The sequence below is a fragment of the Aythya fuligula genome, chromosome 1 (genome assembly GCF_009819795.1).
Source record: "Aythya fuligula isolate bAytFul2 chromosome 1, bAytFul2.pri, whole genome shotgun sequence".
Lineage (NCBI taxonomy): Eukaryota > Metazoa > Chordata > Aves > Anseriformes > Anatidae > Aythya > Aythya fuligula.
In genome coordinates, this window is record NC_045559.1 from 183,729,720 (window position 1) to 183,858,644 (window position 128,925).

The 128,925-nt window shown below is 38.7% G+C and overlaps 1 protein-coding gene across 3 annotated transcripts; it reads right to left on the minus strand.

The window, feature by feature from the left end:
• Window positions 1-12,665: 12,665 nt before the first annotated feature.
• Window positions 12,666-121,618, minus strand: PDS5B (PDS5 cohesin associated factor B). 3 transcript variants are annotated; one of them, XM_032188514.1, is made up of 35 exons: window positions 121,545-121,618; window positions 99,412-99,537; window positions 96,107-96,310; window positions 91,165-91,251; window positions 90,972-91,069; window positions 89,663-89,789; window positions 82,111-82,191; window positions 79,798-79,938; window positions 69,174-69,289; window positions 67,357-67,451; window positions 64,946-65,091; window positions 63,851-64,002; window positions 62,182-62,295; window positions 60,556-60,637; window positions 56,215-56,263; window positions 55,379-55,518; window positions 55,186-55,301; window positions 53,722-53,827; window positions 51,960-52,120; window positions 51,227-51,350; window positions 50,094-50,252; window positions 48,796-48,864; window positions 43,819-43,955; window positions 36,487-36,610; window positions 33,087-33,291; window positions 28,559-28,673; window positions 28,044-28,176; window positions 26,657-26,776; window positions 26,251-26,313; window positions 24,693-24,838; window positions 20,950-21,049; window positions 17,428-17,870; window positions 17,235-17,336; window positions 14,852-14,993; window positions 12,666-14,067 (listed from the first exon to the last, which is right to left on the minus strand). In XM_032188514.1, exons 2-35 carry the CDS (start codon window positions 99,517-99,519, stop codon window positions 14,032-14,034), a joined length of 4,341 nt encoding a protein of 1,446 aa, XP_032044405.1. In that variant the 5' UTR covers window positions 99,520-99,537; window positions 121,545-121,618; the 3' UTR covers window positions 12,666-14,031. The 3 variants fall into 3 exon arrangements, with proteins under 3 accessions (XP_032044405.1, XP_032044397.1, XP_032044413.1); XM_032188506.1 differs by having other exon boundaries at window positions 20,944-21,049; XM_032188522.1 differs by lacking the exon at window positions 17,235-17,336 and having other exon boundaries at window positions 20,944-21,049.
• Between the last annotated feature and the right edge of the window lie 7,307 nt (window positions 121,619-128,925).

Consider the following 128,925-nt stretch of genomic DNA (forward strand, 5'->3'; position numbering starts at 1 on the left):
CACCCTTTCCATGAAGAAATTCTTCCTAACATCCAACCTAAATCTCCCCTGGCACAACTTGAGACCATTTCCTCATGTCCTATCATTTGTCACCTCAGAAAAGTGACCCACACCCACCTCACTGCAACCTCCTTTCACGTAGTTGTAGAGAGTGATGAGGTCTCTGCCAAGCCTCCTCTTGTCCAGACTAAACAACCCCATTTCCCTCAGCCGCCTCTCATAGGACTTGTGCTCCAGGCCCTTCACCAGCTTCATAGCCCTTCCCTGAATGCATTCCAGCAACTCAGTATCTTTCTTGTAGCTTGTATCCATCCATGGCGATGCTCAGTCCCGTGAGCTGTCTCAAGATACCTCTGCAACCCCAGTGAGGCTGCAGCCCTACAGCTGTGCACAGACACTTCAGAGAAGCACCCAGTCACGCTGGTTTCCCAGAAGAGCCATGCGAGCTTCCCCCACAACGCTCTGCTACAGGCACCTCCTTATCTGTGTGCAGACTCTAGAAGTTGGCCCCCTTCAACCCTGTTTTTGTTGATTTCCTTTGATTGCTCATCTGGCCGATTGCTTCCTTGCTTGGTGGTGGGTCAGCATTTCCCTCCTGTCATTCCTACCCTGAAGCTCCCCTCAGCGGGTTGGCCAGCCTGCTGGCAGAGATGGTTTTGTCCCACTTGGTCAGGTGGATCCTCCCTCTCCCCAACAGTCCTCAAAGAGGGTCCTGTGGTCATAAAAAACAAATCTCTCTTAACAGTACCTGCACACCCACTCCTACTCAAGGAGCACCTCCACCAGCACGGTCCAGGAGATAAATAGGACCCCATGCACTTGGCTCACCCCCAGAGCCATGTAGTTGAACTTAACCTGCTCCAGCTCTCCCTGGTCACATCGTCAGTGCCCCCGTAGAAGAACAGGATCTGAGCCCCTAGCCAGCAGCAAAGCTCCCTAGATACCAGGATGGAGTCTCCCACTGCTGTCCTTCCTTGCTTTCTCCCAGTAGTGTCACTGCACTAGCTGGCCAAGTGGCACTGAGGGAGCTTCCCACCCCTCATCTGCTGCCAGACACTGAGTTTCTTCCCTAGTAGCTGACCTGCATGGGGAGCAGGAGCCATGCTCCTGGGGCCAGAAGCCATCAGCTCCTGATTTCTGCTGTGCTTGGAGTGCCATTTCTCACCCAGAAGGTCCTGCCTGCACCTCCCTGGGTGCAGGTGGGTGTACGAGGCCTGGCTGGGGCTTCAGGCTTCTGCACCTGCCGGGTCCTGTAGGCCTGGTTGATCGTTCTGGTCATCCTCGAAGCTCTGCAGCCGCTGCTCTCCCATGGCTCTTCTGCTTTGTAACACGGGCCCTCCCAGGCACCCACCTCTGCCAGACAAAAGCCCATCTCCCCAGCCCCAGCGTCCCTCAGAGCTGTGCTCCCCTTTGGGCCCTCAAACCGAGCTGTGAACACAGACATTGCATACAGAGGCCGTGGCCCCAATGACTGTGGGTCTGTGCCCCGTGGCATGTCCTGACCATGACCAGGCTGCTCCCAGCAGCATCCCTGGCTCTGTCTAGTGCTAACTGCTGCTGCATTCAGGGAGCTCTGCTCTCGGCCAGCCAGTGTTTGTACAGGCTGCCCCAGAGCTGCTGGAAGGGCAGGTGGCCACAGAAGCCAGCTGAAGAAGGAGCTCAGAGTCCTCTTTCTTCAGGAACAGGCTGCACCCCATATGAGGCTGTAGAATCCTCAGCCACAGCAGCACCCAGATGCTCCCCCAAAAGTCTCTGAAAGCCCCTCAGCAGCCCCAAAAGAAACTGTCAGAATACCCAGAGGAATTCAAAGCAGATCCCAGAAACTGCTGCAGTCCCTCAGATGTATGTCTCCAGCAGCTCAAACCTGCCTTCGGTTGTCAAATGGTCCACTGAAGACCATTCACCTTGCTGTATCAAATAATTTTCAAAAAAATTTTTAACAAATCTGACTACGCAAACCTACTTTCTTCACCTATTCAGATGCAAACTCCACCACAGTGCACTGAAATTTTAATTCAGTACTTATTAGTTTGGGAGAACCATAATTTACACCCACAGCCATACAGGGCCTTGAATGTACTACACTTGTACTGAGAACTAGAAATCACCTAGAAGTAAAAACCTGATTTTAAGCTGCCTGCATGTGTGCAGACACACATATGTGTACGTGTGCATATATATATGCATACACACACGTACACACATATATATATGCATACACACACGTACACACAGGATAAACTCTTTTGAACCCACACTTCATTCATTTTTTCAGACGTTATGTGTAAGATGAACCAATCTATTAGCTTTGTATTTATCTTCTACACCATGCTAACATGCATCACCCCTGTCACTAGCGGGGTTCCCCAGGCCTCCATTTTAGGACCAGTCCTCTCCAATATTTTCAGAAACGATTTGGGTGTTGTCCTGGTTTCAGTTAGGACAGAGTTAATTTTCCTCCTAGTAGCTGGTAGGGTGCTATCTTTTGGATTAGGATCAGAAGAGTGTTGATACCATGCTGATGTTTTAATTGTTGCAGAGCACTGCTTACACCAAGCCAAGGACTTTCCAGCTTCTCGCTCTGTCCTGCCAGTGGGCAGGCTCGGGGTTAGGCTGGGCATCAGTCAGTGGGTGGTGAGCAATTGCATCGTGCATCACTTGTTTTGTACATATTATGATTATTTTATTTTCTGTCCTAAACTGTCTTTATCTCAACTCACAGGCTTCACTTTCCCGTTTCCCTTCCCCATCCCAGAGAGGGATGGGGAAGATGAGTGAACGGCTGTGTGGTGTTTGGCTGCCGACCGGGTTAAACCACTACAGGTGTAGGAGTTGAAGGCTTTTTGAGCAAGTTCATGGACGATGGTGTGGTCATGGCACCGAGCCTGCTGGAATTTGGGAATTGTTTGGATAATGCTCTCAGACACATGGTCTGATGTTTTGGGGTGATCTTTGGGGACCCAATAGTTGGATTAGATGATCTTTGTGGATCCTTTCCAACTTGGGATATTCTATGATGCTAAATGGCAGGTGGAATAAAAATTTTATGCTAGATTTGTGACCTAAACTTGCCAAGTCAAGGGAAGTTTCCCTACTTCACGATACCCGCTAGATGAGCTATGCTGTCACAGGAAAGGCTTCACAGGACAATTGGGGCTGGAAGGAACCTCAGCAGGTCTCCAGTCCAAACTCCAGCCCAAAGCAGGGTCAGCCGTGAGGGTCAGGCAGGGTTGCGTAGTGCTTTACCCAGCTGGCTCACGGACATCTCCAAGGAGGGCACCTGTTCTGCTGCTTGACTCATCGCACTGTGGCCCTTTCATCTTCCCAAGATTCTCCTTACACCGGGACTGACTTTTAGCTCTCTTCCTACACAGCAATGCATGGTGGTAAAGCCTGAACTAATTTTCTTAATGACCTCCCTGCAGGACCATCAGGCTGCTGCTAATTCCCCCAGAGCCAAGCTGACCATCCCATCACCACCAGCCTCTCCTCACAAGGCCTGTGCTCCAGACCCTGACCATCTCGGTGGCCTTCCACTGACCTTGTACGACTTTTTCAATGTCTTTCTTGCTCAGGGGGTGCCAAAACTGCACACAATACCTCAGGATTTGCACAGTGTATTTCTTCCCTTACCCAATTCCATCATTTTTTGTTGCTATGAGTTCCTGCAGAGCTCTGGCACTCAGCCACAGCAGATCTGTGCAAGCAGGTGCAAGTTCCAGGGATGGTGGGAGACAAAACTTCACATCCAGGGGCTGTTTTCGATCATTGCTGCTCATCAAAGCCTCAAGGGCCAGCGAAGAGCACAGAGCATGTGCTGCTGACAAAAGAGATGGTGCATTGTAAGTTTTGGACATGCTTTCTTCTTGAGATAAACTTGGCTTTCCTCACTCGTATTTGTCCCACTGAGCAGCAAACAAAAAGGAAAAAATACAAAGCAGATGGGAATCCACGGTGGAAACAAAAAGAAATTTAGAAGACACGGAAGGCAAAAAGAAGCAGGTAGGGAGGGTGTGCCTTCCGATTCTGGTTTTCGTGTGTCACGTTTTCATTCTGAGGCGTTTTCCACAGCTACTGCCAATCTTTTATTGAACTCAGATGCCGCCTGCTGCACAGAGCCACAGTGCGCTGTGTTCCCCCATGAAGATTTGAGCTTTCTCCCTACTTTGGCAGCCCTTTGCAGCCACTGAGACCATTCCCACACCAGTCTAGGACATGTGAAGAGGAGAGTAAGGACTATGAGGACTCTGGTTCAGATTAGGAAAGCACTGTAACATACCTCTAAGCCTTTCAGGTGTATTTTCAGGGTCATTTCACTGCAGTCTACTTCAGCACGTTAAAACTGTGAATGTATGAGAGGGAAAACACCTACAAGGCACTGCCTGCAAGGTGTTGGAGGTTTTACTGATGAACGCTTTCACAGGCATACACGCAATCCGAGCCCAAGGAACACCTGGGGTTTTCAGCATATGCTCACAACCTGCTGAATGTACACGACAAAACTGGGCCATTTCAGCTCCTATTCAGTAGGAAATCAAAACATCAGATGTTTCAAAAGAGAAACAACTGAAATGACAGAAAGGAAATAAATACAGGTTACTTTGATAACCGTGGTTCTTAGATGGTTGTACTTCTCCCTGCCACACGAGACAGCAATTTCCCTGTGCCATATGGTGAGGAGTAATGCTTCAGGCTCCCACCTCCTCTCCTACTCACCACCTCGGTACCTTTAAGTTGCAGGAATGTATCTGTAATAGACATCAAAGGACAGGGAAAAAAAGCAAGCACGATGACGACGACTCTCAAGGATCCCCTCTTAAGCACACACTAACTCACTTTTTCTTCAGGAGCTTGTGGCATTTCCTTGAAATCACAGAATCATGGAAGAGCTGAGGCTGGCAGGGCCCCCTGGAGCCACCCCTGCCCAAGCAGGGACACCCAGAGCAGGCTGCCTAGGACCACGTCCAGGCAGCTTTTGGAGACCTCCAAGGATGTTGATAGCAAGCACAGGAGAAGATACTCAAGAAACCCCACCACGGTGTGTGTAGCACCACCCTACCAGATGCAGCTCATCAGCTCTCGCTTTTGAGTGGTGAAATCTGATTTCAGCTTGATGAAAGCACAGATGAGGCTGCAGGCAGACAGATGCATGGTGGATAACTAGGGCGGAGCAGACCTTCAGCCGCTGCTCCAAGACTCATCTGGGTTCTGACAGAGCACCGCCCACCAACCCACTGCATTTTTTTCACAAAATGCCTGGACACAGGCTACTCTCCTGTCAGATAATTACCAATTACGAGAAGCAGAACATCTCGACAGAAGCCCTGCGGGAGAAATAAACAGCTTAAAACACGTCCTAAGCTCTGTACCTATGCAGTTAAAAAATCAAAGTGCCGTCTGATATCACAACTGTGACATACAAATTAGACCTAAAAGCAACAGGCTCACAAGAAAAAGACTTGAAGCAATTTCCTGGCTGAAACTCCTGCTTTTGAACTGAACACGGTACAGGAATCGAGAAATATGGCTAAAGACAACAGAAAGTGATGTGCAGGCCAGTGTCTGCCTGTGTCTCCTAGAGGTAACAGCTCAGGAACACCACATTTCATGATCAAGTCTATGGGAATCCAGGTTCAAGTAGGGGATCCACCTTCAGAAGCCCTCCACTTGTCTGTCTGAATGATTCAGCCCAGGAATTTCAGCTGAGGATCACCCTTTTTTAGTCCCTTTGTAGTACAATGGGATGACTCAGCTACTTAACAGCTACCTACAAGTCCTCATCGCTCTTGAATTTAAATGCAGTGGTGGGTCCTAAGCAGGGATAGCTCCAGGACTACATTTTCCTGCTGAGAATGGCAACAATAACAAGGGCATTGCACCTCAGGTACAGCAAGGCCACCAAGGGACCTCCAGGCAACCCAAAGGCCAAAGCCACATCAGCTCCAAAAGGCAGGTGATCTACTGAGACCCTTCAGTCCCTGCTTGAGCTAGGCATATCGGCCTAATGTCGATGTGTGTCGAGATAGGGTGAGGTATCTCTGTAAGAACGTTCACTGTCTTTATTACTAACCGTGGAGAAAGTTCTTTCCTCTGAGAACTGAAGCATGCCCAAGCCAATCTAGATATGCAAACAGACCTGAAAAAGTGGCACTGTTCTGAAGGTATTTTTGAAATGTGTCCCTTTCTCTCCTGTTGCGGAGCTGAAAGGACGGGGGATCACCTGAAAAACTACTCCCCACCCAAAGCAGAGCCCCTGCACCTGCAGGAGATGCCTTAAGCACAACTCATCGAGTCTTTCTGAAGACTGAGTCAGTTGCTAAGAAGACAACAGACCACAGAGCTTTTTGTGCCATTCTTCTAGCATTTCATCAGGAAGTTTAAAGAAGCACCACTGGCATGAAGCACACTGCCCATACAGACTTACACAGCATGAGGGAGAAAGGAGTAGGAGCTCCTCTGAATAATGCAAAAACACTCCCTGACCTTAAGCAGTCCTTTCTTCTCGGAAGTGTGCATGTCATCATTCACAGACAAGCATTTTGCAATGCTCTGAATACTCTATAGATGGTATTTCAAAGCTCCACCTTCATTTTGCTGTTTTTGCCAAGTATTTGCATACATTAAGAACATTTCTATAAGCATATCTGTATCAAACAGAAGGGAGGTCCTGACTGCTGAAGGCTGTTTTACAGCTCCGTAAGCTCCAAGAGAAGCAATTGGTTTACACTGAAAACAAGTATTTGAGGCCAAACAACATACAAGGTTTTTCTGTGATGCTCTGGGATGTAGCAGCAACACACTACGTAATCTATTAACATACATATGTGTTTTTAATAGGTAGATCACAATTGGCTCTTTTATCCCAATTTACATGAACAGAAAACAATACAAAAGAAAACTATGTTCCAAATTCAATATCAAATGGTAGCATAAAAAAAACTGACAAGGTAGTCACAGGTTTTGAGTCAATCAGTGAATTAAGTATGGATTTAAAGTGTTCCCCTGATACACTGAGGATTCGATCTAAGCTCAGTATGTTAGCCCTTAGTGACACTAGTTCTATGTTACGGCAATCTCGTTTCCTTATTTTGGATAAATACAAAAAAGGAAAGAGGGTAACAGATACTGATCTAACATGAAATACCAGAGTTTTATCAAAAAACAACCAATACAAGCAGCAGAGCAGCTTAGGATGAAGAAAACAAAATTCAATTTTAGACCCACGTGGAGATTAAAATGCTGCCCCATGCAAAATTAATATCCCATAACCCATCTCCACACGTTGGTCAGGATAGTACCCAAGCACATAATCATTAAAAGTTTCTGAAGTGATACATATTTTATGAGTAACTTCTCTTGCTCCTTCCACGAACCCAAGAAAACGGTTTAGCAAAATTTGATCTTCCCTACTGCAAAATCATCATTTTTCTTTCACATTTGTATCAAGGACTTGCTTCTTCCTTAAGACAAGCAGCAAGAATTGAACTAAACTTCTGCCCAATATCCCTCCAAATTATTCCTCCTTTTGTTCTCCCAAATAAAAAACTCGATGTAAACCAAACTTGGCTACTTACATAGTCCTTACGTGCCATTGCATTGGATAATGCTGGCTATATTGGGAGATGGTTTCACAATTTTGATTTACTACAACCTCGGGAAGAGCTTTCTCCACTAGACAATGGGAATCAGAGATAACAAAACGTAGCAGTTCATTTAGTAGTTCTCTAGGTCAAATGCAGAGCTTGTACGCACCTTTTCCAGTATGGGGCAGTAGTCAGATGGCTGCTTTTGTTTCACAACCTGATGGCTGTGAAACAAGCAGCAGGATAGTAGCATTTCCTTCACCACACTGAGTTAGAAGATTCAGAAACTTGCCTGGTGGGGCCCACTGAAGGGAACAGAAAGCAGCAATGACAAGACACAGGGCATCTAGGAGAGGGCATTATGTATGTGAGGTATACGAGGGGAGGGCAGGACCATTCCAGGCTGCTAACGAGGCATAGTGAAATGGCTAAAGATGACTGGACCATCAGGATTTCACAAAAAGCTGCTAAGAAAAGAGCTCAGGTTGAAAGATTTCATGAGGCCACATAGAAGATACCATCACTGATCATCGCTATCTGCAGTGCAACAATGCTTACAGGTGCACAATTTGGCATCTTTTAGAGTTCTTGTTTCCAAATTGCTTTTCTTGACCTCTCTTGCCTCATTTCCAGCATTGCATTGAGATGGATGATTTGTTGTCTTACCTTCCTACCTATGGAGGTTAGAATCTGCCCGTTTGTAATTATTTCAAATCCCTTACAAATGAAATTTGGCCTCAGTAGCAGCTACCCACCTCACTTTGCACTAGCACCACTTGAGCACTAGCCTCAGTTCTATGGGTGTTTTTACACATTTCAACACTCCAGCTACATCTTCCTCCTAATCAAAGAAAGCAACGTATCCACGGCTCTCTCAAAAAATAACAGTAAATAAAAAACACTAATTTATCTTCCCTCATGAAGGCTATCAGTTTGAATAGAAGACTCCTATCACTGGCCACCTCGTATTGAGTAACTACTCTCCCATCTCATTCATCTGTTGATTCCCTACCTTTTAGTCAGCTCTGTAGCACCTTTCAAATTAGTAACTCATTTATAACATCCTATTTTTCACTCAACACACCTACATACCTCAAAACTTCTCACTCACCTAAGCCATATACACTACAGCAGAAGATAAACAGAAGGTAAAAAAAAAAAAAAGTCACCTTTCTCTCCCTTCCTCTTCCAGCTCTTATCTTTTGAAAGTAACATTTATGGAAGGACAACAGCAATTACCGTTTGGGGAACACAAAGGCATTTTCTACTGCCTCAGTATGTGGTAGGTCAAAGGCTCCAGAGAAATGTTGGTGGACACCAGATTCACGTAATATGTTACTGCATATATAGATATGGCTAAAAAAACCCTCACTATTTAAAATTAACCTTACTTTTTTTTATTAGGTATCGATTCAAAACTCTTCTGTTCCTCAAAATACCTTTAGTTTACAATAATTTAACTTTTCTGAATATAAATGTACCATAAAAAAAAAAGTAAGCTTTAAATATATCTACCAAAAAATCCGAAGATGTTCCCAACCAGACTATTTCAAGTTGTCGAAACATTTTACATTTACAATTTTACATTCTAACATTTTCTTCTGTATTATAATACCAGAAATTACTACTACTAAGATTTACTGAGCTCACATTTTCTATTATTCTGAATGTCATAATTGCAGTGATTGTGTCTTGTCTAGAAAATTAAAAAAAAATCCAACAATACTGAGTCTTATCAAACCTAGTATCTGAAACCTTTAGTTCTCTGGATCTGTTCAGAAACAACAAAATTGTGAACTGCAAACAATTTTATTTTTTTTAATACTAAAATTACTTCTGACCAAGCAGGAAATGTATTCAATAATACTGTTTGGATTTTCAAAATACTCTTTCCTTTTTATCTATGCATGTGAGGTAAGATACAAGTATCAGAAACACACCTAGTCAAATAAAACATCTTACGAGATGTTAGTCATTCTCTGAAAACATTATATATGTTAAAGCTAATTCTAAACTTATCACATGATTACTGCAATACTGATTTGTGGGACTGGAAATTGGTATTTGAGAGCCTTTCTTCCTTCTTACATAGATATGATATGATGCTGCTATCTCAAAAAATACAAAAATCAAAAAAAAACCACACATACATCACCATTACATAAACAGATGTGCTACTATGAACTAGACTGTGACTGTAGTGAGGCACTGAAAAAAATGTCAAATGTGAAACCTTTCAGTTACTCCATACACACACTGTATAATACTATGTTTATCCTGCCTATACAAATATAATGGCACTTGGTGAACTTCGTGCAGAGGGCAGATTTTTTTAGATAGCAGAAACTGAAGAAATTCAAATCAAATAGTTGTTTGTTTTTTCCCCCTGTACTTCTATCCCCCTTGCCAATATTCGGCTTCTTACTTTTCCACAAACAACAGAGTTCCAGAAGCTGTAACGCATGTCATGAAGCAAGTGTCCTAAATATGTTGGATAAACCTTTTGACACAGCAAGAAGTCCATTTATGTCTATATAACGTAAGTCACTTCTGCCAGCATTAGGAAATTGCACCAAAATTAGCAGGCATCTGTGAAGGCAACATCCAACACAGATGCAAAGACTGGAGTGACAACCTGTAAGCACAACAGGAAATTAAAAACAATCTGCTCCTCTTGATGGATGACTGGACAGAAGGTCTTTGTTAGATCAATCTTATCATTTTGGGTCCTCATAATGGTAAAAACAAAGAGCCAGCAGTCTAATAGAAGGATAATGGCCATCAAGTACTTGTCTTACGTGTTTGTAGACATGCTGCCTTGGACAAGCATGGGGTGGTATACCTGAATGTACTTACTTCAAAAATTCTTTGTAAAGTATGTACTGCACCTACCTGGATGAGGTAGAGATACATCAATCTCTGCAAAATATGTATGTTTTTTTAAACATAGACAGGTTTGCAAAGAAGTTTCCATCTACAAACTCAGAATTTTGTATGTCAGGGGTATACATGTTTTAATATACGTGTATACTCCCTTTCTATTACATGTCCTGTATGCAGAAGTGTTAGGATATTGAAACATATCAATGTACGTGGATGTGCACTTATATTTGCACATGACAAATGCATTTAAGAACTAAACCTCACAAAACCACGGGGATGTAAACTTGCTGGATCCAAAGCCTACTGTATACACTCACAAAAGCAGGCTTGGATCATGTGTCAAAACCTATACGTGAAAAATATTAATCAATAGCAATACAAATGCACTCACAGCTCTATATGAAGTGGGTTTTCTTGAGAACATCAGATGACAAATGCTATGCCAAAATGAAGTATTTAATCTTCAAGTCTAAGCTTTTTGTAAGTTAGTCACAAATTGAACATATTCATATTCAGTGGAAGTGTCTTTAATATGAATACTTTTTTGTAAATTCTGGTTTTGTTCACATAGATTGAAGTGTCAAAAGAGCAAACAACAGAATATTTCAAAAAGGATTCATTTTGCCAGAAAATAAAGTCAATTGGCAGAGTCAAATAATTGATACAGGAATCCAGATTATCCTAGGTGGACAAGGTGTACTTACACTACAACTGTCAAGCAATTTCATTTATTTCCTTCCTGTTTGTGGATTAGCTACTCCTAAATATTAATAATCTCAGTTGGTGAAAAGTAAAAAACAAAAAAAAAACCATGCTTCTGGAATTATAGTGAATTACTCTAGTATGAAGATTACAGCCACTGTTTGCATTTTATATATGAACTACAGATCACTGAAAGTTTCCTGTTGCACTGCAGCAAGAAGAAATTTAACACAAGCTTAATTTGCTGCAAAGTACAGCAAGATACTTCGGCAATCTCATACAAATTTCATACTGGAACTTGTTACAGTGAGTTCAATTTGATCTTTTAATGTAATACAGTACATTTTTATAAACTTAACATTATCATTGCAGAAGAGCATGCTAACTGAATGTTAGCAATTTATCTTTTATACATAATTATACTCTACTGTAGCTACTGTACGCAGATCTCAAAATGTTAGTACATAAAATATTCATTTTCTTTATGAGATGAGAATGAACTTAGAAGAGGTTCGAATATAAGAATGAAATATTTGCTGTGCCTATTTCTCAAGAAATAATGAATTACACATTATAACCCAAGAAATCAACATTTAAATTGCAAAACTATAGTTTAAAATTTACATTAAACATTATGATCAGTAATGTGCATCAATATTTGATGAAGTTTAACCTAACCATGTTTATGCACATAAAGCCTCAAGAGTCTGCAGCAGTTTCAACATCAATTTTTCATATTTTTGTATAAAATGGACTTAAAGATACATCTTCCATAAATGTTTTCAGTGCAATTCAGTCAAAGAGGAAAATATAAAGCTAGCTTTCAATTTTTTTTATACCGTAAAGGAAAAACAAAACAAAACAAACAAAATAATAAAAAAAAACAACTTGCATTTGCACTGCTGAAGCCTAAGTAAGCCAGCTCAGTTGTGCCAGCTATTTCAAAGTCAATTCAAACCAACCATAATGGCCTTTTTAGGCAGTATTTCCCCCATACCTATAGGTATGAATATTGAAAAGCTGAATACTGGGGTGTGGGGGGGAATTATGCAGAGGCAGAATAATCTAGTTGTTTAAAACACTTTTTACATCAGTAACAAAAAAATACATAATGAAAAAAGTCTAAAGGTTTCTTTACTAGTGATATCGTAGTTCAGAAATGGGTAAATCCGTGCTTCAGTATTATCCTTTCCTCTAATCTTCACAAGCCACCTTGCAACTATAACGTATTTCTTGATGGATTGTATAAAAATGCTCCACTATTCAATGAGATTACTTTTTTGTAAGTTAGAAATTGATTTTTTCATATGTTTTCAACGGTGGGGAACCGGAGAGAGAACAGCACCTGAAATTATAGTATGTGCTTGGCTTAGCATAGTGTAGTAACCTATACATTTTGGTTTTCAAAGACAGTTTGTAAACTGTAAAACTGCATACAGGATACTGACTAAGTATTTTGTTTCTTTTTTTTTTTTTTTTTCTTTTTCAGATTATACCTAAAAACACAAATACAACCTTCTCTATGGTCATAAAATAAAAATGGAGCTTCATTCAAATCTTGAATACCTTGACTGCAATCATCAACTTGACTGCAATCATTCAACAAAATCTTAGCTCTTCATACCAAAAAAATTTGGCTCACAAAAAAAAAGAAAAAGTACAATAAACTTTCAATAGAAGGTTCTCTCATGAGGCAACCTACCATATACTACTGCTAGATACGAGTTTCCAAAAAAAACATTACATCCCATTTTCAGCACATTTTTCATAAACATGCAACTTCACTATAAAATACAAAACACTTGGCTCTCAAGAACAGCTTTATAAAGACACACTGCATCAATAAAATTTTTCTTTGTGATTAACTTTACATTGTAATAAGAACTGTATTTTCACTAATGTTTATATATCAGATTTCGTATTATAATGTAGTAATAATTTGCTCTTTGTGAACATCATGTTCAGAAGGAAATATCTATACACATTAACATACTAGACTATTAAAAACTCAGTTACAGAATTTTATTGATACAGTAGATTAATAAAAACTGATAGGGGAAGATAAATTGGGGAGGGTATTCAGTACATTATTTAATAACACACTTTTAAAATTATAATATTTTAAATCCTTTTTGAATTTTCAATGCCACTAGAAGTCCAGAGAAGTCTGGAATCAATACTGAGGCGTAAAACAAGTCAAACAACTTCTTCCACAATTTGCATCTCTTGTATTATTCTATCCAACATTGTTCAACTGTAAAAGAAAGTAATTTAGCACCTCTGATGATAGGTAGGTGCCTCAAGGTAAACACTAGGTTAGATTCATGAAGGAAACAAACACTATTGCATTTCTTCTTCTTCTTCTTAACAAATAGTGGCAAAAGTGGCACTATTTGTTCAACTGATTTTTTTTCACAGTTAAATGTCAACAAGAGTACAAATACGAACACTGACAGATATTGCTTGAGATCAATTTTTAACAAACTCTGCTCCTTTTTAAATCAATAGATCCAATAAACAGTGGGGCACTGTCAGTTTAAAGCCGCAGATAAAAGCTATACAAGCACTTTAGAAGTCAGAAACATTAAAAAAAGAACTATTTACAGTTTTCTTCTTTAGTTCATATGTCTACAAAGCCAGCGCACATTACACTTCACAAAAACCCACAGTTAATGATATCAACATGTGTGTGGCTAAAGCTTGTGACCTAGGGACTGCAAATGCCGGGGCAGTAAAAGTAAAATAGGCTTTGTCTTTTTTCAGCAACCCCATTTGTGCACTAACAGCTTCGTTCAGTCTCAAGCTTTATATTAAAAGCATTCTTCAAAGCTTTCACCTGGAAGGCTGATAACTACATGCTCACTCATCGCCTTTCCCTTTTCGAAGTTCTGCGACGCACCTGTTTGGGGAAAAAAGTATTTTAAATATTTAACAGAAAAAATAAGTTATGAAAAAAGTCAAGAAGAATTGTAGTTTATGGGAAAAATGCTTACTTCATCATAACGTTTAAGTAACTGTATAGTGTCATTAATTACTAATTTTATCACAGGTGCAAGCCTTGATCAATGGCCCAGATGTAAATTTGTTTGATGTTGTAAACCTGCATCTTTCAAGTGTTAAAAAAAATAATCTAATGTCCTCAGATGCTTCAATCATCAGATTTGTTGAAAGGCATCCTCAATTACATCTATAGTATTACTATTAACACCCCTATATTTATAAGAATTAAATATATAAACTTATTTTAACATATTTGCATATGCTAGTAAGAGGAAAAAGATTGGTTTAGAATTCTGCTCCAAGTTTCTGTAATTGTTATCTGATGCTATTCATTTTGCATTCCTCTTTTGCATAAACAAACATAACTCACTATTATAATCTAGCTGACAAAAATAGGTACAAGCTGCCCAGAAAATAATTCCCATGATGTACTACACAACTCAGATTAAAAAATTAAACAGAATAGAAAATTTAAGATACTTGACAAAAACTGATATTTTCTCTCAGAGAAATGCAGATTCTACAAGAAACTACACTGCAGTGCCACTATAAAACACAGAGGTGGCAAACACCTCCTTCATTTTCAAGGAGGAAGGTTAAGTTACAAGAACAGGGGAAGTCAGTCAATACAGAGAGGACATTACAGATTAAAAAAAAGAAAAAAGCTAAGGAATTTCTCTTACATTGATTGTGGAGACTTCCTCTTCTTCCATTACTTCTTCCTGGGGGATGTCATCACTGACAGGTGAAGTACTCTGAAATACATCCATCTCTTCACTAGATTCATTCTCCTTACTGGCTGCTTGTTTGGAACGTCCTGCACGGCTAAAATCAGGAAAAAAAATAAAGATCAGTTTCATGCCATATGGGTCTGCACATGCATAAACTCTGCAAGAGAACAAACATTCCTCTTTATAAGAACAGAAGCCTTAAAATTTCAATTTATATAGTACATATTATATGCCTTTCTAGTTCATCTGCAGAAAGAACACTAGAGGTATAAATAGGAGGGTGAGCAACAGCAATAGGAAACCAAATTCTTCCAGAATAAAGAACCAGGAGTACAACATGGAGCAATTTTTGCATCTATAGACGGGACAGATATTTCTCTTCAGTGTCAGAACACAGGCCAAGAAGGCTGACACACAACAGTAACCAGTGACCAGGAAAAGCCAGGCAGCAACTGTTTTATTTATTTCTTCTGAACAAATAGATCTCTTCTATTTCTTTAGCAGTTTATACACCACAGAATTTAAGTAGCTGCATGTATATTTTTACAGACCTAGAAGAACTCGCATGTTGCTATTTATGAAATTAACGCTATAGTGGACCTAAAAGCAAATCTTCCAAGCTAGCTCGTGCTAAGAGCTAGGGATAATCAGGATAATACCACCTTAATCGGGATAATCAAGAACAATCACTCAACAATATCTTTAGTTAGTTATTAGAGCTGAACCACGAGCAAAAAAAAAAAAACATTCCAGCTGCTGAAAATGAGAACTAGTCTCCCCTACATCCTCCCCACCTTAAAAGAAAGAAAAAAAAAAAAAAAAAAAGACAACTGGATATGTATCCAAAACTACAGCTGCACTCACATTACCATTTTGGTTTGTGTCGTTAGCAGTTTGGAAGCAAATCACTGAATCATCCCACTTACTGCACTTAGGCTTGGTTTGAGAAGCTGTCTTGGTGCACCCAAACTAGGTGAGTTTTTGGATGAAATCAAACCAGAAATGCTCTTCCAGTCGGACATCAGGCTTCAATCCCCAGTGGGGTCATATAGATCCCAATCAACTGTTCTCTGACAGCTTCAAACCATACATGTGATGGGAATTTTCAGTCATGAGAACCATGGTAAAATCAGTTTAGAATAAAACCCCTGAATTACACATAATAATTATAGTACAGTTGGAGTTTCAGCACCAACCAAGCAACCTTTCTTTGAAAAAAACAATAGAGAATAGCCCGATTGAAGCTTTCCAAGACTCTGGCAGAAGTAACAGAATTGAAAAGGAAAGAGGAGAATTATTAACAAGCTAGGTTCATCTCTCCACATGCAAGTGAAAAGAGGTAGGAAACAGAACACTGGAAAGGTTGGGATACCGTGGGTGCAAAATGCTAGAGCATGAGGTACAAATTTGTTTAGCACGGAGTTCAGGCATGTAAAAAAAAAAACAAAATCTGCTGCAGATAGGCAAATTGGACACAAATCTGGATCCTGTCAGAGGAAGATCAACAGGATGCTAAGCCCAGAAGCTAGAAAAACAATACTGGCAACAGAATAATACAGAATGCCAAACCAAAGATGTGTGTAAGCCATGCCTTAAGGCATTTAACACCAGGTCTGGGAGAAGTATGTTGCAAATCTCTTCCATGTTCCAGTTTTTATTTTCCTGTCCACTTGTACATGCAATATATGTAAAGCAGAAGTGTACATGTATAGAAAAGGTAGAGATACCTGTAGTTTCTACAGTAAGCACAAGAAAATGAAGCCAGCCACAGAATTTACCTTTATTTTGTAGCTCAACACACCTCAAGATTTTCTAGAACTATTATCCGTAGACTATAAGCACATTTTATTCATTTGGAAATGATTCAAATGGATAATACATTACCTTACAAGGAGGAGGCCACAAATTAGAGTCATTGATATTTCATTTAAGGAGAACCAGAATAGATTTACTGTGGTGAAATGGTATTGTGAAGAGCAACAATTTGATTCTTCCTCCCTGTCTAGAACAAACAGGAACACTTTTTGCTCCTGGAGTCCTAATAAAGCCTTATCCTCAAGGCCCTCGTGTGCTTTATTGACTTTTCTCCTAGAAGAGCAAAGCTACGTATATGCTACCTGAGCACATTAAATTTACTTGTAGCCTATTTGCTCTAGTTTGAGATGCTCTAGGAGAAGCAGCTGGGGAAAACACTTTAGAAATAACAGTGGCAATTTATTTTCATAACTGTCAATTAAAGTATTCTGAAATGTTTTCAGTAAATGATTGTTTGGGGGCACAGAGGCATATTTTAAATTTTTACTAAACACAAATTCAGAAAATATTCACCACTTACACTTTTTTTTGCTGTGATGGTGGTGTTTTTGATGACCTTCCTCGTCCTTTCTGTGGCGTAGACTGTGCTGATTCAACTGTACTAGTTTCAGATGGTTCTGCTCTGTTTTGAGGAAGACCCAAATTGCAAAGTATCAAATTATAACTAATGTCCAAGGATAAAAAAGATGCAGCTTACAAGATGACAGACTTACCTCTGCTGTGTTCTTTTCGTTGTCCTGTTTTGCCTGCCTTTGGGCTTTTGTTCAATGTTTTCAGTTTGCCTTTCTTCTTCCTCTTCCTCCTCTTCTACTGCTGCTGCTGGCGTTTGTTTTTTTTTGCTCCTTTTTGATGACTTTGCTGGTGGTTCTTCCTTTGGTGTTGCCCCATTATTTGCTTTGGGAGGGCGTCCTCTTCTCCCTTTCTTTGGTGGACTGTTCTGTTCATCCTCACTTTCTATTACATCATCTTTTAGCCTTTTTTCCTCTTGCCATTGCGTTTCATCAGATTCTGAAACAACTGCAGGTCTCTTCCTTCCCCGTTGACTACCTCTAAGTTTCTGCTCTTGTCCCAGTTTATTCAGGTCATCTATGCTTAGTTTCTCTTCTGAGTCTGTGATAGCTGGTTTCTTCCTTCCTCTAGGCTTCTCAATCTCTGACTGAAAAGGTAAGATCACATCTTTAAATGAAAAAATTAAGCTGCCATATTGAACTGTCACACGCACAAAAGCTACAGACCTCCCCACAACAAGACAAAGAGCCTTCAGGTTACACAAGAAATTGAGATTGTCTACCATATTCATTTCTAAAACCTTTTCAAAAGTATAAACTTGTTTATGGATACACATAAAATACCAAACAAGAGAGAAAGATTATTTCAAAGATGAGCAGTTAAATCACAGAAGTATATTAGGTCTTCCTCATCTGTATCCTCAACTGTGGCAAACACAATTGGTTTAAACATTCATACCTTAATTTTTATCACTAGGAAAATATAAAGATAATATATAGGATGGGAATGGACAATTTGAAGCTTTAGCTCTGTTTAGAGTTGTGGGGTCCTTATGCCTAGCTCCCATGCTGGCAGTGGCAAGGCACTAAATACACAAGACAGTGGGCAATTTAGATTCGTAATTGTAGAGGAAAGCACAAGAATTAGTAATAGTTGCCAAAGCTCTGCTACCACAGTTGCACTGAGACTCAACATTTGTTCAGCTCAGCAAAATGTACCATGAGAAGAAAGGTAGAACCCTAGGTAGTAGCTTTCAGAAGAGGAACTGTTAAAGAAACTGTTAAGGAGAATGTCTGAACAATGATGGCATATTATGCCAGTTCATGGTTTCAGTGACAAAACTTGATCTAGATCACAGGTATTGTTATTCCCTGTTCTGTTTGCTTTTGCAGTGAAAGTGCCCATCTGTCACATTGCAGCTGCTTCTACCAGGTAAGTACCGTTGTATCTATGAGTCTCAGAGCAAAGTTTCTCCCTCAGGTGAAATGTTCTGAAGCTTTAGAACTAGTATATTGTTCTATGCTATAATCTGGACAAATAACCTAAATAATAGTGACATCTTTAAAACCTGGACTTTCTGGTCCCCAGTGGAAATTCTGCTTCTCTGTTAGTACTTGTTATAGTCTGCTGCCTAGCCCTAAAGAAAGAAAACTGAATTCTGAATCACCTTAAGCAGCTTGCTTACATATTCAAAATGAGATGCAAATACCCTCAGAAGTGTGAAATACTGCACTATATTTGCTTTACCACTTAAGTTCTGCCAGTTATGAATTCACCCTGTATCTTCTAAACTACTGCATGTCAGCAGCCGTTTGGACTCTCAGACCTTTCAGATTTTCAGCTGATGCAACATATCAAAACAAACTATTTTTTTTTTCTTTTTTAAACAAAGTTGTTGATCTGTAACAAAAAAATGAGAGCTTTAAACAATTGCCTTGCTCAGATTAGGGAAAAACTGAATTAAATTACTAAACTAGTTTTGTAATCAAAATAAGTTCACTAAAAACTTACACGTATTAGTTGCTGTTTTATCATTTAAAGTTTATTATAAAGAATGCATGTATTTAGATGGCAAGATTGGTCTGAAAAATTTAAAGTTGAAAGGAAAGCAAAGTGTAAGAAAGCAAATTCCAAGGTTATTCTATGAAATACTGTGCTTAAGGATAGGGCTTTTTTTTTAATTGACAAAAGATTTATTATTTTTCTGGTTTCAGTACGTGCCAGTTTCCTACAAGATACTACAGCTTAATCGGTTACCTGCACTTCAAGACAAGCAAAGGATCAGGATATTTTAACTAGGTAGTAGCCTTCTATGTTTCAAGCAACCCAGAAAAACAACAGACTGACATAACAGGAAAATAGAGAAATACCAGACAGTCAAAAAAAAAAAACAAAAAAACCCACAACATGAAACATAGCAGTGACATCAGATATAGCATATCCTTAATAGATTTTAGAAAATACAGTTGTAATAAATATGATATTGATTGTATTGTTTTTCATGCATATCCCAAATCACTACAATTACTACAGACTGCCAAAAATTAACGAGGAACAAAAAATGAAGTTTACTAGTGGCATATGAAAGTCTTTTTATTTGAACAGTTCTTTGAATTATGACTTTTCTTTGGTGTTTTTCTTCTGTATTCTGATATAACACATGTAAATATTGCTTGAGACTAAATGTTTAGCCTGTCTATAATTTCAGTAAACGCATTAGGCCTATAACTATCAGTTAGCTGGCTTACTCTGACCTAAAGCCTATGACAAATCAGACAATAAAACCATGCTACAACTTCTACTTGTGATATCTGCCACTCAGAACCAAGCATTTTTCCTGCCTTCAAGTACAAGTCATACACAAGAAAACAGAATCCATATGGCTATTCAGAAAACTCTTCTCCGAGTTTCTAAATCCAGTGTCAAATCACGATGCCCTCTTGCTTTTCAGGGTAACCAGAGAACTGGCAGTTGCTATTCCTTATAGCTGTTGAAAGAAAAACACAGCTGGCTGGAAAAGGAGAACATGCCTTAACGTCAGTCATGGGGCAATACCAAAAAAGGCGAGAATTGTAATATATTAATGCTACAACTGAGGTATTATCACTTTGCTAGCATCAAGCAAAGAAATCATATATGAAACACGAAACAGAATTTTACAACCTCAGAAGGCAATCTGAAATCTAAGACAGGTTAATGTGTTCCCCCAGAATTATAGTCGATCACTCTCAAGTTAATCCAATTAATTCTTCCACAGCTACATTTTAACCATCAACCACACACAAAAAACCTACAGTATACTGGGGAACAGAAGCCCAAGCAAGCTATCAACTTGAACAATGTCCCAAATACTTCATCAATGAATCCTGAACATGAGGCAAATCATGGACTAACTCTCATCAACCTAACTCTATCTGTTCCTGTCTATATCCTGCAAATTGTAATTGGAAATCTTGAAAGCTTACAAAAATGGTCAATATGATGCAAAGGTAATGTATGGTACACATGCAAAACAGACAAATTGGAAATCATTTTTCATTACATTTTCACCTCTAACTCTCAGCACACTTTCCAGTAGTTTACAAAATTACCTCAGTTTCATGTAAAATATCTGGATTAGAAGAACATGTTTTCTTAAATCATACAAAATACCAGCACATTAATTGTTAAAGTCCTGGTGATTTAAAATTAACCATCTGTAACGCAACCAAACAGCTCACCCTTACAAGATCAGAGTCGTCCCTTTTGTCAGTTTTCTTCCCTGGTAACGGCGAAGTCAGTGTGAAGTCTTCATTTTCACTGTGGTCCATTTCAGTACTGTCCAGCCTAGAATCAAAAAACATTTGTTCTCTTCATCATTATAGTATAGCAGGCAATTATTACATAAATAAATATATATGTATTAAGAACAACCTTCAGAATAAATCTATTCTTGAATCAAATCTTGCAGAAAGAACCTTTTACTATGGGTATTACAGTTATCACATATCACAAAATAGAGCACCTAAGTCTCAAGACGAAGATGTCAATCGTAAGCCAAATCAATCATCTTTCTCAGTTCAAAGAAAAAAAAGAAAAAAAAAAGCTGAGCTTTCTGATACAGAAAAGCCTTATAGAGATACAAGAGATCTGTGTATTTGTATACATTTCCATAAAATTCATATACCAATCAAAGATCCCCAGAGACCAACTAAAACGCGAACACTTTGTTATGGTGAGGTCCAGGAAACAGAACAGCAAATTTAAATTTCACAGAGTTCATCCCTCAGCTTTCTTTTGTTATTTATGGCAGCACATATTAAGCAATTATACTTCTATTTCAGTTTCTACATATGTAAACGTGGACAATGTTACTCCTGCATATATGAAACACTGAGACCCAGAAATAAAAGGTAACATACAAGATAAGGTAACAAAACACAAGAGTAATTTTTTTTTTTTTTTTTTTTTATCTGCCCTGAGGCTGGAATAAAGGAAAAAAAAGAGTTGCTTTTAAGAGTGCAGATATTTTTATGGAAACTACGCTACGCATTAAAAAGACAAGTGGTATTCAGATACACAAGCTCTTAACTCCCTGTCCTGGGCACTGCCTGGACAGAGAAAGACATTCTTACACCTACAAGTAAAAAAAATTGCAATAACTTCCGGCAGTTTTTATACATCACCTTAACAGATGTAAGCTTGTGTGTATGCATTCAGTCATATTAAATAGGAAATACCATGCATACTGAATCATAGAATGGCTTGGGATGGAAGGGACCTTAAAGATCACCTAGTTCCAACCAGCCTAGTGGGATGCCACCCACTAGATCAGGTTGGCCAAGTCCCCATCCAGCCTGGCCTTGAACACCTCCAGGGATGGTGCATCCACAACCTCTCTGGGTAACCTGTGCCAGTGCTTCGCTACCCTTACACCGAAGAATTTCCTCCTAAAGTCTAGTCTAAATCTATCCTCTTTTAGTTTAAGACCATTCTCCCTTGTCCTATCATTATCTACTTGAGTAAAGAGTCCCTCTCCATCCTTTCTATAAGATACATCTAAGTACTGAAAAGCCACAATGAGGTCTCCTCAGAACCTTCTGTTGTTTATGCTGAACATCCCCAGCTCTCTCAGCCTGTCCCCATAGGAGAGGTGCTACAGACATCTGACCATCTCTGTGGCCCTCCTCTGGACCCGCTCTAACAGCCCCACGTCCTTCTGGTGCTGGGGGCCCCAGCCCTGGATACAGCACTCCAGGTGGGGCCTCACAAGGGCAGAGCAGAGGGGCACAATCACCTCGCTCCACCTGCTGCTGGGCATGCCTCTGTTGATGCAGCCCAGGACGTAGTTGGCTTTTGGGGCTGCAAGCACACGCTGCTGGCTTATGTCAAGCCTTTCATCCACCAGAACTCCAAAGTCTCTCTCCACAGGGCTGCTCCCAATGAGTTCTTCTCCCAGTCTGTACTTGTGTCCAGGATTGCTCCGACCCAGGTGCAGCACCTTGCACTTGGACTTGTTGAACCTCACCCAGTTCACGTGGGCCCACTTCTCCAGCCTGTCCAGGTGCTGTTGAATGGCATCTCTCCCTTCTTTGTTATCAACTGCACCACTCAGCTTGGTGTCATCTGCAAACTTGCTGAGGGTGCACTCAATCCTGTCATCTATGCCATTTTGGGGGTTGGACCCAATGATCAATCAAGGTCCATTCCAACCCCTACAATTCCGTGATGAAGACATGGAAAAGCACTAGTCCCCAAGACAAACCCCAAGGGACACCGCTTGTCACCGGCCCCCACCTGGACATAGAACCATTGACAACTACTCTCTGGGTGTGACCTTCAAGCCAACTCCTTATCCACCAAATGACCCACCCTTCAAACCTGTATCTTTCCAATTTAGAGATTAGGATGTCATGTGGGACCTTGTCAAAAGCCTTGCAGAAGTCCAAGTAGATAACACTGGTCGGTCTTCCCTTGTCAACTGATGCAGTCACTCCACCATAGAAGGTCACCAGATTGGTCAAGCACAATTTGCCCTTAGTGAAGCCATGCTTGCTGTCTCAGACCACCTCCTTGTCCTGCATGTGCCTTAACACTGCATCCAGGAGAACCCATTTCATGATTTTGCTAGGCACAGAGGTGAGGCTCACTGGTCTGTAGTTCCCCAGGTCCTCCTTTCTACCTTTTTCAAGAATGGGAGTGATGATTCCTTTCTTCCAGTCACCAGGGACTTCGCCTGACTGCCATGATTTTTCAAATATGATGGAGAATGGCTTGGTGACTGCATCAGCCAATTCCCTCAAGACCCTGGGATGCATACCATCAGGCCCCATAGACTTGTAGTTATTAAGTTGTATCAGGAGGTCCTGATCTTGCTCTTTACTTACAGTGGGAGGGACTCTGCTCCCCAAGCCCCTGTCTACAGTTTCAGGTACTTGAGAGATGTGAGAAACCCGACCAATCAGTTTAACTTAGGTGAGCTGGGGAGACCATGAAGATGACAGAATAGGTTAGGCTGCAAGCGCAGCATTTTTTAAATAAACTGGATGAAGAACAGCATGAGTCTCAGATTAATTTCACAGGATATGAAGAAGCTGGATTCTAATCTGTCTTTAGGCAGTAATCTATTTCTGCATATGAACTTGTGTGACTTGTAAGAAATAAGTCTGTGTGATTTTTCATTGAGTTGTAAGTACTTGTTGTAAAGCACTGCACTACATTCATGCTAACATTACATATTAAACAGTCACAGAAGAATCAAGTGATTTTAGTCTTAGATTCAAACATAACTTTCTCTCAGTCTTCAATCAATGTGAGTAAATATGAATAGTGGGGACTATACAATTGTTAATGGTTTAACAAACAAACATAAGACACAGAGACTGACTAATAACTTACAAAACTGACACAAAATAAAATATAAATTTTACAGATAGCTAACTAGAAGACAACTTCTCTAACACTGCAGTATCTTCAGTCCTTACATCGCAGAATCTAAAATCCAGAAATGTTTATCTGCTAATTCCAGCAAAGTGTAGGACAAGTTTATAGAGGAGGAGGTTACGCTAAATCACCACACTGGCCTACCAGTCCGCACTGTCTATGACATATTAACATTACAGCAGGCTACAAAGTTCCTAGGATATGCAGATGTGTATATATATGTATCAAAAAGAAAAGTGATATATATGAAAAAAAAAAAAAAAAAAGTATGAGGCTCTCCTTCCCTCCTTCAACCATCTCTGGATGTGATTTGATTCTATTTCTGTGATTATGCTTGAACATTTTTCCTCCTCTTCTCTCTAACAGCAACTTTATTTCTGGGATTAGAAAGCCAAATTCATGGTTTTCATTATACAATGTGCTACTATAACTTTACTTCAAAATAAGAGAATATAATTCTGTTTCCCACTTAGAAAACATTATAGAAATATTCAAAGTTTCCATTACAAATACTTGAAATATCAAAGCCCCTTTGTTGACTACCAACCTCCCTTTGATCCTTCCTGGAGAGCTTGGATTTGAACTGCTGCTGGCATTGCTTACAGTTTCCATTCGTGAAGATTTGGACTGAGACTGCTTGCCTGCTGACGAAAGAGGCTTGTTAACTGCTCCAAGAACATTGGCTGCTTTGGGCTGAAACCAAAAATATATTTCCTTTATTTTAAGCTACACATTTAGATATTGTTAACATGTACTATGCTTATTCACACATTTCACTTTCTGTGAACAGTATCTTAATTATAATATGATGCAATAAACATTTAAATTTGAAAGTTATGACAAGAGAAGGAAACAGACAGAGCTGCAATCAAATAGCCAGCTGCCACCAAAACCAATATTACTTTCTCAACCCTTATAACTCTGTCCTCTTCTTATTGGGTGCTCACCTGACCTTGCAGTAAGCCATTTCAGCACCTTTTGTACAGTTTGCTTTCAGGTGATGTAGCTGCCTGAACCAGCTTGCCATTTGGATTAGATAAGCACCTGAACTGGCAAAATAGAAACAGCAGTAGGACAGCAATTTCAGCATCAAGCCATTAAACTGGCTTAGCTGTAATGGCAAACCACACTAGCTTCAACTGGAAACAAACGAGAGGCTCAGAAGCAAATATTCTGGAGAAGACTGAGGTTTCATGCACAGATTTGAAAATGATTAGGCTTTTAATAGGAGCCAAAATTTCCAGACAGTGATGAGCTTCAGGTTATTTATTTAAGTGGATTATCTTTCGGATGTGCTAAATACCTCTAGCTTATACTAACTTTTGAGAGAGTTGAAAGGATTCAGTTACTCCTAAAGACAATGCTCCTTTACGCCAAACACCAGCATACAAAAATGTTGAATGATTTAAGACCATTCCCCAGATTTCACAATATCTGGGATGATCCATTTTCTATTTAGGTATTAGATTCTAGCTATATCTCAAATTGGTGACAGCACAAATATAAACAAACAAAACCACCAAAACTCATGCTGTTCGACATGCACATCATAGCAGTTTTGAATGGTCCTTTTTCAGAGACACACAACACTGATGTGCTGATTTTATTTTCATTAAAGTATAAAATTAAGTCCGGCTATAAGAGATTCACTCTGCTCTAAGTATGAAAAAAACAGCATATTCTCTCCAAAAATAAGAAACCTTGGAGAACCAAATGCAGTTTAAGAATTTATATCTTTAAGTTCACAGTTTAACATTAATCAATAAGTGAATACAGAAAGAACTCGAATACACAGGGGCATTCAAACTCACACTGGACATTTTTTTGTCTCTCTCTGGTTTTAAAAGACTTCAGGCTTTATCTACTACCACCACCACTGCATACACAGTAGCAGTCTTCCTTCTATCTGTCTCATTCTCTTGTTTATTTTTGGTTTATAAAACCTTCAGGCAGAAAAAAAATATTTAACCTCAACTTGAAGGTTTTTGGGTTTTGTTTTTTGTTTTTTTTTTTTTAACTGTACAGGTCAGTTATTCTTTTTTTAATTGTCATTATTAATAATAATATATATACACAGACGCATATGTACATGTATATATACAGACCTTTCCAGGAGTAAAAAATGACTTCATTTCTGGAGGAAGATAATTTTTGGTGTTACTGAAATTCTGTAAAGAAGGGAAAAAGCAACAACAACAAAGTCAATGAATAAGATATATACATTTCGGAGGTAGTACTAAAAGAGATTTTCTTTACATCTTTTATACTTCTGAAATTTTAACCTGAACATCATCTAAAAAAAAAAAAAAAAAAAAAAAAGAAAAGAAAAGAAAAAAGAAAGCAGTGTGTGTATGTACATATAAATACTTACGAAAACATACATACACGTATCTTCAACTAAATTAAGACAGGGAGAAATCTGAAGTTGCCAAGATCTACAGAGCTCTTAAGTTACAACTAACAAAGATGTAAGTAGATTTATCTCAAGACAAATTAAACTCCAAGGTATACCTTGTCAGGTTGAGTAAAATATCGTGCTGGAAGTACAGGGTCTTTAGGGGATTCCAAACTGTACGTTGTACTCTTTGACATAATGATATTCATTGCTACATCACAGACTGTGTAGAGTTTCTGTAAAAAAAATTAATAATAATAATCATAAGTTCATTGCAAGTCTTCACAGAATCACAGAATAGTTGAGGCTGGAAGGCACCTCTGGAAATCATCTAGCCCAATCCTCTCTGCCAAGCCAGGTCACCTAACACACATTGCACAGAATGGCATCCAGGTGGATTTTGAGTATCTCCAGAGAAGGCGACTCCACAGCATCCCTGGGTGACCTGTTCCAGTGCTCTGTCACCCTCACAGTAACAAAGTGTTTTCTCATATTCAGTTGGAGCTTTCATGTTTCAATTTGTGCTCCATGTCTCTTATCCTGTTGCTGGGCATCACTGAAAGGATTCTGGCTCCATCCTCTTGACACCCTCCCCTTAGATATTTATACACATTGATAAGATCCCCTCTCAGTCTTCCCTTCTCCAAGCTAAACAGGCCCAGCTCTCTGCCCCTCCTCAAATGACAGATGCTCCAGTCCCCTCAACTTGTTCCAGTAGCTCCACGTCCCTCTTGTACTGGGGAGCCCAGAACTGGACACAGTTCTCCAGGTGAGGCTTCACCAGGGCTGAGCAGAGGGGGAGGATCACCTCCCTTGACCTGCTGGCAACACTCTTCCAATGTACCCCAGGATCCCATGGCCTTCTTGGCCACAAGGGCACATTGCTGCCTCATGGTTACCCTGCTCTCCACTAGGACTTTCCAACTCCTTCTCCACAGAGCTGCGGGTAAACCCAAGCAGAGAACTACAAGGGCTCAGAGTTGAAAACAAGTATCTTAAGCATTTAACAGTAGCATCCATATTAAGCAGTGTATCGCCAGGTACTACAATGTAGGAACAGCAGACAAAAGCACTGCACACTCAGCAGTTAAAGAAAGCTATCTTCCATGATCTTTCTACACTTACAAATAATGTATGCCATGGTTCAAAGACAAATCTAAAAAAAAAAAATCTATTTGGGAAAAGCAGAGAAGTAACAAATGTATGTATTATATGATGCAAAAACCTCAAAAACAAGACCAGGGTTTGATACATTCACTACACAGTACAAACTGGAGACATCTCATGCGTGTGTTTTTCTTCCTACACTAAGCTTACTCTGTTGTACTTTTCAAATGAAATATTATAAAGCATAAAGTCTGGATGATTTAAAGAGTAAAAATATTAGTTCACTTCTGTCTAAAAGTAGTGTTTAATAAGGTTACTGGAGACAGAAACAAAGCAACTCATTTCCAGAACCAGGCGAAAACTAAATACAGTTTCCAGTCATAAAGTGTCACCTACTTCATTCATTTTTGCATCATCTGGTCCTTGAGCATCCTTTGTCTGTTTGATATTTTCTACCATTTTTCTGATAAATGCGTGACTGTTGTTTTCATTTTTAGCCATCAATATTTCCAGTATGAACCACAAACACCTAAGAAGAAAGGGAGTACTTCTAATGAATATGCCAAAAAAATTCCCACCCTTAAAAATAAAAAAAAAAATAAATCACATTTCAGAAAGTTGCTTACTATAGTTTTACTAGTATTACAGATTTAAGCAATTTCAACTCCAGCAAATAAATTAATTAGAAGAAAGAAATAAAGGTTAGGATGAGCAGAAAGTGTAGGTTCTTCTGTAAAATATTGCAGAACATTAAAAAAGCATATATTCCATTTCTAACAATATTCTACAGAAATAATTGCCATCGTTACACATACTGGACAATGTATCAGTGTACCTCTTTAAATTAAAATTTTACTAAAATTAAAAATTATTATAATCCTCTCAAATAACAATATTAAAAGTAGCCTTACTCTTTAATGTCCTTGAGTTGTTCAATGTCTTGAACTTTGACATAATCTGGGTCATGAGCTAGAAGATGTATAGTATAAGGAACAACATACTCTGGCAGAAGTGACAAGAGTTTCTCTGAAAAGCAAAATAAAGATGCATCAAAAGACTGTATCAAGAAATACATTTTCCTACTACTTGAATATTTTCTACTACAAAAGAAAAGATCAAAATTTAAGGTCAGCATACATTAAGATAAAATGTAGGTACATGTGGCCCTATCATTTCTTCATAACATTGCAGTTAATATGCATCTGATTGTTGATGTGTAGATGCTTTGTGCATGTAAAAACTGAGATTTTAAACATGTCTCAGGGCTGGATATTTTTTAACTATCTTGAACACAGCTAGAGTTCCTTCTACCCCCCTTGGTTCAAATCCTGTATTCAGAAAAACAGAAGATTGATCACAAAATCCATGTTAACTGCTACATCTGAGACCAGCACAATTGCAGAGTAAGCTATTATTCCTTCTTTGGACACTGCAGTGTAGCATCTTGCTGTCAAGAAAATAGAAAGAAGTGCACTTTTTTCAAAAAAACAAGTGAAAATAAAGATTTGCAGTCAAATAGCCACAATGTTTTCCAAACCTACAGCCTACCTCACCTGTTCAGAGAAGAGACAGAAGGTAACCTGACAGCTGTCGTAGCAGCTACCACAACAAAGTATTTGTGGACTGAGTCCACATTTTGACATTCAAAGCATTCAAAACTTTTTCTAGCATCCTGTGAGACTGGTAGATAGTCCTAAGCAAGGACAAAAGGACAACAGAAGAAAAGTCTTCTACATCAGAACGGTCAGATGGACAATTCTCCTAAGGGGAGTAAAAAAAAAAAAAAAAAAAAAAAAAAAGGTGGGGGGACTGTTGCCAAAGGACCTCTTAGAGTCATGACCACAAAATGCATGTTCCATAAGGTAACAAATTCGTAACTAACACAATGAAGAGTGAATTTCTGCGCCTCAAGTTTGATGTAGAAAACCATAATGAAAAGGTTATATCGCACAGGACAACGACAACATAAAGACAAATGAAAAAAGACCTACACTACCTTCTCCAGCCTAATGACTGATAGGAACTAGAGGAAATACCATATACCTAAGTTATTAAACCCGTGTCCTGTGCAACAAGCAGAGCAATAGGCAAGACATGCTAGTGTTTTGTGTATATTACTATAGTAGAAGCATCTGATCTTGAGTACCAGTGACAAGTGCAAATTCACAGTATAAACATGCCTATGAATAAATGCTTCACTGTGCATAGGAAGCGAGGGAAGAAATTCCTGGCTCTGCTTTTGAAAATATCCAACCACACTTTTGAGCAAGTGAGTGGTCATGAAAGACATGGAAAGTCTGGAAAGCCTTCCTTTAGTAAGCTTTTAACTATCCTGTATTAGGTTGTGAATAAGATGACCAGACTTCTGTAAATCATTATATACAATTCTATTTGAAATCTATTTTAAAATACATTAAAACACTGACATTTTTTTTTATCTCTATTATATGTTTTCATGAGATGTGTTTGAAAACTGCTGTGCACATAAATTAGAATACATCATTATTGTAGATCTCACAAGACCGAATAAATAATTGCCGAGAAAAACTCTTACTCTCTCCCATTTACAAAGGTCTGCATAATGAGGGTTGCTTCACAGCTTTCATAAAATACTTGGATTCAGTCATAACAGCAAAGAAAGAATTCAAAATTTACAAAGACCCACAGAAGATAGTGTTGCGAAGTTCCCAGGATACACCTTTACACAGCCAATGCAGTTAAATTACAAGAGTAATTACTAGACAGAATGTAAGCCATCATGATGTATGAGGAAAAATAAAACTTGAAATACACAGAAATTGGGTGGTTATGTTTATGTAATTGAAATCCAGTGTACTTTTCAAAGAAAATTTTAATGTGTTCCAACTGATGTTCAACTATTAACTTTAAAAAACATCCTTCACTTCTTCATGCACTGTCCTGCATTTCATCCATCAGCTTTGTGCAGCTAAATAAGAAAAATAAAGAAGTGGTGGAGAAGAAAATAACACATAATCATGATTTCAAAACACTAGCAAAACTGGCTTACCTTAAGACATATTCCAGGCAAATCATTTTGCTATTATTTATGTTAATTTTGAACTTCAATAAAAGTCTCATCAAGCGCCCAAGAACCCAGCCTCAATGACCTCCTGCCTTGTACACTTTCTAAGACAACTACAGCAATAGTTTCAACAGGGTCCAGGAAACAAAGTGAACCAAATATATTTAAAAGAGAAAATGAATAAGTATTAACACACATTGTATTTAAACCCTGACAAAAATAGTAATTACACAATCTTCCTTCATCTCTAATGAAGAAAGACACTACCTGAAAGGCAGGATGGCATCATGGACATACAGTACAAGCTCTTGCAACTAGAACATACCAAAATCCACAACAGACATCTATGAGTAGTTAGGAAAAGAAACTTGTTAAAAAAAATAATAAAGTTTTACTCTGGTAACTTTCCTACTCACTGACTGGCAAGTAAAAGCCCAACAGCAGAAACCTAGGCAAGTCCCTACACAGGTAGAACTGGTAGTAGATACTAAATAAAATAAGCCTCTTCTTGAGCAGCCCCCACTCTGAAGAGCATTTAGAGAACTTAGAGGTCTCAGTGTAATTCCTGCCATCCTGTCAGCAGGGAGGAAAGAGACATTGTACTGCTTGGTACCTGTCCTTAGGAAATTTTCCTTAGGCAAGGTATACAGAAATTTACCATCTTTTCAACAAATGTCGAAGTCCAATAATATCCTCATCACCTTTGAGTTTTCAGGAAAAAGCACATCACAAAACCATCAGTTTGTAGATTCCCCAAAATAATTTCATTGATCAAAGAAGATTCTCATACTTTGCTTTTTGTACGTACTTGAAAAGCAGGTGTTAGCGTCATTACAGTAAGAGCAACACACACACGCACAACTCTATCTTACCTGGGCTTCAGCTGTACTACACTGCAGTAATGATTTTGCAAGATATAAACAGTTCAAGACTATTTATTTGTTAAAAGCTCAGACTGGTAAATCTAAATGTCACAAAGTTAACACTGTAACCCTAAAAAACTTCCTGCAATCTATATCTAATTAAAAGTCCTCATGGATAACAGTAGAAATCCATTCAATGGAATCACTAAAGATAACTTTTTCAGCAAGAAAAAGAAACTGTCAGGCACACTTCGAGGTCCTACTAAATTAAAAACCACTCACGCCAAGGCTCTGCTTCATTTTTCCTACAGACTTTTTCATAGTAACCTCACAGTATCTATCTTAGTACAATTAAGAAATCAGCAATTATGTTTCATTGTATGAAAATTATTGTATTTTCCTCCTACGTAACTGAAAAGATTTTTCAGCTTTCAAGAGGAATAGTCTTAGGATGATTTAAAGGCTTTTGCTGAATGGATTTTTCTTTTTTACCTGTTATTGAGCAGAGAGAAAAAGTATTGGCTTTTTCTTTTTTTTTTTTTGGAAGTCTAATTAACAATACACAAAAGGATTTCTCTGCAGACTTATTCTCTGATCTAAGTCTAAGGGGACTGAGGCACACACAGACTGACATGGCTAATACAAAGTCTGTGATTCATAAATCTAGAATGAAATCCGTTATCTGACAGCATATGTGAGATCAGATTCACAAACCAGGTTTGGTCTACCCTAAGACACGATGAAAAAAATCCACATCATTTCAAAAATGTCAAAGATAAGAACCATCAGTAATCCCCCAAAGAAATAAAACTTTCAAAAACTCTTACTCAAAATGCCCTGAGCTCTTCATAAAGGTCTCCGTTATCACATGTTGATATACCAGTGTTATCATATTGTATGTGTGCAGTTTCAAGTAAGTCAAAAGGGACAAGGACTGATTTTATAAAAGAAAAATAGCTCACATCAGTTCATAATAACTTAAAAAGCATTCCTATGATCAGACTGTTGTCACTAGGAAGAAAAGAATTACAAAAACTCATCCTAAAGTACCTACAAATATAGCCCTTTGCCAGCATAAGACAAGATAAGAAGCTACTCAGAACAGCAGCTCAAAGAGCGTCAATTCAGTGCAGCATTTATAATGTCATTAAGGTTGCATATTATTAATTACCAAAAATTAATCGTTGCCACTTCACTTACAACATAATTAACCATTAAGTTCAAACAGAACACATCTGCCTTTGAAAATCTGCTTCACTTCTAATATAGGCACTTTTAATACAGGCATAAGCATTTACACAGCTTTTAAAGAAATTGAGAGATCTCAGACAAGCCTATTAAAAACTCAAGAGAAAATCTGGACTCTGTTTTCAGTTTTGATACCTGAGTGAAACTTACCAAAGGTTTACAGCCACTCTGTGTAAACAAACAAACAAAAAAAAACAACAGAAGACAAATAATATTTTCACAGTCTATTAACATTTACCCGTGGACTCTAGCACTTGTACCAAAAAGTGACTTCTATTCTCTTACCACTAACTGCTGCATGTTGCTTCAGATACTCCCTTCTGACATTTATGTTCTTCACAAGGCACTGCCTAGCATGAGCTCTTCTCTCTTTCACTGGATCTTTTGCACACAGTGCACAAATAGCCATATATTCTAGTGGCAGCCGTAGTCTAGAAAGCCCTTTGTGAAGTTTCTGAGCAAATATTTGTCTCACTTGGTAACATTCATCCTATTAAAAACAAAACAAAAAAGTAAACAGTAAACCTTTCTAAAAGTAACACAGGCTGTGAAATAAAACAGAAGACTGGGTAAATATGCCAAAATCAAGTTCAGACCCTGCCACCACAGAAATGTAGGAACTGTAGGAATGTTTCTTTATACCAATTCAGAACACTTAAATTGAATTAATCAACTGAAGCTTCTCTGAAGGTGAGAAGAAAAATTAAGGCTCAAGCTGTAGAGAAAGATATGGCACTCAGAACCTAAGGATTAATTTGGCACAGTACTGTGGCACAGAGTTAATGAAATTGCTTACAATGGGACCACTTGGTTTGTGGAGCCAAAGGTGAACATCTGCACTGAAACACTGTTCAGTCGCCAGTAATCGTGTTCATTTTATTACTGCAATTTCACAAATTTTCCATCAAGACAGTAACATTAGAAACAGAATAAAATTCAACAAAATTAAAGGTCACATGCTTAAGAGATTACCAAGCATTTCCACTATAATGTAGAAGCCTATGAACCACAACTGACCATGGAAAAGAATAACCTGTAACTAAGAATTGTCAAAGAACACAAAGTACAAAGGGGGGCAAACGTACTCCTATGATCTATTAGGCAACATATTTCCAGAAAAGTTATGAACTTTAAAATTCTCTGTATAAAAATAACCTACATACTTTAAGACACCATTCAAAGCCAAGAAAGGTTAACAGAAGCAGGTGTGGAAAACAGTTACTAGGAAATGTAGAGAAAAGTGTGCTGTAAACAAGACTCCCTAAGCAGCTTGACTTATGTACCCTGCCAAAATAAGGTCAAGAGGAAAGATTTGTTATCTCTAAATATGAATAAAGAGCATTAACAGGAATAAATACATATTTTAGTTAAATGACAGTTTTGAAACCAGAAACAATTCAGGTTTCCAGCTATCAGCCAACAGGAAGAGTAGCGACAAAACCTAGCCATAGGTAACACTCAATCTGACAAATTTGCAAATGGGATTGAAAAGTGTGATTTAAACAGAAAAAAAAAAACAACCAAAACTTCCATATCACCCTAACCACAAATGAAATCCAGAAGAAATTCATCAAGCCCCATTTTCCTCTGGGCTTGAAGCCATAGTCTTCTTCTACCCATTATGAAACCCTGAAATGCCTTCTGTAGCCAGAGCTGACCAATGCAGCTGCAGTGACCCAAGACTACAAACCTCATCTGTAAGATACACTTGTGATCTACTGCCTGGCTATAAAACTTGCCTTCACAGTAAATCCACCCCCAGCAGAAGAGTAACATAGAGCCCTCTTCTGCTTGTTAACATTACCTAACGTCTTTGGAAAGCTTAGAACAGAGGTGTGCATAGTTGGTAAGCTGACAAAGACGTCCTCCCTGATTCAGAGGCCAAAGGAACGCATAGTTCATTGCTACTGACCTGACTGCAAGACATAAATTGGTACGAGTTTTATTTGTTTATCTCCTAACATAAAAAATAACCTTTAAACCACCTCAGTACACTAGTTCACTGAGAGAAAAAAGGACCAAACGCAATAATTTCTACATTTCTTACAGTCTACAACTACAAACCATACGTAACCCTTAACTATCTACTTTCCGAACCTAATTACAATTTATCAGAAGGATACCATCTAACTTTTAAAAATACATATTTACAAAGCTGTATGTTGCCCCTCAGACATGACCCTGATTCTTGAAAATTGACAGACTTGCTGGAACAACTAAAACACCCTCAAACAGTTGCTGAAGGCAACCGAGCGAGTTTTTTTTTAACGCAACTTAAGCAATCTAAAAGTGTTATTCTGAATATAATTAGAATGGCATTTTCAACAGCAAATCTTATTAAATCTTAAATAGGATCTTAAGGTCTGTTAAATACTGAAGTACTCAGCACCATGCTCAATTACTTTCTATTCTATTTCAATATGAAGCTTTGCTGACATATAAATTTGTTCTGCAAATCAAAACTTAACTGCTGGTGAGGTTACAGGTCTGGCCAAAGGCATACATAATTTATTTTAAAATGACTGAAACTACACGCATTTAATCATCATAAAGTCTCTGTTTACCACCAGAACCTTAATATAGCAAGGAGCAACTACATTTAATCACGTATTCTATACTTCAATCATTCCACATAGAGAACAGCATTCTCTCAGAAAAAAAAAAAAATGCAATACCCTGCACAGCACCACAGTAGAACCCGTGCAGTCATTACAACTCTTAAAATTTTGCCTTTACTTTTATTTAATCTGCTTTCTTGTATGTCCATTTAAAGAAAACTTGCTGTAAATTAAGTTATGGAATACCAGAGTTGGCTGTGATGTCATCTGAGTGTCCTAATGTGTGGCTAGACTCGATTGTGTCAAGTAGGAATATTATCTGTTATTCTAAAATCTTAAGAGTCTACCATCAGTAAATGGATTTTACTACTACGCATAAACACATATGTATGCATAGGTACATATGCAAACCTCTGAAACACAAATACACAGATAGTCTCTGTGAGAAATTAATATAGTACAACCTAGAAACGCAAAACTCACGGAAACCATTACAGTTACTCTGTATCTGAGGATCTGAACTTGACAGTCTGGCAGAAAGAAAGAAAATTGCAGGAAACATCAAGAAGATCTAGAAAAGTTACAAATAAGTATTCATAATCCATTAGATGTCTCAAGGAAAAGTAAAGGCAGAATTCCTGTCCTGAAATAGCTTAAAATCTAAAGTTTGTTAAGCAAATAAGAAGGCCAATCAATTTCTGCAGAATTTGTAAAGTTTACAAGACAGGAACACAGAGGATCTCTACATCTCTACTTACAATTTGAAAGTTAATTCCCTTCTGCTACTTTGGGCTCACAGGCAGAAGTTCAGGATGACAACTCCCTATATCTAGTGAAAAATCTCTCCTACCTCTTCTGCTATTTAAAGGATGCCAACTACCTTTGCAGGCCTCCACATTCCAAATGCATTTCTACCCAAGTATCAAGAAGCAAAGTTCTCTGTTGTCACCAATGTCCAAAATACTTAATTCTTACCCAAACTAGATTTCCAGGATTACATAGGACAAAAATACACTCGTGCCAAATCTGAGGGCTTTGCATAAAATCAAATTAGCAGAAATATACACAACAAACAACATATATACATATATATTTGATAACCCTCATATCACACCCAGTTTCCTTACATTTATGGCTAGTGCACACAGCTGGTACTGTTCTAAGGTGATGATTTCATGGTAACAAGGTTCTTGTGCCAACTTCACAATAGCACTCCCTGCAGCCAACCTCAACCGAGACATATCAGGTTTGCTGAAAAACAAGCACACAGATTATGAAGGTTAATTAATAAAGCAATACAGAATTATTTGACTTAAGTCCCAGTAAGTTTGCACTGTTGAAAAACAGGTATTTTTAAACAAAGGAAAAGTTTCCATGGGTTCTTCCTCCTTCCTAGCCCCCAGTCAACAGCAAAACTGCTAATCAAAAGTAGTTTTCACACCACCACATTCTGAAGTCTGTTACCACACACCTTGCCCCAACTTTACAATAAAAATATTCCTTGGAATTTCCTAGAATTTCCACATAGATGTGAATCAGGTTTAGTTGTGCATTGGATCAGCGCAGTCCAAGTTGACCTTCAGAGACCTCATTAGGCCTGTAAGATACTTCTGTTCAGCATGCTGCTTTTACTTCAGCAGGGGGCTCCTGCCAAAGAAATAGCTCGTTTCTAGTCCCCAGAGTTGCCAAACCTTTTTTAGCAAAAACAGATACCACAAAATCCATGCTGCACATCCATGAGAATTAATTTTAATTAGATATTTTTATAGGTGACTAAGTGAATTGTATCTTTAAGACAACAGCAAAAAGGGTGTAGCAAATTAAAAACTTTTTAATATGTTCAAAGTACAATTACTTGACTTGGACACCCAAACTGTACTCCCACCTACTAGCAGGTAGCAGAACACTTCATCTTTGGATATGAAAACTAGCAAGTGCTTGAAGAGATCTTTCTGTAGCCTACAACCATATTTACAAAGGTTATCAGAACGTCAAAAGCACCTTCACATGAGCTTTGCAAACTGATATTCACTTCATGTGTCCATTAGTAAACTTAGTTTGGCTTTTACTCTTCTATTTTATCAGATAAAGCAGGCAAAGAAAGATCTTCATAAATGCCTCCCTCACTTAATATTCTCTTCTATTCAGAAGTAGTAGGTACAGCTTCTTCCTTTGATATGCTGGAGCAGGAATCAAATTGTATTGTTATTTAGAAATAATCATTCATTCAAGGAGGGCTAATATTGTTTAAACTTCTTAACCATTTGCCCTTTACTCTTAGCAACAGCAAGCACTGTACTCTTAAGTACATTACCATGAAAACTGTATAAGGCATTTAAAGAATAAGATGAAAAGCCACTATTAAACACAGAGTCCATGATAAAAAAAAATACCTAAAGAGCTTAAATCTTAATTTAGACTAACCAGGCTTTATGTACAACTCAGAACTCTGTGGAAATGGCAACTTTTCAAAAACTAAATGGACAATGAGCGACCAGATGACCAGACAAAGGCCGCACTAGTTTTCAAACAGGGCATGAAGATTAACTTGGTAATGTTTAGTTCTTAAATTTCACTTTAAATTGCAGCTACTGTGATAAGTGAACCCAATAAAGATTCAGTGTTTGCACTCCAGTGATAATTGAGCAATAACAACTTACTAGTACAGAGTGAGCGAGCCAAAGGAAGGATGAAATTAAGAACTTTCAGTCTTCCTTAGCTTTGGTAGTGATAGCATTTAATTCTGAAAAGTGAATCAAAGACGTTTCACTTATAAGTTGGCTAAATCTTTGTGCAGTACATGTAACATGGTCTTGTGTCCCAGAAATACCCATGAGCATGTGTGCACGCTGCAGGAAGGAGGAAGAGGACAGTGTCAGTTAGGAGTATCATTTACCAATTAAATGTGAAGATCAGATCTATCCTATTTCCTAAGAGGATTATACTAAAAGAAACTCTTAATAAAGGATTTATTTTGATCTAATTGTCACAGCCAAAAGCGTTCTGATCTGCATTATCCCAACATACACAATGAATAAGGCTGTAATAAAAAATTCAGTCTGACGTAATTACAGTTTTCAATTACTTCTAATAATTTCAAAAATTAATACCACAGACGCCCTTGTCCTATCAGAAGCTCTCTAAGAGGGACCTGGACATTTGTTCTCTGGAGTGCTATTACTATTGTTGAAGATAAAATGTTTGAAATGAGAACAAAGGTTCAACCACACGGAAAGATATTATCAAGTGCAAAATACTTGGTCTTAATTAAGGTGGTGGGCTGCACAAGGATGATCCAAATAAATGTGCCTTTAAAATGTATCTGGTATATAATCATCTCTCACTTCACAAACTGGTAGTTAAAATTTTTCCTTCTGCTTCACAGAGTGTAAATGCCAGTGTCCAGTTTCGTCAGCACGTTCCACAGAACAAAAAGTTTCTTCTAAAAAAAGTCTAAATACAACGTTGTGTGTCAGATGGTGTAGCAGATTATCTATAATGTACAACCATCAAGTTCTAAAAGCCAAAGATTTAAGTAATTTTTCTCTTGGTAAGCTTCACTGTAAAGAAAATACCAATAATCTTTTTGGAAAGAAAATCTCACTGCAGGTGCATGCATAATGTCAATATTTTCAGCAACAGCTGGTGTCCTCCAAAGGAGGTAGGTTATTTTATACTTAGCATAAATTAAATTAAAATTCTACTACAAATAAGGCACGTAATATCCAACTTGGCCATTTTACCTAACCAGAAAGAGAAAATTAGTACCATATTGAATTTTAAATTTGTAAAACTGTTTATGGTTTATAAAAATAAAAAAATAAAAGACCATGAAAGGACCTTTGAGATATTGTTTGTTGACCAAATTCAATATTAAAACGTTTCCAACACTGGTGAATTTAATCTACATATGCTAACATTTCAAAGTAATTAAAAGCAATCTAGCAAAGTCAACAAACCTACTACTTCAAAGTAAGAAAGATGAAGAGTAGGGATTTGTTTACTTGATTTCCAAGTGGGGTCTTTGCCTTCACCTGACACTGCGTTGAATTGTGCTTTGAAATTTAACAAATCCCATTCCCTTGCACTGTCACTGGAAAGTACAGCTGTGTAGTTTTATTAAAAAGGTATGAGGACAGAATCACTCTCATGGTTGATTAAGGAATCAACCATAAGTTTTGGCACAAACTTCTAATGATGTGGAACAATAAGATTAGAACTTGAAGAGAGGGATCTGGGGGTCGTGGTAGACAGCAAGTTGAATACGAGCCAGCAGTGTGCCCTGGCAGCCAGGAGGGCCAACCGTGTCCTGGGGTGCATCAAGCACGGCATCGCTAGTAGGTCAAGGGAGGTGATTGTCCCGCTCTACTCTGCGCTGGTGCGGCCTCACCTCGAGTACTGTGTGCAGTTCTGGGCACCACAGTATAAAAAGGACATGAAACTGTTGGAAAGTGTCCAGAGGAGGGCTACGAAGATGGTGAAAGGCCTTGAGGGGAAGACGTACGAAGAACGGCTGAGGTCACTGGGCCTGTTCAGCCTGGAGAAGAGGAGGCTGAGGGGAGACCTCATCACAGTCTACAACTTCCTCGTAAGGGGGTGTCGAGAGGCAGGAGACCTTTTCTCCATTAACACTAGTGACAGGACCCGCGGGAACGGGGTTAAGCTGAGGCAGGGGAAATTTAGGCTGGACGTCAGGAGGGGGTTCTTCACAGAGAGGGTGGTTGCTCACTGGAACAGGCTCCCCAGGGAAGTGGTCACTGCACCGAGCCTGTCTGAATTTAAGAAGAGATTGGACTGTGCACTTAGTCACATGGTCTGAACTTTTGGGTAGACCTGTGCGGTGTCAAGAGTTGGACTTGATGATCCTTAAGGGTCCCTTCCAACTCAGGATATTCTATGATTCTATGATTCTATGAACTTATAACGCCAAAGTGAATGACAATAAAAATGATTTCAGCATGCCTCTCAGCTCACAAGAGGTTAAATCTCTCCTGAACCCAGCCCCTTTCAGTTAATTCAATTATCTTTAGCAAATTACATGTTATTGTTCAAAAGACAAATGCAAGCCACAAACACAAAAATTGACTCTACACAGAATAGCAGCAGACCCAATACAGTTTAAAAGACTAGGTTCTGCACCGAGCAGACAATTTCACCCCTTCCAAAGCCTACTCTAGTCTGAAAGGAGGAGCAGCAGCAGATGTCTACAGTAGGGACCCAGTACACATTGCCATTGTGTTCACAAATGGTGATGAATAAAGGTCTGGCCTCTAGCTAAGACTGTGTGCCACTAGTCACCACACTCTGGGCTTGGCCTCTGAGACAGATTTCAGTCCATCTCACTGTCTACTCATTCAGTGCATGTTTCATCAGCCTCTCTATGAGTATTTTAATGGAGACAGTGTTGAAAGCCTTCCTAAAGTCAAGGCAGACACTATACACTGCTCTTCTCTCATCTCACAAGAGGGCCATGTCACCACAGAATATTATCACGTTGGCCAACATGACTACCCATTGCTGAACCTACTCCTGATGACTTTACTGTGCCTGGAAATGCTTTCGAGAATTAGTTGCTCTGTTACCTTCTTCAGGACCTTTTTGAAGATCAGAAACATGCTGTCCTCCAGTCTTCAGGCAGGTCTCCCAATCAACCACGATAATTCAGAGATTAAGAGTGGCCTCACAATGCCATCAGCTAGCTCTCTCAGCACTCTGGGTGCATCCCAGCAGCGGTATGTCCAGATTGCATAAGTGTTCCCTGATTGATCCTCTTCCACCAGGAATAGATCTTCCCTGCTCCAGACTTCCCTGGTCTCCAGAGCCTGGGATTCCTGAAGGCTGGTCTTACTTGTGAAGACTGAGGCAAAGAAGGCATTCAACACCCCAGCACTTTCCACGTTCTCTGTCACCAGGGCCCCTGCCCTATTCAGCAGCAGGTGTCCATCTTCCCTAATCTTCCTTCAGTCAGCTGTGTACAAGCTCTTCTTGTTGTCTTTGACAACCCTCACCAGATTCAATTCCATTTGGGCTTTGATTTTCCTCTCTGTCTCTGCATGCTCAGACAGCTTCTCTATTCCTCCCAGGTTACCTGACCCTTCTTCCACCTTCTGCATACCTCTTTTCATAAGCAAGTTTTGCCAGGAGCATCTTGTTCACCCACATAAGTCTCCTGGTATCTTCACCTGACCTTCTATTTGTCAGAACAGACTTTCTTTGTCAGAACTCTTGAACTTAGATGAGGCGATCCTGGAATATAAACCAGGTTTCTTGAGCTCCTCTCCCCTCCAGGGCCTTTTTTGATAGGATTCTTCCAAGTAGGTCACTGAAGAGGCCAAAGTCCACCCTCCTGAAGTCCAGCATTGTGATCTTGCTTTTTGCCCTGTTCCCTCTTCTCAGTATCCCGAATTTCATCATCTCACAGTCACTGCAGACAAGGCTGCCTTCAATCTTAGCATCCCTAGCAAGCTAGAGTGCTAGGCCTACTGGAGCACCTCTCCTTGCTGCCTCCTCCATCGCTCACGCCAGGAAGTTGTAACTGATACTCTTCAGGAATCTCCTGGATTGCTTATGCCCTGCTGTGTTGATTCTCCAGCAGATATCTGTGTGGTTGAAGTCCCCCATGAGGACCAAGGTCTGCAAAAGCTAGGTTGTCTCCAGCAGGCAACAAGAGGAAGGTCTCATCCACTTCCTCTCCCTACTCAGATGGTCTACACAGACAGACCCTACAAATGTCACCCATAGTGGTGTGGCTCTTTAATCCTTACCATAGGGTCTCAGTTGGATCATCATTCATCCCCATGAAGAAGTTCAGGTTCTGGGGTTGGAGGGTGTTTTTGCAAGAGCCAGACAAATGCAGCAGCAAGCAATTCCAGTTGGGCTAGCTGGTCAGTAAGACAAAGAGTCTTGTAGTGAAACAGAGGAAGGATCAGCAGAAAGAGTTTTTCCTTCAACATCAATTCTTAGAGGCTTATCAGGCTATTTACACTTTGTTTTATGTGGTTTCCTAGGAAGATGAGGTTCTGCTGTTTATGTTCATTTGTTTGTGGCTGGCTGCACATACAGGGGCAAGCATCCTCTGCTTCCCCATTTGAGGTTTGCAGTCAGGCTTGCTAATGGATGGACTTGGAAACAGGAATAGGGTGCAACCTGTCATCTCCACAGGACCATGAGACAAGGAAATCCCCGGATCCTGCTATCCAGATTAAGGTACCCTTAAAAAAAAACCCTGTAAATTATGACAAGAACTGTATTAAAGAATCCTAGCTTGACCCAAACAGTCTCTAACACAGGGCAACCTCACACTTCATTGCGGCTTTCTGTCTCCACTGAAGCCCTCCACTAATTTGAATAATGGAGAACTGACCACATCATTACATACAGCTGTTACCAGGAACACAAAAAGAGTGGGAAAATTGTATTTCTAAAACAAACACGGTATTGAATCATCACTCCAAGTGTGAAAATGCACAGGTCCTACAGAACTGATATGTTGACAAGCTACTAGATAAGCCAACAACGATCTCTGAGCAGTTATACTAAAAGCTACCATACTGTCAGCTTAGTTCCCTAGTAAATGCCATGAACTGTCATATTACAGAATTTAAAACTATAAAACAGCTATTTACAAGGAACTTTAAGAAAGACTCTATGTTGCTACAAAGATAACATCCTAGAAAATTCTCAGATTTGCAATTTTACACACACAACATAGGTTTTAATTTGCATAAATACTGTCTAACATTTAACTCTATCCCAAAATTAAAATCTTTTTACTCCTACTGGCACAATCCACGCATGCACTCAATGGTTTCTGTAGACAGAAATTTTCAGTGTTTGGAAAACAATAATGACTGACAATTTGTCATTTCCCCTACAGCAGCGGATTAAGAAGATACCCAGAAAAAAAAAATAAACAAATGTCTAACAACCACCTAAAAGGGAAATAATTTATTGAGACTTAATCTTCTTTATATATTTCCATCCTCCTCTCACTTTTAGAGGCCTACAGGGAATGAAGTCTGGCTTCAAACAGAAGTGCCTTACGCACTAGCTATTCCCATCTGATTTCCTGCAATATACTATTATTTACTATTAAAAAGCCTGCCTATAGACCTTTAGCAAACAACTGGTACATCAGCAGTGGCAAGCTGCACAAAAAAATTAAAACCAATTTTCAGTGGGAAAGAAGTTACTCAGTTTATTCGTGCAATATGAATAACAGCCCTTTGAAGAAAGAGATGAAGAAGATTAAAAGTTAAAATATATCTACAATGTGAAAATAAAGTAAGACTCAGCAAACTTACATAGGAATTCAGCCAAGCTTACCATTAGTTCTTAAAAAACAAATTGTATAAACATTTTAAAATACTAACAGAATAGTTTAAGTACTAATTTGACTAAAATGTAGGTACTCTCCCCCACTGCGTCAGAGATATTACAACTTTATTGTCTTTACATACCTAATTTTCCCCTGCTCTGTCAAATCTCCGTCACTGTGTAATATTGTTGTTAGCAACCTTAGAGTAGAAGTTCCTGATTTACTGTGGTTGTTCTTCATTCCTAGCAACCATCGAACCATCATCTTGATGGCCTGAATCTGAAAGAGATTTTGATATACAAAAGTCAAATCACACCACAAGCCTCTCTTTAAAAATAACTTCAATAGTACGCATTACAAAATATTTTACTTATATTTAATATAATCATAAATATGACTTATTCAGTATATTAAACCTATGATTATAAAAACACATATTGTTGTAAAATTGTAAGATAATCTAAAAATATCTATCAGTTTAATCACACAGTATTTTCTCAAGTGCTTTTTACTAACATAAGCTTGCCAAGGCTGCAAAACATCATTTAAAAGTACTGTGCACACTACTGAAAGATAACTAGACAGATAAAAAGACAACTTTTCACTGAAAATCTTAAGTATTTATTATAGCAAACAGAAGTCACACAACATTTATTTGAAGTCTGAACAGTTCTTTCCACTAAACAATCACATATTCTGTCCTGTGACAACATTGTCTTAATTGACCTTATTTATTAATTAGTACATTGTAGAATAGGCAAAACAATTTATAGTTATAGTGGATCAAAGTGTGAAACAGATTTCCATCCTCATATAATTCCTATGCTTAAATAATCCCTATAAAATCTTTATATGTGTAATATTTGAGAGTATAAAATTATTTAAGAAGCATAAATTAAAAAACACTTCATAGACATTTCAACCAGTATCAACCTGTATTAAGACCACTGGTCCTGGAAAAGAGTATTTCTGTAACAGATATTAAAAGAAAAGCCTCAAAGACCGTTACTGATGATAACTTATTCTTTGCCAATGGAAACATCAAGTCTTTCAAGGCAAGCTTCTAAAAAATATGCAGAATCCAGCAGCTATCACAAAACAATGAATAATTTCACATTTCATTAGCGAAAGTAAAGCATGAATTTGGAGATTAAGTTTGTTTTAGTATCTGAATCTCTCTGTTATTTTTTCTTCAGAGCAGTGACAATAAAGAAAGCAGAAAGAAGAATATTCTCTTCCAGTAAAATTAAAATGTTCATTTGAATCAAATAAACATCATGGCGAAATAAAAATCAAAAGGAGAGAACTCAAAAGTTCTGGAAATCTAAGATGAATACAGAAAAAAAAAATGAAGCTAGCACTGGAAGGAACCTACTGTGGGCTGAGTCTGGTTACTCTGCTTTAATATAAACTTGTTTCTTCTACACAGTAACTGAGAATTTTGTCCTTAATGGAAAAGGCAGTTCTACCAACTTCACAGAGACCATTCACAACATTACTGAACAAATTTCCATCATGCAGCTGATTTCCTCCATGTAACAAACTGATCATAATGGGTCCTTCAGATCTTTAAATTCTACGATTGTTATCTTTATGAGTTCATTTTTAGCACTGCAGCCCATCTGCTCCGCTGACAGACCCAAGTGTATTGGCTAACACCAGCAGGAGGCAGGCTATCAAGCACTAAAAGCACAAATGGAGTCTGTGGAACGAAAATGAAATTCAGTCTTGCCCTAACCTTCGGTTGGTCTTCCACTGAAACAGTTGGTAGGTATCTATCAGGCGATGATGGTAATTGTAATAATAATAGCAGCAGCAGTTGTCTTGACAGTTTATCAATTCAATTTCTTCATTTCATAACCAGTACCTATATCATTACGCCTTCCCATTTGTTGCGAGGATAGAAACAACTCTATTTGGTCTTCAAGTAAGTGGTGCATAGCAATCTTTACTCCCAGAACTGAGTAACTGCATTAGCACCAAGCAACTTTTGCTTCTCTCTGCCCTTCCACAACCCCTTTCCCCTAGTTTTACTGTGTGAGTCTCCTCTAGGCATTTCACCACATACAAAGTCCTAATCCCAGGTCCTTCACAATTTTCCTTCACCCCCACTCTGTTCCCTACTTCTCTGCTGGTGTTAATGACGTCTTGATGAGATTACAGCAACCCCTCAGAGTTAAATATTCCTGTGAAATTAGTTTGGGACATGAAAATCCCCAGTCGCTGCTTCTGGCTACCAGAAGACTTAAACAAACATGAGTTTGCACCATCCTCATGTTTTAAATTTGATCTTTGCAGCCAAACAGGATAACTATTAAAGGATAATTCAGATTAGGAGGAGTGTCAGGTCATGTCCAGCCCAATCCCCTGCTCAAATGAAGGTCAGCTATGAAGTCAGACCATGTTGGTCTCAGTTTTATCCAGTTGGGTGTTGAAATCCTCCAAGAATAGAGATTGCACAGCCTCCTGACAACACGTTACACTGCCTGACTCTTTTCACATTTCTTTTCTTATATCCACTCTTAACTTCTTGTTTCAATTTACGTTGCATGAGCCTAGAATTCTCCTCTGAGATTAAAAATGAAAGTTTAGATTATATACAACATGAAAACGTCAAGCAAGTCAAAATCCTACACAGGTCAGAACCATATCGAAAGTCACAGATGACTCCCTTGTGATAGATTTAGTTGCACAACATGAACTAGGTGTATTCTAAGCTCAAGAAAAAAATATTTTTTTTTCTGAGATGGTGAATATAACGTGACAGATCCCTGACTTGTCACATGAGATAACTGAAATTAATAATACAACAAGCCTTTACATAAGTCATCAGCAATGAATAAGTATCAATTTTTAAAGATGAAAATTAGCAATAAAGAATATCAACAGTAAATTTTAGCCCTTTTCTCTGATCAAGGTTACTGTTGTATCTCCACTGTAAGAATAAAATGGGTTCCCATCCCATGAAGCAAGCCTAGAAAACAATCCTATAAACACTGTCTCCCTTCTACATCCACATTACAACAACAGCAGGTAGCTCAAAATTCTACTATTCAAGTATCCAGAGCCACAAATGCCACAAGAATATCTACAGAACTTCAAGGTTTGTACAGTAATGAAAAATGAAGCAGTACCTACCTTAAAGCACAGCTAGAGAAATAGGATTAGAAATCTAATACTGCAGTGTATATAGAAAGAAACAAGGAATGCTACTGCTACTACTTAAGTCTCAGTCTAGCCGCAAGGTGCACTGAAATATTCAGTAGTGATCACTGTCAAGAGAGATTACTGCTTGAGAGCAGAAACTCGGGTGCTGGGCATAAGAATTTGAGTCTAATAATTAATACTGCAATGAAACATTCATCTACAGACTTCATTTCACTTAAGGTTTAGCATCCAAAAGCCCAACCTCCATCTAACAGTCTGGCTGTTAGGGTGGACAGCACCTCCCAGCCTAAATGAGGATGTAATTTTTCTGTTCATCTTTCCTTCCCCCTTTCATAATTAAACCTGCTAGCTTTAAGATACCCATTAGCTCTATTATACAGTCATGTTACAAAAGAAGAAAAAGGCTTTTAACACCAGAGTAAAGAAAATACTGTCAGAGAAATCCATTCATAAACTAATGCTATGGCCTGCAGTGGTCATTAAATATAGGCTTCACAATGGTAATAAATGCTAATTAAATTTGCAGATCAATTTTCACAGTAACTTGTTTTTCCTTGCCAATAAATACTTCTTACAACTTTCAAGCTTGGCTTCAACTCCAAGTTGCCTTAAGATTTTCTATAAGCCAACTTCACTTCTAAATAGCCAAGTCGTATGAAAGGTTTTATCAACAACAACAACAAAAAAAAAGTTTTAAAGAGATACTACACATCTTCATAAATCATTTTAAAAATTTTAAAATTATTCTTTACTACTACAAGTTACACTCAAGTGAAATCATAAACTAGCAGTTCGTGAAATGAAGAAAACCAAGCTTTTTTTTAAACATACTTGGGAGTGTACTATGCAACCCTGGCCTTGCACAAATAGGAAAAATACCTTTGCTTAGCAAATACCTTTGCTAAGCATAAAAATTGAATGCACAGAAAACTAACAGATCAGCTCCAAACATAACTGAAAATTTTTCAATAATCAGCTCGGTAACAAGCTGGAAACCAAAGAACTTATAAAACCAGCAGACCAGGAGGTCCTGTGCTAAAAATGGTTTAACAAGTTCAAGAGAGAAGGCAAACAACTTCTTAACACCATCAGAGCAACTTTATTCAAAAGGCACTGGAAATGAAATAACTGCTCTAATTAACTCAAACAGCATGGTACAAAGTACATGCATCTTTCTAATTACAAAATAAAATGCTGTAATATAATCTCTCTAAATATAATTTGAAGACAAATAGACATAGGATGTATTTTCTACAGCATAAGTCTATCTCTGCAAAATGAAAGAATATCTACCAGCAAGCACAGAAATTATAACAATAAACTTGAGATGAAAATATATTATTATAAGATTAAAAATTAATAAACTTTAGAAAGAACAAGCTTCAAGTGACATTAAGCATGAAAAAAATGAAGTATTTTTTTAATTATTTTCTCTATTCACATTACTCTTCTCTGCATACAATGTAACACATGTATTTATTTACAAAAAATGAAATCCAAGAACAACTTTTTCCATACTCCAAAACACTAAAAGTTTCTTGAAATGTCCTAAAAATTCCAAAGAAAAGGGAAGACATTAACAATGTCCCTATGACATTTAATTCCTGCTAAACAGGAAAAAAAATATCTTCAATCGTGACTACATCTAAACTACTTGAGTGTTGCACACAAAACCTCTAACAAACATTCAATAAAAATTAAATATGGAGTATACAGAATGTATTTATTTATAAAAGTAAAAGTAGATGCTCCCAAAACCAAATTATTTTCTCTGTCAATCAAAAAAAATGTGTATTCTTATAGAGTTGTTAATTTTAAAATAGCTAATCATTTTTACTTTTAGAAAAGTGACAAGCAAACAGAACTGACAGCTCTAGGAATCCAGACACTTAATTTTCTTTATTACCTTTTACACTCACAATCACAAGAAAACATATTAAGTGCTACTTACTTTGACAAGCGTTTCAGGAGACACTTCTTCATCTGGGACCCAAAGTTTTGTTGTCTTTTTTCCTGGAATCTAAACCAAATTTTACATTTTGTTACACTACTGTTACTCTTCAGTGAAACCTGCTGTAATCTCCTCTTTCCTGTTTGCTTCTGAAAACAATACAGCAGCACTCACTGGTTAGCTTCATGCCTTGTGTATTTTATAGAAGTAACCATTACAGAAGTGAGATACTGTTCTTACCTCAGTACTCAAATATCAGCAAATGTATCACTAGCACAAGGGTTTTTGTTGTCATTATTACACTCCAAAGCAGTCATTTCCATGTAATAAACACTGCTTTGAAAACAATTGTCAACATTTTCAATATCCAGTATATTTGAACCTCACATGCATAGCTTTAGACAGTAAATCTTTCCCTAAATATAGCTGACAACACACAAGTTTTTGTTTTTTGTTTTTTCCATTTTTTAACCACTATCAATACAGAATTCTCAGACAAATTAAGATTAACAGTCTTCCGTTTAAAAAATGTATTTTAATTTCAAATGCACCATGTGGTTTAGTCTTGGCTGGCTTCCAGGTGCCCACCCAGCTGCTCTCTCACTTCCTCTCCTCAGCAAGATCAGAGGAGCAAATGTGGTGAAACAGTTCATGGGTTGAGACAGGGACAGGGAGATCGCTCACCAATTACTGTTATGGGCAAAACAGACCTGGCTTAAGGAAGATGAATTGAATTTGTTGCCAGTTAAAATCAGAGGAAGGAACTGAGAACTAAAGGCAAACTAAAAACACCTTTGTCCCTAACCCCACTTTTTCCCAGGCTCAGCCTCAATCTTAATTCTTCTCCCTCCTTACTTCCACCCCAACTGAGCAGTGCAGGGAGAAAGGGAACGGGGACTGAAGTGAACTCATCACTCTTCATCTCTGCCACTCCTTGCAGGAAGCTTGTCACATTAACCCAACACACATACTCCTAAAAAAATAAATAAATCACAACTTGCTCACTTAAGACAATAGACTGAGCAAAGTCAGTAATAATACTACTTTTAACAAAAGGCAACACATGAGCAATCAAATGCTGTGCTATACAGCGTATCATCTTTGTAAGGACTACCAAACCAGTGCTCCTACCTCTCCTGTATTGTGAGTTTTCAACTGGGTCACACAGCGTATGTGGAAATCGAAGGAGAAGCATAAAAAATGTAGAACCAGCAAAACCAAATATTTTTACAAGTACTTGATGAGTATCCCACTACAGGAGAAGGGGAATTTTTGAACAAGATTTTAAAAATACTCACCCTATCATTCATTAGCAAATCTTTAACAATAAAAGTGGCAACCAAGGATTTCAAAGGAGCAGCAAATTGATCAGGTGCTAGCATGGCTATGTGGCCAATAGTAACCAACGGTGTAATGAGATGCTCAAAATTGCTTGGATCCAGACTTTTATGCAGTGGCTAGAATAAAGGCAACAAATTCAAATATTACTCATATAATCTGTGTCTTGTTTGGGTCAGGGGGTGGGGAAGAGGGCAACACACATTTCTATCTAAGAAATATAATTTTGAAAGAACTGTTAATTATTTAGATTTAAACACCTTCTCCAACCCGTAGGTCTCCTATGAATTGAAAGAAAAATCAAGAAGAAATAGACAAAATGTTAATCGTATCTGGGTAGTTCAAAGTGGTAGCTCAAGAAGGACCATCTGGGAAACAATGGATTAAAAATGTAATTTCCTGTTTAAGACGTGGGCATACTGAATCTCAAGATGGCAATTTCAGTAGTGGACTGATTTACCCTTTGAGATAAAAGGCTGATGGGCTCTAATTAAAAAGGACATTTGCAATTAAAACAATGACATCTATTTAAATAACTTCTACCATAATTCAGTTTTTCATAACTTCTGTAAGAATCTGAATACTTTGGGCCAATCCCAATGGAGCTGAGGAGTGGTGTATGGGTCTTCTTTCCAGGAACTGTTCATAGGTCTAGCAGACTGTCCAAAACTTTGTTTTACTCTAGTTTATTAAAATACATAACCTTACACATGATCATAGAAGGGCTTGGGTTGGAAGGGGCCTCTAAAGATCACCTAGTTCCAATCCCCCTGCCATGAGCAGGGGTACCTTCCACTAGGTCAAGTTGAACAAAGTCCCATCCAATTTAGCCTTGAAAGATTCCAGAAAGGGGGTATCCACAACTCCTCTTAGCAATCTCTTCCAGTATAATGCCACAACTCCTCTTAGCAATCTCTTCCAGTATAATGATGGATCATGGGACACTACAAACTATATATTCTACTACCATTTTTACTATCATATCTTTAAGTTCAACACAACTAACTCGCCATACAAATTGCCACTGTAACCTTCAATTCACACATGCACTATGAAAGACTAATAAAAAGCAACCGAAATATTTTCATTTTACCTCAAATATCTGTGCAAACTGTGTTTCTTTGCTGGAAAATATTGCATGGATGCAGTGAATAGCATACTTGGCTTGGCGAGGAGGTCCTTTTTTAGCTTTATGGTGCAACACTGGAAGCAAAGCACTGGAAAAAAAAGGGAAAAAAAAGATAAGCACCTTTTCAAAAACTAGAAACTTCCCAAAATATTGAACTAACAAAGAATAACTATTTACGTATATAGAATACAACACCTCTGTGAAAATGCTAATAATTCTCCTGGTTATGGCAATTTTTCAAAGACAGGAAAAAATGGTTATTTATGTGACTTGGAAGCAAAAAAATACAGCAGTTTTCACTGATATAATCTCATGTGGCAAAACAAACATTTTACCTGCATAAGCTACTAAAATGCTCTTTTCAAAATATTCTTATCTACACATCCCTACTCCCTGGATATTAGATTGCAAAGAACATTTTTCCATTGCTATATACTTAATTTTATAAGAAGTGAATCTGAAAGGCAATTATACAAATTATAGCAGTATCAGGGACATATCAGCTAATACTTTTTTGCATACATTTCACTTCTATTCTTCAAAAAGTTACTGCATTTTAAAGTCATGCAAATCTTTCCTGTTTCATCTGAAGTGATACTTTCTTCCAGAAGAATGTAGTATAACACTATATCCTGCCAAAGCAAGAATGAGATTCTAAAAACCCATATGATGAAAAAGAATAAGATATACAACTTACGATCTTATATGAGGAAAGTCTTCTTCAATCTTGCCTCCTGTGTTTTTGAAAATTTGTAACGCAGCTTCTGCCACTTTTTCATCATCCATTTTCAAGCAAGCCAAGAGAGATTCAAAAGTTTCAGCGGAATGAAATGAGATAGGGTGGGTAAATGAAAGTACCTGCCAAAAAAAAAAAAAAAAGCCATGTTAAAATTTTGTAAAGGTCCACGTAGATTGAACACTCCTTCAAAAGTCACTTTTTCCTGCCATCTTGGAATATTTTTAAAACAGTCTGTTTTTATCACATAATCCATATTTCTCTTTTTCATTTTTTTTTAAAGCATCTCTTAACCTTCTGTCTTTATACATTGTCTCATCTGTTTTACCCAATTTTGCAGTCTCAATTACTTCTGCTGTTACTGTAAGCACGCACTTCTCAGTGGCTACATCTACATTAGCAAGTACAGGGTTACAGCAGAAGCAGGTTTTAAGAGAAACATAATGGAGAAACATAATTGTGGTTATCTTGTAATTTTGTTTCTCCAAAAAGAATGAAGCTTGTGTGCTCCCAGACCTCTTAGATCATGCAACTGTTTTCCTTGCTAAGTGGAACAACTCTTGGGTACGTTGCTCTGTAGTGAGCAATGTACCCAATACAGTCTCCAGACAGTCCTACCAGAGCTGACCAGATCTTCTACCTCTCCTTCATATTCTTGAACTCTGCTGACTCTATCTTCAAGTATGACAATCGTCCCAATTTAAAACAAAATCCTCATCTGTTCCTCTCTGAAGCTTTGTCTTTCCTTCATTTTAAAGTGTTTGTTGATTATTAGCCTCTTTCCATATGATGGAGCAGCCCAGAAAGCCACCTGTATCCTCAGCTGCATCAAGAGCAGTATGGCCAGCAGGGTGAGGGAGGGGATTCTCCCCCTCTGCTCTGCTCTCATGAGACCCCACCTGGAGCTCTAGGGCCCCCAATATCAGAAGTACATGGAAGCTGTCAGAGTCTTAGCTGATCTAAGATGTTCTGAATGCTTCAGTGTGAGAGTCCTGTAGATTTTGAGGCCTCTGAGATCAACCCACAGTTGGACTACTCCCAATATGACCTCAGTTATATGATGGCAGTATGACACAAGTACCTTTCCTAGCAAATACAGGATAAACTGTAGAGTCTCTCTCAAATACACTAGCTTTAAAAGTACTAAGTGAAAGTGAAAGACCTATTTAGCTGCACTTAGTTTCACGCTTTCAACAGCATTTGCAATTAACATAGTGATCAGCCTTTTTCCTCCTAGGAAGAAGGGAGGACAGAGTAAGAAATTCTGTACAATGTCCCCAGAAATGCATCTTGATAGGGTTTGCTGTGTTAACCGAGTCTCAAGAAAAACTACAGACAATAGTTATAGATAAGACCCCAATTTACGCGGAACTCAGGAGAACCACTGCATTGTACAGATAAACAAGTATGGTACAGTTCTAGAAGTAGTATTAACTGTATTCACAATCCTCTGAATTCACACTCTAGTACTCAAAACTCAGCTGCTGATGTCACACATAGAGCTACTTTTAACTTGTAGAAAAGCTTCTAAATGATTTCTAATATAGCCTTATATATAACTCACAGAAGATGTGCATAGACAATCATAATCAAACCGATATTCTTCCAGATACCCAGCAAAATGCTTATGACTGAAGATATTGAGGGCTAATTACAAATTTATTTTAACAATGTTACTTTAGAAAGTTTTTACATGCTTACTGACCACCAAGAGTACACTTGCCTTAAGCAATTCAAGACCTGCTCTGATTGCCTGGTCAGTAGGTACACCCTCATCTTCATCATCAGCTGTTCCATCTATAGATTTGTTTACTTGCTTGATAAGGGCACTGAAGAGGAAGATAAAAACATGGCCTTGTGTTTACTGCAATACATACACAACATAAGCCTATTATAAAATAAATGCAATTCAACTACATACACAATATGATTGTCTTCATCACCCATTAAGCATGAAGTTAAAAAACATTTAAGCATCGTGGATTAAGCATTACACATTAGTCTAGAAGGATGACCGAAGAAATAAAATAATTTGAGCATTAAAAGAAACAAATTCAAATAAGAATTATGATTAGGGTACTAGATCCTGTGGATTCTTAATAATTTATAGAAAATAACCATTAATACTGCTTAGTCTAACAGCAATAAATAAAATAACCATTAAACAGCTGTGCTGGAAGATGATCAGAAATTTAAGAGACTTATCTCCTGCATATTTCACCTTGCTTGTTTTGACTGCTTGTTTTTTTCTTACACTGTACCCTAGGAAGGGAAATGGTGATTATCCAAATGATCTTGTTAGTAAGTGCTGTAGGCAGCTTCCCTGTAAAGGACTGTACAATATTCAGAATATACCTGCAGTAAATTCTGTAAGGGATATTTATAATCAGTGGAAGCAAAGAGACACCTCTACTCAGACTTTCCATTTTTTTCTACTCCTAATTGGACACAAATAACAATCTATAGCAAAACAAAACAGCCTGACAGTCTAAAAAATGAAGAGGAAAGTTATTGATAATTTACAGAGATGGATAATGACCGATTCTGTGGAGAAACTGAAAATATATACTTTTTACTTTATTTTTTTCCCCCGTGTTTACTGTACGGGGGTCAGTCAACCGGTACATGGTGAAACAAGTATTAAAACTTTCCAACAATTTGAGTATTACTTTAAATGCACATTTTATATTGCTTCCATAATTTTTTTTTTAAATGCACTTTCAAATTTGAAAAAAGTCTAGGTATGCATTATACTTAATCCAAGATCAAAAGAAAAATTATGTTAGGAACTTCTCTGAAAAAGATTTTTAAATGAAGTCTCAATGGCTCCATTACATTGTATATGTGACAGGCAGAAACTGAAAAGCTCAAGTACTTAAAAGCCATGGACAGAAATTCCTTTTAATGTAAGTCAGTCACTCACAAATCAAACTTTCCCCATCAGCAACAGATCCATTTTACTGACAGTTTGTTCCAGCTGTGCTGAATGACAAATCAATTGTTTGTGCAGCTACACTCTGAATGGAAACCCCTAAGCTAAGAGAAACAGAAGAAAATATTGCAGGTCATAGGCCTTAAAAACTACCCTCCTGCCGTCAATCCGTTGCTGCTTGTGCTTAAAGACAGAATTACAAACCCTGATTTCAAACTCTGTGATCTACAGACAACAACACACACACAAAATTACCTGATGGATTCAGTATCAATGTGTACAGGAGCAATTCTCTCAAGAAGAAATTTTATCATTTCCAGGAAAGGATTTGTTGGTTGTTTTGGGTTGCCCAACTTCTTTGTAATTTCCCTCTGCAATTTAAGTTTCAATTAAGTTTATAATCAATTTAGTTCCCAAAACATTCATGTATTTTAAGAACTATTCTTACCACACATCCCTCAGCCTGTTTGCACGAGCATGTTGGGCTAACAAGCATTTCTAGCTGACTTCTTATCTTTTCATCATCTTCTAGAACTTGTGTAAATTTCTTCATGAAATCTTGAGCTTTCCCCGGATCAGGAAGGTTTCCTTTAAGTAAGCAAAAGAAATGACTATTTATTTCAATAAATATCAGGACTGTATGTTACACAAGTTCAAAGACTCACACCAACATATTAATAGACAATTATCAATAATATTCTATAATAAATTATATAATAAATATTAAACATATCATAAGTAAAGAAAAAAGTACCTGGGACATGGCTAACCAAGCAGCATGATTGAGTTTTAGCTCCGCATTGGCCTTAAACAGTACTATTTTTGCCAAAATAACAGTCTTTTAAAAAAGCTTTGTTTAAAACCAGAAGTTCAGAATTGTAAAGTAAGTTTTTCTCTTTCTCACTGGTACTAATGCTATTGGTACACCAGGCTGAAGGGTGTACCAGAAGAAAGAAGAAGTGTTGCTTTTTTTTTTTTTTTTTTGGGTAAGAGTTTAGGTTACACAGTTCTGCCTACAAAGTGCCGTCCTACTACTGAAACACAAACTCTTGTGCCTTCTCCCAACACTTACAATACTGGCACATCAAAACCAGGTAAGCCAATAAGTAGTTTATCAGATTAGTTAACACCAATTAATACACATTCTATAATAAATGCTGAAGGGCACATGCCTGTTACAAAGCTTATTTGTTATAAGCTTATCTCAAGTGATTTTTAAAAGAAGAAAGAAATATATATATCGACCTTAATTTTTAGATGGTATAAATACTTCAACTGACTTACTTGTTATTACCATCACTTTTGAGAATATAGCTTTACTGCTGGCATCTGTCTGCAAGTCACAAAAAAAGAAAAATGTATTAAGTAAAAATTTTAAATTATATATATCCACTGAATGAGTAAAATTCCATAATGATGCATTATCAACAAATCAGTACCTACCATTTTTTAACACATCAGTATGTTAGAAACCAAAACACCACAGCAAATTTAATGCTAGACTGCTCCAGGAAGTAAAAGACTGAGAATGTTTCCACAGGCATGATCTTTCTCACGTGCTGTAAACTTTTATTATTATTATTATTACTACTACTACTTGTTAATCTACTATATAATCTCTGAACAGTTGTATAGTTACAACTATAAAATGATAGTCCTATGAGAAAAAATTTAAATGAGAACATGACCACCTTTCAAGAGCTTTCACTGGAAAGCATTTCATTTTTAAAAGAACTCTGCTTAGCTGCCACCATTGCTAGAACTGCCTTTTAGAGACCTCCCTTTCTAACAGACAAAACTGATGACAGATAAGCCTAAAATTACACACAGGAAAACAAAGACAAATGAACTCAGAAAGAAGGCTCAGCTTAGAAGACAAATATTCCTTATATCAAGGTACTCAACACGAGGCAAACAAAGACCTGTGGTGGGCCTTTTCATCGGGTTCACGTCGGGAAAGAACCATTAAGCAGCAGTGCTGCAAGACACTACCATTTTCTTAAGAAAGTCTTCAGATTATTATAGAGAAGAGGGGAAAATGTTCAAGGTAGAGGTCAAAGTCTTGTTCAGGCATATGTAGTCTGTTTTATCTTCGTGAAATCTCCACACAGATTTCAAATAAAGTTCAAACAAGCCATATCAGCTTTGGAGATAACAGTTACTGGTTATTATAATAACTCTGGCTAACACAGGGAAGTGTGTATTTATTTCCAGAAGGGAGCATCCTTTAACTTTTTGGAGTAAATTTCTGTTGTGCAATTGACGAGGTACTACAAAAGAAAAGCAAATTTTGAGTTCTAACATCACTGAAAAAAAGAAAAAAAAAAAAAAAAAAAAAAAAAAGGAAATTAATCAGGTAATTAGGCAATTTGTACAAACTCTTGCAATGTTTGAGAACAGTGCCAATCCTGGAAAGATTGAAGCATAACAAAAATACACCATGAGATTAAGATAAGCAGTGTTTTCAGCAAGCACTATATCTTGTGAAATGGACACCTAAGCACATTGTTCCAGCCATTAAGTATTTCTACAGAAATTTCAGTCACTTTTTAGCGTCAGCAGAATGCCGTCTTTTTTGAGGCTTTTTGCTGTCAGAGCTGAACATGCATGTGCAGACAAGAAACGATGTTGGGGGAGACAAACAAAAAAAACACACCAGAAATCACATCTGGTGTGTAGATTTCAAATAATGTCACCTGATACAGAATCTCTGCATTTGCTCCCCTTGCAACTCCGAAAAACAACAACAAAAACCACCCTGCATTGTGGAATTCCTTGTACTGGTTCGGTCTCCATTCTTCCAGTCCTGCCTAGGTCCTTCAAGTACTGGCTGAAGGTCTCATTAAAACAACATCTAAGTTGCACAAACTGCTAAGCACTCATCCCAGCATGAAACCAGCTGAGTCAGAAGGATTATTTTACCTTCCAGTAGTATAACTCCACTGAATAATGACAGATTGAAGATATCAAGATGCATTTCTTTTCAGAAGAAAAATTTTCTTTTTTTCTACTGTGGCATCTTAGCTACCTAATCTTGCATTCACGATATGGAAGCATCTGAACAGCAGCACATCTACAGCAAATAAAGCTTATACTTCTAATACAGACAAAACAGCGTTCACCCAGTTTTCCACATGTGAACAAGCAAGTTAATCTGTATTATTTAACTGTATACCATTACTGTAGGAGAAAATAAGAAGAGATGAGATCTATGCTTTTGTTCTTTGGAGAAGTATCTCAGCTTAAAGTCAGATTCGATGTCTGTTCTGTCTCAAATTAGGAGAAGTTATAATCAAGAGAAACGGGAAGTTTCCTAACACATATTCAATCTCCTAGATAGTGTTTGCACTGGGGAAAGGCTAAAGCAGGGAAAAGAAAAAAAATAAAGAAAAAAAGCCTGAAAGGGGGAAAACCTGTAGAATTTCTCTATATGACAAAATAATTTTCCAAGATAGGGAAAAAACAGTGGAGTGGAAAATTCAAAGATCTATAATCACAGAATAGTTTAGCTTAGGAGGGACAACTGCAGCTCACCTGGTTGAACTGTCTACTCAATTTGCTCTAGCCCTCATCTAGCTGAGTTTTTAAGTATTTACAAGGATGGTTTCACAGCCTCACTGGACAACCTGTTCCCATATTTGATCATCCTTACTGACTTATTTTTTCCCTCCTTACTACCTACTCAAAATTCCCTCCTGACATAAAACAGTTTCTAGATTTCTGAATGAAAATTTAAAACAAAGAAACATAAAGACGCCTGAGGAGGGGAAGAGGAGACGTGAGAGAAGGACAGATACAAGGGTAAGAGTTGCCTGAGCAGGGGTGGAGAGGAGATGCAGGGAGAAGGCATGACTCTAAAGGGACTGCGGCCAGTGGAGGTACCCAGGCTGGAGCAGTGGGTTAAGTACTGAGCTGCAGCAAAAGAAAAGGAACTACCACGCTGTGACCACTGTGTGTGGCAAGGGGACTGGAGACCGTGAATTAGGGAAGAGAGGTGCTGAAGGGTGATTATTGAAGTGTTTATTTGTTCACTTTCAATTCTCAATACCAGAATCAATATTTAAAAGCTTATGTTAATGATCAGCGAACTAAATTAAGAACTATCCCCTCACTCAACACTGTGTTGTCGCCCACAACAGCACTTCAGACTGCCTGAAAGCAACATCACAAGCTGCCTGAAATCACACATGCACTCCTGTTACACAAAAAGCATTCAACTGTAGAGAGTCAATACTTAATCATGAAAGATGCAGTGAAAAGCACATGGACAAAAGCAAACATGTAAACAGAATACCCCACTTCCAAGGCAATGCTTATGCTGGCATTTATTAAAATTACACATTTAATTCTAAGTGACACTTGGTATTTTACAACCAAGAAAGCACTTTCATTACTTCCCCCTGAAAACAGAGAAAATTTGAGATTTTCTCTTTCAACTGAAATGCAGAATATATCAAGAAGCTAACTCAAGTTTTATATCACACACAAATCTATTTAAATTACACCAAAAATATAAAAAAGTAGATTAAAATTATTTCAGCACTCACTGAAACACGATGAATTATTACTGTATTAGCAATTACTGCACTAAAGAATTCAATACAACATTACGGCACGTTTTAATTGCATCAAAGCAAAATTACAAATTTCACTGCAATCACCTTGAATATAACTCAAAGAGGAGTGCAAGACCAAGATTTTCACAGAACTACTGCTATCTGCGAGACAGTAGCATTTCTAAGCAGACATTAGATAATCCAATTACACTTGTAAAAATGCAGTTACCCTTTCATCATGTTCAGACAATTCCAGCAAAATTATAATTCAATCATAAAACTGCATTAAATTTACCTGTGATGTTTGAGTATATGCACATATAAAAGACCTAAATACATGAATATGGACACAGTAACGCTTTATAGGATACACTATTGCTGTTAAAACACCAACAGATTAAACTTGTAGCACTGAAGTCAAGTCATAATCAGGTTCCAAATGACATGCAGAATCACTTTTTTTTTTTATGATAATGTGCATATACATATAACTGAAACCTAAATTTTACTCTGTGAGAATATCCCGAATCCTCTAAGTATGTTTATCTTTTAGAAATATGCCCACTAGGAAAAAAAGAATTCAACACTAGTCTGTCACCTCCAACACAACATTTAAGAAGTTTCCAAGAGGGAAGAGAAACAAGTAACATATAACGATAAAATATTTTCATTTCTCAAATGTTACTAATTTATATAAGATAAGAAATCAGGATGGTTAGGTATTTTTTCTTCATTATTCAATCTGGCAGTCAAAAATAATATACCATCTTTTTCTCATTTGAGAACCAGAACAATCCTGGCAACATGTAGCTCTCAAACAGTGGGAGCATATATTTTAGTATTAAGCAGCTAGCACTTAAAAAGAATCTTAAAAACACCTACTCTTACTGATAAAACATATACAGATTTCTTACTGAAAGTGTTGTCTAACAGAATCAAATTATTTTCTGTCAGTAATATTAAGCTTCAGACAGAAGTAATGGAAATAACAGAATTTAATATTTTTTTTTGTTGGCTTTTTTAGTTTTTGTTTTGTTTTGTTTTTAAGTATAATTGCAGATTCACTTACTTTTGGTTGTTTTATTAGGTCAACTAAATCCTTTACTTGATGTCGTAACAGATTCTGACATTTCCACATTTCATTCAATGCTCTAAAAAAAACAAAGAATAGAAGAAAAGGAAGAGAAAAAAAAAAGAGTTGTCAAAGTCTTCTATCTAATAAACAACGTAACTGCCCAACAAGAGCCTTTACATTCTTCTAAACGTTCTTTTAAACGTTTTCTAAACATTCCTGTCACATGGAACATCATTGCTGTGTGAGCAAATTCTAAATGTTTCCTAACTGAATGATATGGAAAATTTAATTGATCATACTATACTGGTACAAAATGTGAAACGAGTTTTGAAACGAGTTTTATTTCAGACGCTTAACTACACTGCCTTTAAAAGAACCGGGAAGTAACTGATATCTGCCTTATAAAAAACTCATTTGTACGAGTCTAAAATCATTCTTCTAAAAACATTCCAAGAAGCAGGCTAAGATTTTTATCATCAAAACAACGTTTTTCTTATACAGAAAGCAGTTACTAGAACAAGTTGCAAAAAGTGGACGTGATTGGACTTGTAAGAGATGCATTAGTCTACAAAACTGAAAATCAACACACTTTCCATGAAAAAATATCTACAAATTAAAAAAATAGTAAAAGGAATTTAAAAAAATCACTCATTTTTAAAACTTCTGGAATTCACAAGTAAAAGTCAGTCCTATTTAACTAACTGAATATACTGAATCTTTAAAATACATACTGCTACATACAAAAACTGTAGAATGCAGAAGTTATTTGTTGCTTGAAATAACAAGTTCTGAAAAAATCCCATTCTGCATTTTGTTTAGCCTATACCAAAAAATGTTAGAACAGTAGCAGTTTTGATTTTTAATACATTATTCTTTGTTTTACTGTGCTAAACCACTGTGACTTACTCAGGCATGTTATACAAGAAACACAGGGGATTCAAACACCAGTTTCTCTAGTATTTGAATGCTGTGGGTGGGTTTTTTTAGCCAATCTATGATAAACACTCTCCCACATGAGAAATATTATATTTAATTTTCAAGTGACTAGGCATTACTAAATGAAAAAGTAAAACTAAGTAAATTCAATCAAAATAATGAACATTACAGCAGCAGAACTGTCATTATTCAAATTCACATGCATGCACTAATTTTAAGGCAAGTAATTACCTTCTCCAAACAAAATTGGAAGTAAAATGAATATTGAAGGAGAAGAGACAAACAAATAATTCCTTCCCACTCGAGCTATCCTGGCTGCTAAAATGAGTTTGTTGATTCTTAAATCTTCAGATAAGATCTGAAGCTAGTCAACGCTACTAATCTGCGCTATCTCTTTCAAGACATAAAAGGACTAACATGCACTGAAAAGCTTTTTGCCATTTCTTTGGCACTACTATTTTTTTGCTGTTTATGGTTAAAGGGTACCACACCTTGTTAAAAACCACCCTATTAATTTTTTCAAACTCTAATTTGAAGAGCATACAGTATTGCTATATTCCATTTACTAATAGTTGCTGAACTACTTTTGTCCACTGGCTTAGGGTACTCATAACAATTTAGAACCAATTTACAATAATGACTGTATTAAAAATCATTTTGCAAGAAGTCGAAAATGGCACATACTTCACAGCATTTGAATCCAGTGTTGCGTAAAGGTAATACAAACATTTCATTCGTTCATTTGTTTCCAAGTTGTGAGGGACCATGTACTGAGCAAAGATGCGCTCAACAAGTAACCTGAAAGACAGCATTACGGAACTGGTAAGCAAGAAAGCGGTCTTAAATTGTTAAAGTGTTCATTCAGAAATTCTCAGACATACCTAGAGATCGGTTGTGGCTTATAAAGACATATTTATTAAAAAAAACTAAAGTCAAGTCACCTAACTTCCAATAAAATTCAGCATAAATTAAACAGAAAGATATCATTACGGAAGATGTACTGTTAATGTTAGCAGTAGGACATTTAAGAGATGACATTATCATTATCAGATTTATTAACCCAGACAAAAATCAAAGGATTTTAGAGAAAGATGTCTCAAATGTTGGCCCAAAGGATAAGTATTGCAGTCAATTTTTGAAGTGACCTCGTATACAGGGCTTAAAATAGGGGGGAAAAAAGGTCACATTGACCATTACACATTATCATGGGAAGGAGAATTCAGATACCAGTCAGGAGGAACTGGCTTTTCCCCTACACCTCCCTAGCCACTTCCTGAAGCACAGAGTTTATCCCATTTCTGTTGCTTCCATAGTAAAATACTGGTACATTCAACAATAATTTTGAAATGAATGAAATTAATGACAGCTTCTGCTATGACATAGAAGCTCCTCATTTAGAAGCAGGAGAAAAAGGATCGGGTCTGGCAGTTACTTAGGAAAGACTGTGAAATAAAATAGAAACCACACCCATGCTGCAATCATGTACATCTAGGCTGGAAATGAAAATAAAATCCTTATGCACAAGCTTAAGTTACTAGATTCTTCCAATTAGATCACGTGGTCAAAACACAAACCCAGCTAGCTTCAAAAAATCTTGAAGTTTAAGAAACTGTGAACAAATAAGATCGGACCTGATGATCCAGACAGTTCCTTCCACTTCCATGGTACCAAGAAATAACTGATTATTTTGCAGGTGACTTTTTAAGAGTGCAATTTTTTGAAAGATTTGTATGGGTTTGCAATGCCATTTGTATTTGATCATGCTGTGAAGACCAAAGACCCATCTCTAAAGCCAACAAGACCAACCGATTAGTCAAGGCAGACTAGTTCCCAAACTAGTTCATAACGTGCAACTGTTTTTCAATGTGAACAATGAAATATGGGTCTACAGCTGGGATGACAGACATATTTCGCCACAAATCACAAGGCTCTAATTTCTGGCCATTATCATACTGAAAAACTAACCTTCCAGAGTGAGATGCCATAACCATCACCACTATATTGACTAATTGGACTTGCAAGTCCAAAGCAAGTTTGTTAAGGCAGTCTTACTTACTGGATTTTAACACAAAAATCAGCAAGTTACTGAAGTATAAACAAAACCCTCCTTTATGAAAGCAGTGGTGAAGTACAGGTTGGAATATTTCAAAGTTTTCAGCTTCTTACAATCTCTTTTGGCCTCAAACAAGCAGAAGAAAACAACAAAGAATAAAATTTGGCTGTATAATACTATGCATTTGATCAGAACATACACAATTATCAAGTCGTCTTCCTGTTAGCACTTAAGCTTGAAGGAAAAACAAAATTACCACAGTTATCCACAGAATACTCAGCTTTCAAAAGGCTGACTTACCGGTCATCAATACTGTTCTGATAATATATATGCAGAAGTTTATCTTTTATCCATGATATCTGTTTTGCAGCTTCTTTTCCTGCTTCTGACTGTAATGAGTATTTCTTGTATATCTGTGCAAGTCCCATCATAGCTTCTTTCCTCACTCTCCACTTGAGAAAACAAAATAGTACCACAGTTTAGCAGTTCAAAACTCAAATTTGAGAAGACAGAGAAGCTTCATAGTATTTTCTATTCTGCCCCAAAATGAAATAGTTCAATTGGGTTATAAGTACAGTTTCTTCTCGTTAAGACAAATACTGCATTATGTCTATTATGCTAAGCATTTCAATGCAGGTAACTACTACACAAGTATGCCTCTTGAATTTAGAATTGTTACAAGTTCAAGCCAGCACTCTTTTTCACAGATATGCATCGAATATTTGAGATTGTATTATGTCTGCACCATGGGAAAGCATGTCACCAAATGAAAAATCAGGTGATACTACTAATTTTAAGTTTGCCGTTTATACTCTCATGTAAGCATAAAAACATCCTAAGTTTTGCCGAATAACAAAACATAGCTAAACTAAATTTCAAGGCTATTCAAGCTTGAAAGCTACTACACTCATTCACAGTTTTCCAATGAACTAATTAAAAGCAGACAACGTAGCCACCTCTGATGGTGGAACAATTCGCATTAGTAATCTACCATACAGTTTGAAACCTATTGTCAAAATTTCCTATGAAAAATGTTAGAATGTCTTACGAGGATCTCATTTTATTCAAAAATTACTATTAATTATTATTATTAATTACTAACTAGACAACTGGAGTGACATAGTTTTATTCAGCATATAGTATTTTTTTTGATCATTCTACATTAAATAATAATACAGCACAATGAAAAATGTTGCATTCCAGTCGGGGGCAAAAGCTATCTCATTAAGTACACTGTCTCGATATTTTTTGCATTATATAGATTTTCATTAGTCATTTTAAAATCAGCTCAGCATTTTAAGAAGCTTTGCTTTTAAGAAAAAGAAAGCTAATTGCAGTAAGATACAAAAGACTAGAAGAACAATGCACAGCCACCGTTAGTACTTAATGTCTTACCCGCTTGTCCAGTGTTCGTTCTCTGACAAAATTAAGCAGGTGATCATTGACAAGCAGAAGATCTTTTTTAGCAGCAGTAACTATGGATACTATAACATCATGCCTTATCGCCTCTTCAGGATCATGTGACCTTACTTTAAGATATTCTGGGGAAATAAAATAAAATAAGCATTTCGGTTGAGGAATACAAGTTCAGATATTTTTATTTCTCTAGCGGCTACCCAACAGAAAACCATGAGTTTCTACAGTTTTGAGTACAGACAGTAAGAAGCCACTAATTTTCCGTAAGATTAACTGGAATGTGAGTAATCAACTTTTTATTTACTTAGAATGCTCAATACTTATATTTCTGGCATTAAGTTATTAAAAATTATTTCTTGTAATAATTAGTTATAATCTACATTTGCAACTGTTACAGCCCAAGAGAACTGCATCTATAGAGCTGAATAGATGCTGAAGTTCTAAGAACTTGATATCCACACTACATACACGTTTTAAAGTCTTACTTCAGGCTAGAGGCTACTCTCTTCCTGCAGATTCCTATAACTGGTTGACAGAGCACATCAGTTGCACTCCTGAACACAGCTTCTGTGCTTTCCAAAAGGAATCTGGTTCACGTGCTCCAGAACACTCCACAGTGTGAACCACATGAGCAGAGCAAGCAGGGACAAATCAAGAGACATACTTAAGAAGCATGCTCTTTCACCAAGCTAAAAAATGCTTATTTAGACAAATCCTAATTCATTCAACACAGAACAGTTTTTTTCTAGATTACGTTGGCATATTGCTACATATTTGGTACTACCAGAAATCCTACACCATCAACATTTTAAGATTTCTGCTTATAAATCTCAAATGTTTTAGCTACTTAGTATCATTTCAGAAAATTGCCAAAGCACAAAATAGGCCAGCAAAGTTCATTTACCCTTTCAGAACTGCGTATTCTAGGTTAATTTAGTCACATACACAGGCAAAAAAAGCACACAAAAAAAAGACATTAAGATCACTGTATGCAGCATACATCAGTGAAACGCTGAGAACATTACGAAACATTGAAAATTCAAAGTTTGCTCTAAATAACCAGAGGTTACTGCACCCTTATTACTGTTCAATGAACAGTGAAAATTTTCAAGTCTCATCTGAAATACTGACTATTAACATTGCTGGTAATCAGCACAAGTGTTGGAACAGCACATCAAGAAACGAAGCTTTGCATTTATGGAAGTTACAAAATTTAAAAATCAAATAGCTTTTAAAAATTGTTCCACATGAAAACATAATAAACTAAAACAAATGAAGACAATTGCCATTGCGCAAAACAATTCTTTTCTTCAACATCAGTGAGCGAGAAAATTTTATGAACAATTTGACTTTGATAAGCATTGTGGGGAGAGAGAGGGGCAAGCAACATTACATTTCCCAGAGGATACCATTAGAGGGGGCACAAAGTCTTTCAGCAATGTCAAAAAAAAAAAAAAGGAAAAAGTTAAAAGGAAAAAAAAAAGAAACAAACTTGGAAATACACCTCTGATAAGCTTTAGCATTCCATTAGAGAAAGATCCAGAAACTATTTTCTTTTTTTTTCTCTTAAAAAAAAGAAAAAACCTGCCTTAACAATACAATTAACTATGGGATTATGGGATAACTATAGCTTGCCTGTATTTGTGTAAATTGACAAATGTTCAGCACACAGGAGGGCAACCCCTTGCAATTAACGGCCCCTTAAATTCCCTCCTTAGAGGAAAAAGTCAAAGATAATACCTCCAAAGAACAAGTGGGAGTTTAGTGATCAAGGGAAGATACTGTCTTCATATCAACTTTGAAAAAAGCAACCCATTCTCTTTAACTGCACTTCTGTTCATTAAGAGTGGGATCTTATTGTCTATCTCCTTATTGTCACAGGGAGGAACAAATACTAAAAGCTTTTATCCGTGCCAGTTGCTTTCTTCCTACAGAGGTCTTGAACTGCCAGTTGTGTTTGGTACGAAGGAGCAGAAACCAAGAGCTGTGGTCACAGTTCCAAGGACTGTTTTGATACTTCAGTCAGTTGCTGCACAATATTTACACACTTCTTTGTGGAACCAAGTCTCTGTTCTGCACCCTAATAAATGCCATGACTGCTTTGTTTGGCAGGCTTATTTTGCCTGATCTCATAGTGTTTAATTTCAACAGCAGTTGGGAATGCAGCTACTGTAAGAGAAAGAGGGTGCTCTCTTTGGTTAAGGAATTCTTCATGCCCAAACCCCTTAGCCTAAGAGCAGCGCTCAAAGCACGGGACTCTGCAATTTTGAAATCTAACCTCAATTGTCCCCTCCATAACGTCACAGAATGTTACTAAGGATGACAACTAACCTTCCTGACTTCTCCAGGAGACTTAAAATTGAATTTTAATGTTACAGTAAATCTGGTACCTGTTAAGTCTTTTGCTAGGTCGGGATGGTTCATAAGGCAGTGACTTGCAAATTTCACACATTCAAGACGAATGGGTACATGGATATCATTAAACCTATTTAGAAACAAGACAATGTGTTACAACAAGAAAAAATATCATTCACCAGAACAGTTAGATCATTTCTACACAGTCTCAAATATTCTCTAAAAAGATTTTTATGCCTCCCATGCACCTGTGCATGTTACCTGTGCAAAACAGCTCTAATTTTATGGTATTAATTTGAATTTCTTTAACTTAAGAAAAAATTCCTGTACTCATGAATTAATTCATGTTCTATACAGGAAGGGAAATATCCTCTCCTGGTACACATGAAAAACTAGGGGCAGACAACAGCTATTTAGTGAAAGATGTCTCACACATTTCAAGCAGTGTTTCTCTAATGCTCCACCTAGTTAATCATGAACTGTGTATCAGTAACTGAAAAAAGGTTTTAAGATTGTGATGTTCTTCTCCTCTTTAAACTGTGTGATAGACAGCAAACCAATCCAACCTAGTACAAATTTCTAAAATGGATCATTCAACTTCTGTAAGACTTGGTTTTAGAGGACTGAATTAAATTTGATGCTTGAAACCTAGTACATAAAGTTAAGCATGAGAAAATAAGTAATTTTATAACAAAGCTATTGTTGCAATGAGAGCTATGTTGTTTTGAAAGATAAAACACATTTCAAGGCCATCAAAATACCTGGTTTTAAACAATTTAAAAGCAAATTTTAGAACATACTGCTGTGGAAACATTTATTTATCATATGCAAAGGCTTTAAGAAATGTCTATTTAAGTAAAAACTAGGTACTTTTCTAAATGAAGACAATTTAGGAATGTCTTCTCTAGTAATTACTATAACAACTTATTTAAAATCCTTGAAAAAAGTAAATACATGTACGTGGTTCATAACTAATGGAAAACAGTAATTGTGAACAACAGATTGGACATGATCATATTGTTTCACATCATAACACAATGAAGCATCTTTCTCTGGATCCAAATTTTGATTCTTAAATTACATGCAATATTTTAAATGTTACATACTTTCAAGCAAAATTAATTCCCTCAATTAAGTTTCCTGTACTTTTAGAAGTTTAGGACATTCTGGTTTTGATATGATTTTTTGCTAAATTACAATCTACTGCAATTATAATAATTTATACGATTTATCCTCAATTACTCAAGCCAAAAGTATTTTCACCATAGTATCCATATTTAAGTTCCTTCTGACTACAAACTCCAGCTTTATTACCTATTTCAAACTGGCAGAATATTTTAAAAAGAAAAGACTAAGTGTGTTTTCTGCATTGTAAATACTACATACCTCCTTTAAGGCACACAAATAATTAAAAAAAATTGAAGCCAGTAGAATACTGTACATGAAAGTCACAAAAACAAACCTGATAATACCCAATACTGCAAATGTTATCTGATATTATTTTAAAATTAATCCATCACTGAATATATTTTATAATGATTCCATCATTTGTTAAAAAAAAAAATCTAATAAAATGTTCTTTTTTTCTTGGCAATAGCAGTAAAGATAGTTGCAAAATATGAATTAAAAAAGGATGATTTGTAATTGTTCACTGTGCAGAATCATAAATGCAGAGGATATATATAAAATAATCTCCCTAGCGTTACCTGACAGATTTCAGATAAAGCATGAGGATACCACACTTAGCTATATCACTTGAGGAAAATAAAAGAGATAGGAGAATTGAAAAGTACTGAATTACAATTCTTTGATTTTTTTTCTCTCCTGGGAAAGGAACTAAAACAGCATATACCTCCCCAAGTAGCACTGCCAGAGCGGTTTGTTCTGAGATGCCAACTCGGAATCCTTTGCCCCAAACATTTTTGCTAGAAGCTTTACGACCTGCAGACGTTCTTCATTGTCATTGCTCTGGAAAATGAACACAACTTTTGAAAAAACAAAAAGTAAACCAGCCAGAAAATAAAATACCCAAAAAGCAAAATAGTGCTTTGTACAGCTTTTAGAATATATAAGAACATTATACGTACACAACTCAAAAAAAAAAAAAATAGATTTTTTTTGTATACAAATGTGTACCTTTGCTAATGCTGTAAGACAAAATAATGAAGGCAGTGAAAACATAATGCAGCGCAGAGACAAAAAAACATACTGAACAAAGCGTGGTGGTAAACATAGGTGTATAAATCTTTTTGACCATCATTTACAGGTGTTGCTGTTAGGAAACCTGGTAACGTGCTTATACAAATTTATACAAAATTAATCACAGCACAAAACTCATTTTACTTCTATCTACGCATAAAAGTATACAGTTCTCGGGACCAGTGTTTTATTACAAACATTTAATTAAAAGGTTTTTAGAGGACATCAGATTGAATACCCAAGATCTGACACACGCAGTACCTGGTCCTGAATTTAAAGTCTATATTTAAGCCAGTATTTAAAACTGCTAAGTTACAACAGATACTTTTCTTTCATATTTAAAAAAAAACTAACACTGACAAAGATAAAACAAGACCTTCTTCAGTACATTTTCATTAGCACTGGTTTGCATTAGGCTTGCTTAATACAACACACAGCATTTGAAGCTTAAAACATGCTTTGGAAACGTGCGCTAATATTTGTGCAATTAACACATATTTGAAGTTCACAGATTTTTTTTCTTTTGCTTATTAAAAAACCAACTGGCTGCAATAGTTCTTTGAAAATGGGGCAGCACGGTCAAGTTGATTGAACAAGTTGTTATTCACCCCTTATTATTTCATTCCTCTTTCTTGTAATAGACATGAGCTTTTTCAAATAACTTTCTCTTCCATCATTTTTGACGTTCTTATTAGTTCAACATCAACCTTTTGAATTCAACCAAGATATAAGAGCATAATGTAGTTGTCAGAGTTCTCTGACAACACCAGCCTTAAAGACTGACTATTTTTCCTGACTCGATACCATAAATGGGTTGAGAAGTTTTCCCGTATCTTCTTTCAATTCAGCTCCCTAAGAATAGTCGAAGCATTTTTAAAATCCTTTTAAGTACCAGAGCAAGACAAGGATGAAGAAATCTTTGACACTGATTTATTACTACAGTACATGAAACTATAGTGCTTTTGAATACACCTTAGTATTTATAATATTAGCAGCTTTAATAGAAGAGTTATTAACACTTTTTGTCTGTATTTGACTGATTTATCTGACTCAAATTCAGACTGACATTTTACCAAGTCATCTACAACCTCCTCCTCTTTAACTGCAATAAATGGTATCTTTTTTTCCCCTGAGTTTCAGCTTACAAGTGTCCATCACATAACAGATTCGGATTCTCTGCCCTAAAAGAATTTTAACTTTTTTTTCCCCAGCCTGTATTAGTCCGACCTCCATTACTCGTATCCTATCCACTCCTGATTAAACCAACAAAATATTGAAAGTATTGCGCACCTCTGAATTTCTCTAGGCAACCAACACAGATGCAGAGCAAGAAACCCTGGGATAGAGGCAGTAGCAGACACAAAGCATTCAACTGCTTTATTGCATAGCCAGATGTATAGAAAAAATTGAGATATCTTTTAATGAATTAGCCAAAGAAGAAGCTTTCCCTATAGCAGGCAGTAATCTGATTACACGATAGGCACTCATGTTTATAGACCTGCTTGTAGGAACAATGAATATTTGTGATTATGGATGAGGAGTATTTGGTACTTTCTAAATTAGTTCCCAGGAGTTGGTCTCCTTGAGACGTTCTTGTTTAAGACCCTAAAGTAATAGAATCAGCCTGCATAATAAATGAATCAGCCTGTGTTAATAAATGAGCACATCACCATTGCAGTCTCTATCCTTTATTCTACTTTAATCTCTACTTTTTTTCCTGAGGAAAAAATCAGAACTATAAGCTCTAGAAAAACCTTAATCCTTCTCTGTCCTATGATGCATTGTGTAACTGAATAGTACGTCCTTCACCTTTTGTCTTAGGTATGATCCAGCACTCGTCATGCTTAATAGTGTCCCATAAAGATTCACCAATAAAACCTGACGCTGAACACTTATTTCTAATTCCCTATACCCTGCTCCCAAGGCAGCTGCTCTTCTGCCTACGTGTTATGGTCTGTCAGTAACAGCTGAAGTTGGTCAGATTGTTATGAGTAGGCAAGTCCAAAAGAATAGGTAGCACTGAGGATCTGGGGGGATTTGGGAGTAGAAGTAGACACAACCTGAAACTTGCCAAAAAAATTAACTACCATGTCCAGGAGGACAGGCAGCTCTGAAGTAATAAAAGTCAACAATTTGCTGATTTTATTCATTAGGTAACATTGGTTTAGTAGAAAATTAAAACAAAGACAAATAATCCATTACGGTTTTATTCCTTAATACCCCGTTCATGAGCTTTTCATTCCCTGGACCATTACATGTATATTTAATTTCTGTGATTTCTAAAATTCAAATTTCAAATTGAAATGAAGGGACATCAGTTTCAGTTACAAGTTGACCTATACAGCAGCAGTCTTTTATCTGTTCTCCCTTGTACCGATAATGCTTCTGTGTCAGTGCTAGATCCCTAAACACATCACTTTTCAATGCCAAGATCAGGCATTAATGGCTGTCCCTCATCCAAGAGGTTAGTTGGACGAATTTCAGTGGGTGTTCTGCTGATCCCACAGTCCCATTTCCAAAATAAGGTGAAAAAAAAATACCAGTAAGAGGCAAACAATTTTTAACACAGCTCTCACATAGTGTTAAAATTTAGCAATACTCCTTCCCTGTTCAGACAGGAAAGCTGCTCAAACCACGGGAAACCAGCACTAGCAGCAACCGCTGTGTGCCAAGAGGAGTATGTGGCTTAGTGGGCAACATTGGTAGTAGGGTGATGGTTGGACCGGATGATCTTGAAGGCCTCTTCCAAGCTTAATGATTCTGTGAGAGTTGCAAGGTAGCCAGGAGATTTCTTTGCCCCAACACCCTTAGTCCACCGGTCATGTTCCTCCTGAGGGAGGTAAAGCAATAGTGACCACTTGGTAGGAAGTTACAGCTGCATGTCTCCTGTGGTATTAGCACCAACCAGAAGGCAATGGGATTAACTTGAGGGACAGAGGTGAATGGAAATAAGTCTTTTGTCCTTCTCATCTACCTTGCCTTCCCAGATGCCCTTACACAACAGATCTGAGGCTCTGGAATAGGAAGGACAGGATCACAATGAGGTGGATGATGATCCATCTATGCAAGAGGAGTCACCAAGGTCTTTGCTTTTAACACTAGTGATGGGTACTGGGACCTCTGGAGCCCTGGGTTGGAGGACTGTGACTAGGGAGTGATTAAGGTCCCAACTGGTATTGAACTTGCATGGCATTTGCTGAATGTAAGTCTATAGGACCCAAAGGTATTCATCGCAGGGTACTGAAAATAGAGGCTGATGTTACTGTGAAATCTTTCTGGGAGACTTGGAAGGGTCCAAGTTGACAGAAAGCTACGAAGTGTTGTTGCAGTTTTCAAGAAGGGCAAGAATGAGGACCCTGGTAATTATAGGCCTGTCAGTCTCACCTTGGTGTCCGATTAAATTATGGGGAACATCATCCTAGGAAATCATCCTAGGAGTTATTGAAAAGTGTTTGAAATTCAATGCATTGACTGGTTAAAACTGGTGTGGCTTCATGAAGGGAATACCTTATTAACTTGATATCCTGTCATGACAAGATTACCCATAATATGGATGAAGGGCAGGCAGCGAATTGGGGGCGAGAAGGGGGGATGGTGGGAGAAGGGGAGGACAGACTACCACAGGGCAGAGGGGGGGGAGTTAATTTGGCAGAGCTCTTAGTATTGTCTAATGGTTAGGCTCAAAGAGGTGTAGTAAACTGAGTAACCTCAGGCTGGCTGCCAGTTACTAGTGGTTCTCCCCAGGGCTCAATTTTAGGGCCAGTTCTCTTCAGTGTTTTATCAATGACCTGGACACAGGATTTGAGTACACAAAAAGTAAGTTTGCAGATGATACAGAAGTGGGAGGAGCCATTGCTTCGCTTGAGGGTAGAGAGGCCATGCAGAGAGATCTTGATATACAAGAGCACTGGGCAATGAGAAACCATACGAAATTTAACAAGAGTGAGTGCCTGATTCTGCACCTGGGACCACATAACCCTGTACATACATGGAAGTTATGGGACAAGTGGATGGAATGCAGTGCTGCAGAGAGGGACCAGGTGGTTTCAGTTGATGACAAGCTCTACATAAATCAACAGCTTGCCCCGGTGGCAAAAAGGGTACATGAAGCACAGTATAGGTTATAGGATGTGATGGTATGGCTTAAAACTAATCAGCAAGGTGCTGCACCTGGGTTGGAGCGATCCCAGACAGGAGCACAGGCTGGGAGAAGAACTCATTGAGAGCAGCCCTGCAGAGAAGGACCTGGGGGTTCTGGTCAGTTTAAAGCTTGACTCAGTGCACACCTGCAGCCAGAAGGCCAACTGCATCCTGGGCTGCACCAACAGAGGGGTGGCCAGCAGGTAGAGAGAGGGGATTGTGCCTCTCTGCTCTGCCCTTGTGAGACCCCACCTGGAGTGCTGTCTTCATCTCTGGAGCCCCCAGCACAAGGAGGACATGGACCTGTTAGAGCAACTGAAAATATTATTGGGATAGATAAAAAAAAAAAAAAAAAAAAAAAAAAAGCAGAGAATAAAGCACAAAGCTGCACATTTCAGAGAACACCATTTACTGATGAGCATTCTTTGTTCAAGTCAACACGTACAATTCTCAGTTGAAGTTACCTGTCATCTTGACCAAATGGTCAGTATTTGTACCAAAGTGGCAAGGTGGTTGAACACTAGATGGCCACATTGTTTAGATCCTGTGGTGGTTTTACCCCGCTGGCCAGCTGAAATCCATCCACCACAACTGCTCTCTCACTGTCTCTCCTCAATGGGAAAGGGAAGAAATTATGATGGAAAAGGGCTCAAGGGTTGAAATAAGAACAGCAAGATCACTCACCAATTATCAGCACAGGCAAAACAGACTCAAAATAGGGAGATTAATTTACTGCCTATTACTAGTAGGCTAGAACAGTAAGAACCTAAAAGCGAACAAAAAACACCTTCCCTCCCCATCCACCTTCTTCTATGTCCTTCCCCAAGCAAGGCAGGGGAATGGGGGCTGTGGACAGTTCCTAATGCTTCATCTCCACAGCTCCTTCACAATCACTCTCTGCCCCTGCTCCCCATGGGGTCCCTCCCATGGATGCCGTCCTTCCTGAACTGAGCCTGCGGGGGCTGTCCACAGGCAGCAGCTCTTCAAGCACTGCTCCTACACGGCTCTGTCCCACGGGGTCCATCCCCCAGGAGCAAACTGCTCCAGCACAGGTTGCCCCCAGTGGGTGGCAGCTCCCTCCAGCCCCCCTGCTCCTGCGTGGGCTCCTCTCCACGGGCTGCAGCTCTGGCCCGGGGCCTGCTCCTGCGGGGGCTCTCCATGGGCCGCAGCCTCCTCCAGGCCACATCCACCTGCTCCACCGGGGGCTCCTCCACCCATGGGGGGGCTGCAGCGTGGAGATCTGCTCCATGTGGGACCCATGGGCTGCAGGGGGACAGCCTGCTCCTCCAGGGGCCTCTCCACGGGCCGCAGGGGAGCTGCTGCTGCCTGCCTGGAGCACCTCCTGCCCTCCTGCTGCACTCACCTGGGGCCTGCAGGGCTGGGTCTCACTCCTCTTCCCCAGCTGCTGTTGCGCAGCAGTTTTTGTCCCTATCTTAAATCTGCTCCCAGAGGCCCAACCAGCATCGCTCACTGGCTCAGCTCTGGCCAGCAGCAGGTCCCTTTGGAGCCGAATGAAACTGGCTCTGATCTGACATGGGGCAGCTGCTGGGTTCCTCACAAAGGCCACCTCTGCAAACCCCCTGCTCCCAAACCCTTTCCCTGTGAACCCAATACAGATCCAAAATCGTAAACATGCACAGCAGAGCTACTGATGGACCTAAGCTCTGTCACAAGTTCTATACTAACAGTTTCATAACCCTGCCTTATGTGGCCCAAAATTTATTTGGTCACTGACAGGAAATCCCTTGATTTTGTCTACATTAAAAAGAGATAGTCTAGAGCTTTCCTAAGATCCTTTGTCCCATGAAGACAAGGATCTCTTGAAACTCATTCCGCTCCAACCAAAGACATTACTGGCTGATACTGCTTCATGCTGGTAAGCACCAGCTCGCTAAGCACATGGTCAAAGAGCTCCAGAAATTAATGTCAAGATAAGAGGAAGGTGACTGGTGTGGCACTGAAGTGTCTGGCACCCATTGTTCTTGGCAGAACTACAGCAAAAAAGCCTCCCAGCAGTGCCAAACACAAGAAAATGGGAGGAGGGGGGGTCACAGGAGGAATGTGTGCACAGAACTAGAAAAAGGCAGGCAGCACAGAAATATTTCTCTATCAGCACCCATCTTTTTATATTCAGTTCAGTATTTTAAGTCGTTCCAAGGGAGGACATCAGTGGTAGCATACATCTCAGTCTCGGCAACATTACTACAAGTTAATTTACGATGAGCGAGCATTTCACTTTGGGTGGAAGAAGTGTAGCTGAAAAGCCTCCCCTCAGTGTAAACTGACTCCTCCCATTCACAGAACAAGATTCTTCAATAATCATATCTCCAAAACCTGATCAAGTGTCTCCTTGATGCACCTCAAGTAAGAAGGAAGGAAGGAAGGATAAATTCGACCATATTCCTCTTTAAGCCCTCAATAATAAAGAGTAAAATATGTAAATTGTTAGAACACACAGAAGGACTTTCCCAAGGGCAATCCCTCCAAGTCATTAACAATATTATCATACTTCCAGGAATTCCTGTCTTCTCATGTTTAGTTAAGAATTAACCACTTTGTTGTCAAATGACATCCCAAAAGTTGGATTTTTTTTTAATTTTTTTTTTTTTTTTTAAATTGCCAGTAATCGAGTCCCTACAGACTTTGCCTTTGATAAGCCACATCACATTTTTCTTTCCTTATATGGATTACTAATTACTCTTTCCAATCTATTTTAACACCCTATGCCCAATGAGCTGATCTCCATTGTTCATCAGGCTTCACATGACATGGCCAGTGTATGTAAAAAAAAAAAAAAAAAAAAAAGAAATTTTAGCAGCTGTACAAAACCAGCCATGTATCATTCCTTACTAGTAAAAAGATTTTTTTTTAGACAAGTCAAAAGAATTTACAAAGAGCTGATAAAAATGGCTCAAACTGGAAAAAAAAATATACTACTGAAAGAAACAGATACTTTAAGAGACTGATTTATTTCTTTTCAAATGAGATTCCATTGGCATGATAAAAAATATTGGGTTCTGTTCAAATTCATGTAGAACTTGCCAAGTTTGCACCTGAAAATATTTTCTGAAGTATCCCAGTAATTGAAACACTTGGTATCTAGCTCAGAGAGAGTCTACTCCATCTGGCCAATTTTTTTCTAACTGGTTTTAAAGCCAATTTTAAAGCCAATGCACATTTTCAAAAACACAGAGCAATCACCCAATTTGTCTTTGAAAAGCCCCTTTCATATGTCCACTTCCATTTGTTCAACGCATGCAAGATTAGATCATCTCACACATTCTTGCTCCTCAAAATTTACAAGCCAACCACTGAGACAGGCACAGCTTTCCTTCAACACCTTCCATTTTAAGAGTAATACAAACCTCTTTAGCAGCAGAGAAGCAATCTGGGATCCTGGAACAGAGTAATTGTCACACTGCCCCATAAACATTTGAGTATCACCCCTAGTATTTGAATTTTATTATCACACCTGTATATTCAAAAGCAGTAGCAAACGATCTCAGAAAACAAAAACTCAACGTTTCTGCAAAACTATGCATGACCTAAACATGCTCCACAAACTTCTATTTAAATATCTAGTAGAGAGCACATAGCACATGAGCTTATATGGCAAAACTCTTAAGCTATGGGCACAGACAAATACACGCCATGTACCAAACCTGGAAAAGCCAAAGCCGTTTAAACAAACTTTGAATAACATACAGAGCTCACTGAAGGTTATGGTTGTTGTATCATTAAATTTAATTGACCTTCATTCAAGAAGCTAACTCCCCTCTCCCATATTTCATTGGGGACTGCCAATCTTATTTTTCTCCTGTGCTGCCCATTTGACCCAAGGCTTCATCAAGCTAATAGGGATACTGCTGTTGAGTTTCTTTTCATCCAGAGCAGCACAACAGTAGCTGCCTTCCACTGTAAGGTGCTAAATTTTACTGAAATCACAGTCTCTTCTCCAACACTAATAGGCAATTTACCTGGACCTGAATTCAAAGTGCTTGACACTAGCTGCCACTGTTTAGTATAAAGCCACAGCTGTTGTTGGAGTGGAAAATACTTAATCATCACTGGCAAGTCTGCATAAAGAACTTGTGCTGATCTCACACAAACTGACTGCATTTCATTCATATTTCAGAACATTTATCTTCAAAATACCCTTTTAACCTCAAAATGCCCTTTTAACAACAGGAAGACCTCTGACCTCTTTTAAAACAGGATTATCCTATTTTATAGGAGAGTTTTATGTTCTTGGATTTTTATTTTTTTTAATCCCTTTAATATAAAGGATGGATCAAAATGCATTTGACAACCGATAGGACAAAACAGGTATATATTATTTGTGGTTATAACTTAAAGCACCTAAAAAAGGCACTTGAAGCAACAAGACAATTCATACAGTAGCAGTACCTGGGCTGGGAAGAGCCACAAACAGCAGTGGAGTTCAACAGATAAAGCACTAGGTAAGAGCAGTAAGAATGTAGCTACTAAAATTTACATCTCTTGGAAACATTTTAACACTGGATATTACAAATGCTACCTGTCAACCACATTACCCTTAGGGTTTTAGGCCTCAAGAAAAAAAATAGATCAGGACTGAGGAGATGAAAACCAACGAAATACAGGTTTTTGATCTCAGAAGAACATACTGAACAACAAGTAGAAATGCAGATATGAAAAATGTCTTTTAACTTAAGAGGTATTAAGAAACTAGGGAAAGGCTGACAATCAAAATCACCCAGTTGAAGGAACAGAAATTCCTAGAGCACTAAAAGAAAAAGTTGATGAAGTTGTGTTCCTACTAATCTTACTGATACCAATGGTAAAATGGGATACAAACAAGAAGCAAGTACTGAAATACTGGCATATGTGAGTCAATGAAGGAACCAAGCGTGGCACATTAGGAGCACGAAGATGATTCAGGAAGCTGCAGTTTTACATGGACCTAAAGATGGAAAGATTACTGCAATTATGGCTATGAAAAAAGGATGCAGCACCAGTTAAAATTAAATCTCTTGAGTAACAGCTTCAGGAATAGTGTTTTTATTGGAGTGAGAGTAATTGTTCTCCACCTCCAAGAATGGATATTAAGGGCTAAAAAAGGTGTGCTTTAAAAAAGTGAACAAGAAGTAAACTGGGCCCTACTTCTTTCATAAATGTGAATGGAAAGATACAGCCACAAAAACAACTTGTAAAACCATGTGGTGTGCCTAATCAGGAAACATCAGTGAAAAGATAACAGGCATGAACAAGCCACTACAGTAATAAACATTACACTGAGAACTGGCCACGGGTTCTACAAAACCAAAACCTCTCCTCAATAATTAAAATATGTGCAAATTTAGAAGTCACCCACTGCACACTAGCTTTTAAGTTGAGTAAGAAACCACTTTCAAACTTGGTAATAAAGTAATCAGATTCCCCACTTCCATAGACACCTTGTGAAATGACAAAGTGAATAAAGGTTGAGCAGAAAAAAAGGAAGCTGTTATACTGAGTCTCTGCAAGTGATGAAGATGCTATGAAATGGTAAAAAAGTCAAAAAGGAAAAAAAAAGCTATTAAAATAGGTACAGTGCAAACACAAGCTATTTTTCAGATGGAGAAAAAATCTTAAAAGAAATAGAGATCGTTGTAGCAATGAATCCAAGACATATTTCTAAGTTTCCACCTGTGACAGACTTGCTATTTAAAGGAAATGGTCACTGCATCAGTTTCCATTAGCAGTGGGCCCAGTTTATCCCTTCCAGACCCCGCTATTGTGAACAGATGTAGTTTCTCTGTACAGCCAGCAGCACAAAGTACTTTCAACATATTAAAGCCCTTCACAACAAATACTACAGTAAACCAAGGAACAAACCAGATCGGATTCAAGCCATTAAAAAAAATAATAAAGTTGTTGTTTGAAAAGCAGAAGCCTAAAAACATATGCACACAGACACTGTAGGTTAATGCATTTGAAGTGAAATTACTCTTAAGCACTTTTACGAGTATTCTTTTAAACAACACAGACTTGTTTTACATATAAATGTTTGTTTCATATGCCAAATAATTTGCGATGAACTTGTCAGTACAAAACTACATCAACAGTGAAAAGCATACATGTGTTTCAAATAGATGGAAAGCATAAGGAATGCTTACCTTAAGTTTGAATTCAAGCTGGGGTAGAACAGAAAGCAAGAGGTGACTGTCGATATTGTATAGCTCCAGAATCAAGTCAAACACATGCTCTGACAGGTCACTAATTGATGTTTTCCCAAGCATGAGAACCTGATTGAAGAACTAGGAAATAAAACAGACTCTACATTAATAACACAAGGATACATAACACGCGTCTAATCCTAAACCTGTCCACCGCTAAATCTACCTTGTAATCTTACAGTAATAAAAAAAGGGGGGAGAGGGGGTTAGCAGAACAGGGCTGTGTAGTTGAACGCTTAAATATACAAATCTGTTCTGTACTCAAAATTACACAAAGGAAAAACACATGAAGAGTCATGAGAAGTAATTCTTAGTTTACTAAAACAAGGCTACAAATAATTTAAGCAACACAACTTTACAGGGGTCCCACTGCATCAAATCTTTTTATAATGACCTCTGACCTTTTTTATATTTACAGTTATTGCACTACTAAGCATAATCACTTACTTTAAAATCATTCCAACCTCTAGACAAAACAAAGCTGGAACAACTGGCTAGCTGATAGGTTAAGAAGTTGTAAACAAGTATGTAGTAATTAGTAACTGACTACTCCAGAATTTGTATTTACAAGCAGCATAATGCAGCTGTAAAGCAATTATTATTTCTTAATAAACCTGATGGGTTTGAGAGAAACTTCATAAATATCAAATATTAATTCTATACGACATTCAGCTACATCCTCTCTTACTAGATAGGTAAATAACTAAATAAGGAGTTTGCCACCTCCTTCTTGGGGAGGAGGAAGAGGAGTAAGGTATAACTTTGCAAATTCGTATTCTCTTTGGGTTAAAATAGTACAAGTGTGGCTAAACAAATTAGATTCTGTCACCTTACTGGCAGGTGGAAATAATATATTTAAGTGGCACTTCGGTTTCTTTTTTACTAACTTGGGCACAGGGGGTAGTGATGCTAATCAGTCCTGACAAGATTAATCATTATCAGTGAAGAAACTAAAAACATGAAAACAATCCCTCTCTAGGTTATAAAGAGAATCCCAAGAGATGATGCAATAAAAAAAAAAAAAGTCAACCGATTCTAGTAACATTGACTAAGTAAAATCTGATAGGTGCATTTCATTAGAAGTTAGGACTCTCTAACCATCTTGCAGAGAAGTCTTTCTCTCCTGGAAGCAGAGTTGCCTGGAATGTATATATTCCTGGTTAGACAATTAACTCCTCCTGTGTCTTTAATATATTTTAAGAAAGAAAATAACGCTCAAAGAAACCAGACAGCATACTTCCCACTTGTGGGAAACCAAGAACAGAAGAATGCATGTGCACATTTTCCATAAGAGGAAGATTCTTATTGTACAGACTTCCTTAAGACCACAAAATGTCACCCAGTTTGTAATCTAACCTTGCAGCTAAGCAACATTAAGAACACATTCCCATGCAATCCCTCCCCAAGCAGCAGGTTTGACTAACAGGTTTGGAGTGAGAGTTTTCACTAAATTTTTTTCTTGAATCTTAAAAGGTAACTACTTCCCAAAAACCACAGGTGTTACAAGTCAGAAAGCAACAAAAAGCATTAAAGATTTTCCACTGTTTTTAAGCTCTTGAGGTTTTGGATACACGCCAGGAGACATGTTAAATCCTTAACTACTTTTAAAAAAGCGTAATTTCTTTTCCTATTGTGCAGCTTAATTCAGAGCATACTTATGCCTGACCTTTTCTGTCTCTCAACCCGCTTCTCCTACGCAGCCTGTGATGTCTTTTACTACACTTAACTTGGCTACAGTCCTCAATCCACTCAGTTTTCCTTCTTGCTATCTATTTTTAGATTCTATCTCCTCCTCTTCCTGTGACAATGGCATTAAAGTTGTGCTGTCTTCACCTTTTTTTTTTTGTGAGGAGATGAATGAGACTACTTAGTAGTAAAAAAAAAAAAAAAAAAAAAAAAAAAAAACCTTTGCCACAAGAATAATGTGTTCATACATTTTTATAAGAACAATACATAAATACATTAGGCTTCTGGTCACATTCAGGATTAAAGAGCAAGGTCCCCCAACACAGCAGAAAGTGAACTACCCCATTTTAGTGAACAAAATTGTTAAGGGCTTATTAACTGCTATATCGTAAAGAAGCAGACTCAAAGGGAAAGAGCTTAATTAACGTAACAATTAACTCAAAGAAGAATTGAGACTTTCTAAAGTTACCCAGACCTAACTAACTATATGTAATTTATTCTTATTATAATACAGCTTAGTGTTTGAAAATTCATTGATTTCCATATTTGCTTGCAGTCTTCACTTACATTAGTAATGTATGGTTCAATTGCTTGTGCTGTCCTCTTCAGTAAAGCCTTTGCCAAATCATAGGCTTGCTTGTTTAAATTCTGGAAAAAAAATAAAATAAAATTTAAGCACATATATTATCCTTAACAAAAATAATAATGAGAGTTTATATTTACCATACACTAGTAAATGCATTAAAGAAATAGCCTCTTTTTTATTATTATTTTTTTAAACACTTTCAGTAATAAAGGTAATACAGTCAGATCAAGACCAAGTCCAAACAAAGCTTTGAAAACTTCACTGGTGATGTTGAGAAAACTTTCCCCATAAATCAGTTTACTTTTCAGTTGCCCTTCTAAGCTTGACACACAACAATGTCAGTTCCTGCATGTTACTGCTGTTCTTTATCAGCTTTACCAAAAACCAGAAAAGCACTGGGAAGGAACTTTGAGGCATTTACGGTCAATACAGCCTCCAAACAGGACTGTGACATAAAGTACAATTCTGCCCTTGCATCAAGCAGCCACCTGTCAACCATCAGCACAGTCTCTCTACAGTGCCTCCCAGAGATGCTTGGCATTTTGGACTCTATCAGATAGGAGAAAAAGCACTTCAATCCAAGACCATGAGGAAAAACTATTTTTTTTGATTTGTTAGGTTCTTGTTAGCTTCTTTTTGGGCCCCTCGCTACAAGAAGGACATCGAGGTGCTTGAGCGGGTGCAGAGAAGGGCGACGAAGCTGGTGAGGGGCCTGGAGAACAAGTCCTACGAGGAGCGGCTGAGGGAGCTGGGCTTGTTCAGCCTGGAGAAGAGGAGGCTCAGGGGTGACCTTATCGCTCTGTATAGGTACCTCAAGGGAGGCTGTAGCGAGGTGGGGGTTGGTCTGTTCTCCCACGTGCCTGGTGACAGGACGAGGGGGAATGGGCTTAAGTTGAGCCAGGGGAGTTTTAGGTTGGATGTTAGGAAGAACTTCTTCACTGAAAGGGTTGTGAGGCACTGGAACAGGCTGCCCAGGGAAGTGGTGGAGTCACCATCCCTGGAAGTCTTCAAAAGACGTTTAGATGTAGAGCTTAGGGATATGGTTTAGTGGGGACTGCTAGCGTTAGGTCAGAGGTTGGACTCGATGATCTTGAGGTCTCTTCCAACCTAGAAATTCTGTGATTCTGTGATTGTTAAAACATTACGAGCCACGCCTTCCTACCCCTCCCTTTTAATTGGGTTACTATTCACTCTGTCATCATATCCTTCCCATCCCAACACAAAGGGGATGCTACCTACTTTCTCCAAATTTTACACTATGTTTTCCAAAAATTGTCAAAACAAAATGCAACCCAGCCCTTGACACTCCAGACTTCACTGACACACAAAGTACTCAATACTCAAAATACATATAATCATTTAATAGCTAAAGAAGTTTCTGTAAAAATGCAATTCTTCCCATCTTGATACCTTTGCAACTTATTTATTTTTTTAAATCATATTCAATTTAAAAGAAAATAGTTTTAAAGGGTAGTTTCATTATGTACCTCATCTATAAGCAAGAACATATACATTTTTTTAGCATACACACAGAACTAAACATATGCATTGCCTGTGTAGCTATCTGAATTTTTTCTTTTATTTTTTTTTTTTATTTTATTTTATTTTTTTTTTTTACAAAGATGGATTGTTTCACATCTGTAATTCCAGAAACTGTATAGAAGTATAGGCTTGTAGACAGCAGTGGGAACAGATTAACATTTTGTGTTAATATAAAACAAAAGAAGCCTTTGACTTGCCTATTGACAGAATTAAGTGTCTGAAGTCGACTATGAAGTCTAAGTCTGAAGTATTTATTTCACTCAGAGCCACTACAGAACGTGAATAAAAATCCCAGTTCTGGGGAGATACTCAAATGCTTCCAGAAAACGCTACATAGTAAGAAATTACCAAAGCCCAGCCTGCAGTGAATCCTACCTTCTTCTAAAAAACCATATGTGAATATAAATGAGGAAGAAAAATATTAGCTTTTGTAGAAACAAATCAACTACAGGAAAGCTGACACATAGCTATCACAGCACATCAGGAACAGGAGAGATATGAAATTAAAGTTCAGAAGCAGTTCAGCAGTTACCCTCCACTATGAAAACATATTTTGCCTGCTTAATATTTATCATTCTACGAAGCCGACTGCCATCGTCACAGCTGAGAAACAAGTTGTATTTTCAAGATCAGCTAAATTGTAACAAAAGGAAAGGCAAAATTTATTGTCAAAGTTACTGCAATTTAAGCTATTAGCTACTTTGAGACATGATATAAAAAATGTCCTAAAATGACTGATCAGCACTCTTAGAACAAGTTCCTTCATTTTACCGAGACTGACTTTGAAATGAGACATCTCAGGCTTACGAATATCAGAAATGAAGAGCTTCATTTCAATCTTTCCCCCAATTTAAGACCACTTTTGAGCATTTATTTTCCCCTGAAGAAACATAAATCGGTGTGTCTTAACTTTCAACCTCAATTTTTCCCTTCCATTACCTAAACAAGATGTCAAAGACTGCCAATGGTTGGTTCTTGCAAAACTGTGGAGTTGTTCCATGTCCCAGAAAAGGGAAGGTTCTGCATTCTACTTTGTCCTTTATGCTAATATTTTTTAAAGTTTCCACCTGTAGCATTTGTTTTCTGTTATTTTGCCAGAATTGTGACTGTTCAGGAAATAAAGTGCATAAATAGCCACAGTAAGAACTGTACACTGCTGGCAGTTACTGCTCTGATCCTTCTTGACTTCCACATTTCACCTCCACCAAAACCAGCCTCCACCTGGGCCAGCATGAGCTCTACATCCTGAGATGTCATTTCCATGTAAAGCAAGCCCAAAGAGCAGACCTTATGCAGCAGTTCCAACAGGCAGACCTGCTTTGATTCACACAAATCACATTTTCGGCTTGTACCTTTCACACAGCAGATGATATATGAAAAAAAGAAAAGCTGTCATAATTCATCTACGCAACTACTCCTAACTAAAATTTTAAAAATTAAGCACAATTCTTGCACATAGCCTTAGGAAAAGGAGTCTAAACGAACAAAGATCTCTCATAATTAAACCGCTAAATATCAGGCAGAAGAGCTCCCAACACCATAATGTTTGCTGAGATAAATGCCTGAAGTAGTGATTTCCAACCCTGAGTAGATTACTAAGGCTTCATTCTATATATAAAAAAAAAAAAAAGCTGAAAAAAAAAGTCTAGATCCCAAAAGGCTAAAGAAGGTAACTACTTTCTTCCCATGCTTCATGAACTTCATTTAATTCTGCTGGCCCTCAAATGTCCAAAAGCTGTACTTTTTCAAGAAAACATCCAGGAATTCTTAAAAGCACATCAGAAAGTTCTCTCTTCCTTTTTTCCAGTTCCAGGATACAGACAAAAGCAGGAAAAAGCAGTATTGTCTGAGTTGACAGGAAAACGTGAGCAATCCAGGCAAAAACCAAAAAGATTCAAAGAACTTTACAAACCATTAAAACCTATATTTTGAACTATCTTTTTGGGCTAATGGAATAGCCAGAAACATTCTTTAAACTTCTCATGAAGGAGAAATGTTATATGGGAAGAGCTAACTTAACATATTCCTTCTTTTCTTTACCTAAAATTTTATATGGCTATCCTTTGTCCTATCGTTCCCCACATTCAGGAAAAAAAAAAAAAATATGTACTTCTAGATCTTTTAAGGATTTAAGAAAGCCCTCATTGATGGGGATAATCAATGTGATCAGGATGCCTCTAAGAGCATGGAAGCATGCAGTGGGGATAAGCTTTGAAGAGTCCCACAATGGGTAGAAATGAAGCCACCAGTTGACTCAGTTGGCTTTTTAAGCTTAGAAAGCTTTCAGCAATAACCTTCAGAAGACAAACCACCTTCATCAACCATAAGATCTCTCTTTTGTTGGTACTCCTACTGTGATTTCTACGTACATACTGCTAACATCAGTACCTTCCAGAAGCATAAAAACCTAAGTTTTGGGGATCGATGGGTGATGCTCTCCAGGATGCTCTGCCACAGAGCCAAAAACCAGTGGTGTGGGTACAGTGGGGTTGGCAGCAGTGGAAATACACACTGTTGATTTTTTTTCCCCAGTTGCCCCATAATGTCCCATTTAACAGCTCAGAGCAATTATTAGTAAAATAATTTGTACTTCAAAAGCAGAAACCAAATGTATGTCCCTCATTTTTCCTCAGAAAGACTAGCTAGCACCAATCCAGTCCTTAATTTTCTAGCTGTAGGACTAAAAGCAAAGTGTCAAAACCACGTATCTAGAGCCAATATTCCTAAAAAAAAAAAAAAAAAAAATTGATTTTACACATCATTTTCTCAGAATTAGAGAAGAGCCTTCAATTTGATTCTTCTTATCAAGAGCACAGCAGTATAACTGGCATCCAAGAGCACCTCACAAAGCAGCTTTAAGAGATTTTTTGGTTCTTCTGAGAGAGAGGGAGGGAAAACAGGTTTTTAGGGATGGCTGACAATGCAGAGAAAGCTGAGCTGAAGTGTTGCCAAGATAGATAACACTAATTATTAAGCAAGTTTCTAATAGAGCCAGTTAGGAATTTAATTGTCAATATCACTTTCCTAAGAAGATAAGCATGTAAATCATGTGGGATTCCCTGTAGCACTCCTGAGGCTGAAAAAGGAACACACTCGCAAACTCTCAAGGAAATAAAGCACAATTTGCCTACTAACGAACTGCACAAACACAAAAAAGTGTTTGCACACACTCCCATAAAGGCTTTATAAGCTGAAAAGACAATTTGAAGAGAAAGGAAAACTATTAATTTTTCCTGCATTTTTATATTGACTACCTCTCCCTTCGCTCTGGTCTTTTTCTGGGCTTAGTTCACTAAATCTAAATTTCATTCCCTCTTCATATAATCCTATCATAGGAATTTCAGTGGAGTTCATAGAAAGGAACAAGAGAGCCAAACCACAAAAGCAAGAAAATGATTAAACAGCAAAGGAATTCAGAGCTGGGCACATGGTCCAACAAATTTTGTTTGTTGTTTTATTTTATTATCCAGTCTCCGCTGTACTATTCAAGAGAGCCTCACGTACCTGTTTTGTGGTATTACCATCAGCCACTTTCACTCAGATTTACATCAATGCAGCTTTTATTGACCAAGTGTGATGGTTTACTAACCCAAGGGAGCTAGAATGTCTTAGACTAGATCAGTGATTACTATTATTATTATGGCAGGCAGACCTTTGATAGCATACCGGATTCTTGCTATGCTCCTTACGCCTCAGTTTTTGCAGTCACCCTGCTAGCACCGTTGCTTATTAGACTTACTACACAGAACTATGGACCAGATCTGGCTCTTCTCTTAGGAAAAACACTGACCTTGATTTTAAGAGGAAACAGCACTGAAAGAACCTATAGTAATTAAATGAGCAATTTGCTAAAACTCTTAAAAAAAAAAAAAATTAGTAGCAAAACCCAGCCACTCGACCTTAGCATCCAGGGTGCAAAACTAGAAAAGCTGTTTGAAACTTCTGTTCCCAATACACACTTATAAACTGCTCCTTTGATAAGTTACACAATTAAGCTCCTCAAGTCTTCAACCTACCGTTACCCAATACAACTGTTTATACACCAGAAGTCACACTAGCTGTATCATTGTTTTCCAGAACACTGTTTTCATTCAGTTCGCTCCACGGTCCCTTATGTGTACAGCCTTCTTTCTGGCTGTATGCAAAATACATGTTTTGCCTGTGTCATCTGCTGTGACTATTGTCTCATATACAACGTCTCACCTGATCATTTGCAAATCCGAGTTAATAACAAATCTATGCTTCTTTCACTCCATCAGAAATATTCCTCTGGTTCACAAGGAATCCAGCTAGATAAGGATTCACTACTTACCATTACATCAACACTTGCCATCATGTCATTTTTGGTCAGTCTGGTTTTGGATTTTCCTTTCCTATAGCTCATACAGCCTAACAGCTAGATCAGCCAAATCCTAGTTCTTTCCTACAGTGGACCTGAAACTTAATCCCCTTGTGGTTTTATGCTTAATGGAAACAAGTGGAAAAATTCTCACTCTGAATTCAATACATGCTCCCAATGCGACATTATCCATCTAACCGCTGTCTGTAGATGCCATGTAAGCTTCAAAATGTTACGTTAACATTACATGAAGATATTAAGATGAAACAAAAATCTTAGGAGCTTCTTTCCATTTACGTGAAGAAGGTTGAAAAAAATAAAACAGTTAAAAATACTCAGAACACGGACCAAAGTAACAAAGCTACTACAGTTAAAAAGCAACCTATAAACTCATATCCTATCCAAAGAGTCAAAGTTTTAATCAGAGGCAAAAGAAAACAAAACCCCAAATTCCTAATCCTAATAAAATGTCCCCAGTCAATAACTTTAAATCCATTATAAAGCAATTTTGTCTCCGTGCCACAGCCAAACTAACAGGATACAAATTACTCAACTTAAAATCAGTTTATTAAGCCTGAATCAAAAAAAAAAAAAAAAAAAACAAAACAGTACGTCTGAATCAAGTTCAACACAGGTCACACAACAAAACAAAGAACAAGCGCTTAACTGAGAGTACACAAACTGATGTATTCTGCATACTCTTGGTTTTGTTTCTTGTATCCCAAGGCTTTACTTTGTAAACCTAAGTTCTAGCTACACAATTTTCAGTCTGGTCCCAGCTTAAAAGTAGTAAACCCCTGAAAAACTTTTCCAGTTAAAATAAAATAAAGAGATTAGCCTATACTAAACATTTTGCCTTTCATTGTCAGTAGAAAAATAAGTAACATGTTGTTTATTTATTGAAACTGATGGGCTGCGGTAAGGCACAATGCATTGTGCTACTTGCTACATTTTTCAGAGAGCAAAAATCCCCCAGTTAACATTCAGTCACATTATAGCTTCTAAGAAGCATTTAAAAAGCCTTTTTCCTCAAAATATCCCCTTCTCCCCACCCCCCACAAAAAAAAAGACTGTTTTAGACATGCACCACTGTCCAAAATCCAGCTAAGTACACTTTTCCTAGATAATTCCCATAACCTGGGCTCTTCAGTCACCGCTGTTTCTGAACATAGTTTGTTCTAGGCCTACATCAAACCCATACTGACATGCTTCCAACGACATCAAGTCAACATTTATAACTTTCTCCCTTCTGCTTAGGGCAGCACAATATTTTGAACTGTTGATACAGCATTACACTAATTAAAATTTTTTCAAAGACTTTTTTTTTTTTTAAATTTCAAAGACACTTTTCAAATGTATGTCTTTTATATAAACATCTGCCAGTATTGGCCATGTATCAAAAAACTGTAAATTCATATAACATTAAAGCTTTAAAATGACTTTGCTGATACTTTGATTTATGCCAAGTGAATCAAAGCAATAAAATGATACTGAATTTTACAGCCATTTAAACTGATTTGTTTGCTAAAAAAATCCAATTGAGAGGAACACATTTGCTACAGTTATTTCCTCAATGGAATCTAACTATCTGAAGATATACATATACGTAATAAATCTTAATCAACACAAGTTAAACCACTGTTAAGTCTTACCTTATGTGCAGGCACTAGATTAACCAACACTGTATCCAAAAGTTCCTGTGACACCGTATCTCCTTCACAAATGATAGAGCTCATGAGATCAACCATGTGCATGTGTACTTTTTGGTTATGACCGTTGCTGAAATTAAAAACAAGAATCCTTAGTGTACTATTTATATAAAACAGAAGCTTCCAATCATAATACTCTTCATGGCAATACCAAAAAAAAAAAAAGCAAGAACAATAATAATCATATTACAAGATTCCTTAAGGAGTCAAACTACTTAAGGTTTCTGTCCTGCATACACCACTTCTCAAAATGTTCTCAGATCTCATGCCCTCTCTGTTTACTACTATACTAAAAGAAAATATTAAAAGAGAAAATGGATTGTATCTGGCCCTACAGTAAAAATAAAATGGAATATTAGGAAGTTTTTCCCCTTTACTCAACACCTTTGAGTTCATATATGGAGGAACACTGTCCAGTGCTGGGCTTCCCAGTACAGAAGAAACGTGGATATACTGGAGTTAGTCGAGCAAAGTGATAAAAATGATTACAGGACTGGAGCAGCATTTATACAAGGAGAGGATAAGAGCTGGCTTGCTTGTTTTTTTGTTTTAAAGCCTCAAGAACAGAGGGTTTGGGAAGAACTTAACATATTTAAATACCTGATGTTGGGAGCAGAAGACAAAACTCGGTCTTCTCAGTGGTGCCCAGTGACAGGACAAAAGGCAATGGTCACAAGTTGCAATGCAGGTAATAGCATTTAAACATAAGTTGTTTTTTTTTCCTGTCAGGGTGACTGAACATTACAACAGATTGCCCCAAAAGGCCATAGGTTCTCCATCCTTGAAGACATTCAAACCCTAACTGGCTACCCTCCTGGGCAGCCTGCTCCAGCTGTCCCTACTTTGAGAAGGGAGAGGTGGACTAGATGGCCTCCAGTGGCACTTTCTGGTACCCACTGGCCTTTGTCCCATATTTTTATAGAAAGTTTTATAGAAAGAATCCTCCAATTCTTAGAACTGTATATTGTACCGTTCACCTTCAATTTCAAGAACATGGTAAAATAAATGCACTAAAAGACAATCAAAGTAGATTTAATTGGAAAAACAGACAATTTGCAGTGTATCTTGTTAAATTAAAAAAGACAGAACTGACGGTCTGTTACATTTATACTGCTACTTTTAGTTAAACTGAATTAAGGCAGTATCAAAATTAAGCTTGTTAATGCTGAAAGTTACCCAATAGACAGAATATCTAAGTGAGAAACAACTCACCCAAACCATGCAATAAAATAATTGTGGTGACAGTACTTACTTTATTACTGAAAACAGTGTTCTGTACAGTTGTGTAAAAATCTCATTGCTGTCTTCTAATTCAAAGCATATGTTATAAGACTTCACCCAAGCAATGTTCTAAGTTGAACGGAAAAAACATAAAAGTAGTTAATAAAAGCTTAAGTTTAAAAATCACATTTAAGATTTATCATGAGATAAGTTATAAAGCTTACCTCAAGTAAATAAAAATATCGATTGAACTGGGGGCTTTTCGTATCTTCTAAACCCTTAAGTTGCCTTGTTATGAACATAAATATATCCTGAAAAGAAAAGGTGACATTTAATCAATTGCAATGAAACTTTTAAAGTTATAATAATTGCCTGTTTAAATCACTAATATTATTCAACAGTACAAAATATGCAGGAATGTCAGACACCATTTCACTGTCAAAAAAAAAAAAACAAGATCTACAAAATATCTCAGAGTACATCAAGAAGTAATCTTAAAATGCTTCACCTCTTTAAAAAGCGTTGAGGAAGTGCCCTTTTTCAGAGAAAACAATTTTATTTTTTTTGTGAAGAAAAATACTCAATTTGACAAAAAACCTGCAATTGGCTGACATGCTGTAGAAGTCACAATGTTATTCACAAGGACAATGAATTTTACATTTTTTACTTTATGCTACAACAGGTTTGGACTGGAGAGAAGAGGTAAAAAGCAGAATCCAACTGCAGCTTTCCTGGGAGTATTATTAATAGGCTTATACTACAGCATTTTATGCATGTCTCAATAACCATGCTACTGACGGACCACATCTCTTGCAAAAGACAGGCAAAAACAATAAACCAAGTTTTTCCTGCTTTCCATATAAATTTTTCAGCACCACAAGACTTCTTTAGAAAAAAAGTCTCACACAAAACAATTTAAGCAGGTTAGAAGGAACATGAATGGAAACACACGAGAAGGTGACTTTCTAAAATGCTTTTTACATTCAAACAATGAATAGCTGGAAATACCTAACTACTGTATTAAATCAAAAAGATTGAGAAGTATCATCATCATTCAGAGACAGCGTTCTCAACCTCAAGTGTATCCATAACAATTTATCTAATAATCTAGGTGCAAATAAATTCCAAAGTGTATAAAGTTGTCAAAATAAACAGACGAAATCCTTACAGCTAGCCCTGAAAAGTTTCCTTAGAAGAAGGGAATTGTAATGTAACTTTCACATTAAGATACACATATGTACATGGAAAGCTTATGAGCCTCTTAATCCCCCGTCCCCAAAAGCTTTTCTATAATGTTTTCAAATGACCATTCCACCTTGCCCCTTGTTCCCCCAAGAATGATGAGATGGACAAAAGATGAGAACATGGCTCCTTCTTTCTAAGGCTATGACAACAAACTTCCAGCTTTACTCTATAAGTATTTACTCTTCCAGGTAACAACAAGAATTAGATTACACATGACACAATCATATCTTGGTTAAAAAAAAAGTCCAGCAGGCACATGGGTCAAAAGATACAGCTACATTAATCTTTGAGTTCAAATAAGATTGGACCTTTGAAGTGTTAAATAGGGATGTTCAGAAGGCTGTGCATTTGGTTCATGCTTCAGATCAGCTAAAAAGCACATGAACTGGACTCTTTGGTTGAAATTAAACCAGAAGATGCAGTTCAAAGGACACACCTAATGGACTCCAACCACTAAAAAGAATTCAGAGACACCAGCCTGAAGAACATCCCCTTTAAAAGGAGGGCTTGCCCCATTAGCAGGCCAGTAGCCCACCTGGAAGGAGTTCCTTTAGCTGAAGAACTGGTAGGCCACAAGGTGCTGTGAAGTTCAGCAGTCATCCAGACTGAATCTCAGCCAAGATTAAGATTTAAATAAACACAAAAACGAGCATCTGGGAGAATGACCCATGCCAAACATAAGAACTACTTCATTTTATAGAGCTCATGCTCTAAGTATAATGGCTCTTCTTGAAAATGCTTCTTGTACAGATGAACCTGGATCATTGCAAGAATGGATTGTGTTCATTTAACATTTTTAAGCCTTCAGCTTGGTATGCAACATTTATTTACTGAACATAATTCAAAGAACCTATTGAGATCAAAATTAGTTTTCCTAATAAAGTACACATTGTATTGCACATGAATACATATATTAATAAATAGCATACATGGGCAATGTCTAATAGCTGAATGCTTTGCAAATAATAATGTCGGAGTGTGAAAAGTTCATAATGCTTTCCTTTTTTTCTGTTTTAAAGGAAGCAAGACAGAGATTAAATTGAAAAGTATCTGCTGATTTTGAATATCTAGTGTTGTATGACCCAAAGCTTTTTCTTTGTCTGAGCATACCGAATATATCATCTGAATACACACTTATAAACGTAAAACACAAGATAAATTAACTTTGGCTGGAGTTAAGAAATTGCAACACTTCCACAGCTTTGACAATATGGCTTCACATCAGACTCCATAAAGCAAGCATACATTAAAACCCGAACTCTAAAACCACAAGTGCTTATGCTTCAACTTTAGGAAGAACATCAGATGTTTTCTGTGGATTGTTGTCTTGATACCAATTAACCACATAATGGCTTCAGTGTGTATCACAGCCATAGCTTTCACCACAAAACACATTCAGATACTTCAAGTTCTGCTACTATATACACCCTCAAACATCTCAATTTCAGCTGAGTCAAGAATACCACCCACAAGCTTTTTTTCTCCCCAGGCTGAGGACTTCACAGAATCACAGAACTGTAGGGGTTGGAAGGGACCTCCAGAGATCATCGTGTCCAACCCCCTGCCAAAGCAGGTTCCCTAGAGCAGGCTGCCCAGGTAGGCGTCCAGACGGGCCTTGAATATTTCCAGAGAAGGAGACTCCACATCCTCCCTGGGCAGCCTGTCCCAGTGCTCCGTCACCCTCACAGTCACGAAGTTCTCTCACATGTTGGTGCGGAACTGCCTGGGCTCCATCTTGTGGCCACTGCCCCTTGTCCTGTCCCCACAAACCACTGAAAAGAGGTTGCCCAAATCCCTCCGTCTCCCACACCTCAGGTATTTATACACATTAATGGGATCCCCTCTCAGTCTTCTCTTCTCCAGGCTGAACAGCCCCAGGCCTCTCAGCCTTTCCTCATAGGGAAGATGCTCCAGGCCCCAGATCATCTTTGTGGCCCTCCGCTGGACTCTTTCCAAGAGATCCCTGTCTTTTTTGTACTGGGGAGCCCAGAACTGGACGCAGTACTCCAGGTGACTTAAGTTAAAAGTTGACACATCCCAGAAGAGCAGTCCTGCTCCAGGTGTGCTTTTACCCCAGTTATGGCATTTTCCATCCCTGTTATCAAAGATCTTTCAGTTCTCAGTCAGGTATTTACAATTTATACTGAGGATACACATAAGAGGAGAACCCCAAATTCTAATCCCTTCTCCCTGTGTAAATTACACATTGTTCAAGTAACAGAGATGGTGCAAAGTAAGAGTAAACACTTAAGATTGCTGGTTTTCCCCTCTCAAGAAATTAACCTTTTCACCATTTTTTTTTCCCCATCTTCAACTTGTGTGCTACACATACCACAGGAGATTCTTAAAGCTGCATTAAGGATATAATATTAAATAGCGGGTAGAAATAGGACCAAGATATAACTCAAGAGGAACCATTCTTCCTTCTACCTCTTTGTCTTAAATTGGAGGGAACTCTTCAACATTTCTATCAAAGCTTGTCCTGCAACCACAAAAGCTATGTTCAGCAGGAACTGGTTTGCAAGTCTCTCAACAGCCCTGGGCAAAGGTCTATTGTTTATCCTGTTCTTATTTCTCAGAAAGTGTTTGGAAATCTGAATCGAGAGACTGAATTCAGAGATCTGCACAGACTCCAGAACTCAATGATGACAGAGGAATTTAATAGTCTCTCCAGAGCTCTAAGTACTAGTAGCATGCTTACTAAGTAGAAGATCAGTAATGTAAACCTTCTGATATTTTATATACATATAATAAAATGTAAAACTCCCACCTCAAGAAAAAAATAAGCCTAACAAATGAAGGAAAACACACTCAAAACTGTATTGGAAGCCACGAAGCCTTAAAAACAGATTTAAACATAATCCAGTAGAGAAAGGAGATGGTGTGATCACTAAGTAAGGTAACTAGACTATGTGTAATCAGAAGTGCAAGAATTTAGAAATAAGAAAATACAGCTAGCAAACCCCCAAGTCTCTCTCCAGTACGTTACGTAACAAAGCATGAACTACAGTTGCAACTGCAGTGTTCATTCTACTTATGAAGCACATTCAGCATATTCAGTAGACCAAAACCTGAGTCATTTCTCCCACTCCCCTGATACCAAAACCATCTTTTTATCCTACCATGGGGGGGAACGAGGGGGTGTGTGTGTACTACACTCTTAAGTCAAGGAAACAAAAAAAATGCAAGTTTTTCAGTGTTATTCTTCTCTGCAAAACTTTCTATATCAATCAGTTCATCAGTCTAGATTCAGAGTGTGAAAAGGAAGTTGTTTGATATTCTAAGTTGTAAAGGAAGTTAGACTTCTACAAAAAATGAGAAAAACAACAAAAACAAAAAAGGCAACCTAAAATGAAATGTCCTAAAACAAATGGGGCAGATTGTACTGCCTTTTCAAAGCTGGCATTTCTCAATCAACCATCTCCATCTAGTGGGATCAACAATGCTTGTAATTGCAGAATTTTCCATCTCACATCAGAAATAATTGTTCTCTATACAAAAATATTTTTTCTTTGTTTCTGTAGCTTTTATCTACAAAAAATCCACTGACCATCTCTTGGTAGTTTAATTGGAAACAGCAGAGATGTTTTCCCGAGTGAAGGAATTGGCTATCTTGCAAAAAAATTAGAAATAGTCATATATCTATAGCTTTTATTGTGAAGTAACAGCCCAGTATCCACAAATCCTGATCATAGTTCAATAACATGTCTGTTTTCAATAAAAGTCCAAAGCCCTGCAAGTTATTGGAAGATGTGCTATATATCAATTTATCTGATGAGCATTTGACCTGACAGAACGCCCTTACCAAGGATGGCTCAGGCTGAACCAGAAATAAACGGAGGGGAAAAAAAAGTTATAACCAATTATATTAATCATTCAGTATAAAACCTTGGTATGGAAAAATAGGTTAATTAAATTTACCTTTAGTTTATCTGGTGAAGTGTATGGAGCTTCAGGGGCATAAATTCTGAAAATATCCGCAAGACAACAAGCTACCAGCAAACGCACATCTTTATCAGGATGCTTGAGGAAAAAATCTGAAGCAAGGTGTAAAGCAAGATTTAGATAGAGCTCCTTTTCTTCTTCAGAGTCCTGGTCCATATCCATGAAAGTTTTCACAACCATCTATAAGGGAAAAAAAAAAAAAAAGACCTCAATACACAAAATTAAGAATTGTGTTTGTGCAGTATTTATCAGAAGCAATGCAGTGGTACTTGTTATAAGTAAAGGTAGTAAACCAATGCTTTATTTTTTAGAGTGTAAAAAGGAAATATTCAAGTTGTCAGTTGTCCCAATGTACAGCTTCAGTAGAGTTAATGAAAACCTGGCAGTAGGCCTTCATATGTCTTCTAGAGAAAACCACGCCATCAAGTTGACCAAACATCAAAAAATACAGAAACATTCCCTGAAAAGTTTAGAAAACAGCAAAACCTTATTCAAAAGGTGTATTTCTTCCTGAAGCATTTAGGGTTCCAATTTATTTTTCCCCTCTATTCTCTTTCAGCCTTATGTGTTGTTCTTTTTTCCTACCACTGCTTCTGAAGAAAAGTTTGTCCCCTGTGCAACAACACATCACCAGGAGCAGAGCGCACAATTTCAGCAGAAGCAAATATAAGATCAGTACATCCCAGCAGCACGCACATTGTCCAGCAGGAGAAAAAGCTAATTAGCATTATTAGGGTCCAGTAGTCTATATGGAAGGAGGGGAGGATGGGGAAGAATCTGCAACACTGAATATTTTACTCTGTAAATACAACAAAAGCAGAAATAGCAGGATAAATGTGATTAACTGCTAGCTAGAATTCTTACATTTAAAAATTATTAATAAATAAAAAGTTTGGAGGAAAAAAAAAATATTGATAAAACAAAGTAATTATGTTTTTCTCCACTTTCTTATTTGAATCCCAGAGGCAGAGTAATTTTAAGTTATTAACTCATTCAAATCATCAGAATGGCAATAAAGACTTGGGCAGAGACAATCAGTAATTTAAGCACATGCAATTTCCATTGAGAAAACGAAGTCCTCCCAAGTCAGACATGAGATGAGCCATCTGATGTGCACTGTTGCCCTTACATAATATTAAAATAATTTTAAAACCAGAAAAGAACTGTTCATTTCTATGGGAAGTAATTAGATTTATGTAATTAAAGTAATTAATAAATATTCGGGTGTCACAAGAGTTCTTGCAACAAGTATAGATTTTGCCTACTCTAGAAATGAAACTGCAGTTTCTCTTTCTTCCTTACAACACGGAATTACACACTGGTCAGAACAACAAAGGCAGTCTTCTTGTTCTGTTGCAGTGCTTAAGGAAAAGCAAAGAGAAACAAGCTGGTTCCGCTAGCATACTTTCCTGGTTTCTTGCAAAGCACTAGGTTAGAGAACACCTGAGCCTGAAATTGCACCCAGACCACCGTGATTAATACTCCTGGAGCTTCAGCTTCCAAATGTGGCCTATATTTCTTAACCTACTCAATTTTTCTGGCTCCTACACTCTCCTAATAACAAACTTCACAATTTAATTTCACATAACTTATGGAAAAGTATGTTACTAGACCACTGGTCTAAAAATTTATCTTTCATGGTACAATCCTCTAGCTTTTGTGTATCAAGAGAAGTTGTTGGAAAAAATGTTCTCCTTACGCTATTTCACCATTTCCAAAATGTTTATCACCTTCATTATTTCTTCAGCGCTAATCCCTAGATCTGAGCATTTATTTTCTTTCTCCTCTCAAAATCCACTGCAACTTGGAGATGGCATTGATCAGAAATGCATGAGATTTGCAAGGTGAGCTATACTAATATAGAAATTCACTATGTATATTTTCATTTTATCCTCAGACTTCCCAACTAGTTATATAAACGGATTGTCTTTACTTAAGAAATAGCAAACTAGCTGCTTGTACAAATTATAAGATCCACAGAAAAGTGCTTCTTCTCTAATAATTATGTGGATTCAGCAGTCAGGGAAATAAGGAGGATAATAGTTCACTTAATTATTTTCCTACAAGTGTGGGAAACTGTAGGTCTATATACTTGTTGTGAGCACTGTGTGGTTCTGTCTGCATACCCATGAGTGCACAGCCAGAGTGAACAGCTGGACAAGAAACACAAGACATCCTGCAAAGTACACTTATCCTGCAAGACAGATGAAGATGACAGAACACAAGGACTAGACTCAACGCCAAAAATTAAATGAGGCTGTAATAGAAAAAGTATCAGTAAGAGCAGTATGCATTTTCATGAGCTGAAAAAAAAACACCAGTGTTAACAAATTGTTTCATCTGAGTGACTCGTAGCAAAAGAAACGATAAATGTCTTCTATCCAAGATCTTAGAACGCACCATACCAACACCATCAACTCAATTCCCAAAACACAGAAAGGCTAATGGAGGGGAGGGAGGAAGGAATCCTTGTGTCTGGGAGGGTTTATTGGTTTTTTTTTGTTTCCTTTTCCCCATTCAAACAACTTAAAATTACTTCTTAAGAAAACAAACACCAAGTTAAACTTTTCCAGCTCTTAGGACACGTAAGGTCCCTCTCCCAGCTCTGTTCCCTCCAGCTTCCCAGGGCAAGCCAACCGGCAGGATTCCCCCTCTGCACACTACTAAAAAGCCTTTCCAGGAGAGTACTTGAGTAGATAAAGAAATGTAGCTACATAATTAACCTCCAAATCTCCCCAAGCTTCCCATAGAGTTCAGCCAAAGAAACTTGTCAAGAAATTCAGAAGACATAAAAACGCATAGTATAATCAAAGACTTTTACTGTCTTTGTGACAGAGACTAAAATAATATGAATAAAGTAGGTTTTAAAGTCAACTTTGTAAGGAACACAAATGTCTAAAACTAGAGTATCCTCATGCATCCTTTTTTTCCTAAAATTAAGGCTCTTTTCACGTTGTCAAGTATTTTCATTTCTAAAAACACTGACATACTACAGGAGCTAAAATAAAAATTAAGGAATTATTTGAAATTAACAATTCATTTCCACTTGCAATTTTTTAGTCTCATTTAAATACTTATTTAACAATCCACTTCAAGTAAGTGGTTGAACAGAAGGCACAATAACCAAAAAGTTCCTTCTTCTGAGCATAGAAAATGTTTTGTCGTAAAGCCCAAGAGAAAGAAAAAAAAAAATACCCTTTCGGATAAGAAATACAGTAATAGGATCGCTGAATGCTTTGTACAAGAAACATCAGTCTGCCACTAGTAGCATCCGTACTAACCTTTAGTCTTCTCACCATCTCTTCTTTAGATATTTTATCAGAGATTTCTTTGACTCCTGGAGGATATGTGATTTTTCCATCGTTGGCTCTCGTCTTTGAATGAGCCATGATTTCGCAATTTTAAAACTGTGGGGAAAAAAAAGAAAAACAAGTCAATGCTGTAAAAGCAGGATAGAGAAGGTAGACATAAACTTGCTAAACAAGCAATTACATTAATTCAAAGGGTTAAAAATCTCCCCAGAACCACACACAGAAAAAAAAAAACATACAAAGAAGAAAAATGGACAAAATATGTATTTTTGGGGTTTACTAATCAACATTGTGGATGGTAGCAATTGTTTTGATATTCAGGTACACTGTCCTACCGTATGATAAAGCTTCCCAGAAATACACAAACAAAAAGCCACAAATCCTCGTTACTGAATGTATTTGATCATCACACTTTGAGACTGAAGCATGGAGCTTCTATCTCATTGCATGAACTGTTACCACCACTTGTTAACAATAAACCCGAGCCAGCTTACATTCTTATACTTTCTGAAAACAGGCACTGAAGCAGACTTTGTTTTCCAAACAATTGAATAGAGCACAATTTCCTAAAACATCCAAATAGCAGTGCTTTTCAAGTGTTACACATCACTGATTTTCATTTGTGATGCATAATTTGGCAATACGGTATTTTTGAATAGTTTTATTCCACCATAAATACAGCAAGAATATACCTGCACACAAGAAAAAGTAGCAGGTATAGGAAGAGAGCGTGCCAACTGGAAGTTGTTCCTCTATACCATAAAACCAAATTTTTAAACAAATGAGCACAGACAAGCAACAGTATCTCCTTCCTAAATTCCAACTGTAGAACCGACTCAACTGCTCAGTTTCTCAGTCCCTTTAAACTGATGCAAGTGCAGGCTGCCCCCTAAACCACCCTAAGCTATACAAAATTCTGCTGCAGAGGAGGAGGACATGCATTATTCTTCTACTTAAAAAAATAAAATTAATAGAAAACAGGTAACAGTGAATAAAACTAGACGGTACATGCTGGGATAAGTTGGATTTTAGAAAGACTATACAATGCCAGCTTTTCTTCACTCCTGCCTTACCTTCCCACAAGTCACCCCCCATTTTATTAGTCCGTAACGCTTCCTCCCAGTGTTCACCTTCCTGAACTTTACATTCCAAGTCAGGCATTTCTTTTTGTACTCACCTCCTATATAAGGAGCTATATCAAAATTACAACTTGCCAGAAATCACAGGATCATTGTAGGGTTGAGGCTGGCACGGCCCCCTGGAGGCCCCTGGTGCCCCCCCTGCCCAAGCAGGGACACCCAGAGCAGGCTGCCCAGGCCCACGTCCAGGCGGCTTTTGGAGCTCCCCAAGGAGGAGACCCCACAGCCTCTCTGGGCAAATAAAAGAACAGAAATGAGATTGACCAGAATCTACAAAGAGAGGTGGCAGAGAAGCATGCTCCATTGTAGGACAGCATGACCTGCCATAATAACTGCTTATTCACCTAAACCAAGGTCATTCTACACTGAATAAATATTGGAACGTGAAACATACCCACCCACCCAGCCCCAAAAATACCAATGCATTTTGTATTTTTCAGTTCACATTTCAGGATGTGAATATACAGTACAGATTTTGCTTAACCTTTACTAGTCTTTTACAAAACAGAAAGTTAAAAAACTTAAATATCAATGTTAAATGAAATTAAATATCAATGTTAAACTTAAATATCAATGTTAAAGAACACATACAGTACAACGTATCTTATTTTTTCCCCATTTCCTAAAATAAAGTTGAATGAACAAGATCAGCCAAGTTCACTAGAAAGTTAATGGTCTCACAAATATTTCTTAAAAACTAAGTCTGAAAAAGACAGCCCTGAATTTGCCAATAATTATCCAATTTCCATTACTGAAACAAGGTAATATAAGGCAGAAACTAAAGCTAACAATTCAGATTTCTTTTAAAACTGTCATTTCAAACATCAGGGTACATTATTTGTCTATAATGGTCAGAAGCAAAGACAAGTGTCTTTTCGTATGATTGGTCTTTAACAATACACCATGAGGTTTTTTCATCCTTGACTTGGAGGAAGCCGTTGAACTCCCTTCACACATCATCTGTTATGTACGCCTCACACAAGGGTGCCATCTCGCTCTTCAACATACAAACCAAAGTCACTCCACAGGCATGGTACGTGATGCAATTCAACAGCTACACAGCAGCCAGCGGCTGTCATCTTCTCTGTACTTACATATACACAGCACCTGAACTGAGTGCCATGTGCAGTTGTAGTAAAAACAGATAATGAGAAAGTTGGGGGAGGAACAAAACTCAATGAAGTACCTTACCCTAATACTCCCAGGAAAATGATGCCACCTAGATACCTATTCATTTCCTAACACACTGTCATGGCAGTAACTCAGGATCTCAAAAACACACACAAGATGAAACCAGGTTCACTTTTCTTCCTGTTTGACGTAGATCCACCATTACAGCTTCCAGAAGGGATGCTGCTACGTACCATACATATGTTCGTTCTCACATTCTCACCCTGGGAATGCTGCAAGAATACATCCAACACTTTGCTGGACCAGCCAATTCACCTACTCTGAAAAATAAGCCTAATTCATTTTGAAAAGCACGTGACAAGCATCAGAGCTAATTCAAGGGAAGGAAGAGGAATTAAAGGAACTGGGGATCAAAACTCTCCTTCCAGCAGCAGAGAGCTGTCAGATAAGATCAGTTGCAGCTGACACTTGATTAGAATAGGGTGATATAGTCCCAGTTAGAGCACATTATGGAACAATCTGGAAACAAACTTGTACACTATAGTCAAAGATGAACTGCTCAGATGATGTGTCCTACTGATACACAAACAAGCTTCTAAATTTGACTGGTATCCAAGGTCTAGATTTGAAATTGAACATGTGTATTGGGTTTAGATGGCTAGGTTTCAGTAGCAGGGCCTGCAGGGGTGGCCTCTGCAAGGAGAGCCCAAGGCTGCCCTCATGCTGGACAGTGCCAGATCCAAAAGGGACCCGCCACTGGTCAGAGCTGAGCCAAGCAGTAACACAGATAGCACCACTGCCAGAGAATACGTAAGAAAAGGTAAAAACCTCTGAGCAGCTGCGGTGAGAGAAGAGTAAAGAAATGTGAGTACAGCAGCCCTGCAGCCCCCAGGTGAGTGCAGCAGGAGGGCAGGAGGTGCTCCAGGCAGGCAGCAGCAGTTCCCCTGCGGCCCGTGGAGAGGCCCCTGGTGGAGCAGGCTGTCCCCCTGCAGCCCATGGGTCCCACACGGAGCAGATCTCCACGCTGCAGCCCCCCCATGGGTGGAGGAGCCCCCGGTGGAGCAGGTGGATGTGGCCTGGAGGAGGCTGCGGCCCATGGAGAGCAGGCTCCTGACAGGAACGGCTACCACTGGGGTCCCGTGCTGGGGCAGCCTGCTCCTGAAGGCCTGTGCCCCATGGAAAGGGCTCAGGCTGGAGCAGTTCAGGAAGAACCCCTGCCAGCGAGAAGGACCAATGATAGAGCAAATGAAAAAGTGAGGAGTAGCAGAGGTGAAGCGTTATGAACTGACCAAAACCCCCATTCTCCATCTCCCCTGTGCCTCTGGGTGGGTTGGAAGAAGCAAAAATGAGGAGAAAGAGTCAGGAATGAAGGAGTGAGGTTGAGCCTGAAAGAAGAGGGTGTACAGGGAGAAAGGTTTTCAGTTATGGCTGTTTCTCACAATCCTGGTGTTAAATGGCAAAAAGGTAATCTTCCCTGAGCGGAAGATTGACGCCAAGGTCAACCCACCACTACATCTAGAAAGTGATTACTGGAAAGATTTTTTTCCTCCTCACCAAGTACAAGTTAAACTGGAAATTATCAAAATGAATCATTCTGTTTCATCAGGAGGAACGGTCGGCAATTTTTTTTCAATTAAAAACTACTTTGACAGATTTGCCCTGCCCGTTGAATAGACTCTGAATTTAACAAATGCAGGACCTAGACCAGGGCAGGATGGCACAGCCTTCAGGAGCACCACAGTCTGCGTCAGGTTGGAGCTGCACCTCCCCTGCAAGCCTGTAAGGAATTTTCTGAATTTCCAGTTGCAGGAGTTGGATTTTTGGTAGGAACACGCTTACGTGGGTGCTAGGCCAGACATAAGTTTAATTTATTCTTCATTTTGTATCTATAGTAAATATAAAAGTTAACAAGCCTACACATGAAGTACGTAACATAACCCTCTCAAAAGTACAGGAAACACCAAAGAGGAAACAATTTTCCGCAAAATTCATACATCTAATCAAAAAGGACCGTTAATTAATTTTAAAAGATTCAGCGAAACAGCCTATTACTGAGGCCATAATGGACAAAGAATAATAAACCTTTTAAACTTCCCGTGTAATTAAAATTTGCAGCTCTCTTCTGAATGTTTTTCGGGATTAAGGTTAAGCTTTACTGAACATTTGTCATTTAAAGGAAATAGTAAAAATAAAACCTATCATTCAACACGAGAAAATTCACTGCTAAACTACCCCTTATACAGCAGTTGTCACTTGAACTGTTAGCTAAATAAAACTGAATTTGCTTTTACATCCCACTGCTAGGAACTGCTGTTCTTCCAGCCTGCCGATGGAGCCGTGCATACCTAGCTCTGTCAAAATAATCTGTGTTGAATACTTAATAGGATCTAGGATTTTTTCTGGTTGCTTGTAACCTGATTCTATCCAAATAAAAGTCTCAGTAATTTCACATACCGATTATGCCAGCTGTTCCAGTTAACCTCTGTCAGGGAAAAAGACGACAGTGACAGCTAAGAACTGCAGCCTCCAGTGCAGCTGCACCCAGAATATGTTTGAGCATGGAAATCCATAAGCCAAATGAGGTGATCCACTGATTTAATTTCATTTTTTTTCATTTGTTTTTAAAGATACACTGCATTGCATTATACACTGGAATACATTGGAAGATGACAAACATTCGGAAAGACAACAAGAAAATTCCTTTGAGATTGAGATTCAATACAACAGATTCAGCCAACAGTTGGGTTTTGTTTGTTTGTTTTTAATAACTTAAGCTTTAAAAGTTAGTCATCGTGTTTTCAGAACAACAGCATTATTCCATGCATACAACCAGAAGGCAAAGAAAAAGGGAAATGCTCAAAACAGCCCCTTTCTTTAAGGCCACATAACACTTAGAGCCCAAAAATCTTTCGCAGCAGCCAGAACGTATGTTTATCCTGACTGATCAAGAAGATGTGTGTTGTTTCTGCTGGTATATGACAACAAAAAAGCAGATAAATATGGACAGAAAAAATAATAAATATGATAGGCAAATGCTAACCTGAATACATAAAGCCTGATTGAATCATTATTTTTATTCTTGGCTATGTCAAGCATTATCATAAGTTAAGTCAAGTCTTGGAAAACTACTTTACAATGAAAATAAACATAGTCTAAACAATTCTAGCACTAAAAATATGAATTACATTCCTTGCCCAGGAGATGGTTCAGTAGGAGTTAAGATGTCTGGGCACTGCTTCTTTCAACACAGAAGCACCACTTGAAATGCAACTTGGAAGACTTGAAATCAGGAACCAACAGCATGGATATGTATTAAAAAGGCTGAATTTAAAATTTCCCATGGAAATTTTAAAGGGGAGGATGGAAGAAACAAGTATAAGAAAAGAAAGAGAAAAGGCAAAATACATACTCTTTGTACAATGATAACAGGAAAATTAAAGCAAGGAATAAGCAACAAAAACAGAAGATGCACTTGTAGGATATTAAAACAGGATGGATTAAAGTCATCCAATTCCTCTGGAAAATAATTTAAACCAAAAAAACACACTTAATGCAAAATTATAAAAAACAGCTAGAGCATGGACACAGAACAATTCATTACTCTACACAGAATGAATTAATAACATTACTAGTTAATAAATTTGGCAGCCTTAATAGCAACGTTGCCAAAATTTGGTGAAATTTAAACAACTGGAACACAAATACGTAGCTCTGTACTTAATTAGCAGGACCTAATAGTTATTTGGTTTCAGCTGAGCAAGTCTACTGGCCATGACATTAAATATTAAAAGATTCAATATTCGGATGGTTTCTGTATAGTGTTTAATTCTTTATCAATAATATACTTCCACAAACTCTAGCTGGTCAACAGTACAAAATACAGCTTACACATATGCAAATAAAACCTGGGTTGACATCTTGTATATTAAGTACCTGTGCTATCCCATTAATAGGTCAATAAATATCACTGCAGCATGTTAAGTCACTGATCTAAAAGGAGGAGTTAAACCACACCATTTAACTGCATTTTGTTTGGATGACAGTTCACGCTGCCTATGGTGATTTAATTAACTGTGCTAATCATTAAATAAATTGTGCCTTAACATACATGAGGTCATGTGTTAACAACACTTTTTCAGAGATCCATACATGTGATCTTAATCCTTCATGTATTTTTGAACAAGTCTCTCCCAATAAATGAAGAATTGACTGGCTAAAGCTTGTTTAAGTTCCTTAGAAGTCTATTTACTGCCTTACTTACTATTCCTGCCTCTTAAAATCCAGAACCCAAACATAAGGGCGTGTAAGGTCACCAACTTTACAAACTTCATCATTCTCATTTTCCAAACTTTTACTGAATGTAGATCAAGTTACCTCTCAAGACCAGCATTTTTAAGTTACATGTGCAAAATTTTAGAAAGCTTACACAAGTTTGACCTATACAGATGCTTATACTTTTAATTCTATGCTTGCAAGACATTTTACAATGAACTGCTGGGCTGCACCTCGGTCAGGGCAAACTCAGACAGGAGCACAGGCTGGGAGAAGAACACTTTGAGAGCAGCCCTGTGGAGAGAGACTTGGAGGGAGGTTCTGGTAGATAAAAGGCTTGACACAGGCCAGCAGCACGTGCTTGCAGCCAGAAGGCCAACTGCGTCCTGGCCTGCACCAACAGAGGGGTGGGCAGCAGGTGGAGGGAGGGGATTGTGCCCCTCTGCTCTGCCCTTGGGGGCCCCACCTGGAGTGCTGCGTCCAGGGCTGGGGCTCCCAGCACCAGAAGGATGTGGGGCTGTTAGAGTGGGTCCAGAGGAGGACCACAAGGATGGTCCGAGGGCTGGAGCACCTCTCCTATGGGGACAGGCTGAGAGAGCTGGGGATGTTCAGCCTGAAGAAGAGAAGGCTCTGAGGAGACCTCATTGTGGCTTTTTCATAAGATATAAGGGGTCTTATGAAAAAAGATGGAGTAGGACTCTTTACTCAGGTAGATAATGATAGGACAAGGGGGAATGGTCTTAAACGAAAAGAGGATTGATTTAGATAGGACATTAGGAGGAAATTCTTCACTGTGTGGGTAGTGAGGCCCTGGCACAGGCTGCCCAGAGAAGCTGTGGATGCCCCATCCCTGGAGGTGTTCAAGGCCAGGCTGGATGGGGCTTTGGGCAACCTGGTGTGGTGGGAGGTATCCCTGCCCATGGCAGGGGGTTGGGACTGGGTGGGCTTTAAGGTCCCTTCCAACCCAAATCGTTCCATGATTCCATGATAACACACTTCCACATTCACAGAAGTGCTCTAAGTATAAGCAAATATACTTAGACCACCAGCTTTGTTTCAGCAGTACAACGGGCATGAAGAAATCAGTCAAGCTGTAATTTACACAGAAGATACAAGGTATTCACAAGGGAGAAGTCTGCAACACGCAGAAGTGGAAGAGAAGACATCTTTCTACTTCGACAGGATTATTAATAAAACACAAATGTAATGATTTAAGCCATTTACAGAAAAATTTTATATCCTGTTAAATTCCTGCTGCGCAGAGCTGATTGACAACAATTGATCAAGGTGAGAAGTGACTCAGGCAGTAGGCACTTTCATTATGTAAGTGCCACTAAATTAAAGCTATTTCCATAATAAATCTACTACAAAGGAGTTGTAAGTCCGCTACGAAAAGGTATTCCAGGCTGAAACCTGGCCATTTCTTTTCATCTGGTGAACATAATAGGAAACTTCAGTGTTGAATCAAGTTTGCTCAAGAAAACCTGCTTAAGTTTTCACACCGATTCAGGTATGTCTAGGTGAATACCTTCCGTTCTCTTTCAGAAATATTTTGTTTACTTATTTATGATTAAATCAGGATGCTAGTAGGAAGATAATGTTAGCTTCTGATTTCTGCAAGGCAGCACTATACAGAGTAAGGACTGACACAGGAAGATCGTACAGAAATCACTAATTAAAGTTCTTCTGGAACGAAGAACCACTTTGTAAGGCAAAAGTTATGCTCTCAGCCAGGAAAAGGATAGGAGAAGTACTGAGTTTCACTATGGAAGACTCACTAATAGCAATCCTTTGGCAGTTAACACTAAGTAGTATCACCTGTTTAAAATAGGAAACATGGGATTTTTCAACCCTGCATTAGAAAACACAGCAAAGTGCATTAAACATCTTTATCCACAAAGTGTTAACTTAATAAGTTAATAATGAAAAGATGTGCTTGTAATAACTGCAAGAGGAGAAACTTCCATGAAGTACAGATGATTTGGAGGATTCAAGAACAGAACTGACACAAGAATAAAGAACAAAAATACCAACTTTGGTACCAAGGCTTGTCTTAACATGCATGCTAAAAACCTGCAAACAACTTATAGAGAAGGTGGTACTCCACTTTGCAGCTACTTGGGAAAACGGTCACAGATAACTCCCCAGTTTTGAGGATAACGTTTTTTTAAACTTCATTAGATAAAGCTTCATTAAAACTTCATTAGATAAAGCCTCCCAAAGATTAAGGACACAATGTTCAATACTCATCTATCTCAGCATACAGCTCTATCCAAGCGGTGCTGCAGATGCCTGCAGCTTCCAGAGGATACAAGGAGCAGCTAACTTGTAAATTTTAGCATTTGAAAAGTGATTAAAAGCAAAGAGTGCTTTTGTTTCTCCGTTTTAAGGCCATTTAGTAAACAGCATTTTCACTGATGTAAAACCAGGTTTAGAGTAGATAAGTAGAACAGAAAATACAGAGCAGAATTCACTGCTGAAACAACCAAGAACAAAGGAAAAACAAAACTGTCCTCTAACTGGGGGATCTCAGCTTTCATACTTTTACCCAGGACAAAGTAAATCAATTGTAGGTATTATGATTACAATCCTTTATTTCTGTGCGTGGCTGCAGGAAAAGAAATAAGGCTATATACACCAGAAAACTATAGCAAAAGATTCCTACAGAGAGAGAAAATGCAAAAACATAGCTAAACAAAGGAATATCTATTAACATTTAAAAGATGTAATTATTTGTTTTGTAAAGTGGAAAAGATCGTAGGCTGATAGAATGTGTTAGTAAAATAGACATCTGCAATATATTTGTCCATTAGCCAAACACAAGGGAAAACATTTCATCTCATCGCTTGTTAGGTGGTCATATTACAAAAGCTGAAAATATGAAAGGTTAAAAAAGACAAGTGTGTAACAAGCAGACCCTGTGGCCAGCCTCCTCTGTTCATGGTGAATGCAAAGTATGTGACCTTACAACGAAGCAAGAGTGCAATCACAAAAAATGGTAGCAGGGCGAAAGAAGTGCAACAAACCATCCCAATGGGCTTGAATCTGAATTTGGTTGGACAGGAATGTGGCATTTTTGCCTAATACACGTGCTTAAAATTTCCAGTGCTGTAGACAACTTATTTTTCTCTAGAGAAATACAATTCCTTAAAGGAGGGGAAAGAAAGAATGCCTAGCAGGAGCTGAAATGGGCAGGATGTCATTACACTCAAGAAGTCAGAAATGTAGTTCTCACTGGAGCCACTTTTGGATGTTGGGGATTTTGTGAGAAGACAACACTTTTCTAGTAGGGAGGAAAAGCAGGCGCAGAGAACAAGGGGAAGTTTCATTAAACCTGAGAGAAAGACATGGAGATTTTGACAATGACCTTTTCACCTTAACCTTCAAAGGATGAAACCTCCTCGCAAACTAAAGATCACCTCACTTAATGAGCTTACCTCAATGAGGAAAGGCTGCTAACACCTCGCATTTTCTTGACAGTCCCCATTAATAATATATGTGCACACACACGTATGTATCTTTAGTCAATTCAGCTTTGACAAACTTGAAATGCTTAGATGAAATATCCCATGTAAAGGGTTTTCAATTGGCTCTTGAATGGTTCAATCATGTCCAAGAATTAAACCAAGACAAAAAATAAACCCAATATATCACAAATCTAGGATACAAATATGAATTCAAGACAACAGTGCTCTTATCATACCAAAGCACATGCTTTGTCCCCCAAGAAAGCTTGCCAAAGCCTCTGAAAAGCTGCGTGATGTACATACTCTCCACAGATGCTTGACTTTTAGTAGTAAAACCTACAGAATTGTCTTTCTTGATTACATTCATGCCTTGACAGTCTCCACTTCAGGATGATCTGAACAGAATTTAGGAAGGAACACAGTCAAAAAGGTAGCTGGTGTCTACAATAAGAGCATGGTCTAAGCAAGACTGAAATGAAAGTGCATGTATGAAGTTAACTCAAGAGGTCAGGCCTCTTGCATCCTTCTTGCTAATGTGATGACTGCCATAAGGAAAATGAACTCACCTGCTCACATAGAAGGTTCAAATTAATCAGTACTAAGCTGAAGCGAGAGTGTTTGCATAAAATGCTTTCTGGAAATAGTGACGAGACTTGAGAATAAGGCATGGTGATTCAATTATTATAAAAGACATTCAGGGAGTATTATGCAAGATCATAAAGCTCACGGGAGAACATTGTGTCTACTGTTGGTGAATGAAGACTCATTTCATCCATACCTCATCTTGACACATAAGCTATACTTGCAGATTTATTTCTGCTGTTATGTACATGCAATCTGTCAAACATCCATCCCAACATCAACTATCATTCCTGGTATCTAGCAGCTTAAGTTGTCAACTTACTTATTCTGGACAGGAACAATTATTATTCCACAGGCTGCCGAGGGCAACATCTGAAGTAACTGTGGGAAATCAAAACCATCTTGGTCACACAGAACCCACAGATTTTGGAAAGGAAGGAATTCAGTTAACATATTCATTTTACAATATATGTTCAATTTGCAATTCACCCAGCTTCTTTAGGGGAACGCCTTTGAGATACCCTGCCTTCCTGGTGCTGAGGAGAAATCTGACACACCAGTCAGTGCTCCAGATGTATCCAACAGCAGGATCAGCTGCAGGATAGGTGATGCTGCTTCCATTCTACCACAGGAAACTATCACACGCCAACATTACCCATACAGAAAGGTTAAAAAAAAAAAAAAAAAAAAAAAAACACACATTCACAACATCCTGTCTGCACTTCTGAGCTCCCCAATATAGAGAAGCAATGAAATTTGTCCCCACGAACCTCATCGTGAGCTACCAGGGCAGAGTTCTTAGTGGAAAACTTGGAACAAAACACTTCAGCTCCGCTGTCAAGAAAGCCACATGCACACATCTGGAAGACCCAAACTACCCTGTGTCACACTTGCTCAGGATATATGACAAAACTTGAGTTGGCCAACAATATCCCAGAAGTATGTAACAACAGGAGATGATTTTGTCAACATTCGGAGACAAGGAATGGTTGCATTTAATAAAAAGACAAGCAGTACATACATAAATCCTCTGTTTTGAAAGGTCCAAACTGAAAACAGATTTATACAAGTCCAACATGGGCAAAATTCACGCCAAAGGCACAAAACAATCCAGAATTTTAGACTGTTTTGCCCCTTGATTTTAGTGCGAGAAGTTTTCACGTTACAAAGCAATTTCAACCCATTGCTTTCTCTAAGTTGTAAGAAGTAATCATAGCCCCCAGGAAACAGGAGTTACACCACAAAGGCTGGGAAGGACAGAAATAAGGCCCAGGAATGAGCTAAACCAAGATAGCCGTCGTAAAAAATAGTAATAATAATAAATTGCACTTTATAAGCTAGAAATGAAAGAAGTACTATTGCATAGTAATGAGTAGGTATCAAGATATTGAAATAACCTAAAAAGTCATCCAAATAGCTATTTTCAAAGTAATGACAGGTAAAACTTCATTTCCTTGGCAATCTGTAACAGCTTTACTCAATCAGATGTTACTCTCTATGCCAAGAACCTCTATTTTCAAACCAAAGCAACTACACAGACACTGCCTTGAAATTCATGAACCAGGGTGGTATGCAAAGTTCTCTGAAGGTGTTTAAAAATTAAGGTGTCGTCACCATCAGATTAAGTAACAGCACTGCCTTTCTTTTCTTGCAATAAAGGAGAGTGGAAAAACAAACTAGTGCATCTGCACTAGCAGTACAGCAACAACATTTTGGAGACTTTAGAAAAAAAATCTGCATCCTAAAGGAAGAATTTTAAATACAGGGATAAACATCACTTGTATACCAGCATAATACAATGTCCTTAATGTCTTTGATTGGTCTGTGATAAAAACAATTTGCATTTTTTTCTTACACTTAGTCATTTATTATGTGAGCGTTGAATTGGATCGCAATGTTTGCATGGAGATGGGTCAGATTTTCTTTCAGTAAGACACAGAAAGAGTAGAGAAACTGAAACATTTTTAAGTAAAGGGACAACATTTGAGCCCCCAAACAATAAATGTCTGCTACAAGCCTGAAAGAAAACCAACTACAAGTTAAATAGAAATAAAGGGGAGGGAGCGAGGTGTCCAAGCACAATGCCAGTACTATGTACACCAGTACTATGCAACCACACCACATAGCTAAGACAGATTTTAAAGCACTGCTACAAACTTGTTTGGAATACCACGTACAGTGACCAGCACCTACAGTCGGGATAATTCAAATGGGAAAAAAGTGCCAACAAAGCCCATTACCTCAGGAGAGCATATGAAAAGAAGAGATGAGGCAGTCAAAGCAGAAGAGAGGCAGAAAACCCTTGTAAATACCAGTAAGAGTGGAAGACATCCCCACCTCACCTGAAAACAGGGTGCAGCACTTCTGTACTTCCCATCCACTCCCATGCAATATGAACAAGAACGGTTTCCTTCCTCTAGCGCTGGGAAGGAATAGGGGTGGGGGACAAGAATGGTATTTTCCTTTACATTAATTCTGTTTTCAAAACAGCGTAACAAAGCCAGCCGTAACAGCCTCATATTTTGCATAACTGAGGTACGTTATTTTAGAAAGCTAATATTTATAATATTTGTACAGAAAGGAAGAAAAAGCATGCAAGAGTGGCACAGATGCCACTGGGAGAATAAGGGGAACACGACAGAAAGCAGGAGACAACTACACCAAACAGACATTAGAAACAAATCAAATTTAATCCCTGCGATGCCCCTTGGGAGGACGCAGCATTTGGTATCATTTTAGTATTTCTTAGGCAAAAAATGCCTTGGAGCGCCTCACTGTTAAAGGTTTAATTCTTACAAAAATGCAAAGAATACCAGCATGCTACCACAGAAGCAAAACAACATTTCGTGAAGTTAGGCAGACGGACAACAACTATCAAATTGCTTTGGTAACAAGTCAGAACTTGTGTCCACATATATAAAGTTCCCTCCCGTTCCTAACTTGGTATATAATGATTAAAAAAAAAACACATCAAAACATTTGTAATAGGGTGCTATTTGTAAAATTATTTATAATAGGGTGCTATTTTAGTCGCAATGACTTTAAAACAAACCAAAAAAAATGCTGGTAGGATAGTTCAACTTGTGAAACCCAAAAGAAAGCACAGGTAGTCCACTGTGAAGCCAGATATGCTAAGTAACACTGCATCCACTCCTATGCAATATAAATTACAAACAAACACTTATATTGGGGTTGCTTACTGAAATCTTAGTACCAAAGTCACATTGAGCTGGGCGTTTTACAAATAGAAGTTGTCTACCCAGACGGCTTATACATGTACCAGTTCAGCTTCCCCCTCCGATAACTAGAGCATGATTTGCTTTTCACAAAGCTTTGACGTGACAGCAAGCCATAGATTGAAAAAAATAATTGTGTCCCTGAAGACAGAGGAAGAAAGCATAATTTTGTTTACAAAATGCCAATGAAATGAGGAATTACTTCAGCCAAGTGAAAAAACTGTACTAGTGATGGGTTATTAAAGCCGAAGGACTAGGAGAAATTTCCAGTGACAGTCCAGTCATCTGCTATCATACTTGAACATACCAGGATGATCACTTAAAAAAAATGTGAACCTGAAGACTTCTGATGTTTCAATCTGCAAAGTCCAGCTTACCTTTGACATTTATCACTGTGCTCAGCCAACAAATAACTCTCTTTGCCAATAATCTATTCATTCCCGTAATTTCTTTTAGCACAGTTATTCATCCCTATCTACTTCCACAGTCCTATGGATTTGTGTTTTCACAGAATCGGAAAACGGCTGATAATGAAAGGGCCCCCTGGAGGCCCCTGGTGCCAGCCCTGCCCAAGCAGGGACACCCAGAGCAGGCTGCCCAGGCGGCTTTTGGAGCTCCCCAAGGAGGAGACCCCACAGCCTCTCTGGGCAGCCTGTGCCAGGGCTCCGTCACCCGCCCAGCACAGCAGTGCTGCCTGGTGCTCAGAGGGAGCCTCCTGGGTGCCCGGCTGTGCCCATGGCCTCCTGTCCTGGCACTGGGCACCACTGAGCAGAGCCTGGTTCCGGCCTCTCTGCACCCTCCCTTCAGGGATTTCTCTTTATGGATGCATTTTGATCCTGGCTTTCATACGAACTGGAATGTACGTATTATTACAGCTACCTTTTCTATAGCAAGTTCTTAAACTCTGTAATTTCTGTTTTCCTTTTTGAAATTAATCCTTAATATTTATTTATCCTTCAGTTACAGCTCATCAGTTGTGGATTCAATGACACTGGATCATTTCCTTACAACAACTCACCCAAGAGGGACAAAAACCTACCCAGATAAGAAACCTAAAATATATTAGCTTCAACACGCATACACAGAGGAGCTAAAAAAAACACAACACAAAAAAAAAAAAAAAAAAAAAAACACAAATGGATTATGCTCTATAAATGGACATAGCTGAGAGAATATTACATATAGGAGTATTAGATAATAGATAACTCAATAGAAACTAATCTTAATTATGTTATTAAAGGGACTTTATTGTAACAAAGGAATCAGCTTTAAAGTAATAATAAATAGACCCAGCTGCTTACACCATGACTACGAGCATACAAGCAAGGTCTGACAGCTCAGGAAGCTTCCACCTATTTCTTACGGTACAAGAACTGCTCAGGCACATTCGAGGTTCCTCTCTCCTGATTCCCTCAAGTTAGAAGGTTAACAGAGTCAAGTGTGGAGAGCAGCAAACCTCTCTGGTAAATCCTGTTGACAACTGCACCCATCACTCATCCACCTGTCTGCGCTCAGCCAAATTTTGCTCCTGCTTTAGCAGAAAAAGCTGGAGTTGTCCACACCTCATGCAGATTCTCAGCTCAAGAGCAGGCTGTCCGAAGTCTTTAAGACAAAAACCTCAGTTTAGTATGGAAACAACCGAGGTGTGGACACGTTTACTAACTCTGCTGCAGGGACCGAGAAGCTGCTTCAGACACACTGAGTAGAAAGCTTACGGATCAGAGGGAAGGCATTCAGCTGAGAACCAAAGTTGCTGTGAAGGGAAAAAACAGTAACAAAAAAAACATCCACGCACCACAGTTTAGTAACCTCAATGCTTGAAGTCTAAGAGTCATCAAACAAGGTAAGAGGAAGCAGGATTTACTTGGACAATGAAGGATTAATCAGAAGCCTGAATGGGCATCAGGACAAAGTAGACGGGGAAGTCAAGAGAGGGACACCTGAGCAGAAAGATCCACTCCAGGGGAGGAAATAACCACAAATAAATAAATAAATAAATAGATAAATAAAACACATCCCATAGCACTCAAACTTTTCCAGGTCCTCCTGTGGAGCCATCATGTGTTACACTGCTCTTCTACCAAGAACAAATATTTGCAAGAATCCACTGAAAAGCGCTCAGATCTCCTTCCACTTAACGCCGGTTAACAGAGTATAACTCATTACTGCTAATAGCATTTCATTAATTTAATTAGGAGTAGCTACATGTAGCTAAAGGTTACAACCTAATGACTCATCGGAGCATACCCATACAATAGATTTGTTTCCCAAGTTTGCTTCAAAAGGAACAAGAGCCAGATAACAGAACAGCACGTCTGCAAAATCAGTTATTAGGAGTTAAGAATTGAATACTAAAGAGAACACGTACGGAGAGGATGATTTACCTGACCCCTCACTATCTTTTTCCACCACAGGACTTCTTTCCCAGCCACAGCAAAGAAGTTGCTCAACTTTTCTCCTTGTTATTTAATGAGTGTCCCATGTTAAACCATGCTCAGAAGAGGCTCAATTTGCTATATAAGACTAACCAATGTAATATGTGCCATAAAAGTGACCTTATTTTCACAACACTTTAATGAAATAGGTATTATTCCCATTTTATGGATGACTAACCTGAGGAACAGGCTGAAGCTTAAGAGCTGCTGTCCACCAATTTGGCCTGCAGAGTTAAGTTTAGGGCACCACTTTCCAAGTTATCCAGCACTGTGTCTGGAAGTGGAGCTCCTGCTCAACCATGCAGCAGCAGTCAGGGTCCGGAGCCCACCTCCCAGGAAATCAAAATAGCAGTAACAAGCACTACTGGGAAGTTTGCTTTAAACAGACTGAGCTGGCATCACAAGAAACTGACAGAAAGAAAGAAATCCAGTACTCCAACCTGACACTCAATCACCCAAACCATTACGCTTCCCCTTCCCACAGCCCCCTGTCAACTCCTTCCATGTTTCCCAGCTTTTGGAAAATCTATCAGCCAACTTTCACATGCAGCTCAAGTTCCTAAATACAGAAAGTTGAAAAAAATACCCATATAAATCAGAACTAAGCATAGTCTTGTTGAGTTCAGACAGGAATTAAAACTGTTTCCTACTTCTAAAAGAAATTGCAGTTTGTTATAATGTTTCTGTGTGCAATATAAAAGACAAAGGGAGCAATGACCCATTCAGGAATAGAAAGTTACTGATAGATAAAGGTGCCTGTACAGGACACTGTGTAAACAACCTGATGGAGAGTTCGCTACAGGCAGCATTTGTAACTTGGGGAAGACTCAAAAGGTTTTCAGTTCTCAAAGCACACTCAGTTGAAATGAGCTCACTTTCAGAAACCTGTACATGCATGAAAGTCTCCATCCTTAATTCCCTCAATTACAGATCCGCCTCGGAGAACGACGGACTGCATCATCTAAGCTGAAAATGGTAGGGAAATGCATCTCTTAATTGGCATCTCTCCAAAAAATTCCCTCACAAGTCTTCTGAAAGGTGGGGGGACTTTCTTTCCTTCTTCCAGTTCCAAAAACCAGGAAACCAAAGTGTTATGGCCTTCTTCTGACTATTTCATGGTCCTGATAGAAAATAAACCACAATATACCATGAATTAGGCATCCACGACTTGTCCATCTCCCACAGACCTTTGAAAAGCAGTGGGTGGCACGTGGAGAGCGCAGACATTGCCCTACACACAGGCTACACGAACCAATGCTGCACAAGCTGTAGTCTCTTCCACGCACTCAGTTTCTGTGTGCAGGAAGTCATGACGAGCTACACACGACGCCTCGTACTGAGCTGTCAAACAAAACAAGTACCCAAGGCAGCCTCACACCTAAAAGTAAGCCACCCTGCACCTCCTTAGGTTTTCTCCCTGAGAACTTGCAAGTTTTAAGTAGTTAGATGCAGGAAAAAAGCTTTCTCTAATTTAAAAAAAAAAAAAAAAAAAAAAAAATCTATAATCTTCTGCCCACTTTTCTTAACTCAGCTCTTTTTTTTTTTGTTAAGAACAGAAACCCAACATAGGCACCGCCAAAAAAGATTTCCCAGAAACCTGACTGCCTTCACTGAAACTCTCTGCATCAAGGTAACAAAGCAGGGCTAACAGAAGCAAGCAGCCAAGCTCTGGATGACTCAAAGGTTACACACACACAAAGTTTTGATATGTTTCAGGCTTTTTTTTTTTTTTTTTTTTTTTTTAAAAAAAAAAAAAAGTCTTCCTTGAGAGTAATATGTTTGCACCCAGCATGGATAGCAGCTTCCCCCCCAATAAACAAAGTATTTTTTCCCCTCACAAAACTTTCAGAAGCCTTCCTCTCGATGTTGAATCGAGCTACAAAGCGGATACACCGGGGATGCCTCAGTGAGAAGCAGAGGCTGCTTTGAAAGAAGCTGTGGACAACTAATGGGTAAATTTATACAAAAGCTGGAAAACCTCACTCAATGGTCACTAAGTGATTAACAATTACGCTTTAGCTAAATCTAGTCCTGTTTAAAAGAGCCATGAAACGCAGTTCAGGTGTCTATACAATGGAAGCTATTAAGGAGATAACATTTTTTGACTGCTAACTTTGTGTCTCTTTTTATCCCATAAAAAGTAATGGAAGCGAAGCATCTAATTTCAGCAGCAGCAGCATCCACCAGGATGCCTAATTAAGTAGGAGAAAAAGTACGCGGAGTTTGGATTGTCTGGAATCGATCTCCGAAGAACGGGGTATAAATTAGAAAACCCCAGATGGGGTCCTGATCCCTGGTTACGGTACTGCCATATAAATGGTGACAGACACAAGATGATTAGTACAAACACGTCCATCTGTTCCCAATGAGGTATGGCTCAATTTTTTAAAAAAGAGAGGAAAAAAAGCATCTCTTGAAGCATATTAATACCAAAGTTGTCAATTGGCTGAGATAACAAGAGCTGAAGATCAGGCAGTGTAGAACAAGGAGCATGCTGTACAATGTTTCCCGATGCTTGGGAGAGAACCTCAAAGAGTAAATTCCACTGATGGGGACAAAGTAACAGAGGTTTTAATCCTCAAAAAACACTATTTTAGAAGGACTACATGCTTCCTCACACGTTAGGAAAGGCTGAGAAGCAGTATATGCAGCGATCATAACAAGTTATAAAAAGAGTGGAGGGGATAACTTTGTTTTTAAGAATCAAAGTGTTAAAATATTAGTTGCATTTCATTGAGTTGGTTCTAGTTAGATGTGTCATAGCAGTTATTTGCAGTAATAGGATTTTATTTTTATTCTGGAATCCCAAAATAGTGTCCCAGATTTTTAAATAAACTACTAACTAATAACCTGCTACAATAAAGTGTATTTTCATATACATACTACACCTCTGATATATTTCACCTAAGTATAAAAAGAATAAATCAAAATCAAGTTTTCCACAAAACTACATTCAACTGAAGATCATATCAATGGAAGTCTTAATTCCTAGATGTTCAAACTCTAAGGGTGTGTTGTTGGTTTTTTGTTTTGTTTTTTTTTTAAGCATATATTTTGTAGTTCTTTCAAAGCCTGCACATAATTCCTCCATCAATGGTGTTCAAATAGTCCAGGAGGATACTTGGATACTTCAAATCCGGATACATCAACAGAACACGTCCCCAACAAGGCCGGTGACACTAACACACCCTTACAAAAAATAAATAAATAAAAGGGTTTCCTCAGTTTTCCCTTACCAGCAAGTTCCAAAACTAAGAACCTCCAATACCCTCTCAGTCTTTCCAAAGATTATTTCACGTTGCAATATTGGCATTTTATGCTATGAGTGAAACCACCACTGTTTGAGAAACTTGTTACAAGTACGATCCACTGTCCTAACACTCGTCAGTAGTGGACACCACAACTACTGTTAGGTTCTTGCCTGAAGGAAAGAAGAAGATGAAAAAGACTATCAAGGAAGAGAAAGGTATGAATTTGGGCTAAGTAGCATTAAAGGTAAAGCACACTGGAATCCAACTGGAAGGGAAAAATAGTTCTATTTGTATCATATTCTCCCCCATTTCCTACTTTGCATGATTTTACTGTTCAGTTCCACATTTTCTTACTTATTGCTCCCACAAAAATTCTTCATGTTCAACAAGTAGCCTGTGTCACCTCTTCCAGAGTCAGCGGTAATGAAAAGGCGTTTAGTGCAAAAACCTTTAAACGAAGACCCCTTACTGAAAGAATCCTACACACGTCCATACAACCTTTTACTGTTCTGTATGCATACAAACTGCATGACAGAAAAAATGAGAGGACAGGAAAGTACAACCTGAGACCTGGTAGAGAGCAACGCATCCCAAAAGAAAAAGCATCCCTTTTTGGCAGCCTCCTGCTCTAAAGCCAAAAATGCGCAACATCATGTCCATACTTCTTTACAATACTTCTCCAAATGCTAGCACTGACTGTTGGATTTTTTAAAATACATTTTTAGTTACAGCCTAATAACGATTTAGCTGACTTGCTCAATTTAAGTCTATAAGTAAGCTTGCTAGATACAGCCTAAAACCCATATTCATATGGCGCATAAGAATACAACTCAGCAGCACGCAGATGTTATACACACAATTTTCCATTTTAATTCAACTTACTTGTTTCATCAAGAACGATACAGTTCATCCAGCTTGTACACTAAGTAGTAAAGAAGTGCAAGAAAGTCTCAGGCAGTTATAACTGTATAAGAACTTTAAAAAAAAAAAAATTACCCCCTGCCTCACAGTAACACAGTGCAGCCTTGCTTCAAGCACAGACACAAGATGTCACACAAGAACTAAAGTACTTTGGCCACTGGTGCTCACTTTCCAGTGTGGGCGATGCACACACCTCGGCTAAACTGTCTTTACCTGGCTGAGTATCGCTCCCTGCTTTCTTTTTGGCTATGCACGGCACAAGATAAATCCAGCTGTTTCGTGTCTCTTCACAGGAGTGCATGCAGTATCTAGAGCGTATCATTCAAGAGGTACCAGACAAAATTGCACCAACTGAACCCCAAACTATTCCAATAGTTCGAAAGGGGAAAACCTGGAGGGACGCACGCCACCTTCCCTCCTCCCTAAAAGGTGATTTGCCACCCGTTTTCAGCCCCGAAGCCGCTCACACTTTAAACACTCCTCCTATTCCCTTCCCAGCAAGGAGAAATCAATTTCAGCCCAAGCACCTTCCCACCGAGCGCAAAACAAAGAGCAACACGAAAATACTCGGGCAGTTGCGTTAAATCAGAAAGCAACGCCTAGCCAAATAATCGCCGTCCTCAGCAAGCGGTCGGGCGTGCAGGAAGCGAACCCAAAAGTCGGGATAAGGCAAAAAAAACCCAGCTCTGGAGGAGCCGGTCCGCTGCAGCTTAATTTCCCGGGATCGTTCACCGTCGTTAATTGTTGATTTGCTTGGAAGCCCAGAGAGTGATTTATTTGCAGCGGGATGAAGTTACAGACCTGGATTCCTGACCAGAGGCTCCCAACGTAAACAATGCGTACCCCATAAATTAACCATTCTCCATCTGGCAAACCGGGATGTAAAATTCATAGTTTTTCACCTAAACAGGCAGCGCCACCCCCCCCCCACCACAACCCCTCCTTCCCCCTTTCCCTCCCGACCGCTTTCTAACAGAGCCTGATGCAAAAAGGGGGAGGGAAAAGGAGGAAAAAAAAAAAAAAAAAGAAAGAAAAAAAAAAAAAAAAAAAGAAGCAAGCCAGCATGAAAGAAACGGGCTGGCAGCAAGTGAGGAGGAGACACCGAGCCGAGGTCCTGCCGGCCCCCGGGGCTGGGGGGGCAGCTCGGAGATAAGGGGGGGAGATAAGGGAGGGAAGGGGGGGGTCCCCTCTGCCAAAACCGAGGGGCAAGGAGGGGTCAGCCCCTAGGAGCCACAAATAAATAAATAAATAAATAAATAAATAAATAAATAAGAGGGGGGGGGTAGAGCAGGAAGGGGGTGACCCCCTCCCCCCCCCCCTTGGACCTAAAGCAGGGGCACAGCTCCCAAAAATACCAAGGTCACCACCACCACCACCCCCCCACACACCACCACCACCTTCCCTCGCTGTGGGGCAAATTTAATTTAATTTGCGATCGGCGGCCACGGGGAAAAGGGGGGGGGAGGGGAGCAGCCCCGCGGAGGGGCGAGGGGGATGGGAAGGGGGAGCCCCCCCCCCCCCGCCTCCTCCTCCTCCTTCTTCTCCTTCTTCTTCTTCCTCCCTCCCCTCCTCTTCCTCCTCCTCGAGCCCCCGGGGAAGGGAAAATGGAGCTTGGGGGGGGTGGGGGGGGGAGAAGGCGAAGCGGTGCGCGCCGTGCCCGGCTCCTTACCCCGCCGCAGCCGCCCTCTCGTCGCCGGTCCCAGGCGGGTCCCGCTCCGCTCCGCTCCGCTCGGCTCCGCGCCGCCGCTCGGGGCTGGGAGAGGAGAGGAGAGGAGAGGAGCCGAGGAGCCGCCGCCGCCGCCGCCGCAGCCAATCGCCTCCAGCCCCCTCCCCTTCCGCAGCTCGCCCCGGTCCCCCCTGTCGGCTTCAAAATGGCGCCAACCGCCCGCCGCCCGCTCCAATGGCACCGCCGGGGGAGGCGAGCGGGGACAGAGCGGGGCAGCAGCGACCCCTGCCGGCTCGCCTCAGCCGCAGCACGGCCACGAAAAGGCGGCCCTCGGAGCCCCCCGCACCTCCGCACGGCCTCTCCCGGCCGCCTCGATGCCCCTTCCCCTTCTCCCCCTTCTTCTCCTTCTCCCCCTTCTTCTCCTTCTCCCCCTTCTTCTCCTTCTCCGGGGGTCTCCTCACGCCCGCGACCAACCCTCCCCTTCCTCCCCCGGAAGGCGGCCGGCAGCTGGGTGAATCCTGGCTACGAAAAGCTGATTTATTTATGTATTATTTTATCTTTCGGGAAGGCGCCCCGAGATTTCTCAGATCCGAGCCTTTTTGCTTCAGCAGCCCGGCACCGACACAAACCGGAGGTCGTGAGGAGGGGATAAAGCGGCCCGAACGGAGCGCTGCGACCTGCTGACAGATGCTCATGCTGTACCATGTAAATTAGTGAAACACGTATTTCCCCCCTCGCTCACCAAACAACACGAACTGTAAAGGGATTAGGGTAAAACCGTAAGCAATAAAGTTGCTGAACTGTGGAGAAAGAGCAAAAAAAAAATTACAAAATAAAGTAGCAAAATCACTCATCAAGCCCTTTGGTCTTGCTTCAATGAGTGCAAGAGTTTCAGGGGCACCCTTACAGGAAAATGTGAACAGAAAAGTGATGCAATTTCTTCTCACTGCTACAGATAAAATGCTGCCTCTGTGAATGGCACACGAGGAGAAAATAAAAGTGCATGAAGTGTTAAGATTGAAAAAACTGACTGTCCACACTCAGCAGATCTGGTGAAACACACTCAGGGCTTTGTCCATGGTGGGACACAAATGTTTAAAGAGCATGTCAGCCACGATGTCTCACCTAATATTTTAAATCTTTAAATAAGTTCTTTCAAGTTTTCTGAACTTTCTAGCTCCTTGTAACCAGCTTGCCTTCTTTTCATTCAAGTTTTAATCAAAGTTAAACATCGTCATCACCTAATGAAGGATACGTAAGCCCTACCAGGATAAGTTGCCTTAACTATTACAAAAAATAATAATAATAATAAATCAGTTTTCAGGCCCCAAACCTCCCCTTGGTTAGATTTTGGGTAAATTACACTTGTGCCACTCTTTCTGAAAACAGCAGTCTACTGCACAGGCATCACAGAGGGGGACGGTGTGCCTGACAACTTTGTGTTACATATTATTTTGGGGAAAGATCCTGTGCTTGCAGTCAAGGATTTATTTTTTTTTTTTCATGCAAGTTGAACAAGTGCCCCACAGTCACTACTGCTGTCATGTCTGCACACTTACCTAGATGTAAAATAATTCATTAAATAAATAAATAAAACTTTTTTTTTTTTTTTCCTGCAGGGCACTCGCACGTGTGTGTGGTGGTGGTAGAAAAGCAGCAGCAAAGTTCAATATTAAATTAAAAGTTCAATATCCAACTACTGAAATTGCAAAACTTTGTGTCTAACTGTGGAAGTAACTGCTGTCTTGCCATACTTCGCAAATATTTTGCTCCCTTTTCTTGACGGAGGTCACACTTAGGGCTGCCAGCTCCGGTCGGGATGCCCGGGGCTACGAATGCTTTGAGCAGTAAAATGAGGTGCTGCTGCCTACGGAGGCCTCTCCCCTGTTACGGTCCGGCCTTCATTTCCAGCCAGAAATTTAAAATTTAGATTAAAACCTCAGAAAACAGCCTTTTAGCTGTCCCTCACACTTCGGAGTGCCTCAACCGGGGTCCCCGCCGCGCCGTGCCCCGCGTTGTGGCCTGAGGGGCCGAGCGCCGGGCGGCAGTACCGCGCCGAGCCCTCACGGGGGAGCCCGCCCGGCGCCGCTTCTCCACCGCCCCGGGGCCGCTGCCGAGCCTTCCCCCGGCCGCCCCTCCGGGCCCCGGGGCCGATTCGCCCCGAGGACGGTGGAAACGGCCCGGTCCCGGCCCGGTGGTGGTGCTGGTGCTGGTGGTGGTACTGGTGGTGGCGATGGCGGGCGGCCGCGCTGTGAGGAGGCGCCGCCATGCCGAGGTTCGGCGGCTCGGGCGGCAGGAGGCAGCGTGGGGCTGCCGCTCGCTCCTCAAGCGCCGGGGAAATCCCGTCGGCAGCCCTTCTGCCGCGGGTGTCTTCGGAAAGTGCTTTTTGGGAAGTGTGAAGGACCAGTATGCCACCTGAAGTAGAGAAAAACACGGTCCCTTTTGTGGCAGTCCTAAAAGGAACCTGCTGTGTGTGAGCACTGGGTTTGTTACTGAGGGTGGACTCAGCCTCTCCCCCAAGAAATCACAGAATAAGATTAGAAAAGACCTCCAAGATCATCTGGTCCAACCATCCCCCTACTACCAACATCACCCACTAAACCATGGCCCTAAGCACCAGGTCCAGCCTTTCCTTGAGCACCCCCAGATGTCGCACCTCACAGGGATGACTGTAAGCAGGCTCATTTCCACTAGCTTTGCCACCACCTAAAAGGTGAGACAAAAGTAGGGATGCCCAGTATTTGGTAACCAGCAGTTGCACCAGGACCAGCAACATGTTTTTTCCCAGAGTGAGACCCATACCTCGCATTTCCACTTGCAATTGACCCTAGCACTGGGTCAAGAATTGTATTTCTCCATTCACCTCAAGCAGGGCGTTCCTCAATTGTAAAATTTGATCATATGTCTCTCAATCTTGTCTTCTCACAATCAGAATCCAACTCTCTTTGGTCTTCCCTTGTAAGACAGCCAATCTATCCCCTTGGATGATTTTAGTCATCTCTCTAAATACATTCTTTAATTCAGTTATGTCTGCAGACCAGAACTACATGCTGTACTCACTTCAGACAGCAATAAGTTCAGGTTTCTGACAGAGTAGCATACTACTTTCTGCCTTGCTCTCAGTACTCTCTCTGATGGTGTCTGCTTTCTTGTTGTTTTGTTTGTTTTCTTGTAATTGTTTTTTAGTGGTTTGCTTCCCACTGCTGCACTTTGACCCAAAGATTTCAGAAAGCTGTCAACAGTAAGTTTAGACTTCCAAGGTTCACAGATAATCCAGTGTTTTACTTTACAGTAATCTACTTTAAAGCCTATTTGCAATCTTTTCACCCATTTAGTGTTGGAAGACCTTCTGGAGTTCCTCTCACCAGCACAGCATTTGACTATCCAACAGAGTTTAACACCATCCAAGCACCACTACAGTGTGCATTCACTCCCTTTTCCTGGGTCACTGATGAAGATATTGAGTCAAACAACATCTTACACCAGCATCAATAAACCCAAATGTTTCTGGAGGACAGCATTGCTAACTCTTCTCTCCCCTGAGAAGTAACCATCAAACTCTACTTGTTTCCATCCTTTAACCAGACTTTCAACTTAGAATAGGACACTTGCTGTAATTTTGTTTAAGAGCTTTTAGTGAGAAGACTTTACAAATGCTTTTTGAAAAATCTAAGTACATCCTAAGTACATTGCCATGTGCTTCCTGACTCACAAATCTACTGGAAGTCTGCGATCTTTCCAGACTTGCCAGTATCTCTTCTCACAGAAACTGTGCTGGCTCTTTCCCAACATGTTACATTTATCCATGTTCTCAGTGATCTTACTCCTTTTTGGTGTTGGCCTTTTGGTGTGAATCAGAGTAGAAACAACAACTGCCAATGTAACATCACCACCAGAAGACTGGCTAAACATTTTTATGAGTCTCCTCCCTCATTACAGTAATCCTGAGGCATTTTTATGTATGAATCTGTCAATATTTTTTGTCCTTAAGTCCCTCTATTGTTTTCACTCATGAACTTGAACCACAGAAGTACATGAAGACATTCCAACTTGTAGGATATTTCAGAACAGAATAGGTGAACGTCCTTACTTTAACAGCCATGCCCTTGTTTAAAAAAGAGCTCCAAGATACATGTCACAGGACTGAACAGACAGGTGAGCTGACATAGACTTTCAAACCACCCCAGCATCCCGCTGTGGGATGAAGGAAGGTTGGAAAGAACTGGGTCCTACAATGTCTGTGTGCTGTAGACCTCAGCAATCCCTACTGATTCACCACGGTGAAAAATGCCTGATAGAATTGTATGGCCCCAGGCAGAACAAGGAAAGGAAAAGATTGGAGGGAGCAAAATCCCTTCCTTCCTTCCTTCCTTCCTTCCTTCCTTCCTTCCTTCCTTCCTTCCTTCCTTCCTTCCTTCCTTCCTTCCTTCCTTCCTTCCTTCCTTCCTTCCTTCCTTCCTTCCTTCCTTCCTTCCTCTCCTTCCTCTCCTTCCTTCTTTTATTTTTATTATTTTATTTTTTTTCCCAGAAGCAGCAGATATTTTAGCTTAGCCACATCATAAAGCTCTGTCCGGGCTAGCAATTTCAGTCAGCTCACAGGAGGCTAAACTAACACAAGGAAGAAGGGAAGGATCTGCACAGCAGAGACCAAGAACTCCTGCTTTTGAGAGCAATAAGTTGTTACTTGCTTTACCAACTTCCCTACCCATAGATCAACATTATGTGGCTTCAGAGTAACTTCACTGTTGAGCAAATCCCTCCATACAGTCATCAGCAGAGTCTGACAAAGGGCCAGCACAAATAACAAAGATCTGAATGGAAGCCAACTGATGTGGTTTTGATTTGTGTCTAAACTAAAAGTTACATTTCTAACACTGAAGGGGGCTTTTTTTTTTTTCTCTCTCTCTTTTTTTTTTTTTTAACCTTTCTCACCATGCTTATTTCAACTGCCTCTCTTAATGTAGCAGATGTGTGAAAAGGATAATTTTATTTCTGGCATGGGCATAGCCACCTTCCCCTTGTGTTTCCTTCTCTTATAAATATGACCCTTGAACAATTGCATCAAACAATCCTTTACGAGAAAAACAGTTCAAATGAAATACACGTCATTTCTCCACTAAGTCCTTCTGACAGGGGTTTTGTCATGTAGGAGGGAGAATTAATGCCTATATACACCTTTTACTTGCAGGTGTAGTGATTTGTTTGAGACAAAAAAAAAAAAAAAAAAAAAAAAAAAAAAAAAAAAAGGCTCATTTATTGGTTTGGTTTTTGAACTAAATGACTGAAATTATTATGGACATGAGTTACTTTGCGACTAATTTTAGTATCTCTTATGTCTCAAATAATTTGCAAGGAAGCCACATGGAAACAGTGACTTAAGATGAGTGGAATTTTAGACTCTTGCTGTCTCTGTGAGCTCTGTTTCCAGCGCTGTCTCCTTGTAAACAAAAATCGAAAAGCTGACTAAGGCAGTGGTGATCAAAAGGTATTGTCTTTAATAAAAGCGCAGTGCTAATTCTAAAGTTTAATGCTTAGCACTTTAGTATTAATGCTGACTAGTCAGACTGCCAAAAATATCTATCTTTGTCTTGTGTTTGTCTTCTAGTAAAAAGACAAGAGTCAGTAATTTGTACATGATAGTTCATGAAAAGAAAATATATTAGAGGTGATACTGTGCTGGTTTTCAGGGTGAGGATGGCAGGAAGCCGTTCACTCCATCTCCTCGTCTGCTCTCTTCATGTAATAGCAGTTAACAGGAACAGGGGGACACTATTAATATTAAACGACCTACTAAAGTAAATCTTTCTATTAAAGCAAAAACTATTCATCCCTCCCCAAACATGCCATCTCAAGTCTGCTGGAGACGTGTCTTTATCTCTGACCTCTCTTCTTCAGATCAGATCCTGAAGAGGTCAGTGAGAGAGGTCACCCTAAAGAGAGCCTTTGGAGACATGTCTGGAAAGAGAGCAATAAAATGCTTCATGTTACAGTACACACAAGTGGAAAACATCCTTTGGATTGTTAATGCTCCCAACAAAATCTGTCTCCTTACCACAGCCAGAAACGGACTGTGCTTAATTTCACTACCAACCAGGGCATCTTTTATGCTTTAGGTAAACCACGTCGCTGTCTGATAGGAACAAGTTAGAGAGCATTAATACGCAAAACTTTAGGGCTTCTAATGCCACTTTGGTGGTTTGGTGGTGTTGTTTTTCTCCCCTCTGCTGTGGCTTAACAGACTTTTTTTGCTAAATGCCATGAAATCTTCTTGCTGACCGCTCCAGGTGTTTGCACATCATACACCTACAGCTAACACAACCCCCGGCAGCTGGGATCTAAAAAGCCATAGTAGTGAGGAAGAGAAATATTCTGCTTTCAATGCTTTGCTGACAGGTATGACCGATATTTTGGGAGTCTCTACCAGCAGTCTTGGTGAGTAGCTCAGTTTGTCAGTGAATTCAATTAGTTTCTCCTCCCAGTTATTTTTAATTGATCTCAGTGCTTTCCATACTTAATTGAGATGTAGGATGGGAGGTGGGAGAGGAGAGTAAATATTCTTTAAATATTTGAATAGTTAAATAATATTCTTAAGCAATGCTGTTAGTACAACAAAATGGGAAAAATATTCAAGAGGAAAGTGTTTTTACTGTAAGTTATATCTGAAAGGTGAGAATCTCAGTTGTTAAACTTCAAGTATTCAAATAAAAGTAATTTTAAATAACAACTGAGTAGTTAAAGTGAATGTGTATTCCACAGAACAGGTGAAGTGTCAGCATCATTATTAATAGCTACGTTGCTCTCCATTTCTATAGTATTTCATGTTTTCCTCCCATGAGTAACTAATATATTTTGCATTAAATACTCAAATATATCCTGCTGTATAAAATGCCGAGTATTTTTCAGTTGTTCAGTTTGACGCGCATTTTTTTCTGCTCACACATTTCCTTTCACCATTCCATTGTCTGCTTTCTATTTAAAGCTACCTCTTTTAACATCCCATTGCATTTAAGTCTAGTGAAAGCATTACACTCAGTCTCCTCCAATTTTTATTTAAGTTTGAGCTGCTATTTAGATATTCTTGCAAACTACAGTGTCCAGACCTTCATTTTGAGTCCATCTTCCCAGAAACTCCCCTTGCTCTACTTTGAAACATATGAATTGTTTGGAATTATGTTTTTTTGGTCTGCTTTCCTTAAATATTTCACAAGCTGTAAGTTCAGCTTTGCCACAGGCCAGCAGTTGTTACATTTTCTAAAGCACTCCACTTTAAAATAAACGTTAAATATTACAGTCATTTTAGTTCTGTTTTGCTCCTGTGCTTAAGACCTAGCTCACAGAACCTTTACTGTCAAGGATAACCTATTTGTCATGCAGACCAGCTTTA

Coding starts and splice junctions, on each gene's coding strand:
- PDS5B (XM_032188506.1), bottom strand. CDS start 99,519: ATGGCTCATTCAAAGACGAGAGCCAACGATGGAAAAATCACATATCCT. Junction 55,519..56,214: donor AAAAGTGATGGTAATAACAA/GTAAGTCAGTTG, acceptor GCTTACTTAAAG/GAAACCTTCCTGATCCGGGG. Junction 55,302..55,378: donor AACAGGCTGAGGGATGTGTG/GTAAGAATAGTT, acceptor CTTAAATTGCAG/AGGGAAATTACAAAGAAGTT.